This window comes from Gopherus evgoodei, chromosome 1 (genome assembly GCF_007399415.2).
Source record: "Gopherus evgoodei ecotype Sinaloan lineage chromosome 1, rGopEvg1_v1.p, whole genome shotgun sequence".
Classification (NCBI taxonomy): Eukaryota; Metazoa; Chordata; order Testudines; family Testudinidae; genus Gopherus; species Gopherus evgoodei.
The window spans coordinates 101,110,690-101,230,664 of NC_044322.1; the positions used below are offsets into that span (position 1 = coordinate 101,110,690).

At 41.9% G+C, this 119,975-nt stretch overlaps 2 protein-coding genes and 1 long non-coding RNA gene across 4 annotated transcripts; 2 read left to right on the plus strand and 1 right to left on the minus strand.

The window, feature by feature from the left end:
• The first annotated feature begins 1,769 nt into the window (after window positions 1-1,769).
• On the plus strand, window positions 1,770-76,973 carry TPP2 (tripeptidyl peptidase 2). Its single transcript, XM_030568117.1, is given in 36 exon segments — window positions 1,770-1,975; window positions 10,382-10,510; window positions 12,181-12,276; window positions 12,553-12,657; window positions 14,473-14,597; window positions 15,425-15,588; window positions 16,927-17,081; window positions 18,676-18,752; window positions 19,318-19,445; window positions 22,392-22,491; window positions 24,188-24,263; window positions 24,265-24,337; window positions 24,512-24,580; window positions 24,583-24,636; window positions 26,083-26,172; window positions 26,175-26,249; window positions 28,643-28,644; window positions 29,832-29,950; window positions 29,952-29,985; window positions 31,619-31,695; window positions 32,393-32,499; window positions 33,889-34,043; window positions 35,004-35,120; window positions 35,835-35,935; window positions 39,409-39,505; window positions 39,794-39,931; window positions 42,887-43,066; window positions 43,068-43,132; window positions 43,386-43,446; window positions 43,449-43,466; window positions 57,236-57,387; window positions 57,793-57,889; window positions 62,153-62,283; window positions 63,665-63,872; window positions 74,284-74,403; window positions 75,792-76,973. Coding segments are annotated over 36 exon segments (3,747 nt in total). The 5' UTR covers window positions 1,770-1,813; the 3' UTR covers window positions 75,882-76,973.
• Window positions 76,974-77,746: 773 nt separating this feature from the next.
• METTL21C (methyltransferase like 21C) lies at window positions 77,747-116,813 on the minus strand. Its single transcript, XM_030568131.1, is given in 6 exon segments — window positions 77,747-78,528; window positions 79,049-79,166; window positions 82,241-82,362; window positions 82,365-82,382; window positions 85,228-85,376; window positions 116,497-116,813. Coding segments are annotated over 5 exon segments (792 nt in total). The 5' UTR covers window positions 85,367-85,376; window positions 116,497-116,813; the 3' UTR covers window positions 77,747-78,133.
• On the plus strand, window positions 100,772-115,172 carry LOC115654223. 2 transcript variants are annotated; one of them, XR_004001138.1, is made up of 3 exons: window positions 100,772-100,800; window positions 113,719-113,778; window positions 114,478-115,172. It is a non-coding gene; the product is annotated as an uncharacterized LOC115654223 (long non-coding RNA). The 2 variants fall into 2 exon arrangements; XR_004001137.1 differs by lacking the exon at window positions 100,772-100,800 and adding an exon at window positions 106,580-106,726.
• Window positions 116,814-119,975: the final 3,162 nt, after the last annotated feature.

The window sequence follows — 119,975 nt, forward strand, 5'->3', positions numbered from 1 at the left end:
TTGCAAGTAGTTGATGATCCGTTCATTTTGGAAGAAAATGATAGAACACAAAATGAGAAACTAAGGTTCTATAGCGTGACAGAGAAAATAACATTATATGTAAAAGGAACTCTTCAGTACTGTAAATCAGAGGTCGTCAACCTTTCAGAAGTGGTGTGCCGAGTCTTCATTTATTCACTCTACTTTAAGGTTTCGTGTGCCAGTAATACATTTTAACATTTTTAGGTCTCTTTCTGTAAGTCTCTAATAAATAACTAAACTATTGTTGTATGTAAAGTAAATAAGGTTTTTAAAATGTTTAAGAAGCTTCATTTAAAATTAAAATAAAATGCAGAGCCCCCCAGACTGGTGGCCAGGACAGGGCAGTGTGAGTGTCACTGAAAATTAGCCTTCTGCGTGTGTGCCATAGGTTGCCTACCCCTGCTGTAGATGCTTCCTACAGTGAAAAAGGATTTCTCCAATTAATACAGTTAATGCACTGCTCTGAAAGGCAGAAGCAAGATCAGGAATCAGCAACCTCTGGCACGCGGCTCGCCAGGGTAAGCACCCTGGCCGGCTGGACCAGTTTGTTTACTGCCACATCCACAGGTTCGGCTGATGCGGCTCCTACTGGACGCGGTTCACCTCTCCAGGCCAGTGGAGGCTGTGGGAAGCTGCAGCCAGCACACCCCTCGCCTGCGCCGCTTCCCGCAGCCCCCTTTTGGCTTGGAGCGGTGAACCGCAGCCAGTGGGAGCCGCGATCGGCCGAACCTGCAGACACAGCAGGTAAACAAACTGGCCTGGCCGGCCAAGGTGCTTACACTGGCGAGCCACGTGCCAGAGGTTGCCGACCCCTGGTCTATTCCTTTTTAAACAGTTCCTACCAGGCTGCTACGGTTTTTGCTACCATTGCACACTGAGCAGATGTTTTCAGAGAACTATCCGTGATCTCTCCGAGATCTCTTGCTTGAGTGGTCTTGGCAACCATAGACCCCATTGTTATGTATATATTGTTGTGACTGTGTTTTCCAATGTGCCTTACTTTGCATTTATCAACACTGAATTTCATCTATCACTTTGTTGCTTTGGACTTAACTACCTGTGTGCAGGGGCTGTGCGCTGTGCACGGAGAGCGGCACCGAGGCCTGGTGCCACTGGGCACAAGGGGCCCGGCACCTGCTGTGCTCTGCACGCACCATGTCGGAACATGTCCCTGGCGGTGGCTGCAGCGGGCGCGGTTTGGTCAGGATTGTGCCAGCTGCGGCGAGCGCATCTTTGCCCGGCCCAGCGCCTGCGCTTCGGGCCCCTCCCCAGCTCGGTGACTGCAGCAGGGTCGCTGGCCGGGGCCGTTCCCGGCCTGAGCCGGGCCCCGGCTGTGAGGATGACATCGCAGCCTGAGGGGCCCGTGGAACCTTCTCCCTGCAGAGCCGTTAAAGGGGCCGCACGGGGAGGAAGCTGTGATATTGACCAGTGGGTCGGTGGCCGGGGTGGGACAGAGACGGAAATAGGTGCCTGTTTCTTTAAGACTGGCCGATTCGGAACCAAACGGAGCGCGAGTTCCGGCGCGTGAAGGTCCCTGTCCTGTTGTCTTATTGGATGGTTAGACGCATTCGCCCCCTAGCTCCGGCGCGCGCGTAAGTGCGTTTCGCCGTCCTATTGGCTGGTGTAGCCTATGCGCCGTGGCGCTCTAGAAGGCGCGGGCATGCCGCCCGACCATTGGCTGGGTGGACGCATGCGCCTTCCCGCCCCTCGGCCGCTTGCTGCCCGTCCATTGGTGCGTCCCAGGCGCCGCAGCCGGGGGCTGGTCGGTCCCGTCGCTCTGTCCCTTGGCGTCATGGCGGCCGCCGCGGAGGAGCCGTTCCCCTTCCACGGGCTCTTGCCCAAGAAAGAGACCGGCGCCGCCTCCTTCCTGGGCCGCTACCCGGAGTACGACGGGCGCGGGGTGCTGCTGGCCGTGCTGGACACCGGCGTGGATCCCGGCGCGCCCGGCATGCAGGTACCCGCGGGGCTGCGGGGGCTCCTGGGCCTGGTCCGCGGAAGCAGCGAGCTGGGTCCGACCCCGCATCCGGGGGCCGCCCCAGTCTCCTGAGTGTCTCGCAGCGTGGGAGGGAGTCAGCGCGCAACGGGGGCGGGCTGCGCCTGTCGGCTGGGGCCCCCCCCCGGGGCCGGGCTGGTCGGGCTGAGCGGCTCCCCGGCAGGGCGTTGTAACCCGCCGGGCGGAGGAGGAAGGGTAGGAAGTCGGGGCAGCTGCAGGGCGAGCGGCGTGAGGCGGCGCGGCACTTGCCGGATTCCGGGGTTGGTGGCTCGGGTAGGCTGGAGGGGCCGGAGTGAGAGACACGCAGAGGGGAAACAGGCGCAGGCTGACGGGGGCCGCGGCCTCTCTGACACCAGAGTGGAGGGAAAGGATGTTGTTTAACTTGTGCGGCAAACGTGCGCCCCATCCCCCGAGAGAGCCAGATTTGAGTCCTTGGCGATGCTTGCTGGGGTTTTGCTCGGTGCTATATGGGCGCTCAGGAGAGGTGCTTAGCTTGGAGTTTTGTAGTGCGCCGCACACTGCGGTGTCCAGCATGGCCAGCAGCACTTCTGATTTCCACTTTCCTCCCACTCCTATTTACCCAAAATGAGACCACTAAATTTTTCACTAGTTGATCTGAAATATGGTTCTGTTCTTCACTTTTAATTCTCTACTGGCAGCCCTTCTTCATTGCACCGAGTTCAAATTTCTTGTCTTTTCATTGAGTGCTCTATGTAGCAGTGCCTACCTCCCTGACCTGTCTCATAGTGATGCCTCCCACTCTTGCTGCTGATGCTAGTTTTGATGTCCTGTTAGTCTGATGGTCCCAGGACAATCTGTGTCCCCTCCACTATCCCAGCCCTATGTACGGAATATATTACCTGTTCTTATCCACCAAGTCACCGCCCTCATTCAGATTCCTCATTAGTACACACTTCTGCCATGAATTGTTTTTTATTATTGAGCGCATGAAAAAAAAAAACTGATTGAGACCTCAAGATGTACAAATGCTTAAATTGGGTAACTCCATAAACTTGTTCCCCACCTCATTCTCTGCATATTGTTTGTTACCTTTTGCTTGTCTTCTTTCAAGTTAGTTGAAAGACATAATCTCTGCTCCAAAGAGCTTGCAATTTGTTTTGTAAAGTGACCTGAACACTTTCAGGTGCTGTAAAATAACCAAGGGTTTAATTGTCACAACATAAATGTATTGCTTTTTCCAAAGTAATTATATTTGGCGAGAACAATTAGTTTCTACTTATTTACTGTGTAATAAAATGCCTGATGGATTGACAAGAACCTAGCCAGCCGCGGTTGTTGTTTTTTTTTAAACATATAACGCTCCATATAACACCACAACCCATTTATAGATTCTCAGTACATTCTGGTTCTCACAGTTGATGCTTATACACCTCTGCTCCCATTTCCTGCAGGACCTTCCTGAAGGAGGAGCAATATGAATAATTGATCTAGATCCGTAGCCCTCATTTAAACCAGTTAAATTGGTTGAGGTAAAAATAATTTATTTAAAACAGTTTTACCAAGCCTCAACCTAATTTGAAGATTTGTGCTGTTGCAATTTTAGGTTTAAATATAAAATGAACAACACTATTAATGTGTTTTTATAAACTCTTCAGTGCCACCACTGATAGGTTATTTTATTTGAATTTTATCAAACTGCTGTAGGCAAAGCACAAAATATCAAATAATAAATTTGTATTTTTGTTTTCTCTTATAAATCCAAAATGGCATAGAAATCTTTGTTGTCATGCAGCAAAATTATTTCTCTTATAATGCTGAAAAGTTGTTTATAATTCAATTAAAATAACGTAGACCAAATTTGGGGAACTTCATTTTACACATGTGAATTCCCAAACATTATTATCTCAATATAAATTTCATAATGCAGTATTTAAAATATAATTGCAGTCCATTTAAAAAAAAAAAGTCAGTTGCCACTGAGTCTTAAAATTCAATTCAGACTCACTGAGATTGCTTTCAGAATTAAAATACTTCATTTAAAAACTAGTTCTGAAGCCCCAGGTGTTGCCTTGTTGTTTCTAACCTTTATTTGTCCTGGTGCATTCAAAGAAAATGCTCAGTTGATTCCAGCAGAAGAAGGCATAGTAGTTGATACTTGAGATGTTACTTGAGCATGAAAGTAGCGTGAATCCTCTAGCTGGGTCATGGGCAGTGGGCCTTGAACCTAGGACCTCTGGATTTGAAACTGAGTCTTTGCTGCGTGAGCTGAAAGACCCAGATCTATTAGCTCAAAAATTATACTTTCTCTTAAATACTGTCATTCCTCAACCAGAGGTCAGAGCGCCACACTGTAAGTGTGGGTTACACATTCCTCCTGGCAGGTGAAGCTCTCCCTAAGTGCCACAAGACTATTGCTACTCAAATTCCTGTACTGGCCATCTGTTGCACCATAACTCCCTTTTGTGGAGGAAATAAGCATGGCTTATATTCTCATCCTTGTTTTCTTGTAGAATGTTTTTTTTGCAATTTCATCTGTGAATAGCCTTTACGTTTTTAGTATTCACTGGAAAACTTGACTTGGCTTCTAGTTGATTTGCTATAGGTGGAAATCTATTTCCAGCATAAACCTCTTCTACCTATTCAAGAGCAACTGTTGGTTCTTCTATTGTAAGTGTAAATTTGTACCTATAAGGATCATTCACAAATGCTAGAAAATGGTGCCGTTAAAGCCTACTCATAACTCTTGGAACACATTTTTGCCATTATGTAATAGAACTTCAGTAAACATTTTTATAATCTTCCGCACTTCAGCAGTTGAACATGGATTCCTCTGTACAGAATCCATGTCATTGCTATTAGCTTCAGTATTTGGAGAAATTCATCGGCACACCTCTTCAAAATGTTTTATCATCTGTCAGACAAGAGTCGATATCCTGTCTATTCTCTTCATAGATTTTCATTAACCTGAGAGACTCTGAAACATAAATTTTTATGCAATCGACATAAATATTCAACCATAGTCTTTTGAGGCATGATATATGCATGGCCATCTTCCTGTTTGTTTGGCAGCTGCAAAGGGACTGTGAATTAATTTAAGTCCCAGATCCAGATCCTTCAACTGGATTCATAGTGAGGAACCCTGTGCCTGTTCGGAGTACTATTGAAGTCAAAGGGTATCAACCACAAGCTTCACATTGCAGGATTGTGGGTATAGATATTGTATTCTTGCCTTAAAATTTTTAGGGATCAACTTTAGAATGTGTGTGGAACAGCCATATGTGACTACGTTATTTTTCTTCTAAGCCCTGCCAATCTTACCCATATTAGTTGCATTGTCTGTAGGAGAATGGTGGGTTGCTTTCCTACCATTCTTCAGATGGTGAAGTGCCATGGTGTCAGAAGGAAGAATAACATGGACTAATGTTTTCCTGTGTGTTTCATATAATGTGAGGGCATCTGTGCACAAGTGACTTTACACTTATCTTTCTTTTTCTGCCTCCTACAGTCTCCTGACACCATAGATTGCCAGCTCTTACTCTGCGATTTTCCAGGGTATGCTAAACTGGCAGTGTCACAGCTGCCATAGAACATGGCTGGCATATAGATTGAGCCTGTAAGGGTCAGTTTAAGCAAAGATGTGGTTTTAATGCAATGTACAGTTTTGCTAAACTTTTTTTTTTCATTCTTATAACTTTGGGCAAAAAGACAAACTCGGTAAACTCAGTTTGTCAGGTGACCATCATACTTTGTAGATCAATTCCAGCTGGATTCTGTAGCAGCTGTGGCATCTTTCGTTCGTTTCAGGCTTGCCCCTTCTCTTGAGGTCTTCTACTATCTCCTTATTTTCCTTACTTTCTCCTTAACAGCAGGCTACGCAAGAACTCTCCTTATTGAGGAGGTCTGGATGTGGTGACTTTCTAAGTCCAATGATACTGGTTCTTCATTTAAGCTTGAGATGAATTCTAAGTTAAGATATGCTCTTCCCAACCAGTGAATCTTCCCACCCACCTGAAAAAAATACCCTCCTTCCATAGTATTTGTACAGCAGAACAGGTGTTAGCACTTTATGAAAGAGTTGTTGTTCCAAAGAGCTTAGCTTAAGATAACTGAAGACAGCATGGTGGTACTCCCAATTTCTTCTGGAATCAGTGGAAGAAACCCAAGCTGGGTATTGAACTATGCGCTGCCACTGAGCAACCAGTCTAACCCACTTCCTCACTGCTTTGTTTCTGCTCCCTCTTTCTCATTCCTGTCCTTTCTCTGTATATGTTTTCCAGGATCACACCTATGTAGACGCTGCACTGCATTATTTACGATGTCTTTATAGCCTCCAGGAGATGTCCTGCAATGCCTCACCTTGACCGCTCTGGTCACTGTTTTGAGCTCTGCTGCCCAGTGACCAGGTACGCAGGTATATGCCCCTCTGCTCTAAATCTTGTGAACTTTTCAAATTCCATTTCCTGTCTGCTCGGCATGGAGAGCTCACCTAGTGACTGCCCGGGTGACTGTGCCAGATACATGTTGCAGATGCGCTCCTTCCTGGAGTATGCAAGAGGTGGTGGATCTCCGGGGTCTGTGGAGAGAAGAGGGTATGCAGGAACAGCTCCGACTGAGCTGTATAAATGTTGATATCTACAAGCAGATCTCCTGGGGCATGGAAGAGAAGGTCCACGAGAGAGATGCTGCGTGAAAGCCAAGAAGCTGCAGCAGGCATACCAGAAGGCAAGGTGGGCTAACAGTTGCTCTAGTTCAGAGCTGGATACGTGCCGTTTTTATGAAGAGCTGCATGCCATCCTCAGCGGAGACCCCACCACTACCCCCAAAAGTCCTGTGAATACTTTGGGAGAGCAAGAATCACAGGCTTCTTTTATGAAGTGATGAAGAGGAGGAGGAGTATGGGGAACAGGTGACTGGGGGATCCAATGGCACAGCAAGCCAGGACCTGTTTTTGATTCCTGGACAGTCGAGCCAGTACCTGCAGTCCAGCATGGGTGAGCCTAATGCACGGGGAAGGGATCTCTGGTAAATATGGAGTCTGGGTTGATATTGCCGGGACACATCTATTCATTTACTCTTTTTTACTTATGCTAGAGGAGATAGTGAAACAACCAGTAGAGGTAGAGTTGCTGTCTGCTTCTCATTTCCCTATACAGTTAGGCAGAGGGGGCACTGTAGATCAGGGATGCACCGGGATGTCCCGTGAATCCTCCATAGAGATCTCGAGGAGACTTTCCTGAAGGTAGTTTGCAGTGCTGTGCCAAAAGGTCTGGTGAGGGCTGCCTTACTACTTCTTCTGCGGTTGGACAGTTTGTCATGCCACTCAGCAGTTACTTCAGCAAGCTCCATTGCAGTACACAGGCTAGCAGCATACAGACCCAGTGTGCAGCCGGATGCCTGCAGGAGCTATTCCCTTTCAGCTTCCATTACTATCACAAGTGAAATATCAGCTAAAATCATCACCACCTCTGGAAAATGGTGCCTGCATTCAATTCAGTTGTCCTGTATGTGTATACTCATGAGCGTGAGCTATCCCCTTCTTATTGTCCCAACTCATCCCCAGGCCCTATTCACCGTGGCCGAGACTGCCACCGTGCTCTATGAACCTCAAGGACAAGTGAGACTGTCATGCTTGCAACTTGTGCGGATCAAGGGGCGTGAGTTCAGTATACCAAGTTTCCATTTATCTTGGGACTACACTCACAATGCACAGAGGCACTATTGTATCTTTTGCAGATGGAAATGTGGCCTTGAGGGTCTCTCCATCCATACCAGTGGAGCGGCTCAGCCACTTGAGGAGGAGAAGGAAGGGGATGTTGGATGACCTGTTCCAAGAGATCCTGCAAGCCTCTCTGGTGCTTCAGATACCAAGCACTAGTCTTGGAGGATCACCCTGATGGACAGAATGGACAAAGATAGAGTGGAGAGAAGAAGAGCACAGGAAACGGAGAGAGATGTGCTGCAGGAGATGGTAGCACTTCTGAAGTGGCAAACAGACATGCTGGAGACTCTTGTTGATCTTCAGGTTCAGCAGACCTATGCTTGCTTCTGTCTGCAGCCCATAGAGAACTGCATTCCAGGATCGCTGTACAACGACCCCACACCCCCCAATTCACTTGGCAGCAAGGGCTGCTGCACTGCCCCCTACCACTCCACCCAGGGGGAGAGAACAAGCAGCCACACATACGCTGACCTGAGAGACACGGTTGGTATATGTGTATGACTGTTCTTTTCCCCATATTTATAAAGTTTCATTCAGTTATAAATATGCGTTAAAATAGGTTTGAAATAAAAACCTGTTTATGGAAACTTAATTCATCTTTATTCCCAATATATGCAGGCTGGGGCTGACATTGTTCACAGATAATAGCAATTGGTGCATTTGCAACGTTCTATTAATACACACACAGCACTCCTTACAAGCTTCATACCAGGATGCAAAAAAATAATGCCAGGCAGAGCACACTACAGCGACATACGTTAATGTGACTCTCTATTAAAATGGTCTTTCAAAGCTTTCCTGAGCCATATAGCTCCCCATTGAGCTCCTATAGTCCTTGTATGTGGTTGCTCAAAATCAGCAGAGAGCCATTCTGCCTCCACTGAGGTGGAAAACTCCCCCCCCTTTACTTCACAGATATTATGAAGCACACAGCAGGCAGCTGTAATCATTGGGATTTTTTTTTTTTAAACTGAGGTCTAATCTCATGAGTAGGCAGCACTAGTATCCTTTCAAACAGCCAAAGGCGTGTTCAGTTGTCATTCTGCATTTGCTGAACTTGTAACTGAACTGCTTCTTGCTGCTGTCGAGGTGGCTGGTGTACAGATTCATGAGTTCTGGGAGCGAGGGTCAGACTGGGTCTTCCAGGATGACTGCATTTCAACATCCCCAGTGGCAATCCTCTGGCCTGGAAAGAGAGTCACGGCTTGCAGCTTTGTGAACAGGCCTGTGTTCTTAAAGATGCATGCATCGTGCACCTTCCCTGACCAACCCATGGTGATGGTAAAATGTCGCTGGTGATCCATCAGCATTTGCAATAACATAGAAAAGTAGCCCTTTCTGTTGATGCACTTTGTGACAAGGTGGTCCAGTGGCCAAAATAGAGAGATGTATGCCATCTATTACCCCACTTCAGTTCAGGACCTCCATTGTTGCAAAACCATCCACTGTGTCCTGCACATTGCCCAGAGTCACAGTGGCAAAATGTGATTCATGGCCCTGAGCATTTGCATTACAGCAACCTCATGGTGGATTTCCCAACTCCAAAATGATTCCTGACTGATTAGTAGCAATCTGGTATTACAGGCTTCCATGTAGCGATTGCCGCTTGTTTCTCCACTATCTGCAGATCTTATTTCCATGTCGCTGCACTGGATGGCTGTGACGAGCTCCGTGCACACATCCAGGAATATGGCTTTGTGCATCCAAAAGTTCTGCAGCCACCGCTCGTCATCCCATACCCGCATAATAATGCGATCCCACCAATCGATGCTTGTTTCTTGGGCCCAGAATTGGCACTCCATGGTCTGCAGCTGCTCCACATGAATGCCACCAACAACTTTGAATTGTTTCTTTCTATGTCTCACAGCAATCTAGCCTCCATGGAATCATCATGTTCCCCGTGTCTCTGCTTGTGGCTCTGCAAATACTGTAGGATCAGGCACTCTGTGCTCACAATGTTCACTGCAATAGGGCAGAGCTGTGCAGTATCCACACTTCTCACACAGACTGTTGACGCGTGGGTTTGCAGGGCTTTAGAAAAGAGGTGCAAAACGTTATAGGATGTAGATAAAATTATGGGATGGAGAAAACTATATCATGAGACACAGAAATCATGTTCCCAGTCACTCCTGCTTGACTCGTTTGCCCACATGAAGCAGTGCAAACCCTTCACAAAACACCCTGTGCCAGATGGTGGCAAGTTGGACAGGAGGGTAGCTACCTACAGTGCACTGCTCTTTGCATTGGCGCAAATGCTAGTAGTGATGACACATACTCTGCCAATACAAGGAACATAGTGGGGAGACGCAAAAGCGATTTAATTACTGCAGTAGCTGTATGTTGAAGTAACTTAGGTCAAATTAATTTTGTAATGTAGACTTTGCCCCAAGCATGTTGATTTTAGAGGACTAAGGTCCATTTCTAAACAGATGTCATGATGCAACCTTAATTATAGCGGTGGTCCCATGCTATTGTAACATTAAAAATAATATAAAACTGTTTTGTTTGTGGAGGTAGCTAATGATATGGTAGGGGCTCCTGGATGCTGGGGTAGATTTTTTTTTTTATGATTATGCTTATTATAAATTTAAAAGTTCATAGTTTGTATAGTTTCTTGGGTGTTTGTTTTAAAAATGTAACTAACACCCACATATTAATCTCAGATAATCATTTTCTTATGTTTTCAGATTACCACGGACGGGAAACCCAAAATAATTGACATAATTGATACAACAGGTAGTGGTGATGTAAACACTTCCACCATAGTAGAACCCAAAGATGGAGAAATTGTAGGTCTTTCTGGAAGAACTCTGAAGGTAAGCATTTCTGTATTGTTGCTGTCGTGTTTTTTTTTCTGTTGTCAAATTTAATGGCACCTCTCCTCTTTTTCCTTTTCTGTCTGTGTAAATTATTCCCTTCTAGTGAAATCCTATACTAGATTGTCACACTGTATAATCTAATTGTATGTTATATCCCTTCCCCTATCCTTTGTCTGGCTTATCTATTTAGACTGTAAATTCTTTGGGGTAGGGATTGCCTGATATGGGGTGTTGAACACATTGAGACCAGCCACATATTTACCCCAGAGACACTACTTTAATAAACATAATAACTTAAAATTCACTTTGACAAATCCAAGGTTTCTTGCTTGGTTTTCGAAGGCTGGTTCAGAAAAAACTACTTCTCAAAAATTTTAGAATGATCATAGATGCCAGTTTGGAATTGCATGAAAAATATTGGCATTAGTGAAGACCAGCTGTGTAAAATGAAGGCAGAACTATCATATTAAAAATTGACATAATTAAGACCGATATAATCAATGCCAACAGGTCACTGAGGAGTCTTGGAGCTGTGGGGGAGGAACAGGGAGGGAATTCTGTTTACAGCCATCCCATTGCCTCAATATTAACAGCATCTGGGAGGTCTGAGAATGATTTTTCTGGAAGGCAGATGGTTTAGATGATAAAATCTTAACAATGGTCTCAGATGTCTGGGACTGTTGCTGTTGTTGCCAGATGGATAGCCTTGTAGAGGGGCAGTTAGTAGGAGAGGTTGGAACTTATCTGATTCTGTCAACCCCTTGGTACATCCTGTGCTTTGTCTTTTCATGATTGTACATGGAATCCTTATCCCATTAGCTTTCCCCCAGTATGTGAGGCTGTTGGCCTCTGCCCTCATGATCTTATAGCTATAGGGCCAGTGAGCTTGATTCACTAAGGGTATGTCTACACTACCCGCTGGATCGGCAGGTAGCGATCGATCTATTGGGGATCGATTTATCGCGTGTAGTGTCGACGTGATAATCGATCGCTCTCCCATCGACTGCTGTACTCCAACTCGGCGAGAGGCAGAAGCAAAGTTGATGGGGGAGCGGCGGCTGTCGATCCCGCGCCGCGAGAAGGTGACGTAAGTGATTGATTGTAAGTTGATCTAAGATACATAGACTTCAGCTACTCTATTCTCATAGCTGAAGTTGTGTATCTTAGATTGATCCCCCCCCCGCAGTGTAGACCAGGCTTAAGAGTCAAAGAGCAACAGGAGATTAAGTTGAATTTTTTTCCTTGTGCTGTTTGCTACCACTTACCATGGTAAGCAGACCTGCTTATTATACTGATTTTTTTTTTTAAATGACAAAAAGCATCTGCTTTAGGCAGAGTTTCTTAGAGGTAGAGGGATGAGTTCTGCGAAGGGGTTGTTCATTCTCCATATCGTTATCATATCTGGCCCTTCTGATACTCTGTTTTATAGCGCTGGCTGCTGTGATGTCATTTCACTAGGAACTGGACTGAGGCTGCCACCTCATCTCTCAGAAGTTGGTATTCACTGTTCTCTAGGTCTGGACTTGAACCACTGGCCTTTACAAACTGAACCGTTATAAATCTGCTTAGCCATGTGTTAGAGAGAGAGAGAGAACTTCAACATCTAGTGCGCAATGCCTGTTGAGAGCAAGAAATATTTCTATTTCTGAATTTTATCTGTTTTCTAGATTCCAACAAATTGGGTAAATCCTTCAGGCAAATATCACATTGGTATAAAAAATGCCTATGATTTCTATCCAAAAGCTCTTAAGGAGAGGATTCAGGTAATTTTTTTACTTTCATTTTGTATTCATATTATAATATTTTAATTCTGCTTTTTTGGTTTTGTTAGAAAACTATGGTTTGTAAATTTGATATAGAGTAGATTTTTCTTTTCATTCTTTGCTGATATAACAAGGTGTTTTTTTTTTGTGCTATAGTTATCGTGCCCCAAATCAGTGTCAAATGATTTAAAAGATATAGTGTTCATAAAAGGTACAAATGTCTCTTACACAAACTAACATATTGAGGTTTTTTTGTTTGGCTTTTTTGTATTACAGAAAGAACGCAAGGAAAAACAATGGGATCCTGTTCACAGGCTTCTACTAGCAGAAGCTTGTAGGAAACTAGATGAGTTTGATGCAGTTCATAACTCTCCCTCGCAAGTTTGTATTTTTTTTTGAATAACTTTTTATACAGAAATCACTTGCTTAAGAGATTTTAAAAAAGCTCTGTTTGATAATTTAGAAAATGAGAGACCAGGTTATTTTAGCAGATAAATTGAGTGAATGTCACTGCATCTTGTTCTGAAATCAGGATATAGAATGCATACATGAACGCTTATTTAGTCTTGAATATTATCTTCATTATATCAAATTCCTTTTGGTTTTTAGTGAAAAGGTTCCATTGTCTTTAGATCACATTGTCTCTCCTCTGAAGTCAGTGATCTGTTACAGTAGCTTTCATTTAAATTCTCTATCATCTCAGTTGAAGGGCAGGGCAATAAAGCTAAGTGCTATCAGCCCCTTAAGGCACTCAAGTCCTCTGCATATTAAGTCCATCAGTCCGTATATCTTCAGGCCACTGTGTCTTAAGAATACAGGAATCAGAAATATTATGAATAAAGGACCTAGGATAAAATGCTTATTGTATTCATTTGCAGAAGCATTGGTAGTCATTGTTGAAGACCACACATCTTAAATTTTCAAATGTTACTTGTTTATACCTTCCATGGTGGGCATTTATTACTTCTTAAGGAGTGTATCAAGTCATGTAGCATCTCTCATGTTTCAAATTTGTGCTAAATCTGTAAGATCCTACTAAGGCTGATAGGTCTTGAAGGAGGCTAACCAGTTGTTGATTGGGTTTTTGGGCTGTACCCACACATCCTGGATTTCTGTAAAATGTAGGAAATAGTTACTGCTGATCATTCCTACCTCCTCTTTTCATTTCTGTTCTATTTTGGCACCCAACCAAGACGTATAATTTTCTCAACAATGGAAACTCTGGCTACTTCAGAAGAACACACTAGTGTAAAGCAAAACTGAGCATACCGACATATTTGCAAGTGTTATGGAGACCTATTGAAGAATAGTATTAGTTACAACTTTATTCAGGAGAGAGGCAGAGGAAAAAGATGAAAGAGAGACTTATCAGTAATTGAACTGATTACTAGAGAACTACAAAATAATAAAACATATCCTTTCTCTTCTGTCATGTGAAATGGTGATAGATCCTGCTTTCTAAGTAGAGTTAATGCAGAGTTATTGCTCCCTCTTACTGTCCTAACCTTCTGTCTTAATTAAGAATTCCTGTACTTCCTCTGAAGATTGCAGGTGACAGAAGTTGGGAGGAATTATAACTTTACATCCAGTATTAACTTCTAGTAATTGATGAGTAGAGCAAAGAATGTGAACCATGCAGCAAATTTTATGCATACTGTAGGTCACTGTTACTTTTGTAGCAACCGCTGGTTTACTGGTCTTGATGTATGCCAAAAATATTTTAAAATTTAGTTAAATATAATACAGACAGAATCTAAATGTATAATATGTTAGAACATATGTATTTTAACATTGCTTACATAAAAAGTAACTTAAATAGAAAAGGGTATCCTTGTTAAAGAGCCATAAATATCTATTTGATTAGAGATTGTTTTGTTTAATCTATAAATTGATACTAGCATTTTTCTATAAACTCTACAGTACTTAATCACTTCTGCATAGGAAACTTTATAAAGAATCTCTACAACAATATCTGAAAATCATGACAGATGAGTAACTTGATGTTTGTTTTTTTAATGCTTAGGTAGCACATTATACATAAACATGTTGGGAACTTTTCCAGACACATCAGGTCATACGGATTTTTTTATTAGGAAAGCAGTTAATTGCACAACTTGCTTCTATGTGTATTGCTAAAAGTATGAAAAAATGATATATTCTAAGTTTGTTTGTTTTTTTTTTTGTTTGTTTTTTTAGACAACTAAACTAATGAAGGAAGAATTTCAGAGTCAAGTAGAACTGTTGAATTCTTTGGAAAAAAAATACAATGATCCTGGCCCTGTATATGATTGCTTAGTATGGCATGATGGTGAGACCTGGAGGTAAACTCTTGCTTTTGCGTCTAACTAAAATGTTTGAATTTTACATGCTTTAAATATTGGTTCAAACTGTATTCTGCATTGCTGTAAAATACAGGTAGTAGTTATTGATGATCACCTTGTAAAAACGTTTATGTAATGAAGTTTTTACTAAAAGGATGTTGTAAAAAGAATTGCCACCTTTAGCAGGATTTCAGGTTTAGGAATGTAGGTCCTGATCCTGCATCAGGACTTGTTAGTGCGGACTCCTGAGCCTGAGCAGCGTCCTGTTGAAGGTTTAGGGCTGAGAGGGATCTAGAAGAGTCTTGTGTTTAGTATTTTTGTCATGATTTAGCCAAATAGTCAAACATTTTGCCAGTAGTTATTAGCTAGTGTTATAACTTCACATTTCTGAAGTCATGTTTTTTTTGTGGATGGTGAATTTTACAATAAGTAGTTAAATACATAAAGCTGTGGACAGTGTTCTAAAATCTGTAGCTAAAATTAGACTTTTAAGTCAGTGTTAAGGTATTTGAATAAAAGTGGCATGTCATCTTTTTTTCCCCTTTTTTCCCCCCTTGAGTTGCTAAGCAACCACAAAGCTCATTGAAGTTGATAGGATGTTGCCCCTTCCCACAGTCAAGCTACTCTTACTTATATGCCTCTATGTATTGAGTTAGGAGCCTGACTTTGGTATTTGGGTTTGAAAATTTTGACTATTATCACTTACAAAAAACTAGACAACTTAAAGCGATCTACAAACTCTGTGGTCATTTTATATTGGAAAGAACAAGTCAGGGGTTCTTACTGTAGATTGATCTGGATCATTTTATACTCTTCTGTATCAACAGAGCCTGTATTGATTCAAGTGAATGCGGTGACTTCACTAAGTGCACTGTGTTGGGAACCTACAGAGAGAGACAAGAATATGGATCTTTTGGCACCTCAGAAATGTTGAATTACTCTGTGAACATTTATGATGAGGGGAACCTGCTTTCTATTGTGACCAGTGGAGGTAATTTGTTTTAATCAATTGCAAATGAAATCTGTTTTAGGTATCTCAACAAGGAAACGAGGTGATGCCACTGTTTCATAAAATAAAGTAGGTTTCATTTTCATGGTGCATTTGAGTCAAAATGTAAGTGTCTCTGTGACTGGTTAAACTTCCATATTGGACTGCACTATGGGGGGGCGGGGAGGAGCCATTTAAATCAAGGCAGTTAAAATGTTGGTTAAAAATAATTGTTTAAATCAGGTTGAGGCTTTGTAAAATTAATTTGAAAACATATGCTCTTGCCATTTTTGATAATTAATGAATTATAAATGCTTTTTTAAAAAAAAAAGTTACTGCTGGTGTGAGGTATCTTATTTTGAATTTTATAAAACTGCTATTGTCAAAAATCAAAATACTGAAAATTGCAGTTAGCACCCAAGCAGCTATGTGTCTTTTCTTAAATGCATAGTTCCACCTTTAGGGTACAGCTTTCTGATCAGACAGTTAAATGCCACATTTGTGAGTATGGTATAAATGCACAGATCATTATCTATGGTGCCCCACTAAAAGCTCCCAAGAGGCATAGAAATAGCTAAAATAAATGAGTAGATGGTTTCCTGCTTGTGTTCTATGCACTGCAGTCCTGATACTCTTTTTGCTAATGCAGGCTTCTTACAAGTAAACATGATTGACTTCAGTGGAGTTATTCTTGAGTCTCACTGGTACAAGGGAGAAGAATATCAGGCTATTAAACTTAATTGCTTCCGCATGACTTTAAATAGAGAGTGACTAAATTTAATTGCTTTCCCCTGCAGCTTGCATGATTAAAGAATGCTTACCAATGGAGGGCAGCTTCGAAATGAAAGTGTGTGTGTGTGTTTTTTATATATATATATATATATATATAATATATATATATATATATATAATATAAACTTAGCCTTCATTATGCCTTGTGAAAAGACAACTATACCACTATAATTACAGCTTCATCTACTCTTATCCCATTTTTGTGCAGTTTATATAAATATCATATACAATTTAATTTTATAATTTCTTGCTTTCTAAAATGTAAAGCAACAGGGAAAGGTACAAACAAAATTGGCAATGACAATTGATAATCAAGATTTTAAAGAATAGATGAATGTCAAAATTAATTAGTAAGGACACTTCTGAAGAATCTGAATTCCATATGGTGTTAGCTTTCGACATAAGCCCTTAGCTTTTTTTAATGGTATAAATTGCTCAGTAAATGAAAATTAATTGGATTATAGCATATTAAATTGGCATAACTGAGGTTTCTGCTAGGATGTTGCATTCAGTACATGCAATAGTATGCTTTTTGTTTAATTTATTCAGGAGCACATGGGACACACGTAGCTAGTATTGCTGCTGGATATTTTCCGGAAGAGCCAGAACGAAATGGTGTGGCTCCTGGAGCTCAGATTCTTGCAATCAAGATTGGTGATACAAGACTAAGCACAATGGAAACTGGCACTGGCCTAATAAGAGCTGTAAGTGTTTTGCCGAATTAATAGCTAATTAAGTTAAGCTGCTTGACATCAGGACCGTGAATGTGTAAGTATATCTTCTCAATAGCTAGGAGAGAAAGTAAAGTGTAATTTGAGAGATTTGTGGAAAACTGTATTGCTAAATTTATCATCAGCGTTGCCTCCAGAAAAGCTTAACTCCTAAAACAGATGATACTTAGTTGTTCAATATGTAACTTTGACAGATGTTTTTCACATCATTCTGAAGTGGAGACAATATTTTAATCATAACTTAAAAATTACTCATAAAAGTAACTTGCCTGTCAGGAAAGGGCATTACTCAGTTTGATCAGTTGTTGCTTCCTAGACTTGGAAAAAATCAAAGGAGAAGTTTAGTAAGAAATGAAACCAAAAAAAGTGAAATGGGACATTTTTACTGGCTAGAAAATGAGAGGATATGAAGTTTCAGGCGCTGAGGTATAAGATTATATTTACCTCATGAAAAAAATACTGCATGGCACAGTTGATGTAGGGATTATCCTATGAAAACAGTCCAATGGGATATCTAGCCCAACATTCTGTATCCCACTTCACAAATATCTCAGGGATAAGTCCAACGCGTTGGGTATTTTTGGTAATGTGGCTTTGTTTTGCTGTGTAGGCTATTGCTTTTAGCAGGATACCAGCCTGTTAATGCCATTCCGGTGCTTTATAGGTCTTGAGGTGCCAAACTCTTTAGTGAAAATAGAGAATACTTTACAAGCCTCTCATAAGACAAATTATTTTTTAATACACAATATATATTTTGTGTTGTATGAAGTGCATACTGTTTTTTTCAGTCTGGTACAATGAAAAACTGGAGAAGATTCTAACATGGGATAATTTGTGTACTATTTAACATTCTTTGCTTCATATAGCACTGGTATATGGAATTACTGGTACACTAGACAACCAAACAAACCCAGGAGAGAAATGAGATGCATCCAACAACTGCTGTTCAGAGAGAATTGGACATTATTCCGTTTCAGCAGCAAAGGCACTGGACCTCCATTATTTTCTCTCACAGAACTCTAGATATCTGTAGACGAGAAGGAGAAAGGAAAAGAAGGTGGATGTAAACTTTTTCCATCCAAAAGGAATTAAAAAAACCCCAATCATATGTGTGATCTGTAGAACTACCTCCATATGACCAGCATAACAAGACACTGGAATGAAGGGCCGCTGCACTGGGTTTTGATTAGATTGCACAGCAAAAGAAGACTGGGCAGTACTGATTACCCAGCATACAGTGGCCAAGAACTAATGATCCCTAGTGTCCTATCTACTCACATTCTCTTAACTATATAACTTACGAGAATAATTTGATAGTTCAACTATGCAAAGCTTGGACTTTGTGCAACATTTATTGGCTACAAGGGAAAACTATTTTTAGTAGAGACAAGCTGGAAGTGAAACAAATCTGCCTTTTAACAAAAATATGAATATTCATCAGAATCTACATCAACCTTCATTCATCAGTGTTATAAATAGTCTTATGATGGTTTCATTTATATAAATGGTGTTATTTGCCATCTCTAAGGTTTTTAGCAGTAAACTTTTTTAACTTAATCTTTAATAGATGATAGAAGCAATGAAATACAAGTGTGATCTTGTCAACTACAGCTATGGAGAAGCAACACACTGGCCAAATTCTGGGTGAGTATACTATGTTTACCATAACCAGGTTTAATACTGAAGAACACTGGTGTTAAAAATTGTTGCATTTGTGTAGTGACACTGTCAACAGGAGTAAATCTAGACGCTAATAATTCGTTGATATAAAATGCTACAGTACATCTCAAATTGCTGAACTTGATCTATGGATTAAGTGAGCCTACTGAAATTGTCAATATTTTGTAGTATGCTGCAATACTCTTTCTGGAAAAAAAAATATTGTAGTAATCCCTTTGCAATGTGTGGATTACTACAGAATCTTTCCTCAAGAATAGATTTTAATCTTGCTAATTAATTAATTTCCTTTTAAAATTGTTCAGGGGTCACTCCCAACCCTCTACTCAGTTGCCATCCTTTCAGGTCTGGCAGATAGGCTGAACATTACTCAACTATGATCAAAAACAAAGGTAGGGTATGAAATCCTGGCCTCATCAATCAGTGGGAGCTTTGCAGTTGATTTCAACATTGCCTGAATTGCATTCTGGATACTGAGAAGGAGGAAGAAAATATTTTGTTGCTTAAATGATGTTTTCTGTATTTATTTTAGGAGAATTTGTGAAGTAATTAATGAAGCTGTATGGAAACACAACGTAATCTATGTTTCAAGTGCAGGGAATAATGGTCCTTGCCTTTCTACAGTGGGATGTCCAGGTGGAACTACATCTAGTGTAATAGGTAAGTAGTTGTCTTTTTAAAAAATAAATAAAATTTTAAAAAAGGAGAGAAATCCATACAGTTTAGAAAATATATAAATAGCTGATCTTTTACATTATATACTTACATTAAGCGATTAAGATAAGACCTTGTAAATATCTTGTATTTATCAAAGCAAACAAATTAAGATTACAGGATTGTAAAATCTTTTGTGTGTCCCCAAGGGCAACTGTCTTAAATGGAGCCACGTTCTTGATGTATTTCTTTAGGTACATGTGTGGTAACTGAGATTTTTTTGTTAAAAGTTCAGAAGCCTGCTGTCTAGTCTGAATGTGTAGTACATTTGTACTGTAAACAGAGGAGCCTCTTCCTCCTCCTTGGGGTGAAATTGAACAATATTTACTACTAATACCACCTGGCTGCTAACTATGCAGAAAATACAGGAGGCTGCTAGGCAATTTGTTTTGATTTTTAATAAACTGTAGAAGGCAAGCCTTGCAAATAGTCAAACTTGTCTTAAATGCTTCATAAGTGTAATTGTCTGTATTTAAAAAAAGACTGATTCACCCATGCCATTCATTGATCATCTTGCTATTAGCTGTTTCTACAAACTACATTTTACTAAGTTTGACCCCAATTTATCTCTCATAAAATATCTTAGACTCAGAAGATACATTTCGACTGGGGAAAAAACACTGTTTCTAGAGTTTGGTCAGATACCCTGATATGCTGCCTCTTTCCTTTCCTAATGAATCCCAGGTTTGTAACTTGGATCTAAAATTTGGCATTTGTCCAGAGATATTCTTGGAGGGGGGGAATCCATCCAACTACAATGTTACATCTGTCAAAAGGTATTCTTGGAATCAGAACTTATTCTTGTTGGCAGTGATACATCTGATAAACTGATAGTCAATGAAGATACTGAAAACATCATCCTTAAAGGAATAACACATTTTAAGATCATTAATGAATTATCACTAAACATTTTTTTTTCCTTAAAGAGACAAGTTAGCATGTCTAATAATTAGATCAGGAGTCTGGAGTTGAACTTGTGGGTTCTGTTCAGAGGTCTACATGTGACTCACTCTCTCCTTGAGAGAACATAGAGAGGTTTAGTTGGCCCTTCAGCCATAATGGGAATAATTTATTTTTTTTGGGCTTGTCTGTGCTGCAGTGTTAGCCTGAGAGATAACTCAGGTGTTGCTGCAACTCATTTTCCATTCACACACACACACACCTCTCTAGCTCAGGTTTAATGGTTCTTTAAATCAAGCTGGTTGCTCATCGTTGATATGGGTTGAATCTTGAGTGTTGCTTTCCATGAGTTCAGGCTTCTCTGGTCCACTACACAGCAATGCCAGCAGACCCCCTGTGGAGATGCAGCATAAGCCGACACATAAAGTTGTGCTGGCATAAATAAATCATCTTCCTGAATGACGTTAGCTATTCTGACCAAAGGCACCCTTCTGTCAGCGTAGTTATGTTTACGCTGGGGATATACTGATATATCTGTGCCGGCAAAACTTAGTAATGTAGACTAAGGCCAGATCTACACTTAAACATTAGATTTACTTAGCTATGTTGCTCAGATCTATGAAAACATTCACATCCTGGGTGCTGTACTTAGGTCAGTCTAACCCCTTGGTGTAGACACAGGTTGGTCAATGGCAGAATTATGCATTCAATCTCTCTCGCTTTTCAGAGAGATGACTTTACAACATTGATTGAGAATCCCTTCCATTCGATATGGGAAGATTACACTATGGCACTACAGCTCTTTTGCTCAAGTGTTTTGCAGTGTGCCTGCTCTCATTCAGGGTAGGCTAACTTAAGTCTAGGTCAAATGAAGTAGCTCAAGTGTAGTAACTCGTGGCTGTTGCAGTGAAGACAAGCCCTGACCTCATGGATTTTTTTTTGAGTATTTTGATTATCGCAGGTTGAAAATAATTTGTTTATCCATTATAGTAAAGGAAATTGTGAACATCAGTGTGACTAAATCCTCCACATGTAAATCTTGGTATTCCTGGGAAATCTTTTTTTCTAAAGCGTTGGCTATAGGACAGACATGGGCCAGAGTGCAAATTCCAACTAGATGAATTTAGGGTGCTTGCTTAAATGAGGAACTCTGCATAGTTAATTTGTATAGTTGTGCTGTAACTGACATTGTAAATTGTTTCCGTACCACTCGTTCTCATGTCTCATTTTACTATGGCCTGTGACTTTTGAAACCTTACAGGCTTTACTTTGCACATGTTTGTCTTGTCAAGATTCTGTTTTCTCCAAGACCATTGGAATTTATCATCTGAGACAATTAAGACTTGGAAAGTGAATGTGTACTATTGCACTTGAATAAATGTGTTTTAAAGTATAAAATACACAGAAGAACCCCGTTTATCCGATCTAATTGGGACTGGGGGCCAGATCAGATAGTAAAAACTCCAGATGAACCAGAGAATGTGAAAAGTTGATGTTGCAGCACCATCTCTTGGCTGCAGGAAAGATCTCCTATTTCTGGCCCTGGAGTCCTGGTTGTTTTGGTAAATGTGGAGAGCCGGTTAAGGGTGGGTCAGATAAATGGGGTTCTACTGTGTGTGCGTGCGCTCGCGTGCGTATTTTCACATTACAAGTTAAATAGTATTTTATAATGACAGGGTATAGACTGAAATAGGCACAGAATATATCACAGTTGCTACTATATACAATACCTGCTTGGCCTTCAAATTTACTCTCTAAAGTACAAAACTTTATTGAGGGAAAAACTTAACTATTTCTCAATATCTGTCAATATCAACTTTATGCTAGCTGAAGCTTACAGTGTTTCTAAAAATGTAATTGTTTCCACCCCAGAACAGTTAAATATACATGCTGCTTATTTAAAGTTATTTTTGTGTATGCCATAGGCTACAGACAAGGTTGTCTTTAAGATCTTGCATTATTCTAAAGTTGAGAATACTGAAATCTTTATAGGTGTTGGTGCATATGTATCACCTGATATGATGGTTGCCGAATATTCTTTGAGAGAGAAACTACCAGCGAATCAGTATACTTGGTCATCGAGAGGTCCTAGGTAGGTTATGTGTAATCCACAAGTTCACACGGCTGCATGGCTGATTTTATTGTAGAATCAAAGTTTGTCAGAAGACAGTAGCAAAGAAGTGTGACTTGTCAATGAGAAGAAGCATTTGGATGAACTCCCATTCTTAGATATCAAACTCCTGTGGCTCTTGATACTTAAGATGTTGCAGCACTTGAAATTGTCTTTTCACAAAGCATTCACGGTATGCTTCAGGGAAATGTAGAATACTAGTGCTCTCCATTATTCATTCCTTGTTCCTGTGGTTAGTGAAGTTTGCTCTGTATCTATCTGTGGTTGTCATCTATTGCCTCCTTAAAGAAAAATGTTAATACTGCTAAAAAGCTGTTGAAGTTAACAAACACTACTATGAGGAAGATTCTGTTTGGCCTTTTCTGGAGTTTATCTCAGGCTTCTGTTTGTTAGTTTTGGGTGTAGTTGCAGCTTTCCAGTAACTTTGAATGCTGCTTGGAGAGTGAGCAAAAGGGATCTACAAGAGAGATTGATGCTTAGTTTGTGTTGGCACTGATCACATCGCTCAACATGCAAAACCTGTCTGAGGGTTTTGCATAGGCCATTAAAGGTGAATTGCAAAGCAAAAATAGTTTGCTTTTATGAGTATAAGTATGACCTCAAAGATCTAAAGAAAGTGTGTTCTTGCAAACAGCAAAATATTAGGCCTCTACTTTCTTCCTTTTCCTTGGCTAATGATTAGACATATTGCATCTCATACAACTCAGATTTCTGCAGGCAAGCTTACCATTGAAGAGGGAACAATGTGGAGGTTTAGATTAAAGAATTGGTAATCCTTTTCCTCTCATTTGGGGACAGTGAGAACTGCAACTTGAATTTCAGCTTTGGAGGAGGGATAGCTCAGTGGTTTGAGCCTGGAGGTTCACAGCAGGAGCCCCATCCCACCTACAATATCTCTGACAGTTAAGTTGGTGGAAGAGTTTTCTGGTCAGGACGCGCACCACTGACAGGTGGTAATTACTTAACTTTGTAGCATAGACAAGGCCTTAAGATAGGCCCCAGGGCTGTCTGGATTGTGCCAGAGGTCTCTCCAGTCCCCGAAACAGTCCAGAACCATCTTAAAGTCACCCTAGGCGTCTCTGCTGTCCTTCAGTTCAGGACATTGCCTTTAAACTTTAAAGTGGTGGGAGTGACCACAAACCAGAAATTTAAATATTTTTAGTTTTGCATCCCTTTCTGCCTCCCTCACTATTACCATTTTTGTAGGAAAAAATCAGGGGTAAGTACATTGTCATGTGCTTGACCGTCATACTTGAGTACCTAACAGATTAGGCATCTAAATAACTTGAAATACAATACTGGATATCTAACTGTTGGTTAGGAAATTTGTTCCTTTTGACAAACTGGAGTCTTTGATAGATATATAGAAATCATCTGTTCTACCAGTTCCAAAAATTCAATGCTTTAGGGGTTAATATTTATTTTCTCCTAAGTGAAGTTTTTTATAGTCAAGTCATGACTGAATAGTATGAAAATGCTAAAAAAAAAAAAAAAGGTTTAATGTCAAAATCACTTTTGAATTTGGTAGTACCTGTACAGTTGCGTTAGAGAATGCAGATGAACACTGAAAACTTGTATGATTAAATCAGCTTTAATATGAAATTGTTGGTTGTATAAACAAATATTGGATTTCAGTAATTATATTATAACTTTTCAGTACCGATGGAGCCCTTGGAGTGAGTATCAGTGCGCCAGGAGGAGCTATTGCTTCTGTTCCTAACTGGACTTTACGAGGGAACGCAGCTCATGAATGGCACATCTATGTCTTCACCTAATGCATGTGGAGGCATTGCTTTAGTCCTGTCAGGTAATGAATATTGTCTCTTCGTTTAGAGATACATTTTTGTCTTTGTTCATTAATGCACAGTTTTATAAATTGAAATCCATATTACTGAACCTACTTATGTCTTACATTTAATAAGAGTTAATAATGTTAAATCTTCATGTTCTTTAATATTTTCTCAATAACACTGTAATTCAGGACTCAAAGCTAATGATGTTCATTACACTGTTCATTCTGTCAGAAGAGCTTTAGAAAATACTGCAGTGAAGCTGAAACTATTGAAGTGTTTGCACAAGGACATGGTATTATTCAGGTACTTAACAGCATAGATGCAAAAATTATGCAAATTGTCAACTTTAAAGGAATTTTGTCATCTGTGAAATCTGGTCATTTAAGTAGTTGCAAGTGCTACACAAGTCAATTATAATCAGTTTCTTTCTGAAGCGCTTTTTATCTTGCTGTGGCAATAACCCACACAAATAGGAACCTGGCTCTAAAGAAGTTCTTACAGTAAAACAGATTATAAACTCAGATAGCTGTTAAATACACAAAGTAATCCTGAATAGTTAAGTAGAATGAACTTCATTAGGTATGATAACAAAAGCATGAATGAAAATATCACTGTTTCATCCTAACATTAGCTTGTGGGTTTATACTGAATCTGCTGCTTCCTGGTTCTTCGCTTTCATGTTGTTTTTCTTTCGTTTGTTTTTCCTAGCAAGGAGTTTCATTGGAGTCCAGTTCACCAATATTTGTTTTAAATGGCAAATAAAACACACACACACACACACGAAATATACTAAAACAGTAGTGAACTGCAGTGTCCATAACACCATCTATATTTACTGTAGTGCAGGGATTGGCAGCCTTTGGCAGGCGGCTTGCCAGGGTAAGCACCCTGGCGGGCTGGGCCAGTTGTTTACCTGCCGCATACAGCAGGTTTGGCTGATCGCAGCTCCCACCTGGCCGTGGTTCGCCACTCCAGGCCAAAGGGGGTGGCAGGAAGTGGCAGCCAACACATCCCTTGGCCCACACCACTTCCCGCCTTCCCCTTTGGCCTGGTGTGGCGAACCACGGCCAGTGGGAGCCGCGATCGGCCGAACCTGCCAGACGCGGCAGGTAAACAAACTGGCCTGGCCCGCCAGGTGCTAAAGGCTGCCAATCCCTGCAATAGTGCCTACCTGAAAACTAATTACAGGGAGCATTTTCAATATACCAGAGTAATTGGCTTTCAGCAAAACCTGGGTTCCTAAGCATAGCATATGGTGTTTCACAAAGCATAGGGGACTAATGGTAGTGCAACACAGGGGATCAGCATGAGAGTCCTAATGGTTATATTTATGCTTCTAAGTCTTACTGGAAATCACTGAAAGTTAAGCTCCTAAGCACTTTTGAAAATGATACTTCTTAAATTTTGCCCCACATTTTTAGACTATTTTTTCCTCATTGGAGAAGGTGAATTCTTTTTCCTCTGTTCTATGTAATATGCCCAACCTCCAGCCATGACACCTCATCAAGGCATCTTGAATGCAGCTCCCTCTTGCAATGTTGTGCATAGCCGCTGCAGGCTGTTTTAGAACACTGCAGTACTCACAATGTCTGCTGGCACAGGAGATAAGGTATAACCATTGCGATTCAAATGCCAAGCCCTTGTGTTCCCCTACATTAGTGTTTATGCTTTCTAGAAACTCATCTAGAAGTTGGGTATTTTCTGTTGTGACTACTTTAGGGTTACATGAGTATATTGGAACACTGTCTTTTCTCAATAGGTGATAAAGCCTATGACTACCTCATTCAAAATTCATCATTCAAAAGTAACGTAGGTTTTACTGTATACCGTGGAAACAACCGTGGAATCTACTCAGAGATCCTGTCCAGATAGCTGCACCTTCTGACCGAGGGGTTGGCATAGAACCTGTTTTTCCTGAGAATACAGGTAGGGAAGAAGCTGATTATATAAACATGTTTAGGAATGTTGTGTAAATTTGATGAGGACTTAGGTTTAAAGAACACAATATTAGGTAACACATGGAAACAATACTATATGTTTAAATGAAAAAAAATGGTGTAGTGAGTTATGTCAGTATCTGTATTATAAAAAAAGCTGCTACTCTTAATTATAGTTTTAATAGTTTGAATCAAGGTGGCTTTTCCATTCTAAACCCTTGTTTTAGTTTCTGCTTTTTCACAGTTTCTTCATGTTTTTAACTCTAGTGTGTCTTCTCTGTTTTGGAGAATTTTGAAATGAAATATACCAAATGTTTTAAATGAACATGGAGAAAATACTCAAACCGTTTTAAAATTTCCTCCAACTTGAACAATCTGTGTGAATTTAAAACTTCAGTTTTTGCATTTTAAGTAGCCCTCTATGGGAATGTATACTTTTTCAAAGGTGAAAGCACTTAGTTGAGAAATAACTAATTCCTGGACATAGCCTCTTGTGGCCATAAACTTTCAGGGTCGAAGTTATATATAAAGGACTTGACTTCCATCAGTCTTTTCTGTGATCAGTAGTTGCAGAAATTCTTTTAAAAAAGTTTTTAATCAGATTTTTAGGCTTTTCTCTTAACACTTGTGTATAGTTAAATTAGGGTAGCCTTGGATTTTAGTATTTGTGTGTGCCATAGTGCACTTAAATCACTATTCAATACTTGGATCTTTTGATGTCTGGATGCAGGAGGTATATATCTTGTGCCCTTCTTCATCTCTCAGTTGTGTCAAGCCAAGTGTCTTCTTTGTTTTAGGGGGAGTAGTTCATATCAGTACGTAATTTGTTTTACAGAGTGTAGTTTTATATCCTGAGACGTGGCTTTTGTAAGAGTAAATATATTCAGTCTGCTAATGTGCCTCTGTTTAATCTCTAAAGAAGCTTTGCTCTTTTTTACTTTGTAAATTACCCTTGAAACTAGAAGGAAAACACTTACTAAATCACCTTGATTGGCTCATTTGGGTGCCTTTTAAAATTGGTTTCCCAGAATAAAGCACACCTGTTTTGAATTTGGTTCTGTTGGGCATTTATACCTGGAACAGTTGCCTCCCTTAAATTTGGTACAAGTTGTCTGGCTGTACGCTCAAGAGTCCTGTATGTTACTGCCACACTTTGAGCTGCTTTCAGATTTCTTACTATTTATCTGTATATTTTGTTGCCTGACTCTCACAAGGGGAGGCTCTCCTCTAGAAGACTGGGGGATGGTAAATAATGAGGGAGGATGGGTCACTTATACAAAGCATTCTGAATTGCTTGGTAAACTGGGCAGTTGATATGCTTTTTAATGTGGCCAAATGTAAGGTCATATATTTAGGAACAAGAAATATAGACTATATTTACAGGGTGAGGGGACTCCGTCCTGCGAAGCAGTGACTCTGAGAGAGACTTGGTGGTCACAGTAAGTAATCAGCTGAGCATGAGCTGATGAAAAGTGCTAAGGCAATCCTGGATATATAGATGGGAATATTGACTAGGAGTAGGGAAGGGATTGTTGCCTTGCTTATTTCGGCAGTAGTGTGACTGCTGTTGGAACACTGTCTCCAGTTCTGTCACATATATACTTCAAGAAAGATGCTGAAAAAATTGGAGCGGTGTTCAGAGAAAAGCCATGAGAACGATTGATTAGCAGGGGTTCTCAGACTTCATTGCACTGCGACCCTCTTTCTGACAACAAAAGTTACTACAACCATCGCAGGAGGAGGGACCAAGCCTGAGCCTTGCCACCCTGGCTGGGGGGCAGAGCCAAGGTGGCAGTGCAATTGAAAACAACTCCATCGAGGAGTGGATCAAGTCAATCACTGGCAACTTTTAATCAGGTTTGGAGGTTTTTCTGCTTCATGACTGAAATGAATTCAGGGAAGTCCTGAGGTCTGTTTTGCAGGGAGGTGGGGACTAGATGATTTACAGAGGAATTAAATCTATGAAAACCAGTTTAACCCTTACTGAATTAAACTAAACCAAATTAAGCAATTCACCAATACAAGCTTTAACATTTAATTTAGATAAACCTCATGTAACTTTTCTACAATAGTCAAGCCTCTAGATTCTGGAGCATAGATAACTGCATCCAAAGAGGGACTGGCTTGCCAAGCCGTGGCAGAATGTTTACCATTGGGACTTCTTATTTTATCCTTCTCTGCTTCATACAGGACTGTTTCCAAGATATAGATATAAACCACAGTTAACAAATAAAAGCCAATATTTTTAATTTGGCAGATTTCTACGATAATGCTCAACATGTTGCATCTAGTAGTGATTAGAAGGAAGCGTTCTTCTTCCTCATTGTTCTGTAATTGCTGAAGGTCCTGTTTGAAACCTGTCACTGGAAGTGTTCCTTTCAGAAGTTGAGTATCAATGTTTTCAAAACTTATTTCATACAAATTTGGATATAGTACAATTCTTAAATATTGAATAGTTCTGTTACTTTGATCTTTTAGTTCTGATACAGTTATGTTTAGGGCTGTGATTTTTTGTCACAGAATCCGTGACTTCCAGAGACCTCTGTGACTTGAGCCCATGAGCCTGGGAGCTGCAGGGTCCCCCTGCCACCTGTGGTGGCTAGGGACTCTGAGCTTCAGCCACAGCAGGTACAGGGGGATGCCCTAGGAACTCCCCATTTTGTCATACATATTTTTAGTAAAAGTCACGAATAGGTCATGGACTTTCATGAATTTTTCTTAATTGCCTGTGACCTCTCTGACTTTTACTTAAAAAGTGTGACAATCTTAGCCTTAGTTATGTTAGATCTGATGTCACAGCATTTTGAATGCATTGATTTTGCTCTGCAGTGGTGGACCTGAAAAAGAGGAATGGGGAAGGAAAACTCCTATTTCTGCGTTTAGGCTAGGTCTGCCCAGGGCGCTAGGGGTGTCAGTCCCAGCTTGAGTAGACAGATTTGCACTAGCTCTCATCGAGGTAGCATGCTAAAAATAGTGGAGTCATAGTAGCATGGGCAGTGGTGGCATGGGGCTAGCTGTGCCAAGTACAAACCTGACTGGTCCCCATGGGTATGTAATTGGGGTGATGAAGCCTGTGCTGCCATTGCTTCTTCGGCTACACTATTACTGTTTGCATGCTAGCTCAGCAAGAGCTGGATATCACCGCCCCAGCTCCAAATATAGACATAGCCTCAGATGATCACGGGTGGAGGTCATTTAAAAAAAATTGTCACTATTTACTTAATGGTTATGAGAATTTCATTGAGGGTGGGTAGGAAGGAAGAGTTTCCAGCTTAGAGCACCAGAATTCATTCATGGTGATGGTGCTGCCTATCCAAGAGAAATGGTAACCATTTTTGTCTGAGGGAGTGCATCCCATTATCAAGTAAAAACATGTTTTTTGTGTTTGAAAGATCTGTTCAGTGGCACTTCTACAATAAAAGCAGCTTCCTTAAGGTTTCAAGGAGTGGTTTCCCACCTGGTAATAGGGCATGTATACATTAGTGGGGATATTTATTTTTTTGTTACAGTGGCACCTAAACATTTGTTTGGATTATTGTAATAAAAGTTTAAAAATACATCTTGTTTTCAGAAAACACCAAAAGAATCTCTTCAGCTTCATTTAGCTTTAACTTCAAACGCAGCGTGGGTTCAGTGTCCCAGTCATTTAGAGCTCATGAACCAGTGTCGGCATATAAATGTACGTGTGGACCACGTGGTCTGAGAGAGGACTACATTACACAGAGGTATGAAAGTACTGCCATTTATAAACAAAGTATTTGCTATCTCTCTTTCTGTGGTCATTTTCATTTAACTTTTAGAATCATTTTTCTAGTAGATTATAGCATCCAAAGCATTTAATTTATTTTACTTTTCCTGTACTGGGTAGCAAATGCTATTGCACAATTAATTTATTTAAAACAGGAAAAACTTGTGGTTTTATGTAAGAAAAAAGTAAACCATGTTCTTTACCTTACCCCCTATTTCTGCAAAATTTTGTAATATTGACACAAAGCAATTACATTTTTGGCAGACTAGTAAGTGTAGATTTTTTTTAACATTTCAGATCATTTTTCCAGTTAGCTCTTGTAATTTGTTACAAGAGACTTACTATAGCTGTTCAGTGTGTCTTAACTCTAAATATTTATAACTTAAATGTTTTTTCTTAGATTTTTTAAATAAAATTAAGCATTTTTATCTCTTCTTGAAATATCTGAACCTCTGTGGGTATGCCTACACAGCAAATAAAAACCTGCAGCTGGTCTGGTTAGCTGACTCAGGCTCATGGACTCAGGCTGCAGGGCTGTGAAATTGTTGTGTAGATGTTCTGGGGGCATAAGGGATCCCAGAGTGTGCCCAGCACAAATGTCTGCACAGCAATATTTAACCCCACAGCTAGAGCCCAAGTTAGCTGATCTGGGCCAGCTGTGGCCATGCCTCAAGTTTTTTTATTCCAATGTAGAAGTGCCCTGTGTGGCTAATACTTCACTGTATGTGGAGAAGGATAGTGAAGATTAGAGTTCAAAGTGTGTTTTATTGAATTAAATGGGGAGGCTGTTTTCAATTTAGATGTTCTGCTATTCTCTTGTCTTCTCTGTTCTCTCCTTCATTTTTGTCCCATTGATCCGTTTAAAAATAGTTTAATATCCCCCAAAAGAGTCCAAAACTTAGAATAGCACTAAAAGTTCTCCACTGCATTGCAGCTAGAATCCTCAAATGTTGATGCAACAACAAAAATAACTTTCCTTGTTAGAAAGAAAACATTTCAGGTTTTTAGAACAATTATAAAAAAAACCTAAAATCTCTGATTGCACTGCAGTAGCAGTGAGGAAATTTGTCAAAGGGTCTGGAGGTAGTATGGTTTCAGTCACGCTGATATTTAAGACTGGGACTTAAGCAATGTTGATGAATTGTGTCACAAAAAATAAAGATGTGGAGAGCAATAATGGACATGTAAGTTTTGGAGGGTGCAGACTGAGAGTGAACACAGACAGCGGTGTAGGAAGAGGTCTAAACTGCAATTAGTCCCTACTTAACTAAGTAACTAAACTTGTCATATGTGATTGTGTCAGTGCAGAAACCTATGAACAATTATGGGAGTCTGAACCTACTAGTTAAAAACATTTTTAAAAGTTGAATTTTTAAAAAAAAGTATTAATTCTTAAACTGGTGCTACTTAAATGTTTTTCTCATGTGACAGTGATTAAATCCTCTTCAACTTGTTGCCCCTCTAAGTTCATTGAGCAATTATGATATAGAATCAAAATACTCCACAGCCAATCTATAGACGCTCACTCAGGTCATATTACATCATTTTTAAATTGCTTTAGAACATGATGCTGTGTAACTACTTAAATAACATCTTGATTAATTTGTCAGGTGTGTGGTTATGATATAGCAGCGCCTAATGCAGGCCCTTTGTTCAGAGTTCCAATAACTCTTATTATACCAGCAAGGTCAGTGAACATTTACTTTTTTTTTATTTTTTACTCCCGTGCATGGCTACATAAATACCTGAGTATGATGTATTGTCCTAGTTGCTTTCTTGGGTCTTTCAGGCAGTTCTGGTTTCAGGTGTTTCAATATCCAAGTCAATATAAATCCTCTGCCAGAAGGAATAGTGCAGATTGGCCCCATCCTGAATACAGAGATGGCCACAGAGGGAGAAGCTGAGTTAATGTAAATGTAATGCCATTGTCCTCATTCAGTGGTAGTGCATAAAGACTGGGTACTGATGAGTCTCAAGCTGATTTATAATGTATTGATGGAACACCATGAGTCACCAAAATCCTAAAGCCAATGTTGCCTGTTAACATGATGTGTCTAGCTCCTGTTAGAAATGGGATGAGCTCATGTCTGACAAAGACTAGCCATCATGAAATACTATAACTAGTGCTGATCAGCTCTGAAGAGACTCGGGTCATAAAGATGTACTTTTCATGCAATAATAGTGAAGCACATTGTTATGGAACACAGGTTCCCTTGGGAATAAGCAGGTGTGCAAGCAAGGGGCATCATGATCCAAAGTGACAAATGTCCCATGGTCCTATCTGTATTTGAGCCATGGGGATTTTAAACTCACTAGCTGCAGTTTTTATTTCTAAAAAGATTATTCAGTTTTAAAGTTATTAAACTTTAAAATTATATTCACAGAATAGATGAATCTTCACACTATGATCTTTCATATACTGATGTGCATTTTAAGCCTGGTCAAATCCGAAGACACTTCATTGAAGTTCCTCAAGGAGCTACATGGGCTGGTAAGGAAAATTTAAAAATACAAATTTATCTAAAAATCATATCTTTCAAACAGGCAGTACTCTCAGATTTCAATGGGGGTATTATGAGTAAGACTTGAGGATTAGATCAACAAATTATTTGTGAAATGGTGTTTGTTTTGTTTTGCAGGGCTGGGAGGGAGTTTGTCTTTTTAGTGTCTAGCACATTGGAACTCTAATTCTGGTTGGGTTTGTGACACTACAAGAAAAAATTACTAAATAATCATTGCATCACTGATGGAAATTATGTATGTGTAATAGTATAATTGACCCTGTTTTGTCTGGCTTAAAACCATGTAGGAACGTGATGTTAAAGGGAATATGCCAGTGTGACAGATTTTTATTACCAGTTTGCCTGGGCCACAGTTGATAAGTCTGGGACCACAGATCTTTTTTGGGAGGAGACGAATTTTAAAGCTTTATTGATAAAATAAAATAACAGCAGAGTGTGCTGGGACCATTCCCGCCTCACTCAGGGGAATAATGAAAGTGTTAATGCCCCAACCCACTTTCATACTCACACACGCACTACCCAGACTTGGCCAGGTCTGGGTGTAATGTCAGAAGAAAAGAAGGGGAAGGCGGACGGGAGTGCTGTCCTGGGCCCAGGGCATCCAAGAATCTGCTGCGTTCTCCAAATTGCTCCAACTCTTAGGAGGGTTTTAAGTCCTGGGCTGCTTTGGGGGGTTTCGTCCAGAGCCCTCTGTTCCTGGTGCTCGTTGTCCCAGTCCAAACATGCTTGCTATGGTCTCTTTCCCTTTCCCAAAACATCTTAGCTTCGTGGATGCCTGGCTGGCTCCTACTCTTATTGTCTCGTCTGTGTTTTCAGCTTCTGCAGCCCTCAGCTGGTTTTGCTGTCCTGCAGATGCAAGGTCTGTGTAGTTTCTCTTGGTCGCTTGAGCAGCTTTCACTCCTCCTCCTCCTCCTCCTCCTCGGTGTTTCTTGGCTGTCAGCCAAATCTTGGTCCATGTTGTTCATATTTTGAACAATGATCAAAAAAATGCCATTGAAAAACTTTCTTTTTGAATTTCCTGCCTCATTTCTAACTAACTACAGAATAGCTTGAGTAAGAGGTAGGCAGCATACAGAGGAATATGACACATGAATAAAATGGCTGTGATAGTTTTGTTTCTAGACTTTCCAGCCTGAGTCTGCTGACCTGGGCCAACCATGCTACACATCTTTTATTCCAGTGTAGTCATATCCATAGGCACTTGTGTGCTGAATAATAGCTGTTTTTTAAAAAAAAATTTGGAGTCTAATTTTCTTGTCAGGCTAAAAAAAATTTTCTCTAAACATTTTCCATTCTTATTAGCTTTTTTGGCTACTGAAATTAAGCTCTGTTTTGAAAAAGTGTTTTCTTTAATCTAGAAGTTACAGTATGTTCTTGCTCAACTGATGTGACTGCCAAGTTTGTTCTTCATGCGGTTCAACTAGTGAAACAAAAAGCATACAGAAGCCATGAGTTCTATAAATTCTCATCCTTACCAGAAAAAGGATCAGTTACTGAAGCGTTTCCTGTCTTAGTAAGTGAATTTGAATATCAATATGTACAAAAATTAACAGTAAATTGTGAAAGAAAATTGGTTTTGTTGAGGTGTTATTCAGAGAACTCAAAGCAGCATGATATAGCAGGGCCTGGATTCAGTTGGAATTATTATATTGAATTAGTTTAAAATTAATGCTCTGTATTTCCATTCTTTCACTAGTCATCTTAGTTACGCCATATTTTATCATTTTGATATTAAAACTGAACATAAGTGAATTTGGTGTTTTCAGTTGCAGGATTAATTTAATGTGTATTAAGGAAGCCAGATTGGTTATCCAAAATCAGTTTGTTTGAAGAACAGGCACAGTAGAGACAGTAATAATGCAAGATTCCTCCTGTTGCCACATGCCTCAGCCATGACCTGGACATCATATCAACGGCTCATGCTCTGTGTCCATTCAGTCCTTAGCCTCTTTGAAAATGCCATAGAACTGTATCTAAATTATGGAACTCTTACAGGAGAGAGTGAAGACTGTGGAAGTCACTGCTCCCAAACTAAATGTTCATTTCTTCATCTTAGCTTTCCCTCACTGAATTCTACATATAGATAGGCAGCAGCCTCTCCGTCTTCTTCTATAAACTAATCAAGCAGTTTTTCCTGCAAGCTGGGAAAGAAAGAAGTAGTATTATTTAAATGTGTTTTTATTTAAAACCTATTTATATAGAAAATGCTACACCTATCTCTGGAGCGTTATGTTCATTTTTGGTCATAGCTAGGATATCAGACGTGATTTATTGGAATTGTCTTGCATTTGCAGGACAAGCATAGTGTCCTCGCCAATTCTATGTAAACTTTGGATTACTGGCATAATTGGAGTACTTTTGAACTGCTTGCAGATTCCTTTATTCTCGTGAATTTATTTTTAGGGTGGGTGGGGAAGGAGAATGGAAGGTGAGGGTGTGACTGTGTCTAACCTTTGTCCTTTCTATTACCCAGGGTGGAAAAACCATTGAATTTTGTATTGCTCGTTGGTGGGCAAGCCTTAATGATGTCAGCATTGACTACACAATTTCCTTCCATGGCATAGTTTGTGCTACTCCTCAGTTAAACATAGTGAGTTTTTTCATATTTTAGTTTGTGATCAGTTTGAGAAATTCTTTTATGAAAAGATTGTTAGTTGCACCTTGAAGAAGATTCAGACTATACATATAGCTAAGATATATGTCAGTGATTAATATTTCTTAAATGCACAGTAATAGGATCAGGAACCCGCAGAAATGTATTGATCACGAATGGTTAAAAAAAGCTTGGATCACAAAGCGTATATAAAAAATGTAAAACATTTCCGAGAAACACATTTATGATTTGATCTTTTTTGCAATGTTCATCCACTAAACTTCTGAGTATTTACAGGAAATAGTGGTTTAGGAGGCAGTTTTTTCACATATAAATACCTAAAGTAGCAAGGGGCTTAAATTACGGCAAGGAAAGTTGAGGTTGGACATTCGGACAAACTTCCTAATTATCGGGGTAATTAAGCACTAGAATAAATTGCCATGGGAAGTTGTGGAATCTCCGTCATTCGAAGTTTTTAAGAGCTCAGATAAACACCAGGTAGGAATAGTCTAGAATGATAATACTCAGTCCTGCCTTGAGTGTGGGGGCTGGACTAGAAGTCCTATTGAGGTCTCTTATACTCCTACACTTCTATGATTCTATTCTGACGAAAGGCCAGTAATGGGTTAGAATTTTTTATATGTACTGTGTTTATAAATAAAGCTGGGAACCAACTTAACCGTTAAACACTTCCTTGTTTGTTGTTTTAAGCATGCTTCAGAAGGCATTGTCCGTTTTGATGTTCAGTCCACACTGAAATATGAAGATATTGCTCCTTGCATAAATCTGAAAAGCTGGGTCCAAACGCTCAGGTACAGTTGCTGTTCTGGGGACTTTGTTGAAAATTGTCTAATTTTTCAAAGTTACTTAGCATGTAATTAAAATAGTAATTCTGAAAATAAACATGAATTAACAGTAAAATGAATACCTTTGGGTATGTCTGTACTACCCGCTGGATCGGCAGGCAGCAATTGATCCAGCAGGGGTCGATTTATCATATCTAATCTAGATGCGATAAATCGACCCCGGAGTGCTCTCCCGTTGACTCCTGTACTCCACCACCGTGAGAGGCGCAGGCAGAGTTGATGGGGGCACGGCAGCAACTGACTCACCAAGTGAAAACACCGGGGTGAGTAGATCTAAGTACGTCAACTTCAGCTATGTTATTCACATAGCTGAAATTGCGTAACTTAGATCGTTCCCCCGCCCCAGTGTATACCAGGCTTTTTCCAAACTGTAACCATTTGGACTGAAAATGTCCAAGCCTTTTTCTGCTTCAGCTGACTTAAAAAAAATCAACCTGAACAGTGCAGCTGTTCCAAAGAACAAGGCAAGGTGAAAAAACATGTTCTGCAATGTATATTTGTTTGTTTTTTAACACTCTGGAAACTTTTTTGTTTGGGAATCCGTAGTGCCATTGTGCTTTGGAGCAAGAACTTGAAATTTGGCTGGGGATAGCCTTTACTGTTCCTGTAAAAAATCTACCCAAATTTGGCCAAGTTACAAGTCTTTGAAAAAAAATGTATTAACCCATGCTTAGCCTTTGTAGGGTTTAGTAGCTAAAATCTCTGAAGATTCAGTTCTCACTGAGCATGTTCCAGCACCTCAGAGTTTCTAGTGCTGACCAGACTGCCCATGTGTCACACAGCAACTGAGCATGTTCCATCCCAGGGTTAGAGGGACTTGCTAGGACTTTCTTTATAATGGCAGCTCCAGGTTGCTTCAGGCCAGTGTAGGGCGGGAGTCTGGAACTGAGCAGGGATACTGGCTCTCCTGTGTTCAGTGACCCTGCCTAATGGTGCCCAGAAAGACTTCTCATCCTAATCGCATTTGCCATGTCCAGCCAGTCCTAGTCTCCTCTTCTGGACTCCTTGTCTGAGTCCCAATGAGGATTAAGAGGAAGCCACCTGACTCAAATGCAAAAGGGACTAGAACTGAATTGGGGGAGAGGAAAAGGGGTAGATAGGGACAGGGATCCTGGTGAGACTGGGGCTGGCGGGAGGAGGAATAGAAACTGTTACTAGGATCCCGAAAGGGTTAGGGACTCAAACTAGTTGAGCAAGAAGATTAGTGCTGAAAGCGTAAGAGATTGTCGGGGAGGGAATCTGGAACTGGGAAACAGTTGGTGGGCTGGAGGAGAACCACTGAGATTGGATGAGGAGCTGGGTGAGAGGTGGAGAGATTGGGACTGGCTGGACAATAAAACTGAGAACCGGGGGGGGGGGGGGGGGGAAGGGGGCCAATGGCAAAGGAAGAGAGGGGAGATCTGATGAGGAGTTGTGAAGTGGATGAGAGAGAAACTGTGACTGATTAGGACAAGGAACCGGGGTGAAATAGGGAGGACTGGGATGATTAGGGCTGTGGGGAGGGAAGAGAGACACAGGGCAAAGAATCAGGAGGGAATAACTGGGAGCGGGGGACACTTGGTGTGAAGGGAAGACCAGGACTTAGATGGGATCCCCAGTGCGGAGACTAGAATTGGCTAGGCAAGAAAAAATGTGATAAGAATGAGAAGCCTGAGGAGTGGAGACAGCATGAGTAGGCAAGGAGGACTGGACTGGGACCAGAAGCCAGGGTAGGGAAGAACAAGACAGGGACAGGTTGTTGGAGGGGATGGGAAAGAGGAAGAACAAGTCAAACTTGGGGGGGAACAGGAAGAAGGGCATGTGCCTGTTGGAGCGCACTTCCCCTCTTAGCCAGGAATGTAATCCAAGATTCTTCATCTGCTAGGAGATTTCACAATATTTACTGACAGGAAAGTGTCCTCTCCTCCTCTAATGCTAGTCTATATGGAAGATGACAACCTGCTACTTCTGTCAGGCTATGTCCAGACTACCCGCTGTATCGGCGGGTTAAAATCGATCGCTTGGGGATCGATATATCGCGTCTCATCTAGACGCAATATATCGATCCCCGAGCGCGCTTATATCGATTCTGGAACTCCATCAACCCCAACGGAGTTCCGGAATCGACAGGGAGAGCCGCGAACATCGATCCCGCGCGGTGTGGATGGGTGAGTAATCCGATCTTAGATATTCGACTTCAGCTACATTATTCATGTAGCTGAAGTTGCGTATCTAAGATCGATTCCCCCCCCCCCGTAGTGTGGACCAGCCCTCAGTTACTCAGTTAGCTCAAGTGGCAGAGGACTGTGTTCTGGTTCCAACCTGTTGATGACCCATATGGGTTTCAATGTGATGCCACATGCTGGAATTTCTGGGGTTGTTTGCTTTTTTAAATCTAGGAAATTACACACACGCTATTCAAAGGAAACTAAAGTTGTAAGATAAAGCACTCTAAAGTTAGGAAATGCCAGAATTAAGGTTGCCTAGAGCAACCATAATATTCTACCCGTTTGTGCTTATGCATTAAGATGGTCTTTGATTATATCATCACATATTATTTTTTTTCTACAGGACCCAAAACTCATTCAGTATGCAGCAGGGGGGTGCTCACTTAATGAGCAGCTGTTTAATTTTTTTCTCATTATTCAGTGTGTCCCCTGTGCCTTATTTACTACACACTCTTAAACTCTGATCTAAAGACAGAATTATTAATTTCCTCATGTTTTGTGGCACTCATGACCAGTATTTGAGTGCTTCATAAACATTCTGAATTATCTTTAGTGCCCCTGTGAGAGATCCCCTTTTTATAGATGGATAGTTGAGGGACAGAGACATTAAGGTCAGGAGTATCCACTCACCTTGGGTTCCCAAATTGACACCTTCTAGAACCTGATTTTTTCAAAGTACTGCAATTTGTGTGTTCCAAGACCAGCTCCTACTGAGTTCATTGCATTTGTGAGTGCTCAGCTCTTCTGCATAGCAAAGCCCAGAGTCTCAAGTTGGGTGCCCAGAAAATGAGGAACATGTAATTAATGATTGTGTGTGGAAAAGATGGGTTAAATGACTTGCACAAGGAACTCTGTGGCAGAGGCAAGGATATAGTCCAATGTCCAGAGTAGGATTCAGCTGTCTTAACCAAAACCATCCTTTCTCTTCCGGCAATACCATGCCTCATTCACTACGCACCTTCCAGCTTCTGCAGTAGTGGAATAGGGATCCTGTAGACACGTCTCCTTCACTACATAACCCTGATTCATCCCCAAAGCAGGTCCCTCCTTTGCAGTATAAGAGGCATGAGTTCTGTCAGAAAAAATAGCATGTGATCAATCATGTAACTGAAGACTGTATTATAATGCATGCAAGTTTCTGTTTAGACAAACTGTTTAAGCAAATTGTTTAGGAAAACTGTTCCTGAAACTTGCTGTTGTTTTTAATTACAGACCAGTGAGCACTAAAATAAAACCTTTAGGATCCAGAGATGTTTTGCCAAATAATCGGCAACTATATGAGATGATTTTGACGTACAGCTTTCATCAAGTAAGTTTTTTAATTGGTTCTTTAACACTTTTTTAAACTTCATATCTCTATGTGAATTTCCTAACAGGGGTAGGATGTGTTGGATCACAGAATCTTGGGGTGCTTCTGTAGCTGATGCCAGTTGTAATGCAAACTGCGAGAACAGGGATTCTAATTAATCATAAATTGGAAGGATTGTTTTAAGTTTTACTGTGATTAATATACACTTATTCCTGAATCATTACTTCAGAAGTGTACCTTTCACTACGCAATATTCAACTGTGTTTTGACTCTGTTTTTTTTATATAGCCTAAGAGTGGGGAAGTGACTCCAAGCTGTCCACTGCTTTGTGAATTGTTGTATGAATCTGAATTTGACAGCCAGCTGTGGATTATATTTGACCAGAACAAAAGACAAATGGGGTCAGGTGACGCTTATCCACACCAGGTACAGAGGAATATATTTACCCTGATCAGACATTCTACATTCTCTTCCCCCTCCCCACCTGTCTACAATCCAGACCCATGGGTATAGATAGACCTTGCCATCAGATAACCACAGCGTGTAGTAATCGCACTTTTGAGTGGTGTATTTTGTAAAAGGAACTTGCTAACTGGAAATTGCCAGTGTTCTCCATCTGGTGGAACATGTGTCATTCTTTCCTTGTAGAGTAAAGAAGAAGATTTGAAATATTTGACTTTTTCTTTTTTTAAGTACGAAAAGCTTTTACCATGTGACTGCTTGCCTTAGTGTGACCAGTGCTACCAGAGAAGTGAACTGCAGTCCATGTCTTTTTACTAAGATGTTGCACAGTTTCAGTTTTTCTGTGTAAGGCAGAAAGAGTCCCTCAAGCTCTTTTTAGTGCTAGTGTATTTGTCACGCAGAGTGGTTGCCTTTGGTCCTATCAGAGGCACCTGTATTAGATTTCTAAGGTAGCCTCCATCAAGTCTTTCAACAGCCTTTTTAAGTGTGAGAGATGATTGCGGAAGACTTCTTTGGTGCTGACTTTGGTAGGAGGGTGGATTTTCACAAGACTTCTAGGTATTCTACCCTCTGTATAGGTTCCTGTACTGCTTTGGGAAAGGCTATATATCTGAATTGGTATAGAAGAATAAAAAGAAAAGGAGAAAGTCTTCTTTTCTGACTTTAGTTTTTGGAATTATTTTCTTATAATTCAGATTGCCAGTTGGCCTTTTATTAATGTAGCTTTTGATCATTCTTACTGTTGTGGAAAGATCAATTTAAGTTTTGTTGTTCACCAGAGTACTGGATGGGTACCCATAGTTGTATTTTTAAAAAAATTGAAGAAAGAAAATAAATTCACAAGTTCTCCTTGTACACAAAAACTGCATCACTCAAGCTTTATAATCACCAGCAAACGGAGAGAATATAAATTAGCCACTTGATGTTATAACTTCCAGACCTCCTTTCACAGAAACAGGCCAGCATACTACATCCAGACCCAAAGTTCATGCATTTGACTGCATGATTTTTGAAATCGTCATCTCCAAAAAGCTCTCACAATCTTTAGCTATTAAGAATCTCTTGATAGAGGGCCATACAAACATGTGGTGACTTGGAAGAGATTTTCTCTTTGGGTAGTCCTAAAGCAAGTTGACACAATATCTGCTTCTATTTCTCTCATATTGGATTATCCGTTTGCTGTTCAACCCTTCCCCATCCCTCAAAAAACAAACAAACCAAAAAAGGGCACGTAGCTAAACTGCAACTTGGCTCCTGTAGTGGTTTTTGAACTTTTTGTATTGGGGACCCCTTTCACACAGCAAGCCTCTGAGTATGACTCCTTTTATAATTAAAAACAGGAGGGGGGTAATTTAATGGGGGCTGGAGGCTGTCAGCCTCGTGACCCCAATGTAACCACCTTGCAACCCCATGAGGAGTCACAACCCCCAGTTTGAGAATCCCTGCTTTGCAGTTTAGATCTGGTACTTAAAGAGCTGATGGAGTATCTTTGGCGCTTCTGGCAGACTGCCCCTTATGAATTTATTTCAACAAAACACATATGCCTAACTTAAGAATGTGCATATGACTAATCCCATCCCTGTTTGGTAAAGCACCTCCGCACATTCTTAACTTCAAGAATGTGCTTAAATTCCATTAATTTAATGGGATTGCTCACATCTGTGGGTGCTTTGCTGAATCAGGACTTTTATTACCTTTCCATGAAGATTTTTTGTTGCTGCTGTTATATGAAAGACAGAGTCTGTGAAGTGCAGGCCATGATCACTGGACTCTACTCATTGATATTCCATAATGGACAATGTGGCTCTTTATTCACAACCAGAATTGTTGGTTTGTCTGATTCCATATAAACAATCTAGTAATGTACTGGTAGTAGCAAACGCAGTTGTGACTGGATTAACTCAAGAAAGATGATGATTAATCTACTAGTAGTCTTCCCTAGCCACTTACAAAGCTAGGAGGAGGCTGGGCTACATAACTTTTGACACAGTAACTACGAGTTTGCTCTATCGTGACAAGACAACGCTAATTGGGAAATTCCCTAGATTGTATTCATTGGGAATGAGGCTTTATCCACTCAATTATTCAGACTGATACTGCATCTTGATTAAAAAATTGTACAACCTGCCAGACATTTGTCACTGGTACCTAAAGTTCTTACAGCTTTCAGCAGAAATAAGACAAATTCTGTAGCTTCTTAGAAACATCCTTATCAAAGGTATCTGAAAATGTGTTTTTCATCACCTTTATCCATACCTTCAACAGCAATATTGCTTCCTAGTTTCGAAGGTCTTATGCCTAGTTTGGAAGCGTGGTATTGGCAGTTGAAGTCCTCTGAGACACAGCTGCTCATCAGTCTTCCAAAAGTGTGACTCTGTACAGCCAATCTTCAGCAGGCTACATGGCTTCAGATGTAATTCTTAGATATCACTGAGTGCACGTAGCCACCACAGTATTTTCCATCCCCACTTCTTTGGAGTCTAGAATGTAGTCTTTGAAGTGGCAAAAGGAACTAAGGAACAAGGTTACAGCAGCTTATATGTGTTCAGGCTTGAATGCTCAATACTGCGAGAAAGGGAACACATCTGCAGCCCCTGGTAATCAGCATTCTAGGGGCTTCCGGCAAAGATGTGTATTAGTTTCAGTTCCCCCAAATAATATAAGTGAGCCATTAATCCTCAGTATATAGTAAATATGCTCCCTTTAGTCGGTGAGGTGGTAATTCCACTGAAAGCAAAGGGACTGGGGCCATTACTACCTTTTTATTTCTCATTAATATAAATGCAGACAAGATTTTCTGTTAACCAGTTACAGCTCTGGCAGGCTTAAGAAGAACATGATTCTGATTTTATTTGTAGGATTATGTATGCATGGTAAAACTTCTAATCTTGGCATTTTATAAGAGTCTCTTTCTTTCAGTATTCCCTGAAACTGGAGAAAGGAGATTACACTATTCGGTTACAAATCCGTCATGAACAGACAGCGAACTGGATCGCATCAAAGACCTTCCATTGTTGTGTTTCTCACAGGTTGTCTAATACTTTGAGCTTAGATATTTATGAAAACCATAGCCTTGCTCTCTTAGGAAAGAAGAAATCCAAACAGTTTGACATTGCCACCAAAACACAGTCATCCGTTCTTTGTTACATCTCTGCCTGATGACAAGTAAGTTGACCTTACCTATTTTCCAATGTAGATTTAACCAGCTGCTTCTATAAATCCAACTAAAATGATTCCCATCAATGTGATACATACCTTTCTAGCGTTTGTAGTTCCACATTGTAAACTGATTCACAAATGTGACTGTAAGTGTTGCTGTTTGACAGTTTGAGTTCTTTATATGTTTAGTATTGTGGAACTTAATTTTACGCATATCGTTGTTTGATTGTGTTTGTATTTTCCTCTTATTTTTTATTAGAATACCTAAAGGAGCAGGGCCAGGATGTTATCTTGTAGGAGCTCTGACATTGTCTAAGAACGGAAGCTTGGAAAGAAAGCTGTGGTACTTGAACTAATAAAGACTCTGTTCTCAAAAGTTTCTATTATATAAATAGGAAATTCTGTGTCTTGTTGATGATCATTATGCCTTACTTTCTTAATCTTTCCTGTTAAGAGAGTGTTCAGTTAGTGAGACTATGATGGTTTTGTAAAATCAGTTGTCCTAGTGTAAACTTAATTCTGAATATTTAAAATGTAATCCTGCAATTTAATTGTAATTATAACATGTAAATCGTAAGTGTCCAAAAATTACTTTAAACTATGCAGAAACATTTTGAATTGCTGTAGAGGCAACTGCTTTTTTTCACGGTTATGACAAACTTGTAAGAATAGGTTTCTTTGTATAATTGTCTACCTGAATGTCATTTTTTAATGTACAACCACTACTTTGTGTGTTTTGCTTTTGCATGTTGCTTTTCTAGTCACTTATGTGGTACACTCCTTACTCGCGTGCATGCAGCTTCCAGCAAAAATATACAAAATAAATGTGCCTTTTGACACCTACTTACATTTTACTTTTAAAACTTAGGAGACATCTATTTTGTAGACTGTAATGCTGGGGCAGGATTCCTTACCTGCTACAAACTTCTGATGTTGTCAACCACTATTACAGCTGTGTGTGCCAATATAACGACATAAGATCTCTTTTCTACCCATCTTTATGTCATAATGGAAAAGCTGTACCTCCTTGGTCAGTGTGTAGAGACGTGGAAAACTTAATTTCTTGACTTGAATTAATTTTCAATCTGACTCTAGCTGTAAAAGCCAAATCAGTCTCCACTTCACTTAGTGCTAATTTTAGGAAGGATTCTCTCAGATACTCCAGTATTTTTTAAATTGGTTATTGCTAAGATTAAATGTCAAATGTTTTCTATACAGTCATAGGCATATGTTGAGACATAGAAATCTTGTGTAGCAGGACAAGAAATTATTTGAAGCAGGTTTAGATTAAGTGTATTTGATTTCTGACATATTATGGAGACAACATAATGTATTAAATCCAGGTGCATATAATACTACAGGCTAGGGTAACAATTTACACGAAAATAGAACGTTTGTATTTAGGAAACCGTACTTTCTTGGGCCAGGAAAACTTGAGAAACCCCACTAATCCAACATGTTAAACTTTTTTTTTAGTTTGGCTTATATTTACTTGTATGTACAATAAATCACAGCCAGATTGGAAATGTATTGCTGTTCTGATAACATATAACTATAATGATAGTATAGGATATTTTCCCTTTCATCTAAAATTCAGCAGAACAATTTGTTGTAATTCTTGGCTAGGCTATTTTACATCAAATTTAAATACCTATTAGATACAATAATACTGCTTATCAAGTCAGTTTTCTTGAAAATGGTTCAAGAGAAATTTTCACTTCAGATTCTTTACACAATCACGCACTTGTGTATCATGTTATGGGAACAGTTTGTTGGATGGGTTGCATCAATAGTGTCACATTCTTGCTGCTGCCATCAGTGAACATCACCGTGCACCAAGTGACAGAGGGAGGAATAGGCAACAGTGTTATTCTAGTCCGCTAAGTGTGAAATGAAAAAAAAGCAGTAGTATTTTCGTACATTAATTCTACTTAAGTATTATAACATGGAACAATGCCACTTAATTCCCATTTTAATCTAAAACTCTCAATGTGTTGCATTCTAAAGTTCGTTTGTCACTTTTTCATTGAGCTAAGTGGTTAACAACACTTCTGTCTTACTAGGAACAACAAACTGTATATGCAGAAATGCATTTTTTTTTAATTTAAAAGACATTAAAATATTTGTCTGCTTAAGAGCATGTTTGATCACAGACCTGGCACTTCAGTAGTTTGAGCTCTCTGGGTTGAAAATAAACCATAATCATACAGAGAAGGTGTCTCCATCCTGTGTAGTGTGTGCATGTTTTTCTTACGGTATGTTATTCTAACTCCCAGGGGCAGTCTGCAGCAAAACGACAAGGAAATTTAAAAAGGTACTGAATGTCAGTTTTTGGAAAAGATATGCTTAAGTCTAATTTTTCATTGTCTCCCTCAGCTGCCTTCTCTTGTGTAGTCTTTAGTTATCCACTTCACGCCTTAAGCAACCTCTGATGTTAGATCAACAGAATATTACTGTAATACCAAGTTACACTTGAGCACCCAGATACTTCTGTGATAGTGCCTTAAAAATGCATGTATAATGAGTCACTCTGTAACTCCTTTTCTTTATTATATACTGCTCCCCCATTCTCTCTCTCTAAAGTGCTTGGGGTCAAGATTTTTCCATATAAAATATTTTGCCTTCTGTCTTGCCTCTTAATGAATGCACTGAAATTTTAACTTAAAGTTTATGATATGAAAGCATGGTATCCAGTCCCTCCTCAACCTAACTGGATGTATTTCTTTGAGGCTTAGTTGTACTGAAACGTAGACTGGATATGGCACTACAAAACATACTGCAGCAACAACATGCTTTTGCAGGGGGATGGACTAAATGACCTAACAGACTTTTTTCCATCTCTAGCTTCTGTGATTTTCTTAAACAAAGCATAAACATAGCTTAACATAGATTAATTTAATTTTGACATAAAGTCAGCCTGTTCATGGAACAGTAGAAATCATAATTGGAGCACATGGTATAATCTACAAAGAACTGTCATTTTCCTATCTAGTATCCTTCATGTAAAGAATTAAATGATAAAGTAATGGAATGTGTAAGTGTTTTCAATAAAATGAGCATTTAGCATTCTTTATTACGTATTGTAACATTCTGCCAGCAGATGGGCAGGTAGAAAACCAAAGGAAGATGACTGATCTTTTTAAAAAGGGCTGAGTCATTCACTTCAGTTCTTTCCTGTCTCCCAGCTGATGTAGGTTACTTTTGTCTGGCTAACTTACTTTCCCACTCTTTCATCCGCCCTCTTCTAAAGTGAACATGATTACTTTGCCTCCTATTTTCTTTTCTCTCTGTGGAGTCTGTTTCCAGGCTCGGGAAGGAAATCATACCTAGTTGCATATCTCTACCTTTCAGTAATCTTATGGGTCGGAATTTTGATTGGGGAAGAGAAGAAGGATTTGGGTCATGGAAATTACTAGATCTGTGCAATATATTCTGCACCTCTGCTGTATTTGCTAAGAGCCTGTAAGGTTGAGAGGCTGTTATCTTTGTTGGTCTTGGTATGGATATATCAGTACAAGGAGAAGGTCAGACGATCAAAGAAGAACTTTGATGCGGACTGCTTCCATTTTTCTGTGTTCACTTTTGTATCATATCTCTAGAATTAACTATAGCTCATTTAGAAAGAATGTAAAAATCCCCATGTGAATGCATCCTTTTCCTGCAGGATAGGATGTGTTGATCACATTAATTGTGAATCCACAATAAAGGAGCTAATATAGTACTTATTCATAAAACCATGCAGAGTATATTGGATACTAATGTGATGCTCTCCTCAGGGCTGCCCAGAACAGTAAGCCCCTGTCACCCCACTGCCTTAGCAAGAGTGCGCGTTCCTGGAGATTAGACAGTCAGTTCCCTGCCACGCCAGCCTGTCCACCTCATCAACCTCCTCCTCGAGAGTCTCCTAGTCTTAACATTGTCTTGCAGGTAAAAATCAATGAAGCAGAGTTCTATAGAGGGGTGTCACTGTAGTGTCCAGTCCCTCTCACAAGACACTCACAGAAATTAAGTTTTGCTGTCTCCAAATAAATGATATACACACCAGCCCTGTTAGATTTGCTGAGGGACTCACTCTGTACTTAAATGTAACAGCATGGAGATGGTTTATAGTAAACTAAGAATAAGTTTATTAACACAGAACAGAGATTTAAGTGATAATAAGCAGAGATAACAGAAAATGGTTACAAACAAAATGAAACATGCTTTCTATTACCTACAACTTAAGTCTAGCAAGTTATATCTTTGCCTAAAGGACTTTCTCACTTACAGCATCTCCAGCCCTTCCTGGTAGGAGGATCCAACATTCTCAGAATCAGAAAGTTCTGTCCCCTAAGTAATGGGTACCTATGGGGTACCCTCATTTTATAGTCCAGTGAACCTTTGAAATGTGTTCTTTGGAAAATAAACCCTGACAAAGTTTCTCTCGTCTCTTGATGTGTAGATGCCATACTAATCTTCCTCATCCACTGGTGAATCTACGTTTTCAGTTATCTTAAACACTTTGTTTACATTAAATGTAAATGTACTTCCGTTGTCTCTGGCTTCACCTTGCTCAATTTACATTGGAGACAGACAAAGCAACCTTCCTTAGTCAGTGACAAACTTGTTTGTCCGCTATACTTACATTGCTTGGTTGGAAGATATTTTAGTAACCTATTTCTAGCACATGTGTAAAGAATTATGTACACTAACCATACAAACATCACACAATAATATTAATAAAGAATCTGTCACCAGTTTGTGATACAAGACACTGTTTGGCTAAATGTTCTAACTATAGTATGTTGGGTGTGCCCTTCGCTAGTTGGCATAAAGGGGCTCTTAGGCCACGTCCAGACTACCCGCCGGATCGGCGGGTTAAAATCGATTGCTCGGGGATCGATATATCACGTCTAATCTAGACGCGATATATCGATCCCCGAGCGCAGCTTATATCGATTCCAGAACTCCATCAACCCCAACGGAGTTCCGGAATCGACACGGAGAGCCGTGAACATCGATCCCGCGCCGTCTGGACGGGTGAGTAATCGATCTTAGATATTCGACTTCAGCTACGTTATTCACGTAGCTGAAGTTGCGTATCTAAGATCGATTTTCACCCCCTAGTCTGGACCAGTCCTTAGGCTCACAACTAGTCCTTAGTCGGTCCTTTTGGTACTTACCATGCCCTCCTAAAGTATGAGTTTAATGCTACACTTCTGGCTTCCAGGAAACACTTTCCTATCTTGTGGTAGTGGGCAGAGGAGAGAGGAAGGCGGCATGCGGGGTTACATTGGCACACCACCTCCACCCCCTAGATTTGCTGCTTGCCTTGTACTGAACTACTGGTTGCAGGCAATGCAGGCACTCTGTTCTGCAGTCCATAAGCCCTGTTTGTTCCCAGTGCAGGCTTGCAATTTACATACCACTGAATACCCAGTCACTTATTTTCTGGACATGTATATTATATATCCTCTGCCTCCATGGAAACAGTGCACCCCAATTGCTGGTTTCATCTTAATTCAGCACTCTCCTTCATACAAAGCACTTATCTGTGTCTATAGTAAAACCAAACTGAAGTTTATTTAACAGAGCTCGAGACAGATTTGAATAAAAACAAGTATAAGGGTTTGGAAACATAAGGTTACACATAAAAGAAAAATATGAAAAACACACCTATGCTTAATAACCAGATATGGTATTTCTCATCCAATGGTCAGTTGTTACAGTGCTTGTCCAGTTCAGAAAGATGGGATCTGTCTTTCATGAGACACCCCTGCTGACAGAGTCTCTCTCCTTTGTAATGGATTAAGTCATGTATCCTTTCTGCTTCTCATACAGTTAGACTATTGCCTCTTACCTCAGGGGTCCCCTGTTCAGAGACTTTTCTCAGGCTTTTGTCATTGTAAATCCTCAGCCTGCATGTGTACAGACAGTAAACATAGGGCTGGCTTCACGTATGTCCATTGTTCTCAGTGTTGATTGAGTTAGCCCTAAGATCCTTCTTGCTTCAGGTGATAAGTTTCACTTCAGTAATTTTGAAACCCAATATCCTACATGTTACGTAATTCTAAAATTATTTTCCATACAAACATCGCACAATTGGCTATATATTAGCTTTCGACAGAGACCACGCATAACCCCCTTTGGTGAAATATTGAGAAGATGGTTGTATGCAGGGGTAACATACCTGCCTTTGCATGTCTGTGTCCCAGCCTCTGACATTTTGCTGCAAGAGGGAATCACTTACAAAGTCCCAGTGTTTTGGGGCAGAAAGTGATGATAATTATCACTTAGGCAGAAGTGCTTGGGGTTCCCATTTTCCAAGCCATGATAACAAACACTCATTTTCTGGCTGCTTCAGGACATGCTGTAGTAAGAGAGATCAGTCTGCTGTGCTTCGGAAGCATCTTTGCCTGAAGTGTCATGTGTCTACAACAACCCATCAGAAGGTGACAGTAGGTTCACTTATATGTAGACCTGCAAAATTTCTAGTCAGTGTGCCTTGAACACTGTTTCTCTAAGCTATTCTATCAAGTTTCCACCAAGGCATTGCAAAACCCCTTTTCTGCTGCAGGAGACTTGCTTAAATGATCCATTCTGGAGCAGTCTCCAAAGTCTTACTCCAAAAGACAGATTCAAGAGACTTCTTATCTCTACTCTTTTCCTCAGACAGCTTGTGTTTCATATGTTTTTTAAGACTAGGAATTTCTTCCTCTGAGTTCAGTTAATCTTTATGGAGGCCCTTTGCGATCAAAGTGGCCAGTTTGAGGGAATTCCTGTGGTCCTGGATCTGTAAAATGCCTGTTTGCATAGCTCCATTTGTATGGCCCACAAGAGGTCACTTAAACGGTGTATCAGAGTTGCTATTGGTAGTTTAAATGCTTGTCTTTCACCTGTTGACAGCTTCCAAGTGTTTGCCAAGATCATTGTGGCTATAGTAGCCAGCCTTCCTGAAGGAGGTATTCTTTGTCCAACTAGACCTTTACTACAGAAATCACTCGGGGTATGTCTCCACTGAAAACGCGATAGCGGAACAACTATACTTGAGTGTAGACACTGCCTATGCTTGCAGGTGGGGTTTTCTCATTGGTGTAGGTAATCCACCTCCCTGACAAGCAGTAGCTAGGTGAACAAGAATTCTTCCATCCACCTAGTGCTATCTACTTTGGGATAGGTTGGCATAGCTATGTCTCTCACGGATATGGATTTTTCACACCCCTGAGAGATTGTAGTTATGCTGATGTAAGTTTCCAGTTAAGACAGACCTTGAGACAAAGCACTCATGCGTTGAGCAGTGGTCTAATCCTTACTGGAGCTATGAAGTAAACTATGTTTACTATTGCACCTTCTCCCTGAAAGGCTAGACTGAGGAGTGAGGTTGGATGCAAAGTAGAAAAAGATGTCCCAAGTATGGGTTCCACTCTAACTGTAGCTTCACAGCTGCTACTGTTTTTCTCCATTCAGGGTTTTTCCTGTCTTGCTTTTCAGCAAACCCAGACTTAACAGCTTCCTATCTTTGGTGGTTGCAGGACTTATAGACTCATAGAAGTTTTCTCTTAGAGGTGGCTTCAGATTGGCCGTGGTTACAACAGATGAATGTCTGGGGTTGAGCGCACCATAAAGAGGTTCAGGGCTGCTGGTCCCTAACAGAGAGTTTCTGCCAGTCAACTGAGAAAAGAGTAAATTGGTTTTACAGCATGTACGTTCTTCCACATGTCATGGCCTGAAGGAAAAAGTATTCAGTATCCACACAGAACCCAATTGCAATTGTTTAGATCAGCAGTTTTGGGCACATGGAAATGGAAGCCCACTGATTTTTCCTTTGGTCAATGAGAGAGCTGTTCTGGTACCCCACTTGTGTCGTGGGCTTTTTAGTGGCAGGGCATAATGGCTGAGCTGTACTTGGAATAATCAGGAAAATGGATTCTATGTGTCTCTCATGTGCTCTCATGTAAAAGCAAGGGATGCACCAACTCGTTTTAAATGGCCATCTGCGTAAACAGAAGTCTCAAGCAGAGGTTCCTAAACTTGTTTTTGCTGTGCCCCTGTTCAAAGATTCATGTCCCATGCACAACCCTTCTTTGTTCCCCTTCTCTCTTCTCCACAGTCCTGCCCATCCCTCTTGCTCTCACTCTCCCAGCCTGCTGCCCTCTTCTGCAGACCCTGCATCTGCTGGCTCCAGGTGCATCCTCCATGCTGCTGCTGGCCAGACCTCACTCCCTTTGTTGCTGCCTGCTGCCACCAGGGCACGTGTGGGGTGTGAAGTGGAGGGGCTCTCAAACCTTCATCGTTGCCTTCCCTTGTGCACTAGCTGCCTTCGCCACTGCTTTTGCTGCTCAGAAATAGCAAGACACTATTGTTCTGCTTCGCATCAGGTTGTCACTCTCCCCAATAACCTCAGCACACCCCACACTGTGAAAATCTGTGCTCAGGGCAACAGTTGTCTAACTTTTTGAGCTGAGCCCCCCTCCTTTTGAGTTCAGGGTGTGGGAAGACACATGTGATAGTATCTGGGGACAGAGCCAGCAGTGGGCATGGAGGCATTGATGCTGACCCATGGGCTAGGTGGTCCACTGAGGTGAGTTGGGGTGGAGGTGGTGCTCCCTCACCAAGCTGCCCCAAACGTTCCTCCATACTCTCCCCCCCCGAGGGGGGCACACCCCACAGTTTGAAAACCTCTCCTTGAGGGAAATGTAGGCAAGGATGTCTTGGGGTACGTCTACACTACGGGATAATTCCGATTGTACATAAACCGGTTTTATAAAACAGATTGTGTAAAGTTGAGTGCATGCTGCCACACTAAGCACATTAATTCAGCGGTGTGCGTCCATGGTCCGAGGCTAGCGTCGATTTCCGGAGTGTTGCACTGTGGGTGGTTCTGGGTAAATGTCGTCAGTCATTCCTTCCTCCAGGAAAGCAACGGCAGACAATCATTTCGCGCCCTTTTTCCCTGGATTGCCTTGGCAGACACCATAGCATGGCAACCATGGAGCCTGTTCAGCTTTTTTTTTACAGTCACCCTATGTGTACTGGATGCCGCGGACAGAGGCGATACTCCAGCGCTACACAGCAGCATTCATTTGCTTTTGCATGATAGCAGAGATGGTTACTAGTTATTCTGTACCGTCTGCTGCCAGCGTAATTTGGCAATGAGATGACGGTTATCTGTCCTTCTGTGCTGTCTGCTGCTATCATGGGTGCCCCTGGCTGAGATCGGCCGGGGGCGCAAAAGCAAAACTGGTAATGACTCCACGAGTCAATCCCTCCTTTATGGTTTCTAAAAATAGTCTGTCCTGCCTAGAATATGGGGCAAGTGTACTAGAGAACCAGTGTATCAGAAAGCACAGCCGCTCTGTGTCAGATCCCGCAGAAATGATGAGCTACATGCCATTCACGGGGGATGCCCCTGCAACAACCCCACCCGTTGCTTCCCTCCTCCCCCAACCTTCCTGGGCTACCATGGCAGTGCCCCCCCCCCCATTTGTGTCATGAAGTTATAAAGAATGCAGGAATAAGAAACAGTGACTTGTTAGTGAGATAAAATGAGGGGGAGGCAGCCTCCCGGTGCTAAGACAGTCCAGGCAGGACATTAAGCGGTGCGGGAAAGAGGAGCCCAGCATGCCGCTGCTATGATAGTCCAGACAGTACAGAATCTTTTCTTTACACAGGAAAGGGAGGGGGCTGATGGAGCTCAGCCCCCAGTTGTTATGAGGAGGACAGTTACCAGCGGTTCTGTCCCATCTACTGGGAATGACCAGGAATCATTCCTATTTTTACCCAGGCATCCCTGAGGCCAGCCAGGAGTATTCAGCAATTATCAAGCATGTACCGTCTGCCACCAGGGAGGGGAGAGGAGCGGATATTGCTCTTCACTGCTGCAGCATCACGTCTACCAGCAGGATTCAGTAGATATAGGGTGACATTGAAAAAAAGTCAAGAAATGATTTCTTTCCCTTTTCTTTCACATGGTGGGGGGAGGGAGTAAATTGACGAGCTATACCCTGGACCACGCTGGACAATGTGTTTGAATCTACAGGCGCTGGGAGCTCAGCCAAGAATACAAATACTTTTCAGAGACTGCTGGGGACTGTGGGATAGCTGGAGTCCTCAGTACCCCCTTCCTCCCTCCCTGAGCGTCCATTTGAGTCTCTGACTTCCCGTTACGCTTGTCACGCAGCACTGTGTAGCCTTTAGATTTTTTTTTCAAACGCTTTGGCATTTCGTCTTCTGTAACCAAGCTCTGATAGAACAGATTTGTTTCCCCATATAGCGATCAGATCCAGTTATCTCCCGTACGATCCATGCTGGAGCTCTTTTTGGATTTGGGACTGCATTGCCACCCGTGCTGATCAGAGCTCCACACTGGGCAAACAGGAAATGAAAATCAAAATTTCGTGGGACTTTTCCTGTTTACCTGGCCACTGCATCCGAGTTGAGATTGCTGTCCAGAGCGGTCACAGTGGTGCGCTGTGGGATACTGCCCGGAGGCCAATACCGTCGATTTGCGGCCACACTAACCCTAATCCGATATGGTAATACCAATTTTAGCGCTACTCCTCTCGTCGGGGAGGAGTACAGAAATCGATTTAAAGAGCCCTTTATATCGATATAAAGGGCCTCGTAGTGTGGACAGGTACAGCGTTAAATCGGTTTAACGCTGCTAAAATCGGTTTAAATGCGTAGTGTAGACCAGACCTCGATGTGTTGGAGGTCTGGCATAGCCTATGCCTTTCCCCATCTTCCTGTTTTTGGAGAACTTTGGATAAGAATGGGAAGGAGTGTTTGTGTTTTAAATATTTATATTTTTCTTTTTCTGAGCCTCTTTTACTATTTGCAAATTCAGCTGGTGCCTGTGAGAAATTGCATACATTCAGATGGCCTAGAGAGAGATCCTGTGCAATGGAAAAATGCAATGTGAAATATGTTGTTTGAATTTTAAAGCTGACAATGGTCTTTTTGGTAAGCCAACTGTATGTGTATGCATGTTCTCCTGGAGTATTTCGTGTGAAAACTGTGATGGTGAATTAGAATAAAGTTATTATATGTAATTATTTGCCTGGTACATCAGACAAAGGTATAATTAAAGTCTCTGTTTTGAAAATCTTAGTCCAACTAGACAGATATGAGAGGGAAAGTAGACCGATATAACTGAGAAAAGAGAATGAGACTAAAAAAAAATGTGACATGATGCTGACATCTGACCTCCACTTCAATTTTTGTTGAGTAGTGGGGGAAAAAATTTGGTGGAATAGGTGGTAAAATCTTAATACTATTTTAATGTTATCTGTATGCTATCATAATTAAATTTGGTGACACTTCATCTTTAAACAAGGATTATAATAGATTTAATACAGGTATAAATATTTTTCTTCAGCATCTAATTTGGCACAGACAGCATCAGGCCAGGAGCACATTTTCCTTCAAGCTTTTAGTTGCTGATTGTTACAGAAAATCTTAAGATGAGGCAGATCTGAAAAAGTGTTTGTCTGCTATGACTCAAAAACAAGATGTTTGATTTGTATCTGATATAACTCAATTTCTTCCACTTGTACCAAGTTTAGCAAACAATTGTGGTTAAATTCCACTCCACAGTTGTCTATATTTTGGTGGCAAGTGAAGTAATTCTTGTATGTATACAGTTGGTAGTTCTGCAAAAGCACTGAGACTTACCAACTGTAGTTGCACATTATATAAATAATTTCATAAGTTGTAATATTTCTTAGTTTGCTGTGAGAGATGAGAATAGCTGTGACATTTTAACTCTGAGAGTAAGTGCTACACATTGAGAGACTTCCTTTATGAAGGTATTTTTCTGAAGATAATATATTAAATGTCTAAATTCAGTTTTACACTATATCATAGTAACTCAGTTGCTATGGTATAACATAATTTAAAAAAAAAAACCTTTATATAAACAAGAATTCATTATTTATCCAGCAGTGGCTCTTGCACATGTTCTTTGAGTAAGGTTTTGAAAGAGTGCTGCTTTTTTTTAAAGTTTATTCAATATCTGAGTCATAGCTGTTAGTCTTAGTCAGTCAGTCCATTTCCTTCATGCATTTGTATCTGCCACCATTGTTTTTTAAAATGTTAAGATTAAATTAATTCATGAAACTAGGATCTTGTCTTCGCGAAAAGCTGCACTGGTGTGGTGCTGTACCTGTCAGCGTATAATCCACCTCGCTGAGAGGTGTTAACTGGCCTGGACTAGTGGCTAGGAACCCCCAGCATCTACCCACCTCACCTCCGGGAACCACCTCTAGCCCAGTCCTGAAGGCAGCACAGAAGTGAAGGTGGCAATCTTGGGACTCCCCCATCCCCCTACAAACAACAACTTTGCAGATCTCCCCACCCCCATGATCCTGCTTTGGGTCAGGACTCCCTCGATTAGAACACTGAGAAATTTCAGATGTAAACATCTGAAATTGTGAAATTGACCAATTTTAAATCCTTCTGGCCATGAAATATACCAAACTGGACCATGAATTTTGTAGGGCCCTAGTTATCTATTTATATAGCAATAAGATGAAGCTTTTGATCTACAAGTTTCTAGCACAAGCTTAGTATGGTAATGTAGTGGGTCTGTACACTCAGATTTAATGTTGTTTTTGGGGGGAGCCTGTTTAAATACTGTGACATGGTTAAAAGCAGAAAATTGATAGTGTGTACTGTAATGTATGTTAGATACGGTCTGTGGTGAAACCTGACACTGGTTTACTCAGAAGTGATGGGATTTAAATTACACAAGAAAAATGTGTGTATCAAAACAGCTGTTTGTTGAGTTCAACATTGATCCTTTCAGTTGAGATTTTTTTTCACACCTTGATGACTGTATATATCAGGTTCGGTCTGGAGATTGATATCTCTCCATAAACCACATAACTATAGTCTTCTATGTTTGAAAACAGAAAATAATTCAAAAATGTTACTGTTTAGCTTTTTATCTGAATATGAATACACCATAGGCTAAGAGGCAAAGTCCTGTAGTAGCAGCTTGGAAGAAATTTCAGTGGCTCAAGAGGGATATACTTATGAGTTTTATGGCATGTTGATGACTTTACTAATATAACATTTTGTTAATAATTACCCCCACCTCCCCAAAAAAAACACAAAAAAACCTTATTCACTCACATGTTTTGTCCCCAAACTTTAGAGGACAGGAGCTTTACCTAATTTTATCTTTACCTTTTTACCCCACTTACCTGCTTTCCTGAAAACTGTCTCCATAACTCCCTTTAACAGTATGTGAATACAAAAATGTTAAGCTTTGACACCTGGGTAAAGAAAATAGAACTGCTTTAAGGCACATTGAGGCCATGTGATGGTTAAAGCCATATTGAAAGGGTGCACCTGCCCTATAGCCTTCCTTGCTGGCCAGCATGACTTGACTGCACCCTACCTCAATTTCCTCTTCACTGAAGGCCCTTTAAGTTCACACAGTCCAGATATTCCCCCTCTGGGGTCCAGTTTATTAAGTCCTGCACAAAGTCTTTCAAAATAGAGGTCAAACCTACAAAGTCTTCACCTCTTTCAGCTGAGCCCGAGCGGGGTCTGTCTTCACTCTCTTTAAAATTCATTTCTTTTATCCCAATCTCAAGCTGGGCACAGCCCATCCTCCCTGAGAATCTGCCTTCCTGCTCTCCCAACACCTTTTGCCTGGAGCTTGGCCCTTCTCCACAGGCCTTCCTTGCAGTTGTCTCCCTGCTGCTGACTCAGGGCCCTGCAGAAGCCTTCTTCCTCCTTGCAGTGTCTGCAGGCACCTTGTAAACCATCTCCAGCTGTCTGCCCCTTTGTAAGACCCAGGTGCCCTCCCTTAAGACCAGGTAGGCAGCCTGTAATCTATCCAGAGGCACTGGCCTGCTTCCTTTCTTGCAGAGGCCAGTCACCTTGTTACAAGCCCATTTCTGAAAACTTGGAAGAAACCTTGGGGAGGTGGGAAATTGGGTGCGTCTCCAGAGAAAGTTGAACCATTCTGAGGTTCTAAAGACTAATTCTTTGTTCTCAGGCTCCAACTTCCAGGCATGTAACTGCTTGCAATCATTTAGCGCTTTTTGCATTGTAAGATAAAAGAATAGCAATGTAGTCCATTCCACCAAGTAGTTGATTTTTTTGTTTTTCTACCACTAGGATGTAATTACTGTTCATTACCATCTGATACCATCACCAACAAAGACTAAGAATGGCAGCAAGGAGAAAGAAAGGGAACCAGAAAAAGAAAAAGATGTAAAGGAGGAATTTGCTGAAGCTTTGAGAGACCTGAAGATACAATGGATGACTAAGTATGTCTTTTGTAGTTTCCGTAACCAGTCATAGCATAACAGGGATAGCTCAGTGATTTGAGCATTGGCCTGCCAAACCCAGGATTATGAGTTCAATCCTTGAGGGGGCCATTTAGGGATCTGGGGCAAAAATTTGTCAGTGTTCATACTTGGTCCTGCTAGTGAAGGCAGGGGGGCTGGACTTGATGACCTTTCAAGGTCCCTTGAAGTTCTATGAGATAGGTATGTTTCCATATATTATACCTTTTCTATTTTGTTAATACTACACTTTATAGAAGAAATGGAAGTTTGAGTACTAGGATAATTAAACTTATGATATCAGAAGACCAGTCTCTCACTGTTGCACTGCCTCCTGATTAGTACATGCAGAGCCAGCATATTCATTTCATCCCTCTTTTTGGCTAGGCTGGATACCAGTGACGTGTTTAATGAATTGAAAGAAGCCTTTCCTAATCATCTTCCCTTATATGTTGCAAGACTCCATCAGCTGGATTCTGAAAAGGTGAGTTGTTTTTTTAATACAGTATTTGTTTCACTCTATCTTGCCTTGAGACAGGCGATTAAATCTGAAGATTTCTCCTTTACTGTTCTTCACAGATGCCTAGACTTGACAAGACTGCTCTGGCTGTACTTACTCAGAATCAAAAGTATTTACCATTTACAAACCAGTGCATTTTTACAAGGCTGTAAATGTGAATGCTTAGCATCTCTTTCATTGGTCCCAGCATATCAGAGAAACAGCTTCATTGGCTTATTGGTTGTTTATCGAAAAAATTAGTGAGGTAAAGTAAAATTAAAGAAATGAGTTTTCTATCTAGTTCTGAAAGGAGTGAAGTTGCTTATTTATTGAGGGAATGAATTTCATCATTTAGTTTTTTCTCCTGTTAAATGTCTTTTGCTTTCATGAACTTCTCATGATGACTGACAGTTTCCAGTGGAATGAGGCTGATTTGGGTAGCTAGGACCAAACCCAGTGACATTTACCTGGGAAGGCATTGCAGAAACCAGAGTCCTGGGGTCAGATCAGTGTGACCAGTGTTGCTAACTACACAGGTTGGTGCATTTTGTGCCAAGTGTAGGTTTTTCAGATTCCAGGGCTTTATTTCTACATATGAGTTGCTATAATCAAGCTTGGAGTCTGTAAATGCAAGGAGCACTGTGGACAGGTTAGTGTCTAATGTTGAACTCTTTAAAAAGAGAGAGTGTTTCAGTCCCGCTGCTCATTGTAGATACTTGCAGTATATTAAAGCACTTCTGTATGAGTATACTTTTCAAACATGAATGCTCAATCAATACCCTTTTATGTAAAAGGGTTTTGTTTTTGTTTTACTCTAGAGAGGCTTACAAAGTACTGAACTCACTATTTGTAGCTCTAGCTTCTAGGAGAGCTCTCTCAGATGGCACTTTCTTCTCCCCTTGAATAGCCATTCAGATGTATACAGTTGGAACCTGTTCCATCATTTGATACTGGCTGAAGGATGGAGAGGGATTCCTTCCTTCTCGTTGTCAACACAACTGAGCAAAGTATTTTCCCAGTCTCTCACTGATTTTAAATCTTATTCCCAAGACCTAGTAAAGTCTGATATATGGGTCGGGTGACTCCTTGTTAATTCCATTTTCTGCAAATGGATCATCTAGCAGTGGCTTGGCTTAATAGTGACTTGTGTTGCTTTCGGCGATATAATCCAAAAATCAATGAGCTTAGCCGTAAACTGTAAAGCCCTTACAGATGGTTTCTTCATGAGATAGACTAACTGTTCTTGAGGTGGAGGGTCTGCTCACATGTCTTTCAAGTGAAAAGTGCTTATTCTCCATTTTCAAAGGTATACTGCTGTGATCCTTAGCAGATGGTGGTGGTGTCCTCTTCCTGTAGCAGACAGCTGTTGCACAAATTCTCTCTGTTCATCTATTTCATGTTCATAACCAGGATAGTGTGAGCTCCTAACATTCCACCTCCTTCCTCTTCTTTTGGTGCTAATTCTTTCTTTTGCAGGGTGCACCACCTCAGACTTTATACAAAACTTCAGAAGCACAATTTCCTTTATGCATAGGAAGGCTGGATTCTGTATCCCTAGCTGGCTTGTCTCAAATCATGATCAGCTCTTTGGATGCTGTCTGTAACCCCATTCTTCATCATTCTTGTGTCACTAAGATTGTAAGGTTGGTCTTGTGGTTTGTCCTTCTGGTTAAGGCACTGTACTGTGACTTGAGATATCTGGGATCAGGCCCCAGATCCCTCACATACCTTGTGTGATGTACTGGGTCTTTGCCATCTATAAAATAAGTACGTCTTGCTTATTTAGATTGCAAGCTCTTTGAAGCTGGGATCTCCATCTTACTATCTTAAAAGAGTTTAAGGTCAGGAGAGACCTAGATCATCATCTGATCTTCTGCACATCAGAGGCCACTAAACCCCATCCAGTTCCCGCTCCATTGAGCCCAATAACCTGGATTAAAGTGTTACAGCCCTCAGGAAACTAAACTGTCATGTGCCACAGGCAAAGCATAGGAGGGACTGAGGTCCACCAATGCCCAAAGCCTTGCAATGAATGTCAGGGAAATGATTTGTCAAGATACCCTGATAATCCTAACAAGTGACCCACACTCCAGGCTGCAGAGGAGGGTGAAAAATCCAAGTTTGACCCCGGGGTTGGGGGGAGGGGTTTACTTCCCAAACCTGAAATGGCAATTTGACTCTGAGCATGTGAGCAAGATCCACCAGCCAGATATGAGAGAATTTTCTCTACTGCCTCAGAGCACCAGCCTGCCTGTCCAGTATCCCATCTCCAGCCATGGCAGTCTGTGCTTCAGAGGCACAAAATAAGCCCAGAGCACCTTGGAGGTGGGGAAAAGTATTTTGCTTCCTGAGCCATGTTGACCATGGGAAGCTTGTTGGGGCCTATAGGCACTACTGGAATATAAAGAAAATAGTAATCTCTTTGTGTCAAGGACTTTCAAAGTATGGGTTTGTACACTAAGCACACTATGACCTCAATCCTGTCTAGACTGTAGAAGTGTTAGATAAATAGATTTCAGAAACTATTTGTATTGCCATGTACTTGTGATTTCAGTAATGTTAATAACACTGCTCTACAGCCAAAATGCTTCTGAAATAAATGTAGTCCAATTTTACTAATTCTGGGTCACTGAGAACGAAAATGATGCTTAAAATTGTTGATTGGCTCTAGTTTTCAAGATATGCTATTGGGTCAGTATATATGACCCTTGACTTGGGAATGGCAGAGGATAAGTGAGTTATAAAGGGAAGGGATCTCAATTTAAACCAGAAATGACTAAAATACATCTTTGACTGGATTTATGAATAAATCTATGACTGGGTTTGGACGGTACTTGCGTTTTAGGCAAAACAATGAATGATGCAATCTGAAGCTGGTATTGTGTCATACATGATATGAATTGCATCATGTTATTCCTAGAAGTGATGGATGATGCAATCATAACGAAGCTTACATCACTCTGCTGAACAAATTGCCCTATATCAGCTCTAGAAATCATACAGTGTCGTGCTCTCTTCTTTGTCAGTGTTTGATTTTGCAAAGGGACACATTTCTGTTTAGCCAAAGTGAGCAGAGATGCCTCGTACTTGTGTGAACAGTGCAGATAACTTTTGCTATGTTTGTGGTGAAGTGACTTTTGCATCACAAAAGCGCAGTATAACCACTATGGTTAAGAAAGCCTATCACTTTTATTTTGGCTGCAAAATTGGAGATCAGGACAAGAGGTGGGCCCCACACATATGCTGTAACACTTGTGCAACAAATCTTCGCCAGTGGTTGAACAGGAAAAGGAAATCTTTGCCTTTTGCAGTGCCAATGATTTGGAGAGAGACAACAGATCATACCAGCAATTGTTATTTCTGCATGGTGCCTCCAGTTGGGAAAGGTGTGTCAAAGAAGAAAAAGTGGACTGTGCATTATCCAAACATTCCATCAGCTATACGCGCAGTACCCCACGGAGAAGGACTGCCGGTTCCTGATGCACCAGAATCATTCTCACTTGAGTCAGACGAGGAAGAGGATGAAACTTCTGGTCCTGAACCATCACAGGACCCACATTTTCTCCCATCCTCCTCCTCTGAACCACACCTCATAAGACAAGGTGAACTGAATGACCTTGTCAGGGATTTGGAACTACCCAAGAGTAAGGCAGAGCTGTTGGGCTCCAGACTACAGCAGTGGAATCTCCTGGCAGGCTATCAGGGCAAATGGAGCCCATCAATGCTTGCAGACTATTGCTGGACAGTGACAAGAGATGCTCCATACAGTGACAAGAGATGCTCCATTTAATGAATAAAAGAGACAAGCCAAGAAGCACCGAATAGACACTGAATAGGACTAAACTATGTACAGAATAGTTTTTTGCCTTTTGTTTCATAATAAATTTTATTTGTATAACCCTTTTGCTGATTTTTAAAGTGTTACCTAAACAGGACAGGTGAAATATTATCATGTAAAGCAACCATAAACACATGAAAAGACCTACGTTTACAATTTATGATTAAAACTCTACTATCTACACAATATACATAGACATAAAATGTAAAAATTTAAATATCTTAGAAACAGCCAATCAGTTGTTTTAATTGTCATATTTGAATTAAGCACATCAAAATACATAATAAATATCACATTTTATCTCTGAAGCAGACGACTTCTCAAAAATTGTAGACCAGTGTAGTAATAAGTGTTAAATGGGATGACTTCATTTTGCCAGCCTCACATTTTTTTATTCCTTTTTCATTCAGGAACGACTGAAAAGGCTCGATGAAATTATTGAAGCTGCAAATACTGTTATCTCGCATATTGATCAAACTGCGTTAGCAGTTTATTTTGTCATGAAGACTGATCCCAGGCCTGATGCAGCTACTATAAAAAAGTACCTAACCAGTAAATACTCCTTGCATCCTATTTCTGTAGTCTATAAATATAGTTGCCTTTTCTATATACAAGTATTCTAAAGGATTCTGAAAGCTGATCTAGAATTGTAATTTTTTGAGACTCGGGTTCAAACTTGACTTCAAGTGGAAACAGGTATTTGAGACAAGTACGTTTAGAGTTTTGTGCATTTCAGAATGCAGAAAGACACTTCTAAACTAATTTTGCTCAGAAGAGCTCAGATAAAATTACAAAGGATGGCTTTCAGATCAGAATTGAGATACATGGGCAAAGCTGTGTGGGAAAGTTTGCATTCTGCTTAGTCTCATCAAGTTCATAAACATTCAGAATAATCAGTGAACTGGTAGTATTTGGATAACAAGGCACTCCTGTAGGAATAAGTGCAGGGTTTTGCATGATACGATGGGACCCTCAAAATTCTAGAAGAATGGTTCCAAGATGCTAGTGAACAGGAGTTGTTGTTTGATAAAGCCACTTTTGAAGAGTTCACAAGTATTTACAGAGTGAGTCAGGAAAGAGAGACTGGTAACCATGGCTGTATCTGTATTCAAATATGGTCTTTTTCTCTGTGGAGTGAACATACTTTTGGAGTGTCAGTATGTTCAGTAGACAGTCAGCACTTCAAAGATGACGATGCACTACATTTTTTTTAATTATTCATTTCAAAAGCCCCTTTTACGCTGATCCATTTTGACTGGGGAATAGTGAAGAGCAGCTAAATTGAAGTTTAGGGGCTGTGAAAGGAAGTTTGTTACATATTGACCTTTGGTTAATTAAATCATTAACCTAGTTGCTTGGAGTCTCTTGTACATAACACTGTATTTGCTGGATTTAAAAATAATTAAGCATTTTTTGGTAGAGTCAACCCAATGATCTGGTGATCTTCTAACATATGAAACTGAGAACCAAATTCAGTGCAGGCTTAAGTGGATGCAGTTCCTTTTGAAGTCCATGTTGTCTTACATTAACAGTGGATTGGCCCTCTTTCCATACTACCAAGAACTAATAAAATATATTTCTAGATCCTAACTTCTTGTTAAATTCTTAAAATTTGGCTTGCACTTCTGTTCAGATACCAGAGGCAATTCAGTTTCTCCTGAACCTATAGGCTTGGTTAGAATCTGTGTAATGTGCACTAATTATATTTTGAGCCAGTTTAGAATGATAGGAAATAGTTTATTTTAAAAAATGCTGTATTTTAATAGGGTAGCTGAAAATTGCTTCTACTTCTTGTGTAAATACTAATCAACAAGAGTGTTTAGTTTACTGTGATTTTTAAGGCGAAGTTAAATTATTAGCTCTTGATTAAAACAAATAGTTGCAAGAGACACCTTGTATTTGTGTTCAATTTCTTAATGTAGTGATATGGAAAAACAGAAGTCTACCTTAGTGGATGCCCTTTGTCGGAAAGGAAGCGCACTAGCAGACCAACTTCTCCATCTGCAGGCCCAAGATGGGGCTGTTTCAAGTGATGCTGAAGGTAAAGATGACGATCAAGAGAGCTGCATAGGTGTTCTGTCAGAGACTTTCTGCGAAACAACAAAATGGACTGATCTTTTTGACACTAAGGTAAGAGGACAAGCAGAAATTTTAAATTTTGCACTCTTGTGATAGAGTTTAACACTACTTTTGTGTGTGGCTTCCAGGCATCTCTCCCTTCCACTCCCTAGTTCTGTCCCTATATGTTGTGCCAGCCTCTCTCAAACGTTTTTCCTCAGCTGGGATCTCTCGTAGGCTGTTAAATCCAAGGCAAATAAATCTGTCTGCTCTGTGTGTATACGTATGGGGAGGGTATGGAGCAGTAACTGCAGACTTTTATTAACAAACTGCTTCATTTATCAAGTTTCTAGTTTACTGTTCCTTTCAAGGAATAGTTCAGTTGCTGTTCCAATGCAGCACTTCTTGCCCTTCAACAGAAATGTGTACAGCCCTGTTCTGTGCTGGTCATGAGTCTGTAGCATTTTCTACATTAAGAATGAAAGAAAACCCTGTATTCCTTAGCTGTGAGTAAGGGCTGCAATGGGAGAAGTTGAATTACCACTTGTAACCTGTTGGCAAGTTCTTATCAGGGTAAGGTCCCTATGTTCTTCAGCATAGCTGTTTCAGAGGGAACCATAAAATCCCAGTAATACATATGATTATGTAACTGATTTCACTGTATTTCAGTGGTGAATGAATTTTTCCAAATATTTATATGAATTTCAGTTAGTACAGCACTTGGGAATCATTTGAGATGAAAACTGTTGAATAAATCAGAAGAAATGTTATTCCTTTATTCTTTCCTGACCCCTGCTGATGAGTCAGCCTAAAGCCTGTGGCAGGAAGATTGATGATTATTTATTCAAGATAGCTTCTTTGTAGATGTTCTTATTTGTGTACGTCTTTCATCTTCCTCTGTTGATTCTTAAGCCGCAGTGATATGCTGTGCTCTGCATTAACAACAACATGCGACACAGTTTGTTTAACTTTCTTGCCTTTTAATTTCAACTGTGCTCTGATATTATGAAAGAAGATCTATAACATATTCAGGAATGTCCAACTGGCCTTCTCGATATACCATTTATTATTAGAGCTCAGTGGGCCATTTTCAGCAAAATGAAATTTTGTCAAAACATGCTGTTTCATCAAAGCCAAAGATGTTGTGGAGATGTACTGGTGTTGAGCAAGATGTCGAGAGAGAGAGAGAGAGAGTCTGACTTTCTGTGGCCGCAAGGGACTAGAGAATGGGGATGGGGTGTGCGAGACCAAGGTGCAACTCCCTGCTCTGCATGATTCACTTTTTCATTTTAGGTATCACTCTGAATCAGACAGAGCAGGGACTTGAATCTGAGTCTCCAGCCCAGGCTGATGCCCTAATCCAGGCCTGCACAACTCGTAAAGCGGCGAGGGCCACATTACTCCAAAGAAAACAGCCGAGAGCCGAAACCTCCCAGCCCCGCAGAAACACCCCACGCCAAGGCCACCCAGCTCTGCAGAAACAAACCCTTCTTCCCCAGCGCCACCTCACCAAAACAGCTGTGGGCCAAAAAGGAAGGTTGGGGTGGGGAGGTGATACTTTATTTTAAATCAACCAGGCACTCCCAGCTTAAGAGGTGGCTGGGAGCCCTCAGGATCAAATTAAAGGGCCTGGGGTTCCGGCTGCTGGGGGAACCCGACAGGGCCATCTCTAGGTTTTATGCTGCCTCAAGCAAAAAAAAATTTGGCTGCCCCCCCCCCCCCCCGTCCCAGTCCTGGGCTCTCCCCCTGCCGCCCCAGCGCTAGGCTTCCCCCTTTCCTCCCCACCAGTGCCCTTCCCCCACCTCACTGTTGTCCCAGCCCTGGGCTTCCCCCCCCCACTGCCTTCCCTCCTCCCCCCTCCCCCCCCACACCTCCTGCCTCCCCAGCCCTGGGTCACTGGTAATGCTCCCAGGGTGGGTCATTCAGCAGGAATTTTGGATGTGCACAAAACAGACAGAATTGGTTCCCATATGGTTACAGAGCTGCAGTAAAGTGGAACAATTTTCAGCTTGTGTGATTGGAGGATATCTAGATGCATATTATAAGACTGTCCTCCATAAATGAGGAAAAATTGAGGTGCCTTTATTATTATTTTGTTCCACTCTTTGTTTCTATGGGGAATTTGCCAATGCAATATCACTGTCTTCCTTTTAAACAAACAAAAAGGCAATGGCTGTTGAAAATAGCAATTCCAGTCCTAATAAGCATTTCTTGCTCAATTTTATCCTACTTTTTCTACAGCAAGTTACAGTGGATCAGTATATTTGATTTAGGAGAAATGAAGTAACAGCTGCCCAAACTGAGCTTGAGCACTCCTGAATTTTGAGGTGTTCAAATCTGGAAGGCAAGTGCTAGGGGGGTGGGGGGGGGCTGGGCTGTGGGCTCCAAGGGGGAGCATGGCAGCAATGTCTCTGGAGCTGCATGGAGCCAGACACGCTGGTCTGAGTGGCACAGTAAGGGGGCTGGGGGTTGGAGAAGGGGTAGGGGGTCCTGAGGGGCAGTCAAAGAACAGGGAGCAGGGGGGTTGGATAGGGCAGGGGTTCGGGGGGCAGTCGGGACAGGCAGCAGTTGGATAGGCATGGGAGTCCCGGAGGTTTATCAGGTGACAGGTAGGGGGTGGGGTCCTGGGGGAAAGTTGGAGGGGTCTCAGGAGGGGGCAGTTGGGGACAAGGAGAAGGGAGGTTTAGATAGCGGCTGGGGTCCCAAGGGGCAGTTGGGACATGGGTCTTGGGAGGCGGCAATCGGGGAACAAGGAGCAGCAGCATTTAGATAGGGGGTGCGGTCCTGGGGAGCAGTTAGGGGCAGGAGTCCCAGGAGAGGGGTATCAGGGAATAAGGACCAATGGTGTTAGATAGGAGGTGGGGATCCTGCGGAGCAGTTGGGGCAGGGGTCTGGGGAGGGAGCAAACAGTGGCCGCTGGCCAGGATTCAAAGGGCTCTGGGCTGCCCGCAACCGCGGGCAGCCCAGAGCCCTCTGACTCCTGGCCGCAGCTGAGATTTAAAGGGCTCTGGGATCCCTGCCGCTGCAGGCAATCCAGAGCCCTCTGACTCCTGGCCGCGGCTGAGATTTAAAGGGCTCTGGGCTCCCCGCCGCTGCAGGCAACCCATAGCCTTTTGATTCCCGGCCATGGCTGGGATTTAGAGGGCTCAGGGCTCCCTGCGGCTGCCGGCAGCCCAGAGCTCTTTGCTTCCCGGCCGCGGCTGGGATTCAAAGGGCTCTGGGCTGCCTGCAGAGCGCCCTGTGCGGGGCAGGCAGAATTAGAATCCCCTCGCGGGCCGCACAGTGGGGCTAACCACTAGTTCTCTCCACACGCAGACATTTAGGTTTTATGTTGAAACAATTACATTTTCACAAAAATGTTTGGAGGATTTTTTTTGTTAATTTCAAAGCACTGAAAGTTGCTGCAGAACAGAATTGTTGTTCTCCAATCAGCTCTTTACTGTTCCATGTACCCCATATATATCCTTGTACTCTTTTCTTCCTTTACAAACTGAATAGTTGTCTTACCCTTTAATACTTCCTCTTACGGAAAAACCTTCCCCCGTCTATACATATTCTACCTCTTATCAAGTTTGTGCATTTCCTTGGCCCTTTCCTAGTACTTCCTGGTGATCAGAACTGACAAACTATTAAAGAGGCACCAACAAATTAAAATCTAAACTAAATCTAGAGTAGGCATAACTCTATGCTTTAGAAAAAGTTATTTGGAAAAATGTTATGTGAAGCAAATAGTTGGCATTTATCCACTTGATATTTAGGGATCTAAAGTTATCTGTTGTTAATTTTGTTTCAGGAGCTAAATACTCTCAATTTTAATTATTACTATTCTGATACGTGGGTCACTAATACCATTGTACTGGGATATTTTTATGACACAGAATTTTTATCTCCATTCTACCAATGATCTACTCTCTAGACAGACATTTTTATAATAGTTTAAGTACTACTATTCCATACGTACGATATAAACTATCTTTTTCTATGTAGTTTTTGGGAAGAAAAATAATTTTACTGATTTTTCTTATCTGACCATATTTCTGAAATCTAAGTTACATTTAGGCCTTCTAGTAACAGGCATGCTAGCTTATTTGTTCTCATGCATTCCTCTTCTCCTATCCAGCTTATAAAGATGGTCAAAGACATAGTGTTTACTGCCCCACCTACTGGGAAGCAAAAGGGTGGGTGGGAGGATGAGTAGGAGTAGACATAAGTATTTTAAAAAATTGTCTTCCTATCAGTGTTCCCTCTAATTTTTCCCACCCATGTGCAGAATGAATTTGGTGATGTGGACACATTGCCTCCATATTGGTGCATACAACAAAATTCATGTGATGGGGGTGGGGCTGAGGGGTTCGCAGTGTGGGAACTGGCTCAGGGCTTGGGCAGAGGGTTGGGGTTAGGGTGTCCAGATGAGATGAAGAAAATATCAGGACATGGAGGGGGGCGGGGTTTGCGCCAGTAGAGGGGAGGGGAAAAAAAACAGTGCTGCCGGTGGAGCGAAATATTGGGACAACCACCCAGATATCGGGACGGTCACGATTTTATCTGGTCACCCTAGTTGGGGTGAGAGCTCTGGCTGATGGTGCAGGTTCTGAGGTGGGGCAGGGGATGAGGGCTGGGGCAGAGAGTTTTGTGGGGGGGGGGGGCTGCTCTAGGGTGGGCTGGGGATAAGGGGTTTAGGTGCAGGCTGCCCTGGGGCTGTGACAGGGAGAGAGGACTCCCCGCAGCACACTCTCCCCGCAGCAACAGCACCTGGGCTGGGCAAGGAGAGACGCCTCTCCCATGGTCCCAGCCTGGCCTGGACTTGCCGCATCCATGTGAGGGGTGCTCCTCCCCCAGCCCCAACATGGTGCGGCCCAGAGCACGCCCAGCGCTCGTGCCGCATTAGGTGACTCCCTGGCTTTGTGAGCCGGGGAGCATACTGAGAGATCCCAGGAGATGCAAACCACAATATAGGACCTGCCATTTGAGGTTTCGGGGCTCTTTTCAGAGCTAATTGAGTCTAGGCTCATGAGCCACCCTCCTCCTCCTCTAGTGCAGGTCCTGGGGGGCTCCCAGGTCTAGCTCCTACAGGAGAAAGGACAAGGACAAAGGGCCTAAGAGATGCTACCCATCCTCTTCCCACCCAGCTGCCCAACATGATCCTCCCAGAAGCAGTTATTTTGAGGGTGTGCTCCAGGACGGCCCCTCAGCCAGTGTATTGGATCCAACTCTCCCTTTCTTCAACTGCCTCCGCCCTTCCGGTCGGCCTGGTCCCACATCACCTTAGACCACAGAGTGCTTGATACGGTTTCTTCGGGCTACACCCTGCAGTTTGCAGCCGAACATCCCTCCTGCTCCCCTTCCCCATCCCTCTTCAGGGACCCATCTCACGATACACTCCTTGTTCAGGAGGTCAAAAACCTCCTTCGCCTGGGGGCAGTGGAAAAGGTTCCTCGGACCATGGAAGGCAGAGGATTCTACTCCCGCTATTTCCTAATTCTGAAGGCAAAAAGGGGTTCTCAGACCCATCCTAGACCAGCTTCTTGGAGGGACTTGTTAAGGTGACGTAGAAGTTTTGCATAGTCTTCTTGGCCTCCATCATCCCCTCCCTGGACCCAGGAGACTGGTATGCTGCCCTCGATTTAGAGGACGCTTGGGCACTGGCACTTCCTCTGCTTCATGTTGGGCCGGTGCCATTTCCAGTTTACGGAAATGCTCTTTGGTCTTTCATCGGCCTCAAGGGTATTCATAAAATTTATAACGCCACTGGCTGCTTATCTGAGACATCAGGGAGTCCAAATATACCCGTACCTCGACGACTGGTTGATTTTAAAGGACTGGTCTCCGGGTCAAGTGCGAAGGTAATTTAACCTGGTTTGTTCCACCTGTCGTGACCGGCAATTGATAATAAACAAGACAAAGTCAACCTTAACCCTGGTGCAGCACATAGAGTTCATCAGAGCTGTCCTCAGTTCCACTTGGGCCAGGGCCTTCCTCCCCGAGACTTGGTTCCAGGCCATGGCGGACCTCATTGTGGGCCTGCGGGCTCACCCGCTCACCACCGCCCACACGTGTCTGAGTCTAGTAGGCCACATGGCAGTGTGTACTTGCATGGTCCGGCACGCACAACTCCACTGAAGACTTCTTCAGGCGTAGATAGCTTCAGTCTGTCCCCAACCGGCATAGCCTAGACCACGTGGTCAGGATTCCAGACAGCATACTTGTATCCCTCATCTAGTGGCAGGATCCCATGTCAGTGTTGGAAGGGGTTCCCTTCACAGCCCTGTCCTTGTTGGTGACTCTTATCTCTGACGCCTTGGACCTGGGCTGGGGAGCCCACCAACACTCAAGGCCGTTGGTCCAATCATGCTCATTCCCTTCATATCAATGTTAGGGAAGTCAGGGCAAGTTCAATTAGCTTGCCAGGCTTTTCTACCTCATGTGCAAGACAGCGTCGTCCAGATCCTGACAGATAACACGGCTACGGTTTTCTTTATCAATAGGCAGAGCAGAGCCAGGTTGTTGGCACTTTGGCTCTGAGATTTCTTCCTACAGTACAATATCCATCTCATAGGCACTCACCTTCTGACTTACAAGAACACATTGTCAGATTGCTACAGCAGGACGTTCTCATCTCACCACGAGTGGTCCCTTCATCTGGAGGTGGTCTGCTCCATCTTCCGCAGATGGGGAACTCCTCGGGTGGACTTGTTCACATCCAGGCAGAACAGGAAGTGCCACATCTTCTGCTTGATTGGGGGCATGGACAGAAGAGCCCTGTCCAACGCCTTTCAGCTCCTGTGGTTGGATATCTGGTGTGCGCCTTCCCTCCAGTACTGTTGCTGCCCAGCGTCCTCATGAAGATCAAACAAGACGGCGAGAATTGGCCTCATAGCACCAGTGTGGCTGCGCCAACACTGATTCAGCACCCTGCTGGACCTCTCAGTAGCAACCCTGTTCCAGCTACCACTCAGGTTGGACCTCCTTGTCCCAGAACCGCGCAGTCTTCTGCACCCCCAACCTGGCGACTACATCTGATGGCTTGGCTGCTGTGTGGTTAAACACGCAGGAGCAGCAGTGCTCGGCTGAGGTTCAGCACATTCTGTTGGGGAGTAGGAAGGCATCCACCAGAGCGACCTACATGGCCAAGTGGAAACAGTTGACCTGTTGGATTGTGGACAAAGGTGTTTGTCCTGAGAGCGCTTTGCTGCAGTTTACTCTGCACTATCTCCTGCATCTTGAGCTCCAGGAGAGCTTGTCCCTCTCATCAGTCAAGGTCCATTTAGCAGCCATCTCGGCCTTCCACCTGCTGTTGCCAGGTAGGTTTGGTTTTGCTCATGATATCGTGGCCTGATTCCTTAAGGGCCTGGAGCTTCTTTATCATTACATCAGGGACCCTGTCCCTCCTTGAGACTTGAATCTGGTGCTGTCTCAGCTCATGAGTCCTCCCTTTGAGCCCCTGGCTTCCTGTTCTCTCCTTCTCCTCTCCTGGAAGGTCACATTCCTGGTTACAGTGACATCGACCCACCAGATATCCGAGATACAGACGCTTACCTCGGAGCCACCGTACACAGTCTTCTACAAGGTCCAAGTCCAGCTAAGGCTGCGCTGGCTTTTTTTCTAACGTCATCTCTGTTTCATTTGAGCCAGGATATTTGCTTACCGGTCTTCTTTCTGAAGCCGCATAAATCAGAATATGAGCACAGGCTACATGCCCTGGACATCTGGAGGGCTCTGGCTTTCTACATGGATAGGAACAAACCATTGCATTAAGTCAATGCAGTCGTTCATTGTGGTGGCCAACAGGATGAAAAATCACCTGGCATCTACTCAAAGAATTTTTTCTTGGATCGCTGCCTGCATTCGCTTCTGCTATGAGCAAGCGACGGTGTTCCCACTGGCAATTGTCGCCACCCACTCTACCAGGGCACAGGTTTCTTCAGCAGCCTTTCTGGCCCATATGCCTATCCAGAACATCTGTAAAGCGGCCACCTGGTCTTTGTCTCCACTTCTATATTCCACTGTGCACTTACCCAGCAGGTCCGGGATGATGCTGGCTTCAACAGAGCAGTACTGCAAGCCCCGCTAAGCAGTAAACTCCAAGCCCACCTCTGTGGATACTGCTTGTGCGTCACCTACAATGGAATCAACGTGAGCAAACCCTCAAAGAAGAAAAAACTCTTGTTGTTCAAGATGTGTTGCTCATATCCATTTCATTTCCTGCCCTTCTGCCCCTCTGTCACAGTTGCCAGCAAGAAGGAACTGAAGGGGCGCAGGGCTGGCAGTGCCTGATATACCACCGCGTAGGAGCTCCACAGCTGGCCCTATGGATACTGCTAAGGCAGAAATCTGACAGCTGTGGACGTGGGCACGCGAACACCTAAAATGGAGTGGACACAAGCAACACATCTCGAAGAACAACAGTTACAAAAGGTAGGCAACCATTGTTTTTTTTCATGTTGTCCTAGGTACATGGTGCTGTGCATAATATACTTTTGACCTAGATAGGTGGTACATTCAGTAGGACTCCCACGTATTCTAGTTAGAGCTCTTATTTCAAAAGAAACACATGAAAGAAAAATGTGTGGTCACTGGATACACTTAAGACTCATTGACTCATAGACTCTAGGACTGGAAGGGACCTCGAGAGGTCATTGAGTCCAGTCCCCTGCCCTCATGGCAGGACCAAATACTTTCTAGACCATCCCTAATAGACATTTATCTAACCTACTCTTGAATATATCCAGAGATGGAGATTCCACAACTTCCCTAGGCAATCTATTCCAGTGTTTAACTACCCTGACAGTTAAGAATTTTTTCCTAATGTCCAACCTAAATCTCCCTTGCTGCAGTTTAAGCCCATTGCTTCTTGAACGTAAGTGTAGAATCTAAGATCCCACTCTAATCCATGCAGTGCCCTACTAGACATCTTCTCCAACTGATTACATTGTTTACTTATTTATTGTCTTCCAGCTAATTTTCAATCCATGTTACTATTCCTGTCAAAAACAGGTTTTGATTAAAATGTTGACCGCATCAGACGCCCAGTAAAAATGCAGATATCACACCTATTACATTCCCATCATCCAAAAGTTTTGTAATGATATCCAAAAAAGCAATTGAGTTTGCCTACCTACTTTGTCGTGCATTCACATGGGAAAGTAAATTACTATCAAGATGCTGCTTCCAATTTCATTTTTATTTTGTATTTCATGCTGAAGAAAAACTAAGTGCGTTTACTCTTGTGTTATCTGTTCTTTTATGCTATCCGATGTAGTGACTACAATCTTTCTATTACATTGCAGTTTTTACAGTATGACTGAATTTGGCTGGTGCATGCACAGATTTCTGAAAGGTTTCTTTTTATGTCACAGAAAACTTCTGCGCTTATGAACTTGTTGTTTCTTACAGTACTTCACATATTATACTACTAATAAATCTATACAGTGGTCTCCAAAGATATTGCATTGGGGATGCAATATCTGTCACTCTGGTGACCTGTCAGCTGGGAAAACTAGATTTTTATTGGTTGCAAATAGAGGTGGGGAAAAATTTGCATCCCAGATTGAAGTAACTAGCTTTTTTTAAAGCCTTTTTGCCATATCCCTGTAGTTGTACTGGTGTGTGACTTATATAAAAAATTAAAATAGGATATTCACTATGGATATATGTAGTGGATTGTATCAGAGATGAAAGACTTGGGTTAGCACAAGCTCTGATTTCTGTAACAGTAAAGTAGCATGGGGAATCTACCAAAATTTTCATCATTAATTATTTGTTAGGCTAGGAAGGAGCCAGTTTTATTTGACATCTCTGTGGTAGGCAGGTGGTGTTCACCTGCACGTTTTATGTGTAATGTTGATAAGGTACTAAAAGCTCAGTGTTGCAAATAAATTATTGACCCTCAATCAACAAAGGCTCTGGTTTTTATCTCTTAGCAAGCAGATTCTCACGATGAATATATTTAAGCAAAAACTGAGGCCTGTCTTCATGTCTATTTGTTTTCATTGCTTGTTTATAATTACGTACATGTATGTACACACCATCTACTGTTTTTGTTCATGTTTGTTATGCAATCAGTTTAATACTTGCTGGGATTCATATCCCACAATCTGACATTACTTTTTTCCATGGGCGAAAAAAAAACTTGGCTGTTTTGTCATTTATTTACAGTACAGTGTATTTAGGCAGTTGGTGACAAATCTAAATAGCTATAAATGTGATCCAGTGTACAGCTGTTTGAGTAATGAGATCTCTGAATCTTCATAAAATGTTCTGAAGTTTGCGATAGTGACAAACACTTGCTCTTATTTTAGAATTAAAACACGAGTACAGTCATTGCTGTGATTCGTTTGTGTTCATCAACATAAGAATAAATTCAAAAGAGTCTGGTAAAATATTTAACTTTGACTTGTCTGCTTTAAATTGTTTTTATATGAACAATGCTAGTTTTAATATGGTGGTAGATTTCTAACTTTTTTTATTTGTTGATGTACTGTAGGTTTTAACGTTTGCCTATAAGCATGCGTTGGCAAATAAAATGTATGGAAGAGGTCTCAAATTCGCCACAAAACTTGCAGAAGAGAAGCCAACCAAGGAAAACTTGAAAAATTGTATACAGGTAAGGGGTAGTCAATAAATCCATTTAATTACGGAGGGGTATTGTTATGTATGCTGAAGAATCTCTTAATATTAGGAGATGTAAATGTATGTTCATTATATACTGCTTACACTATTGAGTTTCAGAAAATTTTCACTGAGGTTCTGGAACAGAATGTACTGGATAGGCTTTTGATCCAGGAATATTCAAATCTGAAACACTTTTACCTCGCCCCAGATTCACCAGGGGTTCTGATTGGACTTAATGACTTTATCTGGCACCAGTTAGCCAGAGGATTAAGCTCACTAGCTCAAAGGTGTGCAAGAAAGATGGGTGGGGGGCGACATTTGTGAGGTCCAAAGGCAATATCCAGAAGCCCAGTCCTCTAGCCTCTGGGAAGCAGGAGGGTGCTGGGATTCCTATTTGGGCATGCTCCCTGGACGTCTCAAGAGAATTCCATCTTCTATACTTCAGGCAAATCAGTAGCTGTAACATAGTATTAGGATGAGTCCAGGTGCTGAAAGGAAGAAAGGGCTTGTCTCTTCTTCACTCATTTCAGAACCCTACCTTCAATAACCTCTTCCCAGTCTGTTGCAAAGTGGGCGGGAGAGAGGGAAGCCAGACCTCTTTCTTTCCCCTAAGCTGTTCTTACTTGGTGGATGCTCAGTTAATAACTCCACCACTGCCTCTGCTCAAAGCTTACCGAAGCAGCAGTATAATATTAAGGGTGCTCCTTAACAGTTTCAAGGAGCACTTTGAAAAGGTACTTTTTAATTCCACTCAGTCGCTTAGCAAAACTCATGGCAATGGCAAGTTGTCTAAGCTGTGGGTACTCACCACCTTTGGAAATCAGCTCACTTTTATATAGGCTCATAAATCCATATCTAGGAACTTAACTTTACTTTCTCAGGTTTTAAAGTTCAAGCCAGTTTTTAAATTGAGGCCAAAATGTTTCAAGTGGCTTGTTCATTCTACCACTGTATCTAGATTAAGAAATTGTGCCCTGACTACTCTCTAGACTTGCACATGAATTCTGTGTGTTTTATTCTGAAGTACTTAAAGTTGAACAGCATAGAGAAAATGTGGGCCCTACAGACATTTTGCTTACCTAAAGTTAAATTAACTATACAGTTATTCAAAACTGGTATAAGGGGGGAAAAATCCCCAAGTTTACTGGGATTCTTGTGCTGCTTAAGACAACATTTTGTTCACTAAAACTAAAATACCAGTCTTCAAAAACTAAAACCATTCTGCAGGAAAGTTTAGAGCTCCAGAAAGCAATAAATTGAAGTTGTGCTTCTTACAATGATCCTCTTTAACATGGCACTTTAGATTCAGAAAGAATGAGAGAAGATATCAGTGTCAAAAGAATCATCTAATTTTTCTGCTTATCAATTGTTTTTCTTTAGTTAATGAAGTTACTTGGATGGACCCATTGTGCATCTTTCTCTGAAAACTGGCTTCCTGTCATGTATCCACCTGATTATTGTGTGTTTTGAAATACCAACAGTTATAAACATACAGAGATGGTTTTATACTGACAGGATAGGAAAGATAAGTTTTACCTTTTAATTAGAATGCTTGTCTTCATCAAATACTGAATGCTGATTATTAAATTGTGTATATTTATCAGAAAGGCACCCTGGTGTGGCTTAATACCTGTTAACCTGACTCCTGACATCAGGGAGCTTACTTCGTGTGCATCCCATTGCTGGCAATGGTTGTGCCAGAATTGCCAGCACCAAGGATTTGGAATTGGGTTGGAAAAGATTTCTTGCATGCATGTTAGGTTCTTAACTGTTCATTTTAACTGAAAACCTGTAAAAACTCTGTATTTTTTACAATGAACAGGGTTTTAACTTGTTTAATCTTAATTTCTTTTTTCAATTGTATGAAGGCCTTAAAGCTACATCATAGTAGCTAAAATTTTATTTATTAGACTATAAAGTAATGGAACTCCATTACCTGTACCGTTTGCAAGAGTTTACATTATAATTTTTTTAAACAACCACCTTTCAAATGGTCTCTGTGTGTATCTCAGAATTGCTGATACATAGGTGCTCTTGTAAATCTTCGTCTTTGAGATATTTCAGGCAAACTTTCAAAAATCCATGTGAAGTTGAGTATCAGGTTGGACTGATACATGTATAAAAGGCCAGACGGTTAATCAGGTTATTGTAAAGCTATACTACAAATGTTAATAATGTTAAAAATGTACAACACAGAGTAATGTGGCAAATTGAAGATGATAAACCACCATGTGCAACTCTGATACTTTAAAGGATTTTTAATTAATAAAAACAAATAATAAAGCTGAAAACTGTTGTTTTTTTTAAGAGTACATAAACATAATGTGTTAAAGCAGACAGCTTTAGGAATAATATAGAAATGCAATGTAAACAGGATATAAATGTACAGTAACTCCTCACCTGAAAGTATTCCCGATTAACGTTGTTTCGTTGTTGATCAGTTTAGGGAACATGCTCGTTTAAAGTTACACAGTGCTCCTTTATAACATAGTTGTCAGCTGCCTGTTTTGTCCACTGCTTGCGAGAAAGAGCAGACCATTGACCTAGCTGTGTGGGGGCTTGGAACCAGGGTGGACCAGCAGCCCCCCCTATCAGCTCCCCCGCTCCCTTAAGTTCCCTGTGCGGCCAGCTGCCCAGCAGGCTACCAGTTGCTGACAGTTCAGCTGTCCCTCCCCCACTGCCATGTGCTACTCCTGCCCTCTGCCTTGGAGCTGCTCACGGGAGCCTCCTGCATAGCTGTGGGGGGGGGGAGGAGGAAGTGGGGGGCTAATGTCAGGGGTCCCCCCTCCTTCTTCCTGCCCACCCACCTTACCCCATCTCCATAGAGTGAGGGTCAGGGGGGAGACGACATGACAGGGTTCAGGACAGAGGGAGCTTGCTTGCAGCAGCTGCTCTCTCAACTTGCTGATCTACTTAAAAAGGCAGTGTACTTAAGTGAGGTCAGCGTACTTGAGCAATACACACCTCTCTCTCTCTCTCGGTGCGTTCTAGTCTCTGTCTGCCCATACTGTCTCCCCTCCCTCCATTTGTGCTGCCTGGTAGAGTGTGAGGCTATATTAACAACAACGGGTTAACCCTTGAGGGCTCAGCCGAGTACTAGTTCATCATTTAGCAGTAAGGCATTCCCTGGGAAATATCCCACCCTCTGACATCACCACATCAGCTAAGCTTCACAATCATAATTGCTGTGTACAGTATTAAATTGTTTGTTTAAAAAGGATATGGGGGGTGTATGTGTGTATATGTGGAATATATAGTCTTTTGTCTGGTGGAAAAAATTTCCCTGGAACCTAACCCCCCCCCCCCCCCCATTTACATTAATTCTTATGGAGAAATTGGTTTCGCATAGCATCATTTTGCTTAAAGTCGCATTTTTCAGGAACATAACGACAACGTTAACGAGGGAAATTACTGTATAGCTAGATCTAATAGTTGATTTGAAATGTTGGAGCTTTACCTTCTGGTTGTGTTTTGTTACTGTGGACCCTCTGGCAGCAATAAATTGATTTGCTTGAGTAAATCATGTATATAAGCTTATGAGACAAATCAGACTGTTAAGTAGTGTCATGATATTATCATCCATCTTAATTTTTCCTTTATTGAAGTGCAAAATTCAAAGACTCAGGGACAGGTTTATGGACATTAATGCACTTAGTGTGCATTATGTACTAAAACTTAAAAGCTCAAACTTTGAAGGGCATCAGAATTGTGACTGTATTGTTTTAATTCTCTTTTACTGTGGCTTTAAACAGCTTGATATTTGATTCTGGAAATTCTGCTAGAAGTGTAACGATTAGTATATTGCGAAGTTTCTCTAAAAATTCAAAATCTGTGCTGAATCTGAACTTATTTGCCCATAATAATACTGTCCCTGGCTGGCATAAATATGCCATTGTTGTTAGTAATGGATCCAGAGAGGTATGGTGGTAGACAACATCACTTGCCAAAATAAAATCATAATGGTGAGTTGATTTAGGGAAGTCTTCATTGAGATCTTCTCCCCATACCAGCTTCCTCACTTCAGGTTGGTGTGTATTCATGTTTTGTGTATTTCTTGAAATATTCAATTTGAGATTTTCAAGTACTTCAGGCAAATCAGTAGCAGTAACATAAGCTCCTAAAGAGAATGTGCAAATGATTAGTGTATAAACCTTCCTGTTTTTCCCTCAATTATCAATTTTGAATATGCTGGCTCTCTGATCATTGTCAATAAATAGACCACCGCCCACCCATTTCCTGGATTGGGGTAACTACTCATAAAGGACTGTTATTTTGGGGCATGTCTCCACTGCCCCAAGTGCTCTGTGTGGCTGCTACAGGTGCAAACTAAAAGGATCCTGTTAATGTAATCCTCTTCAAACTGGGGAACTTTTAGTCTACACCCACTGCATCCACACGGGGGTGTTAAGGTGCAGCACTTTGGTGCACACTTCTGTTTGCGCTCCTATAGTCCAAACTGTGGGGCAGTGTAGACAAGTCCGACAGAATTTTGAGAGCCAAAGTCATAACTGCTAGTTAAGTTTTTAATTTTAGTTATAATTTCACTGACTACAGTGTCAAAGAATTTGTTTAGCTGCCGCCTCACAACTGATATATTTGAAGGTGAATTTATTGGTATTTAAGCAGAATTTACCAACCTAGTATACTAGCCACAATGGATACCAGTCCTGTTCCAGCACCAATTTCAAGTACCTTTTTGTCTTTTAGGTTGATCTCTTGTTGATTTGATTCCAGGTACTGAGATAAAGCCAATGCCTAAGAACAGTTAAAATATATCCGTAAAAAGCATTAATTTGCTAACAGCCATCCAGCAGTTCATTAAATCATTGAAAACATTTTCTGATAAGTTTTTTACTTATAGACTGAATGTATTCAAGTATATAGCACAAAAGCAAATTAGGAAAAAGGAACAAGATTAGTCCTGTTTTTAAAAAAAACAAACCAAAAAACCCCACATTATTAGGCAAGTAAAAACAACCAAACAGCTTCTTTTTATGTGGGTCTCCCTAGAAATACACAAATCTTTATGCCACACAGTTTTGTTGCTTTCCACTGACCTCTAAGTTACTGTAGGAACTGAGCATAGCCAGTCTGGAGAAGGAGAGATTTTACTACAGAGTCACTGTCACTCTAGATAGTCAGATCCAAACTTGATTCCTATCTATTAGTCATAGTGCAGGCATGATGAAATAATTCCAACCACTTTATAGAGAGGGAAAAGACAAATGGTACCTTTCAGTTCAAGTGACAGAGTTCTGTCATGGAACCATATCAGTAAAACAGTTGACAATTGGTTGCTTTCTTAGCAATCACAGCAGAGGTCAAAGAGCAGATAGGCTTGGTGACTGAACTACCTCTGCTTCCTCCATCACAACCCTATATTACAGCTCATCTAATCACACAGTTTCGTAACGTGACGCTGAGGCATTGATTACCAACTCATCATGGGTGAGTGCCGCTAATGAATCACCAGCACTGTTTGTGCAGTATCTACGTTTTCTTTGTAGTTCTCCCAGCCACGTACTAACACCTCACTAATTTGAGATTTGATGAAATTGCAGTTCATAGTAAGAAGACTTAAGACAGACATTTTCCCCTTTCTCTCTTGAGATGGAATCTTTGTCATTTTGTGTGAGTTTTTATATGATCGCTAGACAAGCTTTCTAGAGTTGAAATCCAATCTTTGTCCGTCTTCATAATAAATAGTGTAAATAAGTTTGGAATATTTTCCTCATGTCTTTATCAGTTACTCTAATGCTTTTTATCTTGAGAAGGCCACTTTACAGATGAGACAAAATTATCCAAATCTCACTACACACAAAGTATGGTTTGTTTTTTAATTCAACAATGGGATAAGCAGGGACCAGTAGAATGTTTCTTCATCAGTAAAAATATTTAAATTAATCTACATGTCTGAACTTTGGAAATATCTTCAGTTCTGAAGTCTAAAGTTGACTTTTTATGAGGGTCTCAATTTAAATCTTGCGAGATCAATATCTTGCTTAGAGTTTTTTTGCTCTTCTGAGGAATTACTTTCCTTCTTTCAAATTACAGTATCCATCTCTGTAGGACTTAGTTTCCCAAAACCAGATGATCAGCAAGATTAAGTCACTACAAAATTGACAAATATAATCTGTATTCATCAACTGGAAGCAAGGAGCACCCTGCATCATATAGATGCAATGCAAATAAAGACCTAAAAAGAATCTCACCATAGTCCTCAATATGTGATGTATATTAAAGTGTACACAACCAAATGGGCTTAGCGGACAATCCCCTTAACTAAGCAGAGAGGCCTTTCAGCAGCAAACTTTCCTATGTTCAAATGTGTGGTCCCAGCGAGCAATTTGCTAATTATTCACTAGTGTTGAATCCCCTTGCCTGTGACTCTCTACATCCAAAACCCAGACTCTATAAATGTGACAGACACCTTTCATCACAGTGTATCCTCATCAAAAAGGGTCCTGGGGAGCCAAGATGCTCTTACCGCTCCAGACTGTTTCCTGAAAGCATAGACTTATGATCTGGGGAAAGAATTCTATAGTGTAAGGTTAGGAGCATTGAACCTATCATGCTACAATCCCATCCATATTGCTGTTTCATCAAGATGCCTTCTGAAGTATCTTGACATCTCAGTCCTGGAAAGTGTATTAATAAGTCCTTTCTAGCATTTTGCTTCTATGTTGGCAGATTCCTAAAGGCACCCTAGATAGCTAGACCACTTATGACCCAATATTCTCACTGGTCTTCAACCTCATCTCTTTTTAAGTTCATCAAATCCCTGCTTTGTCTGTACCAAAGCTTGCTTTCCAGTAGCTGTGAAAGAAATTAGAATAGTTGCCAAAATAGCTATTTTTCCCTGCAAGAATTTTTCTGCCTTTCCTATGATAAAGTATAAACACCACCTTTTTCTGTATTTTAGAACACTTTCACAAGTCCAGAAAAGAAGGAAAAAATCCTGTGGCATAAAATAAATCTTGACTTCCCTGCAGTCCTCTGTCTCAAACAAACTGAGCAAGTTTGAAAGTTCTCAGCAGTTGATTGCCTTCCAGTAGAATTGTGAAGGAGCCAAGTTCTCTAAATCTTCCATAGCATGGTGGATCAAATGCTGCAGGAGGGGAACACAAGTGGTGCTAATTGGACAGTACCTGTGAGCAATGAGACACACTTCCTGGTTCCCAGGTAGTATCCTGGGTAGAAGGGGTTTCGTCTACATACGGTCAGTTAAATAGACTTTCAAGCCTCCCCACTGACTCATTTTTGGATGTGATTGCGCTACTCTGCTCTAAATAAATTCCATTCTCTATAAAATGCTGCATGCCGATCTTTTCAATGTTGTTTTTTCTCTGTTCTCCCATCTGTCTTTGCCAGGTGCTTACATCCCCATAGTGACTGACTGACTGGAGTCATTGAGAGAACACAACACTTCTGCCCAATTTTCCTTTCTTTGATTTAACGTCTGCACCTATATTCATTTATATGCTCAATCAATAGCACTGGCTATTTTCTGCATTCTTCAAAGGGAGAGGTGTACACAGTTTTATAGAGGACTTACAGTTCAATCATTTGTTACCATTTCACACCTTTGGAAGCTGCTCTTCTGGCCCAAAGTGGCACTAGGAGGGACATAAGCCAGAGTTCTTTGTTAAAATAGTTAACTACCTTCATTCTGCACTGCGATGGAAGCCTGATAGTAAGTGAGCAATGGGGATGTTCATGAAAGACCATTATTTTCATTTCACTTCAGTTCCAACGTTCCATTTGTTCACATTTATTTTATCATTCGAGTTTAACTTGCTACTTGATTACAGTACATAGGTAAAACTTACACCGGGCCATACTATAGCTCCGAAGTGGTCTAATGATTCTTGAATAGTGATCTGATGGTCTGCATAACAATAATGCTCCTTGTCAAAATAGGGAGAAACTGTAGGAATCCACTTCTGCAGTATTTAAGAATTCTTGGTGATTCTGTGGGAGAAAAGATCATATCTGTATTATTTGGTAGATAGGAGCATGTATGTGCATTTTGTTGCCATAACTGGGGAAAAGAAAACATACAAGACTTATCTGCAGTCAAGACAATGAATATGCAGCCTTTTCTAAAAAGTTGCTAGTGAGCTGATCGTGTGCACCATGATTCACGTGGGTTGCCAGACCTGGATCCAAATGTGGGTGGGGCCTGCTGTCAATCAAAGTGAAGGAGAAAACCTTCCTTTCCCATAAGTCATGGAGCAACATAGGTTGTGTGGGTGAGGAATTTTAAGACCACTCTTTTGGCATACAATTTTTTTGGTCACCAGTTGAGACTTAGGTATCCAGGTCAGGGGTTGCAAGTCATGCTAATATATCTAAATGAAGCTATTTGGAGATTTTTAGGTTGCTAGTATAACTGCACAGTTGTGCACAGGGTAGCCAGCTAGCATTGATTCTGGCAGAAGTACACTGGGTCCTTAAACCACAGATAGTTTGGACCTCTATTTTTGTATCTTCCAAAAGTCTGCATTGCCAAGCAGTACAGTGTTCCCTGACACCAGGTGTTGCATTGTTTCAACTAGGGATGCAGAAGACAGTGTCATCTTCTGAATCACTGCATTTTCCTATCTTAACCCAGCGGTTCCATTATGTTCCATTTGATCTGTCAAGCTCACAGTCCAACACAGAATAACTGCAGAGTATTGCCATGTTAAAGTGCCTTTCCTCCTAAAGCCATCCTTAACAACACTGAAAAATGAACTGCTCTACCTCTGATGATGCTGGAATGTGACAAGAACAAACATCTTGTAGTCCTAAAACAAAAAGCAGAAAACTGTATAGTGCAGGATTCATAGATTCCAAGGCCAGAAGGGACCATTGTGATCATGTAGTCTAACCTCTTGTATCACACAGGCCATAGAATTTCCCCCAAATAATTCCTGGAGCAGATCTTTTGCGAAAACATCCAGTCTTAAATTGCCAGTGATGGAGATTCCACCACAACCCTTGGTAAATTGATCCGGTGAGTAATTACTCTCACTGTTTAAAAAAAAAAAAAAAAATTGACTCATTTCTAGTCTGAATTTGTCTAGCTTCAGCTTGCAGCCATTGGATCATATTATAACAGGAGTGGGCAAACTATGGCCTGCGGGCCAGATCTGCCAGAAGCAGCGATATGGCCCCTCTGCAACCAGGGGCTCCAACTCTGCATGCCGTCCCAGGGGCAGTGCCGGTGGACGGGGCAGTGTGCAAAGCCACCTGGCTGTGCCTCCGCATAAGAGCCGGAGGAGGAACATGCCGCAGCTTCCAAGAGCTGCTTGAGATAAGCGCTACCCTGAGCCTGCACCCCGGTCCCAGCCCTGATCCCCTATCTGCCCCCCAAACCCCTTGGTCTCAGCCCGGAGCACCCTCCTACACTCCAAATCCCTCATCCCCAACCCCACCCCAGAGCCTCCACCCCCACGCCATCCCGGAGCCCCCTCCTGCACTCTGAACTCTTCACTTCTGGCCCCACCCTGGAGCCCGCAACCCCAACCAGAGCCCACACCCCAACCCCAATTTTGTGAGCATTCATGGCCCACCATACAATTTCTATTCCCAGATGTGGCTCTAAGGCCAAAAAGTTTGCCCACCCCAGTGTCATACCTTTCTCTGCTAGATGGAAGAGCCCATTATTAAGTATTTGTTCCCCATATAAGTACTTAGTGACTAATCAAGTCAGCCCTTAATCTTCTCTTCATCAAGCTAAATAGATGGAACACTCTGAGCCTCTTACTATATGTCATGTTTCTAATCCTTTTAATCATTCCCATGGGTATTCTCTGAACCTTGTCCAATTATCCATATCATCCTTGGATTGTGGGCACCAGAAACTGGACACACTATTCCAGCAACAGTCGCACCAGTGCCAAATAAAGAGATAAAATAACCCTCTGTACTCCTTATGATTCCCTTGTTTATGCATCCAAGAATCACAGTATGCTTTGGGCACAAGTGTCACACTGGGAGCTAATGTTCAGCTGATTATCTACCACTACTCTCAAATCTTTTTCAGAGTCCCTGTTTCCCAGGATAAGCCCCCCATCCTGTAGGTATGGCTGACATTCTTTGTTCTTAGATGTATGCATTTAGCCGTATTAAAATGCATATAGTTTTAATACGGCTTGTTCCCTGCTTACCAAGCAATCCAAATAGCTCCGTATCAGGGACCTATCCTCTTCATTATTTACCACTCCCCCTACTTTTGTGTCACATGCAAACTTTATGAGTGATGATTGTTTTCTTCCAGGTCATTGATAAAAATGTTAAATAGTGTAATGCCAAGAACTATCACACATTCAAGAAAACTGTCTGGAACAGAAGTAGACTGTCGTGTTTTCTTCCGCAAAACACAGCAAAATATTCCTATTTTCCAGTGGTCAGTTTCAAAAGCTGCAATTTATACTTTACTTTGTGTTTTATCTAGTCGGGGTTTTGGGAGTGGTAAAAAATGGTTAGAGGGCCATCTGCTAATAGGCTGTGGGCCAGGTTTCTAAAAGAGCTCAGCAGGCAAGAGCTCCCATTGTACTCAGTGATAATCCAGCCACTTCAGTGAGATGCCAAAATAAGAGCAGAGCTCTTTTCAAAATCTGCCTCAGTGGTGGGTGCTGAGTGCTTCTATAAATCTGGCCCTGTAAGAAAAAAAATGACATTTAAGAAACAAGTAAAAAACTGAAGTGAGAGTAATCCTATCAAAAATGAAAATGGGATATTTGGGTGACTTTTTGGATTTGTGTACCTAGGAAAATCCAATATTCTACAACTTGCTGGCATGCCATAGTTTTTATTATTAAGTAGCAACCTGAATTGGATTCTGAATAGTCAGGGCAATTAGACTCATCCTGACATTCAGACTGCTGTTCATTAAGCTCCTTCTCTCTGCTTGGGCAGTCCATTGCTCTTTGAATTTCGTTGCGGAGTGGCAGGTGCTGTGTGATCATAGCAGGAATGCTGAAGGGGGAAAAACAAAAAAAAGTAAAGTAACAAGGTACCATGTTCACTCTATAATAACTTAGCTATGCAGCTTCTTTCAACTGAAGGATTCCCAAAGTGCTTTACCAATCCCATATCGAGCATACACACACACTCTGAAGAATCTTTGCTAACTGATAGTACAGTGGGAATTTAAGCAGGTGAGGTGCAATAACCAGAGGTCAGATCTGGCCAGATACAAGGGCTAACATTCCTATTCCTGTGAAAAATGCCATGAGAACTCTCAATGATCTCAGAGACTGGGCTTCTATTTTAACTCCTCTGTGGTAGTACTTTCGGGTCTTGTAGCAGAGAGGGGAAGTGGTTTTGTACTGATTCGGAAGGAGGAGTGCTATCAAGTGAATCACTTCCTGCAGAACCTTAGTTTTCCTTGGAGATCTCCCATCCATCCAGCTACTGATTAGGTCTGAGCCTCCACCACTTACAAGTTCTACTGTAATATGATCACAATCAGAGGTGGCATGGTGCAAACTTTGCCATGATTACATTGCTGCAGGGTAGATGCTTTCGTGTGTGTGTGTGTGTGTCGCGCTTCGGAAAACTGCCCTTTCATTGAACAGGAGCTACAGTTTCAAAATTGGTCTTGTCACATATCCATAGCCAGAATAAGACCAATATTTTTTGTAGTTACATTTGCTGAAATAGAAATAATCACATCTCAGTTGATTGCTACAGAAGCCACGAAGGAGTATTAGCCTCCATGTTGCACAATTGACTAGGTGTGTAATTGGGAGGGAGGAGGGATACAACTTGCCTCCCCCAGTAGCATAAGTTAAGTGGCCACTACTGCTGGAAGCAACAGATTTGCAGGCCCAGCATTCTGATTAGCATGGCAAGTCCAGTGTTCTGACCAATTGCATGTTGAAGTCAACAAGCAACTACATTTGGATATACTTTATTATTTGGTAATGCTTTGGAACATAAAATCTACTGCACCTAAATGAAAGCCTGATCCTACTGATGCCGATGGAAATTTTATCAGTGACTTCAGTGAGAGAAGTGCAAACTATGAGAGCACAGAAACCAGGCAGGCCTGGTGGAATAGTCATCGAAACATGGGTATGTGTATAGTTAATTATGTGCTTAAATTCATCAGGGTACAGTAAAACTTGGCAGCATTGCTATACATATATCTTTTCTGTATTCATTCATTGCCTAAATGTTACTGCAAGGCCAAAATTCCAGTTTGACGATGTATCACCAGTGAAAAATCATACAATAACAAATACAATCCTAGTAAACATCTAGGTCTAATCAAATCTTTAGATACTGTAGCTAGTAACTCACTATAAGAGAGACCTAAATTGCAATTCTCAGTCTGAGTAATAAGATTTTCATATCCTTTTGTCTGCAAAGTTTAAAAAGAAAAAAGCTACCAAATGTACTTCCATAAATTATAGTGGTGATGTTTTATGTACTAAAAAGAGTGTTTAATTATTTTTAAGTTGGTACAGACTACACCAAGGATTTGGTTTTATAATTGTCAGAGATGCAGGTATTTTAGTAGCATAGGCTTAATGATGCCACAATAATTATATTTTAAAAGCTACACTATTCCAAAATTGTGCCTGAGACTTTAAACATAAGGCAGACAGAATGCACATCCTAGTTGTAGAAAGCATAAGTCTCAGCTCATTTGCAAATGCATAATAGTGTGTTCCTGTTAAATACCTTGTGTGCCATGTGGCTGTTTTGGGAGATTTTCAGAATTTTGTGCATGTTAAATCCCAACCTTAGTGTTGCATTAATGTAGATTGTGTATTTGCATTCCTTGCCTTGTATGTGCTGCCTTTTTTAACACAAAAGGGATAAGTCAAGAATAGAAGAGGCACCAGTGTTGTTTCCTAATTCGGAAATCATTAGCGCTTTCAGGTTTGCCTCTATTTGATACTGTGTGTTTAAACTGAAAGACTGAAGAGATGACTTGCATTAGTGACATGCATAATGCACGTATTTGAATGTGCGGTTTAATGTTCACATTTAAATACATGCATCTTCTTGGTGCAAATTCCCCAACACCCAGTAGTAGAGCTGGTCAAAAAAAGTCCCATGGGAAATTCTGGGAGTTTGAAATTTTGTTTCTTCCCGAATCAAAATGAAAAGTTGAAACATGATGATTTTTCACTAAATAAAATATCCTGAAATACTTCATTTCAGCTGTGTCATTTTGATTTTCATCATGTTATAAATTATAATGTAACAGATGTCAATGAAGTTTAAATGAAACGTTGATAATTCATGTCAAAAATTTGCTGAAATTGTGATGTTCCTGCAGAATGTTCTGATTTCATTGAATCTGCACTTTCAGATGGAAAACAGTTGCATCCACCAATTTTTGACCAGCTCTACACATTGCTATCTGCATCTGGATTTCTTTGCAAAATGATCAGATGGGCAAATGCTAAATTCAAGTTTTGTAGATCTGAAGTGTTTAAAAGTATTTTTAATTATCATTGAGTCAATTTACAACAATTACGGTTGGAATTGCGAGATTTCAGGCTAGAGTATAATTATTCTGGTGGAAAGAAGTAGTCTTCTGTGGAGTTATAATGAAAGTACCTGCTTGACCATGTTTAACATCACTACCATGACAGTAAAATATTGAAGAAGCTATCAGAGGGATATTTGTGAGGTGGATAAATCTTAAGGTAACAGTTTGTTCTCAGTTGAAATAAGTTTTGCCTGTCAATTTTTCATTTAAAAGTCCTGTTGTTAACAAAATGAAAATACAAATAAGATGATTGGGTAGATTGGTGGTTCTCAGACTTTTATACTGGTGACCCCTTTCACATACCAAGCCTCTGAGTGCGCCCCCCCCCCCCATAAGTGAAAAACACTTTTTAACATATTTAACACCATTATAAATGCTGGAGGCAAAGCGGGTTTGGGTGGAGGCTGACAGCTTGTGACCCCCCATGTAATAATCTTGCGACCCCCTGAGGGGTCCAGACCCCCAGTTTGACAACCCCTGATGTAGATGAATGAGCAACATGGCATTGATCAGTGTTCAGTTGTGAACACAACCCTTCCCAGATTTTTTTTTTTTTTTAGTCTGAAACTTTTGAGCATGAATCGGTATGCTAGCATGTTTTAGGACTGTATTTCATCAGTCAAAAGCCACTTCCAGTTGCACTTGCAGAAGTGCAGTTGGATTTTTATATATTATTCCTTGAAAATGTAGCTCTTTCTGTTAGGACTTCACATACCAAACACGGGTAAGAACGTTTGTTGTTAAATGCCCATGCAATTAAATCAAGTTCTCTTGCATTAAATAATAAATAATGTTCTTAGAGAAATCTAGTCCCTAATAAATCCTGGGAGACTTTACTTTTATGCTAGACCTCCTGGTGGATACTTGAGTATATTGGGGGGGGGGAACATAGCTGGAAAATAACTTGCCATCATTACTGATGCAATGATCTCATTGAAACAATGCTACATTTCTCAGTAATTCAGTAAACTTAATTCCTCTGACCAATGATAACGTCAGACAATTCCAAATTTAAAAAGGCATTAAATAAATAAATGTAACACATTCCTTGTTAGTTGCTATCATAGGAGCATTTAGGTACATTCCAAACAATGTTAGTTGAAGAATTGTTGTATCATTACCTTCTTTAGCAGAGTGAGTTTGAAGTTTCCTGTGCATCTTCTCAGACCACCCTAAAGGTTTTTATACAGGCATGCACCTGGGAGGATTAATTCTCTGTTCACAAAGTCCAGCCAGTAGGAGTGCAGTCTATTTAAGGTAGCATTACCAAACAGCACTCCGAGAACTTACTGGGTCACACTAAATTTTTTCACATTTGCAGAACAAAATAAAAACCACTATCAACTTTGGGAGTTCCTAAAATGTACACACGTCAAAAACTGAATCAATCTCGTCAAATTCTGCCGATGCCTTTCTTATGGTTTTTAATTTTTAGAAGTTTGAAACTATTCCAAGTCTTAACAACATTATCTGCAGCTGTCCTGACCCAAACAACCTGACATGGTCTATCTGGTACACAAATAACATGTGCAGCCATTTGGCAGCAGACCAAACAAAGAGAGAGAAGGTCACATGGCAGAAGATGATCCTGGAAATGGTTAAGTCTTAGGGCCCCTCTGAGAAGATACTATAGCTGGGGGAGTTGTAGGGCTTACTCCCCACTGTTTTGGGGAGCGAGGAGGCGAAGGGTTGAGGGAATCTGGCAGCCCTATCGATAGAATGGGCTTTCTAGAAGACTCCTTTAACTAGCCTATAGATGCTGTAGGATGTGTATAATTCTCTATTGAAAGGACAGTGCAAAGTTGAAAACCACATTAGTCTGACCTAGCACCTACTCTAGTTACAATCTACCCTTAAGATGACTATACATGAAGGAAATTAGCAAAAATAGATATTGCCTTCTGTTTACTTTGAGAATGTGAGTACTCCACATATACTGCCAGTTTCACTGTTGAAAAGACCCTTCTAAAAATTGAACAGGGACCAGACAACACTTTATAAAAGCAACTTTAGAGGATTTTTTTTCCTCCAAATTCACGACAGTATTAAAGAGTGCAGTTATGATCTGGATGCTTTGAAATCAGAGGGATAACAAAGGTAGGAAACAAAGAGGAGTCCTTGTGGCACCTTAGAGACTAACACATTTATTTGAGCATAAGCTTTTGTGGGATAAAACCCACTTCATCAGCTGCATGGAAGACTCTTCGTTGTTTTTGCTGATACAGACTAACCCGGCTATCACTCTAAAAGATAGGAAATGTAGACCTAAAAAATTAAACTCCAGTGTATAAACTTTCACATCTCAATGTGTAGCAACATTTTGAGACCATTCGGTACTGCTCCTTTAAAGAATTTGGACAGAAAAGAATATATCCCTCTTCTTCCTTTATCTCCATCCCTTTTTTTAACTTATCATGCATTTCACACATTAACCAGTAGGTGACCTCAGTATTCACACCAAATATTAAGTATATCAATGGAGAGACAAGGCGGGTGAGGTAATATCTTTTATTGGACCAACTTCTGTTGATTAGAGAGACAAGCTCTGAGCTACACGAGCTCCTATTCAGGTCCAGGAAAGGTACTCCATGTATCACAGCAAGATGCAAGCTGGAACAGACTGTTAAGCATAAGTAGTTAGAACATATTGTAAGGGACCATTCAAAGTAAAGTGGCCAGATCAGAAGTGGCCCCTCTACCCAGGGGTGAATGCCTGCACCGGGGGTCTTCTTCCCTGCATGGGAGTCAAGGATGCAAACACTGGGTGTGGCAAGGTGCTCTCTCTTCCCCTGCTGGTTTGCTGGAGGTCTTGGGTCCCCTCTTGGATAAATGAGGAGAGAAAGTGTCAGATCTCCTGCTCTGGAGTAGACTGTCCTCTCCTTGGTTGCTGCGGGGATGTGTTGGTCTTCTCCTTTCATGGGCAACTGCTTTTCCTCCCTGACTGCAAAAGGTAGTGTGGTGCCTCAGAGCAGCAGGCACTCCTCCGCTACAACAGCAGATGCTTGGCCACGCTCTTATTAACACCTGCACAAGTGACTCTGTCGCATGCTCCCTCTGCTGGTAAAGCAGTTGCCTGAGCCATGGTTGTCATGCCCCATTGACAGCAACACTGAATATCCGTAGGGTTGGAAGATGTCGATTTCACTGTGTGTGCACTGATTGAAATTTGCCAGTAGGCAAAGTAGAAAAAATGCCACTTGTGAACTTATTACCGTTTGATTTACAGCTATTTGCTTTGTATATTTTGACATCCAATGCCAACAATTTGTGTTTTCATGGTTATAAAGCTTTAACTTTTTGAAACTCAACATCTACTGCCATTGTATAATTGTCTCAATCCTCCCATAATTTCCACAATTGGGAAAATTTAAATTGATAAAAATTGGGGGGGAGGGGAACATGCTTAAAAATAAACATTGTTCGTTGTTGAAATTATTAAAAAAAATAAAATTGAATTCTGCCAAGCTTAAGTATATGCATTGCTGGCTCTGATTGGCCAGTGGCAGCACTGGAGGTGGAGCAGGATGGTGAGTGGCTCCGAGAGCTGCCAGCGTGGCATATGGAGGTATGCCATACAACCCAAACGTGACATTTATATTTCTTTTAAAATGGAAAATTTATTGTTCTTCCTGGAGGCCTTTTCCCCCACTCCAACTCAGTCTCCTCCTCATAACAGATGATCTCCTTGGTGAGAAGCACAGATGTGGTTTCTTTGGCAGCCCATCAGTGTTGCTAATTTGACTTCGATGGAGGTGCATGTGGGTACAGTTTCAGTATGAGTGTCTTAGGCTGAAACCTGGACCTAGAGCTGAAAGGGTCTACATCCGATACTAGCATCCTGAGTCATCCAATCTGCAAGTATTTTTGTATGTTAAGTAATAAAATACATGTCACAGGAATAAAGTGCTTTGGGAACTTGGCTTATGCCATATTTTACATAAATAACCAATCATCAGTCTTGTCTACATAGAACAACATTGGCTCTTCCATGTAAATCTAAGCAGCCAGGCAGAGATTTGAGACTGAACACCAGGATACCCCTACAAGAAACCTTCCTACTGTTGTTGCGGGATAATCTCTAACAGAGCTCTTATAAATGACAATTGATATTTACTGTGCTTTTTTGATGTAATAAAATAGCCAGGAATTACCTTCAGGCTGAGCCATGGAAAATTAATAGAGTGCACAGATTAATTGCTTGGTTAGATTTATATCCAAAGAGGTTTTCCCTCCCATCTGAGAGTGTGCGGAGTAAAAAACAATTCCAAGACAGCCATCAGTCTTTAAAAATTGCTTCCATTTTAGTCTTGTTTAATTATGTTTAATGTTGCCATGTCATGTTAATGTAATCAGGCTTGCTCTAATCAGTACATGAAATACAGTGCTGTGCTATCCAATGAGGGAGTACAGTGAGTGGGAACAATAGCAATTGCTCTAAATGTTTCTTTATCATTATTTGTATTACTGTAGTGCACAGGGCCCCAAGATGTTGAGCAAATGAAGAGAGCAAGCTGATAAATGTTTCCGTCTTTGTGCTTCTGGTAGGAGCTCTTTAGCATGCCTCATCATCAGCTGCTGTGTTTCATTAACCGTTTGTTGTGTATTTAATGGCTGTACAGTGTTTGATTTGGAATAAAAACATTGCAGGCTTTTAGCGCCTAACATGGATGTTGTTTGGGAAACTAGGGCTAGATCACCTATGTTCAGGGCAGAAACCAGTGTTGTAGATAAGTTAGTTCTAGCCTACCTTTCTACTCCCATGAGCCTCAAATGTTCTGTGGCTTAGGCTGCTCTAAATCATGCTGGGGAGAGTGGTTCCTAGGGAGTGCTTGAACAGCTGGGGCTGGCTAGTGTGCAGTGCACTCTGGCTCTGCTTTTCTTTCAGTGTGCTCCCACCCAGTAACACCTCCATGCCTGAGAGAGCCAGTTTTGTGCCACCCAGAACATCAGAGCAATGGGGACTGAGCCAGAATATGGCTTTTGGGTTTTGAGCAAGACCTGTATTCAAGTGTATTTGGCAGAGATCCCAGAGGCATTATTGAAACAAATACTGTGTATTATAAAATGAGACAGATTTTTTTTACTCTGTTCATTTCCTCACTCCTCACACCGCTGAGTGCATCTGGTTCCAGCACAAACTCCTCCTGTTGGCCCCTCAGCATATGAATCACCCCAGGTTGGACCACTTTACATTCATGTACACGCTCTGTGGGCCAAATTCAGAGATGATGTGTAAGTGCAAAGGGGACAAGATACATGTTAGCATGTGGGTGTGAGTCAGTGAATTGGAGGCATCCTAAGCTGCTGATATACACACATTGTGGATGCTTGACTTCATGTGAACTTAAATTCTTTTGACTTAGAATTTTTAGATCACCTGTGGAACTTGATATTTTGTCCTCATGTTATTATCAAAGGAAATGGACACACAGTTAGCAGCTGAAATCTATTAGTTTGTTATAATACCACACATTTTGGTTTCTTCTGTAAATGATTAAAATGCAGAATCTGGATAGCTCAAGATTTTTGTGTGATTAACTTTTCAAAACCTGCAGCTATTCTGTTCAAGGGATTATATTTGGGTTGATTTGTTTTGTTCTTAGTCTTTCCCCCTTCCTACTCGGAATGTGCATGGGTTTCTTTATAGTTATTTTCACTGTTTCTTCTCCATTCTCCCCTTGGTGCTTCCTCCTTGCCACCAACTTTGCCATCATAGGCTTATCCTGGGTGGAGATACTGCTTCTTGGGGAAATACCTTAACAAACAGCTGAGTTTTATTTGTAGGTGTGAACATAGTTAGATTTGGGCAGAGTCTGAACTCAACATAAGGTATTCTTTATCCTGCCCTAGGGTATTGTATTACGGTACCTTACATTTTTTACCAGTTTAATTTCCCAGCTGGTTATTTTAAAAAGGACTTGAAATCTGCTAGTATTTCCCTTATGGCACAGGAAAAGATCCTGAACTAACACTGCAGAGCCTATTATAAAACTAAGGTTAATTTACTGAACTGGAAATTTTATTATCTTACCTCATTATATATGAGACCAGTTATGATGTATGGAGATGAAGGAAACTGTTCTAAATCTTCGAGGATCACTCCAGTCATCAATTAACTAATTTGATCTACAGTTCATGCCACATTGGGATGAAGATTGGAGTAGTTATTTTAAATAGCTTTTTTATGAGGATATTCAGTAAAATATTTTCAATAAAAGTTAATGTTCACTTAGGACTAAATTCTGCAATTTTCACTCAGTCAAAGCTCTGAGGTCAGAGAGTTTTGCTGTGGTAAGGGATTATCCAAGAGGTGAGTAGTAAGGGATGCAAAATATAGTTGATAATGCACAACTGAGGTACCTGTCATGCCTTTTTTTGGCTATGGCGAGCCAAGCTTTATTTATTATTTAAAAAATAACAATAACTGAAACATCTTTGAAAGGTCACTGCAGAAGCGCATCACACAAGTTTTGATCATCTTTAACCTCTGCTGGAAAAACTTAATTGCTTGGAGAATTTTTTAAGTGCTTAGTCTGAAAAAGCATCCGACTTCTATCATTAGATGTAACTTATTAAAAAGCATCTGATGGAAGAGTCGCTTCTAAAGTGTTAGATACCTTCAAAACAAAATCTTTCTAAAATATGTGGCCTTACTGAAGCTCATTTTATTCAAATTCAAATCCAACAACCACTCTGCAACAAAATTCTGGTGGGCATTCTGCTCTTGAAGCATCTGTAGGATTAGGTCCCAAATCTGCCATTATTATGAGAGTGAAGTGTGAACTCCTCAGCATAGATTGTGGATGAAATCCTGCCCCACTGAAGTCAATGAGTGTTTTGCCAACTTTTTCAATGGGCCCAGCCCATATTTGGCACTGTATACATACATAGAATCATAGGACTAGAAGGGACCTTGAGAGGTCATCTAGTCCAGTCCCCTGCACTCATGGCAGGACTAAGTATTATCTAGATCATTCCTGACAGGTGTTTGTCTAACCTGCTCTTAAAAATCTCCAGTGATGGAGATTCCACAACCTCCCTGACAGTTAGGAAGTTTTTCCTAATGTCCAACCTAAACCACCCTTGCTGCAATTTAAGACCATTGCTTCTTGTCCTATCCTCATCATATAAGCAGCATGTGCATTTTATGTTGTACAGTAAGTATTGTCCACAGCCTGTTTGGAACTTAAATCCCAGTGTACTGCTTTAAATATGGGGCTTGATTAATATCATTAGCACAATATAGCTGGGATTGTCTGGACTGTTATCTGGAAAATTAGAGCAGTGTGTATTTTTAAATCTTGTATTATTGTACTTTTGGTGTTATGAGCAGTGTTATCTAAATCATGTATCAAAATCTACAGTATCATAAATTTGGTTGCAAAAAAACAGATTTTTGGTTCATAAATTCCAAGGCCAGAAGGGACCATTATGACCTGCTGAATAACACATGCCAAAAAAAGAATTCCTGTTTGAACTAGAGCATATCTCAGGGGTCGGCAACCTCTGGCACGCGGCTCACCAGGATAAGCACCCTGGCGGGCCGGGAGTTTGTTTACCTGCCGCATTGGCAGGTTTTGACGACCACGGCTCCCACTGGCCACGGTTCGCCGTCCCAGGCCAATGGGGGTGGCGAGAAGCGGCACGGGCGAGGGATGTGCTTACCCTGACGAACCACGTGCCAGTAGTTGCCGACCCCTGGCATATCTTTTAGGGAGGAAAAAAATCAAATTAGATTTAAAAATTGCTAATGATGGACAATTCTTCATAATCCTTGGTAAATTGTTCCAATGGTTAATTACCCTCACTGATAAAAAATTATCTTATTTCCAATCTGAATTTGTCTGAATTGCAAGGTGACGCCTATTTGGTCCTAGCTATTTGCCAATAGTAGCAATGCCCTTGATGACTTTTTTCCATCTGTGTCTGCCTAGGACCATTCTTTTCAGATGCAGAACTTGCTACCATGATCAAGATGGGGCTACACCTTATATCTACCCACAAACAAGCCGAAGCAGAACTTGGCAGCTCCTATGGTAAGTGTCCTATTTTGCCATATACAGATTACTCTGATGCTCCCAGATCTGCACTGGTTGCCAGTTGGGTTGAGTTGAAGAACATTTTAGTTCTTGCATGCTTGAAAGATCAACTCTCTCCCCTTGGCAATTAGCAGAGGTGCTTGAGGTCTCTTGGTTTACTAGAAAGGGAGCTACTGGAAAGTGCCTTCCAGAAGGTGCCTCTGAGTTCAGAATTTGCTCCCCCTTTGGCATGATTTAGCACAAATTTGACTTTTTGGGCACACAGTAAAACCGACCTGTTTTGGAGGGGAGGGAGGTTTCTTAGTATGTGTCACTTAAATCTAAACATGTTTACCTAGTTTCATATTAGCATCAGAATGTTTGGTTTCTGTGTGAGATATTCTGTAGAAGTGATGAGAGAGAAGTTGCAGGAGAGCTGTCCTAAGAGTTTTGATGGGATCTTGGCAAACCTTGGTTATGTGGTTTGTGCACAATCCCAGTTATGCAGCTTGTGTATAATGTGCTGAAAATGGTCCAGACAAAACAGAATTACATTATCTGGAAAATATCAGTGATACGTAAAGCTGTCAGATTTGCCTGGCAGCTTGTGTGGGGTGAGTCAGAAAAAATATTTTTGGATGACTCTTTAACCCTGGTACTTAAAGCCATTCCCCTCCCCCCAAAATGATTGCTTCATTACCTTTCAGTCAATTCTGGGTGCAGTGAATGTTTTACTCCTATGCATCCATCTGCGAATCAGACAGCCCCAACCTAAATAGGGTAATGGCAGAGGTTCAGTTCAAATCGGCCAGAGTTCAGAGATCAGACTGATTCAGTGCTCTGTCAACAATAGGATCTTCAATCAGACTTCTCTAGCCATGCCGTGTGCAGAGCTTCACTGACGTGGTGAGGTGCACTTCAGTGTCAGACAGAAGGTGGGGGAAGGGAGGGAATTCTAAGCATTTCATTAAAACTGTCATAGGTGTTAGTAAAAAATCTCCAATACTAGAGTGGAGAGGGGCCAGCAAAAAAGATTTTAAAGCAAAAAGAGTAAAACAACATTTGGAATCTGACCAATAGACTAAACACTGGAGGCTGCACAGTGGGGAGGCAAAACAAACCCACTAAAATGGAGAGCTTCGTTGAGGCAGCTCACTTTGAAAGTTGATTTCCATAGCTGTGAGAACAGTTCTGTTCCATCTCACAGCAGCCGAGTCTAGCCCAAAATATGTGGCCTTTCAAGCCACACTTGCTCTGTAAGGCCAAAGATTCTGGTTTAGCAGCAAACTGCCCAATTCCAGGGGAAGGATCGGCCTGGCACAGAAGACCAAAGTCTCTGGGAGTTATGTTATGCCCAAAAGGAAGTCAGGTTATATGCATGGGCTCCCCACCTCCTTTGTGCCACAACTCAAACTTGGAACTATTTGCTGCCACTGCCCCAGGCAGGGCTGAACTCTTGCAAGTGTTTTCTTCACAGCTAGTGAGGAGTAGAGAGGCTAGGACTGCCCATGAGCATAATTCTAGGGAGGAATAGTCAGGGCCACCCAGAGGATTCCGGGGGTCTGGGGTTTTTGGCGGCGAGGGGGCCCCTACTTCAGCGGTAAGTCGGTGGCTGGGGGTCCTTCCACTCCGGGACCTGCCGCTGAAGTGCCCCGAAGACCCATGGTGGGGACACCCCGCCGCCGAATTACTGCCAAAGCAGGACCCACAGTCGAAGTGCAGTCGGGTCTTTGGCAGTAATTCGGCAGCGGGGTTGGGGGGCCTGCTGCTGGTCTTTAGGGTACTTTGGCGGCGGGTCCTGGAATGGAAGGGCCCCCCGCCACCGAATTGCCACTGAATTGGGCCCCACCGCCAAAGTGTAGCCGGGTCGTCCGCCCCGGAGCAGAAGGACCCCCCGCTGGTGAAGACTGGGAGCAGAAGCAGCTCCGGGGGCCCGGGCCCTGGGAGAGCTTTCCAGGGCCCCGGGAGCAAGTGAAGGACCCTGCTCCAAGGGCCCCAAAAAACTGTCGTGGGGGCCTCTGAGGGGCCCAGGGTCTGGGACAAATTGCCCCACTTGCCCCCCCCGGGCGTCCCCTGGGGTAGTGACTCTGCAATATGTCTGAATCCATTGCAGACAGGAATGGGACTGTCTGTCAGGGAGAGCCTGCCAAATTCTGTACTGGGCCCAATTAAAATTCTTTCCTGTCTGGTTTGATGACATTCAGTCAGCTAGTGTAAGAACTTTCCCTATGGGATTCGAACATCAAGGGAAGCTGTTTTCAGCTTGGAAAAGAGACTAAGGGGAGGATATGATCGAGGTCTATAAAATCATGACTGGTGTGATGAAAATGAATAAGGAAGTGTTATTTACTCCTTCACATAACACAAGAACTAGGGGTCACCAAATGAAATTAACAGGCAGCAGGTTTAAAACAAATAAAAGGAAGTATTTTTTCACAGTTGTGAAGGCCAAGACTATAACAGAGTTCAAAAAAGAACTAGATAAATTCATGGACAGTAAATAAGGCTACGATTTTGTCATGGATATTTTTAGTAAAAGTCAGGGTCAAGTCACGGGCAATAAACAAAAATTCAAGGAAGTGGTGACCTGTCCCTGACTTTTACTAAAAATATCCATAACAAAAGGGAGTGAGGAAGGTCCAGCACCCTGCCCTGCCGTGGCTGGGAGCTGCGGCCTCTGCCCCTACGCAGCAGCTGGGAAAATGCAGAGGATCCCTCCCCACCGGGGGCAGCGGGGAATCTGCAGAGGTTCCCCTGCCATGTGCTTCAGGGAGCTCCTGGGATTCCTCTGAACCTGCTCATGGTGGTTGGGGAACTGCAGGGGATCCCTGCACGCATGGAGACTGGGGAGCTCTGGGGCACCTGCCACTCCATGCAGCTCCTGGTCACCACTGGTGGTGGGGATACTCTGCAGCTCCCAGCCTCTTCGGGCTGAAGTCACAGAGGTCTGCAGAATTCACAGATTCCGTGACTTCCATGACCAAAACATAGCCTTAACGATAGGTCCATCAATAGCTATTAGCCAGGATAGACAAGGATGGTGTCCCTAGCCTCTATTTGCCAGAAGCTGGGAATGGGCGATGGGATGGATCACTTGATGATTACCTGTTCTGTTCATTCCCTGTGGGGCACCTGGCATTGGTCATTGTCAGAAGACAGGATACTGGGCTAAATGGACCTTTGGTCTGATGCAGTATGGTTGTTCTTATGTTTCTGATTTCCTGCCTCCTCACCGCCACACATCCAGCCCAGATGCTGTGCCTGTCCCCTGGCAATGGGCAGTCACTGATAGGATAGGTTACCTAAAGCAATGTTCTACAGACAGTACAGAGGAGTTATTTCACACAGAGAGCAGCTTCTGCTGCTACGAGCTGTTGGGGAGGTAACAGTTGTGCAAGTTCCTTTCAGGACTTTTGGATAACCTATTGGGAGTAAAAACCAAATCCCCCCACACCTCGGATATATTACTAGCAGCTATTTTACATCTTTAATAAATGACATCCCCATTTACTTATTGCAGAATAACCCATTTACATTTGCAGGGAAAGAGTTTATAAATAATTATGCTGTTATCTGCAAATGGGCTCATTCTCTAGAACTGTCGGCTAAAATTAGGATAAGTATCTAAATTCAGAAGTACTACCTACCCGCTAAACTCTGAAAGTCAAATATCTACCTGTTCTCTTTAATGATTCTAGCCCTATCTGTTAAAAGAGAAAAGCAAACTTTTTTTGGTAAAGTTTTCTCATTGAACAGCTGGGTAACATTACAGGACACGTTTCTCAGAGGAGTAGTTTATCACTCAGTATAACAAGTTACCAAGCTAAATGTACGACAGTAATAACAGCACCTGGTATAAATATTGGGTAATCCAGCATTACAACAATAGCAATATCTAAATTATACCTGGTGTTCTGAGTCATCTTTTGCCTCTTTCTCTTGTCCTTCTCTGTGCTATAATTATGGTGTGGATGGTTTGTGAACTCTGATATACAGTTAGGGTGACCAGATAGCAAATGTGAAAAATTAGGACAGGGAGTGGGCGGTAATAGGAGCTTATATAAGAAAAGGACCCAAAAATCAGGACTGTCGCTATAAAATCGGGACATCTGGTCACCCTATATACAGCAGCACTGAGTTGTCTTTCTTCATCTGCGCAGCTAGGCTGGGAGAAAAAGCATCCAATGTATTGACTTGTTCAGGCATTTGAACATATTTAAAGAAGTGATCCGATCTGGTAGTACTGCGTTAGGGAACTGCTTGACTGGAGAATTATTTGTACACTTTCCTAAGGACACTGTGTACTGTTATGCTGGCTAGTTTGTGGTATGTGGTTATTTCTCTTCGTGTTCTTGGACCCACACTGAAATGCGCTACAAGGGTTTCTATGAGCCATGTCCTTGCTGTTTTGTGCAGGAAGGGCTGTTGGAACTCATTTGGTGATCACAATATGGTGTGTTTTTCCATGCCATAATTCACTCGCCATTTTGGAAGTATGACAGAAAGGGTAATATCCTTATCCTTATTTTGAGTTTTATCTGATCTATAGATATAATTTACCCTTTATTAAGAATGACTAGTATCAGTATTGCCAGCCACAATCATTCAAAAGCCATGAGTCAGGCAGGGGTGAGCTGGGGCTGGTTTGCACCAGTTCGCAGGAACCAGTTGTTAAATTTAGAAGCGGTTTTAGAACCGCTTGTAAACTGGCTTCCCTGCCAGGGAAGCTTTGATGGGCTCTGGCCGGGAAGCATGTAATTCCTCCTCCCGGCCGCGGGGGGAGCGCTGTGGGCTGCCTCCTGGCCCTGTTGCTGCTGCTGCTCCTTGGAGCTCTGGCCCTCAGGGTCCCGCTGCTCCCAGCCACTCTCCCCGTGTGAGTACCTGCCCCCCCGCCACAGCCAGCCCCTGTCTGCACCGCCTGCCCACAGCTCCCTGCCCCGCCCACCGCCCCTGCCCCATCCCCTGCCCCCGCTCACAAGACCTGCGACCTTCCCTGCCCACAGCCCCTGCCACCCTCCCTGCCACCCCCTGCCCACAGCCCCTGCCACCCCACCTGCCCACAGCCCCTGCCACCCCTGTCACCGCCCCTGCCCACAGCCCCTGCCACCCCCCCTGTCACCGCCCCTGCCCACAGCCCTTGCCACCCCCCCTGCCCACAGCTCCTGCCACCCCGTCACCGCCCCTGCCACCCCGTCACCGCCCCTGCCCACAGCCCCTGCCACCCCATCACCGCCCCTGCCCACAGCCCTTGCCACCCCCCCTGCCCACAGCTCCTGCCACCCCCGTCACCGCCCCTGCCCACAGCCCCTGCCACCCCGTCACCGCCCCTGCCCACAGCCCCTGCCACCCCCGTCACCGCCCCTGCCCACAGCCCCTGCCACCCCCCCTGTCACCGCCCCTGCCCACAGCCCTTGCCACCCCCCCTGCCCACAGCTCCTGCCACCCCGTCACCGCCCCTGCCACCCCGTCACCGCCCCTGCCTACAGCCCCTGCCACCCCGTCACAGCCCCTGCCCACAGCCCCTGCCACCCCATCACCGCCCCTGCCCACAGCCCCTGCCACCCCCTCTGCCCACAGCCCCTGCCACCCCCCCTGTCACCGCCCCTGCCCACAGCCCCTGCCCACAGCTCCTGTCACCCCTGTCACCGCCCCTGCCCACAGCTCCTGCCACCCCGTCACCGCCCCTGCCCCCCCGTCACCGCCCCTGCCCACAGCCCTTGCCACCCCCCCTGCCCACAGCTCCTGCCACCCCGTCACCGCCCCTGCCACCCCGTCACCGCCCCTGCCCACAGCTCCTGCCACCCCTGTCACCGCCCCTGCCCACAGCCCCTGCCACCCTCCGTCACCCCCTGCCCACAGCCCCATCACCGCCCCTGCCCCCCGCCCATGCCCCATCCCCTGCCCCCGCTCACAAGACCTGTGACCTTCCCTGCCCACAGCTCCTGCCACCCCCCGTCACCGCCCCTGCCCACAGCCCCTGCCACCCTCCCTGCCACCCCCTGCCCACAGCCCCTGCCACCCTGTCACCGCCCCTGCCCACAGCCCACGCCACCCTCCCTGCCACCCCCTGCCCACAGCCCCTGCCACCCCCCTGCCCGCAGCTCCTGCCCACCCCCTGCCACCTGCCACAGCCCCTGCCACCCCATCACCGCCCCTGCCCACAGCTCCTGCCACAGCCCCTGCCACTCTCCATGCCACCCCCTGCCCACAGCCACCCCCCCTGCCCACAGCTCCTGCCCACCCCCCTGCCTGCAGCCCCTGCCCACCCCCTGCCACCTGCCACAGCCCCTGCCACCCCCCTGCCCACAGCCCCTCCCACCCCCCGACTGCTGCCACAGCCCCTTTCCCTGCCACAGCCTGTCTGCACCACCTGCCCGCAGCCAGCCTCTGTTGCAGCCAGCCCGTGTCACACTCCCTGCCTCCAGCTAGCCCTGCCCCACGCCCCTGTCTGCAGCTAGCCCCACGTCCACTGGTGCCCTGCAGTTCTCAGGGCAGTAACCCTGCACACCTGCTTCAATGAGGGGGGGCAGGGAGCAGCTGGGCACCACACGTGTGCACATCCTAGGGTGACCAGACAGCAAGTGTGAAAAATCAGGACAGGGTGAGGGGTAATAGGAGCCTATAAAGAAAAAGACCCCAAAATTGAGACTGTCCCTATAAAATTGGGACATCTGGTCACCCTAGCACATCCCAAGGGAGTGGCTGGGACACACAATGTGGAGCTCATTTCTAGTTCAGGCCCATCTTTTTAAAAAAGAACTTTAGGTAGGGTTAACATACATCTGGGAAAATACAGAGATGTCAGGCTTTTAGGTTCTTAAATTGCTATCTAGGTGGTAAATTTTAAAAATTCCTCCTGTGAAAGTACGGATGTATGGTAACCGTATTGGTGCAAAAAATACATACTGTGGCACATCCCTTAAATCAGAACTTTTTATAGAGAACCGGTTGTTAAGATTTTAGCAGCTCATCACTGGAGTCAGGCCTCAAAAAATCTTAAAAATCCCATGATTTTTAAGCTAAAAACCGATATAGTTTGAATTCTTTTTATCTGCCCGTGTGTTTCTGAGCCATTAGGCTTCACTTCAATCATGTTTTCAAGGTCCTCCCTGAAATAATGATGTCTAGAAACTTACTTTTTTTATACAAAAATGAAAGCAGAGACTCTCCTGTTATCACCTGCCCCCAGCATTGGGGGCTTTAAGAATCTCACCCAATATTGCAAGATTCATGATAAAGTTGCAAGGATTGGCAATACTGTAATAGTCTGTATGAACTAACTGAGAGGTATCCAGTGTCTTACTATCAGCGGGGAGAAAAGGCATTTCAGAGGGCTTGGAAATAATAAAGATGGGGATAGGAGGAAATTAATTTCCCTGTTGTTGCAACCAGGAGTGTCTTTGAGACTATTTGTTGACTATTTGAGACTATTCAGTGTGGAAAAAACAGTAAGGGCCCAGTTCTGTCCACTTCTATTAACATAATAATCAGAGTGTCATAGCAGTCATTTCCTAAAACTAATGGGAAGAATTGCTCTACTTTGCATAAATTCTGAACAATTATCTTCAGTTCAGCTAACATAGATGAGTCATTTACTTTGCATATTCAGTGCATCAGCAAAGGCCGTCTAGATCTGATCTAGCGACCAAGGAAATTATGTTCTGGCTCAAGTGGGATTATATTTAAATGGAAGAAATAGCCAAAGTTCTCACTGATGCAGTGCCAGATTTTTTACAGAAGTTATATTCATGGTGTTTTTTTGTTTAAACATATTAGTGGTTTGTGTGCACTATTCAGCTCAAGAGCTGTTATCTCTTTACTACAGGTATTTCTGAGGTATCTCAGCACCAGGCTGTAATTAAAATAGAATTGACCATGTCCAAAAAGGCAATTAAACTGTCTCCTTTTGATCACTGTATGCAGGTCAGATTGGCATGGGATGCCATTAATCATGGGAAGGCCTTATTTTAGATCTGAACGTGGACAGTGTTAAACCAGGTTTACTCTATATACTTACATTGGTAGAACTATGTTGTTTGGAGTGTGAAAAATCCACACCCCTGAGTGACACAGTTATACCGATCTAACTGCTGGTGTAGACAGCGCTCTGTCGGTGGGAGGGCTTCTCCTGTCGACTTTAGTGATCAGCTCTCGTGGAGGCAGATTAACGACATCAACGGGGGACGCTCTCCTATCAGTTTAGTAGTGTCTTCACTGAAGAGCTGGTGCATCTGTGCCAATGCAGTGTTTTAAGTGTAGACCTGCCCTTAGACTCTGATTGCCCATCTCCACCAGTAAGATCTCCGATAGGTGGAATATCGCTCCTTTGCTCTCTACCCCAAAGAGTTTTTTCTCCTTGAATCATATCCAGGGAATAGGACAATATATCTCAGTTGCCTGATGAAGGAAAAGGAAGACAGTGCACAGTAAGGAGCACATGCTAATAAATAATCTAAGTCTAGTTGGAGGTTAGCTTTGCGGAGACAAGACTGCATTGCACTCTTGCAGTGGACTTCTGAAAGTAACTGTAAAGTTACTTGCAATGTTTTTGTTTGTTTGTTTTTTGTTTTTTTTTGACCCTTCATCAGCCAGATGTTGCAATGTCATATTTACACCAGGGATGAACAAACAAAACAAGGCATACTACAGTTAAAATCCTGTGAGCAATGCCTAAAAGTTTCCTAATTCTATGCTAGTTTTGTAGGATGGAGACTTTGAATGGATCACGCTCCTGCTCCTGCCCATCAAAGGCAATCCCTTTTTCAGGCACATTGTTAGTACCTCAGTCTGACAGGGAAAATCCTATGTTCTTCTGCGGAATACCCCATAAGGCTGGAATGTCATGTCATAGTGCTGCCATTTCATAATCCTATATCTAATCCTATGTTCAGTTTTGGGCCCAACACTACAAGAAGAATGTGGAAAAATTGGAAAGAGTCCAGTGGAGGGCAACAAAAATGATTAGCGGTTTGGGGCACATGACTTATGAGGAGAGGCTGAGGGAACTAGGATTGTTTAGTCTGCAGAAGAGAAGAATGAGGAGGGATTTGATAGCTGCTTTCAACTACCTGAAAGGGGGTTCCAAAGAGGATGGATCTAGACTGTTCTCATGGTACCAGATGACAGAACAAAGAGTAATGGTCTCAAGTTGCAGTGGGGGAGGTTTAGGTTGGATATTAGGAAAAACTTTTTCACTAGGAGGGTGGTGAAGCACTGGAATGGGTTACCTAGGGAGGTGGTGGAATCTCCTTCCTTATTGGTTTTTAAGGTCAGGCTTGACAAAGCCCTGGCTGGGATAATTTAGTTGGGAATTGGTCCTGCTTTGAGCAGGGGGTTGGACTAGATGACCTCCTGAGCTAACTGTGCACTGAAGATTGATAGCTCCATGACACTTATACAGAAAGTGACAAGAACATGGGGGTGAGAATAGGGTGACCGGACAGCAAATGTGAAAAATCGGGACGGGGGAGGGGTAATAGGAGACCATATAAGAAAAAGATCCAAAAATCAGGACTGTCCCTATAAAATCAGGACATCTGGTCACCCTAGATGAAAATGGAGTGGAATCTGAGTCTGGGATCTACACTGTCATCTCCTCTATGCACTCCTTACACAAACCCTCTTCCCCATTCACCTTTTCCACAAGTTGGAGCAAAATATATATAAAAAGCAAAATAGTATTCTTACAGTAAAGGGTATACTTGTTTATCAAAAGCTCAGTATATAAGGGATTTTCTGCAGCTAATGCTGGTGCTTCTGTGAATCTTAGCAGAATTAAAACCTTTGCTCTTCCCTACATTGTAATAACTATTGATATTTGGATTAATTAAACTAGTAGAATGCGAAGGCAATTTTCTGTTCTTGATATTCTGGACTTGTGAAAGGTGATTTGATGCGTCCCCATGTTATAATAATATTTATTCCTAACTGTCTTGCACCATAGTCTGCTTTTTTATTTTCTTCTAACTCTTCTTTGGAATCATTTCAGTCATGAAACCACATCTTGCTCTGAGATTGGTCAGTGAGATTGCATGGGTGTTAACAGAGCCGAATTTGGCCTGTTTTGTAAAATAATTATTGGTGAGACACAGGTTTTGGTAAAACTGGTCTGAGAAGACAAAAATACATCAGAAATTCACTGTCTTTGATAATGTGTGCTGTTAATTTAAAACTTCCATCACAGATACGCTTTTGAGATAGGATTTTGTGTTGTCAAATAACAAGTTTACCCAAGCCAGACTGGGTTCAGTTGTCATTCTTACTATCCTGTCCTCCTCACATGAGCATCATGTGAACTAATAATGGAATATTTCAGTGGAGATATTTCTTTTTATCCATGTTATTTTTAATCTGATGTGGAATGGCGACATGATGTTAAAAGCTTATGGAAAGTGGGCCTGTTATCCTTACAGCTGCTTAGATGGATAAAAGTTGAGATCAGAAGTAATTAAATTACAGCCTTAAAATGGAAATAGGTTCAGAGAAGCAAAACTGTCCTAAGGACTTCACTGTCTCTTCTCCAAGTGAAAGTCTTTGAAATAGAATGTGTGAACTATAGATAAATTACTGTAAGCAACAGTTAATTATGCAGACATTCAGTCTTTTTTCCTCCTTTTGGGAATGCTTTGCATCTCTGATGGAGTCCTCCAGGTCAGTCACCATCCTTACCATGAAAGAGAAGAGGTTGTGATTCCCCACTCTGTGTGATGGTGCTGATGCTGCTTCTTTAATAGATAATAGAGACGTGCACAGATACTGATGCTCATGTTCACCTCAGATGGCCATCCGAACACGCTTAGGTACCTCCAAACATAAAAGCTGATTATGAATCTTGAGACTATTGGTGATTATTATGTAATTCTTTATAAAGCCCAAGGTGTCATGTCACAGCATGAGGTTAGAAATGTTAAGTACAATCCACAGTGCTCATCTGGGTACTGAGTAGTGTATTGAAAGAGCCCCAAATATATGAATGCTGCCATCAAAGACAAGGTGTCCAAATCTGACATCTTCTGTTAATACAGGAAAAAGAATGCAAAAGAACCACTGAAACCACCCAAGATTCTCAGTTCCCATGTTGGCACACATCTTATTGAATGAAATGGGAAAGGTTACCTCTGATTAGTGGGCTACTACTAACACTTTTTTTTAAATAAGCTGTTGCACAACACCCCGAACACTCATGTAATAACACTGCAAATCATTGTTTGTTCACCATGGTATTCCACAAGAGGTAACAATAGATACTGTTTCATAATTCATGGATAATTCATTTTGGCCTCTCCTTGGACTGTTACCTTGTTGTGGTGGAGAGGCTTGTGTGTCCCAATGACCCTCACAACTGTTGTCCAGAGTCTTGTACTCCTGGTAGGGCCTTGGCGAACCGTTCAGAGGTGAGGTTCTAGACAAAGTACAGTCCAAACTTCTCAAGACCCCAGTGGAAGAATAGGCATGTTTCAAGGACCTGTCATTTCTCTGCAGCTGTGAAGGCAGATGAGGGCTGCAGCAATTTGGCAATTGTCTTTGATATGTCAGTTCAAGCATATCACCTCAAACCATTACTATGCATAGCCAAGTGAGGTAGTGGAAAAGTCACTACAAAATCACAAAGAATTGAAGAACAACAACAAAGCTCTGGGCAATACGATGGATCCACATTTAGCATTGTTAGAATAGTGCTGTGAGGGTAGGCATACCTCAAAGATCAGCCATAAGCCCATTCCTATTTATGAATGTAATGGGCACCTGGACGGGGGGGGATTAGGTGAGAGGCTTCAGACAGCATACTTTTCACCAATGACGAAATCTTGAGCTACAAAGATAAATATGAACTTCAAAGGGATCTAGAACAATGGAGAGCTGCATTGGAAGAAAATTTTTTACAAATTAATCAACAAAAATGTATACATTTGATGCTTTATTGAGAGGGACAATGAAAGCCAGTAAAACTAGACTGGCATAGAGTTACAGTCTGTGCAACAATATAAATATCTGTGTTCAGTGTTGAGCTATAATGGGAATGCAGGCATTAGAATTTGCATGAAGAGTGCTTGGTGCAAATGGAGAAGTTAATGGGAAATCTCTAGGCTAAGAATATGTCAAGTAAACTAAAGAGCAAACTAGTTTTAGCCAGCTATGATATATGTATTGGAATGCTGGCCAATGAGGAATAAAGGGGAACAGCTACTTCACAAGCTCCAAATGAATATGCTCAGGTGGATGCTAGGTAAGACAAGAGCTGATAGGCTATTTAATTAAATGGAATGAGCCATGATATAGGTAGCCCTCACCACAGAAAAGCTGAGGGAGTATCGACTGAGATGGTTGGATCATATGAGCTGATAAGAGGTGGGATTTGTTGACCAGAGAATACAAGATGTAGTAGTCATACAACAAAACCCACATGGACGACTCAGAAAAGGGTGGTTTGAGATGCTGAGGGAAAACATGAAGAAGGCTGGTGTAATTTTGGAAGACGCACAAGACAGGAACACTTGGAGATGAAGAATAAGAGCCACTGACCCTGATTAACAGGAGAAGATGAAGAAGATCATAATATTGATCATATTGCTTCATTAGGATCACCAGTTCAGAGAATTGTAGTCAAGAGGACATAAACTTTAATGTCAACATCTAATGTGCTTCTTGAGCCCGTGAACTATATACCAGGAAATTAGCACAGAAAGAAGACTGACACCCCTCCACCTCCAACATAAGTGGGAGAAAATGTTGATGTCAAACTGAAAGTGGCAGGTAACATGCCATGGTAACAACTGTACTGACCACACAGAAATTTTAAATCGGCATAACGACCCCAAGGACTAGTCCTACAGAAGGGAGAGAATACTTCTAAACAGAATCAATGAGGACATTTCTCTTTCTTCAGGACATCCAGAATGCTACCAATGCTGTTCATGCACTGACAGAAGTGTCATTCACTAAGAGCATCAAATGCAGGATCCAGGAAGTGGATAAGCCTTAGCAGCAGAGCAGGTCATAGGGCACGACACTGACAATGGTACATGAAAAGTTATTTGTCTTTTAGTTAGATAGCTTATGCTCACAGGATATGGCTATTTATCATTGTCCAACATTTCTTTTCCATCTTGGGTCAATTTTTTTGCAGGTATAAATCACTGTAATGCCATTCAGTTCAATAGAACTAAACTGGTTTACAGCTGGTCCCAATCTCCATCAGTCCTCAACAGAAAGTATAGAAATTTCAGAAATCATATCAGGCAGAATAGGATGGGGACAAATATTCCCAGCACTATATTACTCTATTACTCAGCCAGAAAGTGAAAGGACAGGATGGAGAAAGGATCTTGGTACAATTAGAAAGGATTTAGAACAGGAAATCTGTGTATTAACTATATATGTCAGTACTATTTAATACTAATGGTTAAGGCTAAAAGACAGGTGTGCTACATGTCAGTTACCTAATATAATAACCAGAAATCCTAGTTTTCCATGATAAAAAAAAAAAATCTCTGATAAATAAAAAAACACGTTTTTCCGCAATTAAAATTAAATGTCTCACTTTAGTTTCCTTAGCCACAATACATAAAGAGGTATCAATTGAACACAATGTTTTTATATACAGTAGAACCCCCTCTCTCCATATTAACTGAACCACCAACTGCCTGGAGGCTGACAGCCGGAGGCCCCATCCCCTTAAATTAAGAGATAGAAAGGTCTTTGCCCATTCTCTGATTGTCCAATCTGGCACCAGTCCCAATTAAATCAGATAATCGAGGTTCCTCTGTATAGTTTTTATTTTTTCACAACATGTTCAAACTAGAGTTTCTCTGTAAAAAACCCCAATTCCACATTTTCCACGGCAAACAGACTTCTAGAATCTCTGATTATAACCTATATAATATTGAACTTTCAGTGCAAACATACTCCTTTCTTTGAACTACTCAAGAATCCTGTGATGTGTGGTGCACTTTAGGAGCTTGATCCTGTGAGGTTCTGAGATGCTTTGTGAGGTGCTGAGCCTCCTTAACTCCCAGTTGAGGCTCTGAATCAAAAGACCATCTAATTTCACCACAGCACTTAAGCACATGCTTAAATTCTTTGCTAAATGGCAATGAACTTAAGTATGAATTTAAGAGGGTGCTCAGCACCAGAGAACATTTACTATCTTGCAGGATCAAGCCCTAAAAAAATACTTACAAACACTTGCAGGCCAAGGAGTCTGAACAAAAGCTCTGACAAGCACTCTTAATTCAGTTACAGTGTTCCAAAGCACCGAGAGACACATGGTCCTCTCAGTTGAGTGATTTTACATTACACTAAATGAAAATGTTCATTTAAACCATAAGGACAAAGTCTGTAGACAGGTGCAGTACTCTATTTTTTGCACCAGTTGTATTCTACAATCTGTTTCAGAACTAGAAAGAGTACATATGATAAGAATCTGATCTGACTGAGGACTGCATATCCTACAGGGAAATGTCTTAAGATACTTCCTTGCTTTTTGTGGGTTTTATTTTGACCTTAGTGTTATGAATATTATGTTTTATGAAGACTGGACAAGAATGTACTTGGTCCTCCAACCTAAAATGAGATATAGCAAACAGTGCTATATCCAGCCAAGTTTTTATAGTGTAATAACTATTTCCAGTATATGAACAGAAAATGTGAGAAGGGGCATTCTCTCTGTGGTTTAAAATATTTCTGATCATAATAAGGGTTAGACTGGCCTCTTCTCCATCCTGTCCACTCCCCCACTCAAATACAGGCTATATGACATTTCAACCAAGGGAACTGCCAGAAACCCTCTTTAAAAGACACAGTGTAACATGTTGCACATGCTGTTGTATTTTTAGTGTTTTGCACTCTACTTGCCAAGACATGCTTCTCAGGTAGTTCTGACTATGTCTACACCGCAAGCTAGGGGTGTGACTCCTCTGCTTCTGTACACAGACTCATGCTAGCTTGAAGTATAAATAGCGGTGTAGGCATGGTAGCACTGGTAGCAGCAGCAGAGGCATGGCTGAGCCATGTGGAATACATACCCACTGGTTTCAAGTGGGTTTGTACTTGGCACTGGGGTGGAATTTATTTAAGGAGCCCCTTGAGAGGAGAAACTGAGGTGAAGGGTCATTTTCAGGGCTGCCCTAAGCCTACCAGCGGGCACATGTGAAGAGTCCATTCATACACAGTAGTGTAATGAGCAGAACCTGCTAATTTTAAAATGTCTAACTTTAATAGCTGCTGCTTACCATCCTCCTGAGACACTAGTGGAATGGAAAGAGTGTTGTCACATATGATGGGACTACCTCATCTGCTTTTCTCCCCAATACGTAACAGAAATATTTATTAAACAAGTCTGTCTCTTCTGCACTATTACTAATAATTTTACCATTTTCCCCTTGTAATTAATCAATTTCATTATCATCATTCTTTTTGTTCCTAAGATACTTTAACTCCTTTTTATTGTCCTTAACTCTGTTGGACATAGATTTCTCTTTGTGTTCATTTGCTTCCCTCAGGGGCGGCGCCACAGTTTTTGCTGCCCTAGGCAGCAGCTCTCCTCTGAGCATTCGGCGGCGGGGGTCCTTCTGCTCTGTATCTTCAGTGCACTTCGGCGGCGGGTCCCGGAGTGAGTGAAGGACCCGCCACCGAATTTCCGCCGAACACCCAGAGTGGAAGGACCCCCTGCAGCCGAATTTCTGCTGAGGGCGGCAAAATGCCGCCCCCCAAATCCTGCTGCCCTAGGCAACCGCCTAGGGTCGCCTAGTGGAAGTGCTGGCCCAGGCTTGCCTTATCAATTTTCTACAATCTGACTTCTGATTTATATTTTTTACTATCAAATTCCCCTTTCTTCTATCTTATTTTTGTATAGATGGCTTCACTTCCCCTTTAAACCAGGTTGGTTATTTAACCAATAGCGACTTGTTTCTCAAATGTTACTTTTGGGGCATCTAGTAAAGCATTCTTAAACAATTACCAATTGTCATTTACATTTTGTGATTAAATGATTTGCCTCATAGTTTCCACCCTGTCCTTCTGTCCTGCTCTGCTTCCACTTCCCTGGTTGGTGGAAAGGGTGTTTGAAATCTTCCTGACTACACCACTGTGATCAAGTGGACTCTTCCCAGGTGTCACGGAAGGCCTCAGTGCAGCCTTGCAAGTGGCCTCTCAACTCAGTTTCCTCTTTCAAGGGACTCTTTAAATAAACCTCACACAGGGTCTTTTTGGGGGAAAGGGGTAATGCCCCTTCTCTGATTTGTCATAAAACAAAACTCAGTCCTGGGACTTCTTTTCTCCCTCAAGGTTGCTCTCTTCAGTTCTTCCCTGCTTTGACAGGCTACTCTCAGTGCTTCTTTGATGGAGTGTTTTCTTAACTCCTGCAGAGTCTGCTCTCTTGTCATCCAAAAAAGTTCAAAATAAAATCTACAAGCTTATGTATTTACTTTCTGACCAGGGCTCCTCCCAGGCCTTTCCTGCCTGTAGTTTCAGTCCCAAGTCCTAGGACTCTCAGCTGGAGGCTACTCACACTCTGGCAACCTCTGATCTCCCTGAGCATTCCCCCCCTCCACCCCCCTCCCTTCTCAGCTTCCTGCTGCTCTTATATGGGAAAATCACCTAATTCCTGCTCAAATGTGCCTCTGCAGTAATCAGAGTTGACTGGACAAAAGGTAAGCCACCTTGTTACAGTATGTTTGAAGTATAATAAAAGTTTTAGAGACTACAACAATTCTTCACTATTTTAGCCTTTATAAAAATATCACCTAAAAGATAGCTGTTTAATTCCACAAGAGGTTGCTTGAAAGTGACATTAGTTTGATATTCCCTCCATTCTAGGAATTAAGCATGGTGACTCTAATGTTCCCAAATCCTATAAGCCCAGGAGTTTAGGACTAGGACTCTGATTTTTGCCACAGTGTGCTATTTCAGTCCAGGAACTTGATCTGAAAAACCCTCCATGGACTTGTCTCAAACAATCTCGTGCACCTTGTGTGCTCCCATCCCTGCTCCCTCCCCTCGTGTAGGCCCTGATTCAGCAAAGCACCTAAGCATCTGCTTAACTTTAAGTATCCAAGTAGTCCCATTGAAGTCCACATGACTACTCATATTCCTAATGTTATGCATGTTCTTAAATGTGTTCCTCAATCTCTGCCTTAACGTCGGCCTCTTCTCTCTTTCTGCTCACTGTTTCACCAATGTTTCTGCAAGTCATCTCCTCTGTACTTCTGCTGCTTAAAACACCCTTCTCTTATATAGGTTCATGATCAGGTTATACCTCATTCCAGATCTCCATCGAAAATCTTTTGCCCATTGCTTGCCTCATTTAATTTCTCTGTCACTTAAAACAAAAACAAACTAAAAAAAATAAAACTCCAATCCATTTTGAAACAGTTTGTGTGAGGGACACTGTACAGAAAGGTGGTACTATATATTTTTTCAGCACTATTCTTAAATCTTCAAAAGTTCTCTTGAAAAAAGGTTATAGAATATCCCCGGTAAGAATCAGTAGGAATACTAGTTTTCAGGGTTTATTTGCCTGATTTCAGGTGTTTTTTTTTTATTAGAACAGTGTCTGCTTAAAAATAATAGTTTGTCAGTTTATTTCAATTGATTGCAGGATTCTGAACTGAACCGGTTATTGCATTAGCCCATGATGAAATTCACCTCAGAACAGTGACACTGACAGCATTCACACGATTTCTGGTTACTCAATATTTCTGGAACACAGAAAACTTCCTTACTCTTCTCATATTGCTGCTATGTACAGCCAGGAAGTGAATGACCACTTCTTGTCCATGTTTTTTCCAACCAGTTCAGCCAGCAGAACCAACAGGAAGTCAATGACAGTTTAAAATCCTGAAAGTGGAAAATGGTAAGTATTCCTCATCAGTGTTTAGTTTTAAACAGTGATTGTTACGGAAAAATGAAGGCCCCAATTCAGGGAAGTTTCCCTATTCAATAGAGCATTTAACTTTAAGGATGTTCTTATTTCTGTTAGTTTCCGCTGAAGTATGTGCTTCAATTTATGCATTTGCCAGTGTTCTCCAGAATGGGGATGGACTGAATCATGTGATTCAGTGCTTTCTTGAATTATCAATGACTTCCAATTTAAAGCAAAAATCAAAATCCCTGTTTTTTTAGTAACCAAAAGTAACCATTAGCACTTTACAAAACTGCAGCACTTGATTGCAGAGAAAAATAAATACTAACAACCAATAAACTTGCTGTTTGTAGATGTCTGAATTTTTATTTAAACATTTGAGTATGACTTTTTTATCCACTAGGGAGAGATCGTATCACTTTCTTTAAAAGAGAGACTTGTCAACATTTACTAATCACTCTTCCTAACAGTAATAGATATCCCAGACCTCCTAACAGATTGTAAGTCAATCTTCAGGTTCAGTGCAAGTCAATTCCCTGAAAGAAGAATGGCTTAAACAGTTTACAACCAGCAACTTGAATTTCAGCCTTGGTATTCTAACCAACAGCACGCTGTTGGGTGGAATATATACATACAAAAAGTATGATTACATATTTACAGCGTGATGACTGGTTTTTCATTTCATTGCAGAAGCCAAGTTAGAAATTGCAAAAATAGAATGATGGCATCAAACAGGAGAAAGAGGATTATAGTCAACCTAACCCATAAAGAGGAAACTAACCTTCAGATATATGTGGGAAATAATGATCTAATCCATATTGTAACATGGGATCGGGGATTGTTTAACAAGAAAAGTTCATGCAAATGTCATGCTGCTCCACTCTCAGAAGATGAATGTGATAAGAAGCGTGTTTCAAGAAGAGTATTTACATCAGTCATCCAGAAATTTGTTTACTCTAGTCTGAAATCTATGCCAAGTTATTGCAAACATTTTTAGGATTTGTGTTATGCAATTCCAGAAGGGCTGCTTATGTTATGGGCATGTATTCTGTTCTTTGATCTGTGCTACAGAAATTAAAGCAGTTCCACAGATGCCATAGGAATAGAGAGGCATACTGCAAGTTTCCAAATATTCTTAGATTTCTGAGAGTGATATAAATGAAAATAGAGGCTCCTTTCAGTCTGTCAGTCATTTACACTAATTCTAGGACTGAATTCTGTTTAGATATTAAATTTTAAAAAATGGCATATGGTTAAAATTAGTGGATGAGGGCTCCCGGGAGTTTAGTACTAAAATTAGAGAAATGTGTGAGTATCAGGAGAGGGAAAATAGAAATATTATAGAAAATTTTCCCTCTGTTGATACTCACACCTTCTTGTCAACTGTTGAGAACAGGCCATTTCCACCTTAATTGAATTGGCCTCGTTAGCACTGACCTCCCCACTTGGTAAGGCAACTCCCATCTTTTCATATATATACTGCTTACTGTATTTTTCACTCCAGGCATCTGATGAAGTGGGTTTTAGCCCACGAAAGCTTATGCCCAAATAAATTTGTTAGTCTCTAAGGTGCCACAAGGACTCCTTGTTCTTTTAACTTCACAACTGTAATCTTCGTTTTCCTGAATTGGCCGTTGCTTTCAGTGATTGCCTCACATCTACCATTCGGATGTAAGATCTTCAAGGGAGGGACCATGTCTATGTGGTCTGTAATGCACCTGGCACAGTCTGGATGCTGTATAAATAACGCTAGTACAGAGGACTCACTCCTACAAAACACAACTTAAACAACTGAGTGTGCATTATCTATGAATGAAAGCCTTTACAGTCAACAAATCAGTATGCTTTTGCACACTAATGAAAATAGGCCCAACCTCACAGAAATTCACCTTTGCAGCTGTTAGCCCCTGGGAGCTTTCCAGACCTCCTGAGCTCCACAGCTCCCTACTGTGACCATGACATCTGCCTGCTCCCTTTGCACTTGTTTAATAATGAATTAGGCATTCCACACAGCCACATTTTTCAAGGTGTCCAATATCACCCGCATTCCCCGGAGTCTAGAGAATGAATGGAAACTCCATTGAGCATGCTCATGGAATTCTGTATGTGTCTATAGGTGCTATATAAATGCTATCAAATGACAACATTACCAAAAAAAAGCCCATAAATCTTCACAGAGGGTTTTTATTCCCTTTGAAGGCTGCTCTTTAAGAATGTAGCAAGGCAGAAGTGTGCTTACAAATAAACATATTTGAATATGAGCAATTTGTGTCATTGGCAATAATAGATTTTGCTCATACAAACCTGCATAATTAAACATGCAACTGTAAGTGTCAAGTGTCTATTTTGAGAAGCTTTTAAGCTTGCAGTCACCTGCCAGTCATGTATAATATAGACTCCATGATATGCTTCTGCTACTCTGTATTTACTTCTAACAGCTTTCCCCTTTCATTTAATCAATGGTCCCTTTAACCCAGAAGTGAAATAGTAGCAGGAGTGAGTAAGCTGAGACCAAAAGTTTAATAACTGCCAAAATATCATTCCCCAGTCCCTATGTATCCTCATTTTCACTTCACACAGGACGGTAGTTTCTCAGACCCATAAGCTTTTGAAATACAGTGGAACCCTCCCACAATTAAGTTTTGTCCCCCACCCCCCAAGAAAACTTTACTACGAGCAGAGTTTCATTATAAGAGGAGGGAGCCCTACCTGGCAAACTACCCTCTCCTCTTCACTCCAGCAGTCCTGGCTTTTTCACCCCTTAAAATTGCCAGGGGCAATGGGGGCTATGGCTGTGACTGGAAACAGCTTCAGCAAACTCAGCCTGGCTGCTCTCTGATTCCCTGAGAGCAGCTGCAGCAAGACAACGATCCTGACCCCTCCCCTAACAGATATCGGCAACTTCTTTTCCCAAATAGAGCCGAAGAGGCAAGGGAGGTGATTAATCTTTGAAACGTTTTGAATTGATTAGCATCATGGGAACCATTTATGCTGGAGTGAAAACCACTGCCAAACAGCTGTAGCAAGCTCCGGAAGGGAGAGGGGAGGAGTGGGAATGTGGTGTGCTCAAGGGAGGAGCTGGGGAAGAGGCGGGGCCAGGGCAGGGATTTGGGGAAGGAATCGAATAGGGGCAGGGAGGGCGCAAAATTGGGGACTTTGGTGAAGGTGTTGGAATGGGGATGGGAGGGGGCAGGGGGTGGAGGCAGGGCAGAGGGCAGAGAGGGGTCGAGCACCCACCAGTGCCAGATGAAGTTGGTGCTTATGGTGAAAGCATCCCCCAGTTTTTGGTGAAGTGTACCATTAGAGAAAGGAGTATTGAAGCGATTCAAGAATTTCACTCCACTGCACTAAAAAACAGAGTTTTATCACAATGCAGTTCGTTATGGCCTTGATCCAGCAAAGCACTTTAGCACATATTTAACTTTAAGCATGTGAGTAATATAGGGACTACTCACATGCTTAAAATTAAGCACATGCTTGAGTGCTTGGCTAAATCAGGGCCCAAAGAAGTGGGCTTCTCTGGAGCTGAAGCCTACTTCACTTGTACGGTAAGCAATCCCTAACCTGTAAATGGGGCAAGGTAGACAATGACTTACTTGGGGTGGAGACTAATTTAGCGCATTCTTAATATTTGTGATTATTAATCCTTTATAATAGAGATAAATACTAGCAATGTCTTTTTAAAGTGCATCTTCTTAAAAGGCTACACCCAGTAATTTTGCTTATATTCTGGAGTGTCCCTTCCTTCCTTCCCCTGTGCCTTCTCCTGGCTGCAAAGCCCTTATGGTTTAATTATCTGGAAGGGATGTTGCGAGAGTGGGAGACCTATCTGTTCTCTTAGCATAGGGGTCGGCAACCTTTGGCAGGCCAGGTCAGTTTGTTTACCTGCCGCATCCGCAGGTTTGGCCGATCGTGGCTCCCACTGGCCACAGTTCACCGTCCCACGCCAATGGTGGCTGCGGGAAGCGATGCGGGCCGAGGGAGCGGCAAACTGCAGCCAATAAGAGCCGTGATCGGCCAAACCTGCAGGTGTGCCAAAGGTTGCCGACCCACAGTTTGAGAACCGTTGCCCTAGCACAATGCACTTGTGCTGGAGAGGTACAGATCATGACCCTGCTATTCCATATACTGTGTATGCATATGTCTAGTAGAGACAAATTTTAGCTGTGTATGGATCCAAGTAATGTGCATAGGTATGTTGTATATATAATTTTTAAACTTAGAACATCTTAGCAATATACATATTTAAAAATTCACTAAGGGCTTTGGGAGTATTGATGAGTGTTGCTAATTTTAACACATTTAGGCCAGAAAAAAATGGTCAGTGTTCTTGAAATCTGTGCCTAGAGTCTGGTAGCACTTGGAAATACTGTTAAATTCCTGACACTGCTAGGGATCAGAGCCATAAAGTATTGAACAATAAATTTTGGATTCTCCACACCTCCAAGAAAAAGGGAAGTTGTCTGGCTTGTTTCCTCTTATAGAAAGTAAAACCAGGAGTAATGGGAGCAAATTGCAGTGCTGCTATAGCCTACACTATGGTCAATAGAGGAGGTGCCAGAATTTGGTTGTATGATGTCTTGTCACAGTGTCACAGATGACAGTGAGAGTGTTAACATGAATGTTTATGCTGCAATGAAAGAGGCAAATGAGCTTTGCAACTAGAGGAGAGTTTGGTGCTGACTCTCCTGTTCCCTGTGTGACCTTACTTGGATTCCTGACACAATACTGGAGCATAGAACAGAAATTATCCAGGTTTAAACCTTTAATAAATTTAAATTGTCACAAAGCTTAAACCCCCAAATTGAAGTAAGAGAGTGTGTGTGTGTGTGTGTGTGTGTGTGTGTGTGTGTGTGTGTGTGTGTGTGTGTGTGTGTGTGTCAAGGTTCCTCCCCCACTCTGAACTTTAGGGTTCAGATGTGCGGACCTGCGTAAACACTTCTAAGCTTAACTACTAGCTTAGATCTGGGTTTGCTGCCACCATCCAGATTCCTCAGTGTCTGGAACACCTTCTTTTCCCCCAAAAACCTTCCCCTCCCTGGGTAGCCTTGAGAGGCTTTTTCACCAAGTTCCTGGTGAACACCGATCCAACCCCTTGGATCTTAACACAAGGGGAATTTAACCATCCCTCTTTCCTTCCCCCACCAATTCCTGGTGAGTCCAGATCCAATCCCCTTGGATCTTAACACGAGGAAAAATCAATCAGGTTCTTAAAAAGAAAGCTTTTAATTAAAGAAAGAAAGAAAGAAAGGTAAAAATCATCTCTGTAAAATCAGGATGGAAAATACTTTACAGGGTAATCAGATTCATATAGCCCAGAGGAACCCCCTCTATCCTTAGGTTCAAAGTTACAGCAAACAGGTAAAATCCTCTCAGCAAAAAGGAACATTTACAAGTTGAGAAAACAAAAATAAGACTAACACACCTTGCCTGGCTGTTACTTACAAGTTTGAAATATGAGAGGCTGGTTCATAAAGATTTGGAGAGCCTGGATTGACGTCTGGTCCCTCTTAGTCCCAAGAGCGAACAACACCCAAAACAAAGAGCACACACAACAGACTTCCCCCCACCAAGATTTGAAAGTATCTTGTCCCCTTATTGGTCCTTTGGATCAGGTGTCAGCCAGGTTTCCTGAGCATCTTAACCCTTTACAGGTAAAAGAATTTTGGTGTCTCTGGCCATGAGGGATTTTATAGTACTGTACACAGGAGGGCTGTTCCCTTCCCTTTATAGTTATGACAGCGTGCGTGTGCAGGCATGCATGTGCGTGCGAGAAAGAGGTGATGATAGGGGTGTTAAGCTTTACAAACCTAACCGCATGCAATTCATTAAATTACCCAATTTCCCCTTCTCCCTTCCCCCCACCAATTTAAGTGTCATTAGTCCCCTAGGGGCCCAATGGCACCCAACACACAAGGAGTGTGCTAATGCACAAGAACAGGAAAGTAAAACTGACTAGCACCAGAAAAGTTATCCAGAGCAGTTTCATTGTCTGTGATTTATTAAGTGCTAAAAATAAACAACAAAAATAGTGAAAAGTACATTATACTTTTACAATTCTTTCAGTTTTAAGTGACAGAGAGTCCTGACTAACAGGCGTATTGTGACATGCATCTAATGAAGTGAGTATTCACCCACGAAAGCTTATGCTCCAATACATCCATAAATTACCACAGGACTCTCTGTCG